The 144179-nt window shown below is 38.7% G+C and overlaps 1 protein-coding gene across 10 annotated transcripts; it reads right to left on the bottom strand.

Moving 5' to 3' along the window:
* Window positions 1-65040: 65040 nt before the first annotated feature.
* Window positions 65041-142473, bottom strand: CCSER2 (coiled-coil serine rich protein 2). 10 transcript variants are annotated; one of them, XM_072869851.1, is made up of 13 exons: window positions 141408-141548; window positions 140455-140638; window positions 125933-127406; window positions 124833-125035; window positions 104593-104683; window positions 101137-101299; window positions 100282-100477; window positions 90827-90910; window positions 88905-88991; window positions 87250-87348; window positions 78655-78739; window positions 74015-74054; window positions 70034-70234 (listed from the first exon to the last, which is right to left on the bottom strand). In XM_072869851.1, the coding sequence occupies exons 3-13, from the start codon at window positions 127365-127367 to the stop codon at window positions 70171-70173; spliced, it is 2547 nt and encodes an 848-aa protein (XP_072725952.1). In that variant the 5' UTR covers window positions 127368-127406; window positions 140455-140638; window positions 141408-141548; the 3' UTR covers window positions 70034-70170. The 10 variants fall into 10 exon arrangements, with proteins under 10 accessions (XP_072725948.1, XP_072725947.1, XP_072725951.1 ...); XM_072869855.1 differs by having other exon boundaries at window positions 124833-125032; XM_072869852.1 differs by lacking the exon at window positions 74015-74054 and having other exon boundaries at window positions 69999-70234.
* Between the last annotated feature and the right edge of the window lie 1706 nt (window positions 142474-144179).

The following is a 144179-nucleotide window of genomic DNA, read 5'->3' as shown; positions in this document are numbered from 1 at the left end:
GAGGAAAGAAAGAAGTTCTCTTGGAGGGTAGTTCAGAGCAGGACCTGTAACTAGGCCCTCAGAGTACCACTTCTGATAAAGCTCCCTCCACTGAGTAATCAGGGAAAGTAAAAAGGCTAACTTCTTCAATTATGTCCCTTAAATTAGGCAGTTTCAGTGTCTTCTTATGGCTGAAATAGAATATTTTGGTTTTTGAAGCTTTTCCTGATTTTTTATCCTTGAATTCAATCAAAACCAATCTATTTGCATAAAAAGCCCATTTGAAAACAACTAGCTAGAAGTGTCAAATTGTCAGCCCTGGAGGTGAAGCATTTTTTATGAGCAGTATGGAGTTCTCATGAGCAGAGGCAATGGAAAACTGTCAGCATAGTCACACTTCCAGCACACTTCATACATGCCTGGCATGTAAAGACCACCTCAAGAGATGGAGGGAAGGATTAATTTCAATACTCTTTGAAATTGTACCGTCTCTGCTAAAAATGGTAAGATAGGTGTAAATGTGTATCAGCATGGACTGTCCTTTATTAGGAACTAGAAAAAAAATATTTTGATTCAGTTCCCATAGAATTTTAACTGGTAATTAGCTTCACAGAGATCACAAGGTATGTAATGTAACTTCTGACTATTACCACCCTGAAATGTATCAGAAAAACAGGGAACTTAAGGTAGAAACTTTTTGTAACTCATGGTTGGTTTTTGGATTGTCAGAGTGAAGAATAAATGCAGTAACGTAATGGGAAAATATAACAGCCATTATGTACTTAACAATAGCTCATGTGCAGTTTCAGACTTGACAATATCCTCATCCAGCAAAGGTAATTAAATACATGCTTAACTTAAGTAATCCCACTGGAATCTACTACATCTAAAAAGTAAGCAGTAATCATGAAGAAAAATGTTACTCTTCATTCTGAAAGAATATTTCTATAAGTGAATGTCCTAAATGAGGCAAAGGAAGAATTTCATTGTGAATTTCTCACTGTTGAAATTATTTGCCTAATCTTTGAACTATTAGTTTAAGTGAAGTGTGTGTGTATGTATCTATGTGAAAGAGGACGAAAAATGCCTTGCTTTCATCTGGAACCCATTTGCTTACATGTTGAAACCCCCGAGTTTCTGGCAAGTGAAGCATGGATTACAAGAGACCTCTGAATGACAACAAAATTAGTGGTAAGGAAAGTATTTTGCAATTATCTTTCTCAAGTACATTCCTAATTCTGATTCTAGGTCATCTTAAAGTGCACCCACTGACACACTTGGCTTTTTCTCCTATATCAACTCTTCTGATAAACAGTTGTTTTGTTGCACATTATCCTGTTCAGCTGTGGCTTGGTACAACCATTGCCTTTTCTCATAGCACAGCCAAGATAAACACCAAGCATCTCTTTTGCTTTTCTGTGATAGAATTACTGGATGAAGAACTAAGGACACAGTGTGTGGACATCTTATTTAAATAATGGATGAGGGAAGATCCCCATGATGGATGAGGTGCTCAGTGGACTAGCTTCCCTAATAACTCACTAAACCCAAACAGCTCATGATTTTTTTCCTCACAGAGCTCAGAAAACCATGCATAATTCTGGCTTTCAGTTGCTTTGAGAATGAACCACTGGGGGGGTTGATAGAGGGTGGTAAATTGACATTTCTCTCACAGGAGTTTTCTGATAATAGCATATGTAGAGAATAACGGATTACAGAAAGGTTTCTAGTCTGGGTTATATGAGATGATTACAGTCAGCATTTTTTATGCACTGAACAGATCATTCACCCAGGCAGTAAGGTTTGGTGAGAACTGAGAGAATCAAAGATCATTCTTTTGGCTGCTGCTTGGACACAGCTGAGGTCGGGCCTATAGCACAACATCCACTTTGATGGCATAGTACTGTCTATGTCCTTGCAAAACACATACCTTCTGCTCTGCATCACAAGACTCCTCCCTGGTGCATCTGCGCAGCCAATGTTGCCGTCTGTAACCCAGTGACAGTAGTGAACAGGGTCAGCACCACCAGCAGCCTGAAACAAAAGACAACTTTTTCATTATTCAGAAATTATATTTATAATAGAAAACTGAAAATAGACTTGTGTAGATTCTAATGAGTCATAAATCAGGTGCAGAGTGTCACAGTCAGATGCTACCGTGGTGGCTCGATCTTGCAGGTGGGCATAGCAAGTTCATGACCCTTGCTGCCTTCCCTATCTCTCCAGGCAACTGAAAACTCCTCTTTGAAAGAAAAGTGACAACTGTCTGATAACTAGCTTAGGATTTTGAGTAACTAGGAATCACACATATTGCTAACAAAAAAGACACCTTAAAGGCAAGGGCGCTTAAGGTTAAAGCTCCTCACATGTGCCAGACCTGTTGTTCCACTCCTGCTACAGCAACACACGTCTTGGGGCTTTCCCCCCCTCCCCCTTTCATCATATTTTAAAAGATACTGAGTCTGTTAATTAGTGTCGAAGAAACCATGCAAACTAGCTGAAAGCAGCTTTTCTGCCACTGATCACTGACAAGCTATTAGTCCTGACATTTCCTTCAGCACAGTATTCCTTTGATTAATGCAGCTGCACAATTATTTTTTTCAAAATTTGTATAATACTCTCCCATGACAGGAATTGATTTATAAATATAAGACAAAGATTAAGAAGAGGTGGACTTTCAGTATGGGAAAAAAAGTATAATGAGGTTCACAGTCACAGTCAGGGAGGCTGTTATACTGGCTGTGAATCTTGGACAGTTTATTACTAACTAAGATAATAGCAAGGATCTCTTAAAAGACAGAGGGGGTCAGCAGCACTTTCCTGTGATGGGGGCCTGTTGTTAAAAATGCTCATAGGACTGGAGAAGCATTTCACTTGTGGCAGACCACATGCAGCAATTCTTCTTATCAACTGGACTATGAAAAAATGGTAACTGGTATGGCAGATCCCTTGTGCAAACTAAGACAGAGAGAAAGCAGCAGGCAGTGCTGCACAGAATGCCTCAGGCTCACAACCTGATATTCACCTAGTGCGTCCTTACTCCCTCTCCCCTCCTGCGTACTGCCATATTTCTTTTCTCCCATCTTTTTCTCTCCCACCCCTACCAAATGCTAGGGTTCTGTAAGAGCAGAGGTCCCTCTTTTTCTGATAGTTAAACCAGGTCTTCAAAAACAACCACAGCTCGCTCTAAACCAAACTTCATGTCAACCCTTAGGACACTGCCATAAAAACCATGTCTTTATGAGCCATATATTCACATCCCATTTTGTCCTACTGCTGCCCTTCCAACGGCAAAGTGGGAGGAAAACTGCCCTACCCACTGCAGTCATGCTACAGCTCATAACACAATCAGGATTCTGGCTCTTTTCCCTCCCTGCTGAAGTTCTTTTCTCTCTTTTTCTTTTGCCGATCTGACTTGGACTCAGCATAAAAAGGTGTACAAAGGCTGCCTCCTTGACTGATCCCTTGAACAATCTCCCAGCTCTCTCTCATGTGAGACTGCCAAAACTTCTTCAAAGGCCTTGTACAAAAATAAAGCCCTTCTTCAGAGTTTCAATCTGAATTATTGAAAATAAGTTGCTATTTTTTATTTATCTTGTTGTTCTCTGTTGAGTCAAGCTGCCTCCAGCTGTCTATCCCAAAGCCCAATGTATGCTCCAGCCTCCTTTGAACAAAACAGATTTTCTTGTCTTCATGCTTATATACATGAAATGTAACAGAAACTTCACCGTTATTCTGCACTTTGTATTTTCAAGTCTGAATGAATTTGCCATATGAAACACTCAACCAGATGGGTTTGGACTAGATTTTTATTTTCAGCTTTTCCTTGGCAAAAAGCTACCACCATGTCTCTATGTAAACATGATCCCTTGTCCAAAATCATCAACTGGAGATGCTGGACTGAAAAGTGGAACACTTGGTTGGTTGTGTTTCCAAAGTTTCCTATATGGGTCATGGTAAAACCAAAACCCTCTGATGACTCTGCCTGGGGCTCTTGAGGAAATATATCATACATGATCTTACAGTATGTTTGTGTCAATCTATCTTTCTGCTTTCATTCCTTCCTTTCCTCAAGGCGTATTTTTAATCCATCACCAACTCTGAAATATAAGCAGTTCCAAAAAGTTGTATGAAAAAGGCAGCCACATTGAAGAGAGTCTTCTTAGCTGTAAAATCTTACACCCCAATGAATTTTTTCCTTCCCTACATACTAAAGATATGCAAGCTATAAAATCAGCTCACTCCTTAACACACAGAAAATCCAATCCACACCAAGGATCGACCATGGGACCGAATTTTAGAAGACTAAAACACTTCACTAGACCCACTGTTCATTGAGCTATCTGTCCGAGAAAGGCCACACTGTGTCTGATAGGTGGGTATGTCTAGCAACATACTATGTCTACAGAGAAGGATATTCCCTTGAGAGAGACAGCTTCAAATTCCTTTTCACTTCAGTCCTAAAAGTAAAACCTAGGTCTTCCCTGTCCACACCGGGTACCCTTGCTACCAGGCCTCTAGCTACTCTTTTGCTACAGTATCTGTCATTTTCATTTGCTTCTGGATCTGCGTAATTTCCTGGACACTAATGAATTTACCCCATGCAACGCTACAGGCTTGGGGAAGAGTGGCTGGAAAGCTGCCCAGCAGAGAAGGACCTGGGAGTGTTGGTTGACAGCTGCCTGCATATGAGCCAGCAGTGTGCCCAGGTGGCCAAGAAAGCCAATGGCATCCTGGCTTGTATCAAAAATAGCGTGGCCAGCAGGAGTAGGGAAGTGATCGTGCCCCTGTACTCGGCACTAGTGAGGCCGCACCTCGAATACTGTGTTCAGTTTTGGGCCACTCACTACAAGAGAGACATTGAGGTGCTGGAGCATGTCCAGAGAAGGGCAATGAAGCTGGTGAAGGGTCTGGAGAACAAGTCTGATGAGGAGCAGCTGAGGGAACTGGGGTTGTTTAGCCTGGAGAAAAGGAGGCTGAGGGGAGACCTTATCGCTCTCTACAACTACCTAAAAGGAGGTTGTAGAGAGGTGGGGGTCGGCCTCTTCTCCCAAGTAACAAGTGATAGGACGAGAGGAAATGGCCTCAAGTTGTGCCAGGGGAGGTTTAGACTGGATATTAGGAAATTTTACTTCACTGAAAGGGTTATCAAGCATTGGAAGAGGCTGCCCAGGGAAGTGATTGAGTCGCCATCCCTGGAGGTATTTAAAAGACGTTTGGATGAGGTGCTTAGGGACATGGTGTAGTGGTGGTCTTGGTAGTGTTAGGTTTATGGTTGGACTTGATGATCTTAAAGGTCTTTTCCAACCTATACGATTCTGTGATTCTGTGAATTTCCATGAAAGGTTTCAGTTTCAGTGAATCAGCTTTTTCTAATGAAAAATGACACTGACAGAAATTTCTATGCCAGCTCCCACATTGGATAACCTTCAGCAACTCAGTTCATCTCTTTGTTTCTCCATCTTGAAACAGGGTAATAATACTGACCTCTTTCTTATAACCTTGTCGTGGTTTAGCCCCAGTCGGCAACCAAGCACCACACAGCCACTCGCTCACCCTCACCCCTGGTAAAGTAAAGTAAAAGTAAAAAAACTCGTGGGTTGAGATAAGAACAGTTTAATAATTGAAATAAAATCTAATAATAATAACAATCATCATAATAATAAATTGTAATGAAAAGGAAAACAACAAGGGAGAAAGAGAGGAACAAAACCGAAGAAAAAAAACAAGTGACAGAATCGCTCACCACCCACCGACTGATGCCCAGCCTGTCCCCAAGCAGAGATCGCTGCCCCCCTGGCCAACTCCCCCCAGTTTCTATACTAAGCATGACATCATATGGTATGGAATAGCCCTTTGGGCAATTTGGGTCAGCTGTCCTGGCTATGCTCCCTCCCAACTTCTTGTGCACCTCCTCACTGGCAGAGCATGGGAAGCTGAAAAGTTAGCCATCCCTCTAAACTATCTTTTGAGTTCATTTAGTCCATGACTTTGGGCTCCACCTGTTGTAACAGTCCTTCAGGGCAGGAGACATCGTGTGTGGTGTTGGATTGTTGCATGCTGAAGCCAGTTCTGGTTCCATCACCGCTGCACTTTGCTTGGTTTCATCAAAGTTCGTTCTTCATTAATCCAGGTGATTCTTACTGTGATATTGTTGATATGGCATATAGCAACTACAGAAGTGATGACATACAGTATTATATTGCAATTAACATCATACAGTTCAGTTCATTGGCTATTCTCACCCAAAATCTAATCCCCTTGAGGTACACATTGGACTTCCCCATCCTCCCGCATCACCCACCAAGTGCACCCAGGTCCTTGAACAAAAGCAATCCCACAAATGGGTTTACCTTTGTCCGAGGCAGGAGTAACCCAGACTGTCTTCCCCAGCATATTTTTTACGTGCACTCTTTCCACAGTACGTAAAAGTTTTGATTGGGCAGGGCCAGCCTGACTGGCAGATCCCCTAGAGTTGACTAACCAGGTGGCTCTCGCTATATGTGTATCCCAATGTTTGAATGTCCCAGTACCCATTGCTCTCAGTGTAGTCTTTAACAGTCCATTATATCGTTCAATTTTCCCGGTGCATGATAGGGGATGTGATATACCCACTCAATGCTGTGAGTGGCATGGGGCACGGGATATGTTTCCAGCCATCCGGTGGTTGCTTCCACCATGGTGAGCACATGGAGCTTGCCTTGGCAGGATTGTGGGAGTGCGATATAATCAATCTGCCAGGCCTCCCCATATTTACATTTCAGCCATCGTCCTCCATACCAAAGAGGCTTTAACCACTTGGCTTGCTTGATTGCAGCATGTCTTGCATTCACAGATAACCTGTGCAACAGTATCCATGGTCAAGTCCTTGATCATGAGCCCATCTAGATGTTGCATCTCTTCCTTGATGGCCTGATGTATCATGGGCCCACTGAGCTATAAATAGTTCACCCTTATGTTGCCAGTCCAGATACACCTGAGACACTTCAATCTTAGCAGCCTGATCCACCTGCTGGTTGTTTTGATGTTCTTCAGTGGCCCAACCCTTGGGTACATGAGCATCTACATGATGTACTTTTACAACCAGGTTCTCTACCTGGGCAGCAATACCTGCCCAGATGGGTTTATCTCTGCGCTGCCAGTTGCGCTGCTTCCATTGCTGCACCACCCCCACAGGACATTTGCCACTATCCATGAGTCAGAGATAAAGTACTGGCCACTTTTCTCAGTCAGCAATATCTAAAGCCAGCTGGATGGCTTTCACCTCTGCAAACTGACTTGATTCACTTTCTCCTTCAGCAGTTTCTGTGACTTGTTGTATAGGACTCCATACAGCAGCCTTCCACTTCCAATGCCTTCCTACAAGACCACAGAACCCATCAGTGAAGACGGCATATTGCTTCTCATTTTCTGTCAGTTTATTTTACAGTGGGGCCTCTTCAGCATGCGTCACCCGTCACCTCCTCCTCTGGTGATATTCCAAAATCTTTGCCTTCTGCCCAGTCCATGATCATTTCCAAGAATCCTGGGCAACTGGGGCTTCCTGTTCGAGCCCGTTGTGTGATCAGGGCAACCCCCTTACTCCACATAGCATCAGTTGTGTGATGTGTAGAGGGGACTCTTCCTTTGAACACCCAGCCCAGCACCAGCAGTCGGGGTGCCAGGAGGAGCTGTGCTTCAGCACCAACCGCTTCCGAAGCAGCTCAAACTCCTTCATATGCTGCCAATATCTCTTTCTCAGTTGGAGTATAGCGGGCCTCGGATCCCCTGTATCCCCAACTCCAAAACCCTAGGGGTTGACCTCGAGTCTCCCCTGGTGTTTTCTGCCAGAGGCTCCAGGTAGGGCCATTCTCCCCAGATGTGGTGTAGAGCACATTTTTTACATCTTGTCCTGCCTGGACTGGCCCAAGGGCTACTGCATGAACTATCTCCCCCATTTAATTTGTTCAAAGGCTTGTCATTGCTCAGGGCCCCATTTGAAATCAGTCTTCTTCCAGATCACTTGATAGAGAGGGCTTACAATCAGACTGTAATTTGGAATATGCATTCTCCAAAAACCCACAATGTCTAAGAAAACTTGTGTTTCCTTTTTTGCTAGTTGGTGGAGACATGGCTGTTATTTTTTTGATCACATCCATTGGGATCTGATGATGTCCATCTTGCCATTTTATTCCTAAAAACTGGATCTCCTGGGCAGGTCCCTTGACCTTACTTTGTTTTATGGCAAAACCAGCTTTCAGGAGGATTTAGAATATTTCCTTCCCTTTCTCAAAAACCTCTTCTGCTGTGTTGCCCCACACAATGATGTCATCAATGTATTGCAGGTGTTCTGGAGCCTCACCCTGTTCCAGTGCAGTCTGGATCAGTCCATGGCAAATGGTAGAGCTCTGTTCCACCCCTGGGACAGTCGGTTCCAGGTGTACTGGACGCCCCTCCAGGTGAAAGCAAACTGTGGCCTGCACTCTGCTGCCAAAGGGATTGAGAAAAACACATTAGCAATATCAATTGTGGCATACCACTTGGCTGCCTTTGGCTCTAATTCGTACTGAAGTTGTAGCATGTCCAGCACGACAGCACTCAGCAGTGGCGCAACTTCATTCAGGCCACCATAGTCTACTGTTAGTCTCCACTCTCCATTAGACTTTCGCACTGGCCATACGGGACTGTTAAAGGGTGAGCGAGTCTTGCTGATCACTCCTTGGCTCTCCAGTCGATGAATCAGCTTATGGATGGGAATCAGGGAGTCTCGGTTGGTCCGATATTGCTGCCAGTGCACCGTTGTGCTGGCAATCGGCACCTGTTGTTCTTCGACCCTCAGCAACCCCACAACAGAAGGGTCCTCTGAGAGACCGGGCAAGGTGGACAGCTGTTTAATTTCCTCCGTCTCCGAGGCAGCTATACCAAAAGCCCACCGGTACCCTTTTGGGTCCTTGAAATACCCTCTCCTGAGGCAGTCTATGCCAAGGATGCATGGAGCCTCTGGGCCAGTCACAATGGGGTGCTTTTGCCATTCATTCCCAGTTAGGCTCACTTCAGCCTCCAATACAGTTAGCTGCTGGGATCCCCCTGTCACTCCAGAAATACAGATAGGTTCTGCCCCTATATAGCTTGATGGCATTAAGGTACACTGTCCACTGGTGTCCACTAGAGTCTTATACTCCTGTGGGTCTGATGTGCCAGGCCATCGAATCCACACAGTCCAGTAAACCCGGTTGTCCCTTTCCTCCACCTGGCTGGAGGCAGGGCCCCTCTAGTCCTGGTCATAGTATTCATTACCCACTTCTTGTAAATATGAGTGAGGAGTTCTTTCATTAAAATCAGGAGTAAGATCAGCCCTTCTGCTCTGTCTGGGGAACTGCCCACTGGAAGCAGCCAGGTGACAATGTGCTCAGCTGGACGATGACTGAAATCTTTTCGCATATCTCGCAGCTCGCTCAGGGATAGGGATCAGGTGGTTACCACCTCATTTATGGGTTCTGCCTCTTCCTCCTCCTGGTCTTGTGATGGCCCTGTTTCACCTTTATCCCTTACTAAACAGGCTGATTTTCTTGTGTATTTCTTCTTCTGTACAGGAGCGACTGATACTGGCACGGGTTGGTTCTCTGGTTCAGCTGCCGTGCCTGTCACCGGGGTTGGAGTAGCTGCAGTGCTTGTCATTTTGTCGTCAGCTCCAGAGACCTTCTCTTCCCCTTGAGCATTCTGAATTGTGTTGAACAGGACCAGTAGGCATGGGCCAGTCCACAGCACATTGGAATTATTTGTGTCTCTCTGGAGTTGCCAGGATGACAACACACTTTTTCCAAATACTTTACTACTTTTTTAGGATTCTGCACTTGTTCAGGGGTGAAGTTCCAAAACACACGAGTTGCCCACCGTCCTAGGTATTTGCCCACACTATTCCACACACCCTGCTGCTTATGACTATCCAGCCTTGGGGCAGATCTCTAGATGTTATTCTTAAATTGCTTATTAACCTTGGACAAAATCAAAGCAATATTCCCGAGAAATACCAATAGAAGTATCTTAACTACCCGAGGACATTCAAGATACTGAAAAATTATTGTAATGAAGGAGGAAGCATCATAGAAGAAGGTACATCAACGGCGAAGGTGCCATTCTGTATTTCCTCCATAAAAAAACTCTCAGAGGAAGAGGTATAATTGCTAATTGTCTCCATGAGGTTGTATCCAAAGTAGAGTAATGGCTTCAGTACAAAACTAAAATACCAGATTAAGCTCAAGGACAGTGTTTTAATAACAAATCTCCCAGGCAAAACATCACTAATCAGTGCAGAGCACAGCAAACTGCAAAAACCAACACTGATCTTTAACATGTACAGAAAAAAAAAAGAGCATGGTGCAGATCAGATAAACTAATATGGAGAACAGATGAATCAATATTGTGACCGGCAACTGTTAACAGATATAAATTCCTTGATACGCTCTGGTTAATCTGTTATAATCTCAAACCCTTCGTGCCCCATGTTGGGTGCCAAAAAGGACTGTTGTCATTTAGCCCTAGTTGGCTACCAAGTACCACACAGCTGCTCGCTCACCCTCACCCCTGATGGAATGGGGGAGAGAATCTGAAGAGCAAAAGTAAGAAAACTCATGGGTTGAGATAAGAACAGTTTAATAATTGAAATAAAATATAATTATAATAATAATAATAATAATAAATTGTAATGAAAAGGAAAACAATAAGGGAGAGAGAGAGGAACAAAACCCAGGGAAAAAAACCCAAGTGATGCAACTGCTCACCACCTGCTGACCGATGCCCAGCCCATCCCCGAGCAGAGATCACTGCCCCCCCAGCCAACTCCCCCAGTTTCTATACTGAGCATGACATCATATGGTATGGAATAGCCCTTTGGGCAGTTTGGGTCAGCTGTCCTGGCTGTGCCCCTTCCCAGCTTCTTGTCCACCTCCTCGCTGGCAGAGCATGGGAAGCTGAAAAGTCCTTGACTAGTGTAAGCACTGCTTAGCAACAACTAAAACGTCAGTGTGTTATCAACATTATTCTCATCCTAAATCCAAAACACAGCACTATACCAGCTACTTGGAAGAAAATTAACTCTATCCCAGCCAAAACCAGGACAAACCCTCTCTGAGATCTATGGATAAAAGCATCATGTAAGAGCAAAGTATCATTATTATTTATTATTCTAAGCATCACAGAGATGACAAAGGAAAAGAAAAACACTAACTATGATATTCACCAGGGTAACAAAATGAAGTCATTCCTCTGGCAACACTTTTTAACTGTTATAGATGAGACTTTTTTTTTTTCCCCTTTAGGTAGATTTCTAAAGGGTTGGTATAATTCCCCCATATAAAATCTGAAGAAAATACTTCATCCCTTAAAGTAGGCAAAACAAAAAGAAAAAAAAAGTTATTTTGTAAGCCTAGAAACATCCATTGATACTTTTGTCTCACAGCAAGATATTTTTGTTTCCACCACTTTCTTGGGCACACAAAGAACCCGTCATGAAAAATATCACCATATTGCAAACATCATATCCAGAATTTTACACTTTAGCAGTAGAATTCTTTGGTATCTCAGAATAAAACTTAAATTTTAGTAACAAAGGCAAATTAAGCACTCGGTATCCTGCCACTCATATCATCAGCAAAAGATCCACATAGAACAATGTTTTATGGCATAAATTTCCATATCAATAAAGTATCTATGTATTTAAATATCATTCAGAAGAGATTACCACCCAAAGTTATTTCTCCCCACATTTCAGTAAGATTGTAAAATTTTACAAGGCACAGAAGTGTTCAAGACAAAAAAAAATTTCTGCTCCCTTCTTCAGATAGCTCTGGAGGTACAAAAATGCCACCTAGGCTAGTAGTGATGACACTTTCTAAACACCAGTCCCATCACGTTCAAGGGCCTGTACTCACAGAGAGATTGAGCGCTTCTCTGTAGCACCACTCTGTTAGAAAGGGTTAGATTTCTCCTTTACTTTAACTATTTTTCCAGTAATTGTTCATCTACTGTGTTAACTTCTCTGGAAGATGAGCTCTGGCAAATGTTGTTGCAGTGGTTTAAGCCAGTCCCTCTTCTCGCTAACTGTACCAGTCCTCACACCCTATGCTGGGATTGTAGCATGACCCTAGAGATGCTTCTGTGTGGGGAAACATCAGCACCAGCCCTGACTGCTCCACTTGAAGTCCAAACTGTCACCTGAAATCACCAAGAAGGGCAGCTTTCCATTCAATGCCCAGACTGAAGTGGACTGGAGAAGGTACAAGTGCAAGTCCCATCCTAGCCAACCTGGCTATAGGAACTGGGACCTCTGGAAGAAAGGCAGTAGGAAAGTCACAAGAGTGTGGTGACATCTGAAGCTCCCACTGTTTGGTGACATCAAGATAGATCAACTAGCTGAGATTGAGGCCGAGTGCCAACAAGCTCATTAGTTTGAGATACCAAAGAAAGCACACACCATCAAATAGAATCATAGAAACATAGAATAATTAAGGTTGGAAAAGACCTCTAGGATCATCTAGTCCAGCCGTCAACCCAACACCTCCATGCCTACTAAACCATGTCCTGAAGTGCCACATCTACACGTTTTTGAACTCCTCCAGGGATGGTGACTCCGCCACCTCTCTGGGCAGCCTGTTCCAATGCTTGACCACCCTTTTACTGAAGAAATTTTTTCTAATATCCAATCTAAACCTCTCTTGATGCAACTTGAGGCCATTTCCTCTCGTCCTATCACTTGTTACTTGGGAGAAGAGGCCGACCCCCACCCCTCTACAACCTCCTTTTAGGTAGTTGTAGAGAGCGATAAGGTCTCCCCTCAGCCTCCTTTTCTCCAGGCTAAACAACCCCAGTTCCCTCAGCTGCTCCTCATCAGACTTGTTCTCCAGACCCTTCACCAGCTTCATTGCCCTTCTCTGGACATGCTCCAGCACCTCAATGTCTCTCTTGTAGTGAGGGGCCCAAAACTGAACACAGTATTCGAGGTGCGGCCTCACTAGTGCCGAGTACAGGGGCACGATCACTTCCCTACTCCTGCTGGCCACGCTATTTTTGATACAAGCCAGGATGCCATTGGCTTTCTTGGCCACCTGGGCACACTGCTGGCTCATATGCAGGCAGCTGTCAACCAACACTCCCAGGTCCTTCTCTGCTGGGCAGCTTTCCAGCCACTCTTCCCCAAGCCTGTAGCCGTGCATGGGGCTGCTGTGGCCCAGGTTTAGGACCCAGCACTTGGCCTTGTTGAACCCCATACAATTGACCTCGGCCCATCGATCCACCCTGTCCAGATCCCTCTGCAAGAGCCTTCCTACCCTCAAGCAGATCAACGTTCCCGCCCAATTTGGTGTCATCTGCAAACTTACTGAGGGTGCACTCAATCCCTTCATCCAGATCATTGATAAAGATATTAAACAAGACTGGCCCCAATACTGAGCCAGGGGAACACCGCTTGTGACCGGCCACCAACTGGATTTAACTCCCTTCACCACAACTCTCTGGGCCCGGCCATCCAGACGGATTTTTACCCAGCAAAGAGTACACCTGTCCAAGCCATGAGCCGCCAGCTTCTCTAGGAGAATGCTGTGGGAGACAGTGTCAAAGGCTTTACTAAAGTCCAGGTAGATAACATCTACAGCCTTTCCCTCATCCACTAGGCAGGTCACCTGGTTGTAGAAGGAGATCAGGTTGGTCAGGCAGGACCTGCCTTTCATGAACCCCTGCTGGCTGGGCCTGATCCCCTGGCTGGCCTGCACGCGCCTGTTGAGCACACTCAAGATGAACCGCTCCATAATTTTCCCCGGTACCGAGGTCAGGCTCACAGGCCTGTAGTTCCCTGGATCCTCCTTCTGGCCTTTCTGTAGATGGGCCTCACATTGGGAAGCTTCCAGCCGTCTGGAAGCTACCAGGACTGCTGATAAATGTTGGAGAGTGGCTTGGCAAGCTCCTCTGCCAGCTCCCTCAGTACTCTCGGGTGGATCCCATCCGGCCCCATAGACTTGTGAGTGTCCAGGTGGCGTAGCAGGTCGTTAACTGCTTCCTCCTGGATTATGGGGGGTTTATTCTGCTCTCCGTCCCTGTCTTCCTGCTCAGGGGGCTGAATTCCCTGGGGATAACTGGTCTGACTATTAAAGACCAAGACAAAGAAGGCATTAAGTACCTGAGCTTTTTCCTCATCCTTGGTGGCAATGTTCCCCCCCCACATCCAATAAAGGAGAGAGATTCTCCTTGGCTCTCTTTTTGTTGTTAATGTATTTGTAAAAACATTTTTATTATCTCTTACAACAGTGGCCAGATTGAGTTCTAGCTGGGCTTTTACCTTTCTAATTTTCTTTCTTCTTGACTTGACAAGATCCCTGTACTCTTCTTGAGTTGCCTGCCCCTTCTTCCAAAAGTGGTAACCCCTCCTTGTTTTCCTGAGTTCCAGCAAAAGCTCTCTGTTCAGCCAGGCCGGTCACCTTCCCCATCAGTTCGTCTTACGGCACCTGGGGACAGTCTGCTCCTGTGCCTTTAAGACTTCCTTCTTGAAGAATGCCGAGCCTTCCTGGACCCTTTTGCCCTTCAGGACTGTCTCCCAAGGGACTCTCTCAACCGGTGTCCTGAACAGGCCAAAGTCTGCCCTCCGGAAGCCCATGGTAGTGGTTTTGCTCCTCCCTGCTCCTTACTTTGCCCCGAATCAAGAACTGTATCATATCATGGTCGCTAAGCCCAAGGTGGCCTCCAATCACCACATCTCCCACCAGTCCTTCTCTGTTTGCAGGTCAAGCGAGGCACCTTCCCTGGTAGGCTCACTCACCAGCTGTGTCAGGAAGTTATCTTCCACACACTCCAGGAACCTCCTAGACTGTTTCCTCTCTGCTGTGTTGTATTTCCAGCAGACGTCCGGTAAGTTGAAGTCCCCCATGAGAACAAGGGCTAGCGATTGTGAGACTCCTGCCAGCTGTTTATAGAATGCTTCATCTGCCTCTTCATCCTGGTTGGGTGGTCTATAACAGACACCCAGCAGGGTATCTATCTGCCTTGTTGGCTTTCCCCCTCATCCTTACCCATAGCCCCCAAGCCCCTGCAAAAAGAACAGGAAGCTACAGGTATCAAAATACATTTTGTAAGTACAAAGTTCCAGCTTGCATGTCAATATAAATATAGAAAGCAAGAACACCTAGCAAGTAAGGAAAGAGCAATACTATATTCACTGACATTCAGGCTGCTGCAGTAGGTTCTGTCCTGATCTTCCTCTTCCCCATAGTTCCACCGTTTTCAATTAGCCAAGTACCAAAGTATAAAAACCTTTCTAGAATCAAGGGAAATAGGACAAATAATTACGTCTCCTTTGCTACTTCTTCCATTTGCAGAGTCTTTTTCAATTAAGAGGCAATATAGCATGACCATAAAAATTATCACAGGCTCCTAAAAGATCCACTTGGCTTTGGAAAGAACCTTTAAAATGTTCAATAATTTCTGTCAGAGTGTTCAAAAGTCATTTAAAACTTTTGGAAAAGATTCAAACTCTGTGCCCGAGAGAAAGAATTATTTCTGTAATTGAAAGAACAACAGCAAAACACAAGTTCTGTAATAGCACATGGACTGTTGGGAGATTAAACAACCTGCTACCTTGTCAACTCAAAACATAAATTTGGGCTGCTTTTTTCTGCATTTGTTGGTTTCAAGGTGAAAACTTATTATTTAATAAAATACAATTAGAGCACTTTGCATAGGAAGTTTCAGATCCCTAAAAAACTGTGTGTAGAAGCTGGTGAATCTTCACACAGAATTAATTTACAGAGAGGGAAAATGAAAGTTAGCCTTCTTGCCAGCCCGTAAGTAGTTTCATGCTATCTACAAACTGAATGCATGTACTTGTGCTATGCTGTGAGTTACTTGCATACCTCAGGCACAGAGCAGTTCATTTAAAAACACTTATTTCTAGCTAGCTATCCTTTCTCCCTAAGGTGGTTAAATGGCTGCTTCATAGAGTAAAAAGCCAGGCGTAGAAAGAAAGGTATCTAAATGCAATGACCCTCCTAACAAAAGACGTCGATCACAGTAACAAAATAGGTCTCTGATGAGCAGCAGCATTAAGATGACATTATTGGGGCATCTATCTGGTCTTTCAATACCTTCAGATACTTTACTGAATTTCATTTGTCAGAAAAGCCCTTTGCTTTCCAGCTCTCAAACACAAGTACAACTATTTCCTTCTCTCAAGTGGGTTAGTCTGTTTCATCACTTCCATTCCATTCTGGGCAGACAGCTAAATAAATGATGAATGAGAAACTGAACTTCTGCAAAGTTCAGAAGTAATTCAGGGTCAATTTCTATCCATTGTAGGCATAGGGGAGGGAGGTTGTTTCCTTGTTTTGTTGGGGGGTTTTGTGTGGTGTTCGTTGTTGGGCTTTAGTTTGGGGGTTTTTTGTTGCTGTTGTTTTGTTTGGGTGGTTGTTGGGTTTTTTAATTTGTTTGTTTGTTTTAAAATCTTGTTGAAGTTGGTTTATCCAGGCCTAAACAGATCACAAAGTTTAGCCTGTCTTTTCTGGGTGTCTTTCTAGCGAATGTTCTCACTTTCCTTGGTAACTTACTGCAGCCTTCAGTCTCTAATTAGGCATGCAATCAGTTTTTTGCAAATATGAACAGTTCCCATTGACATTAACTGGAGCCATATTCGCAGAATCAAAGATGAAATGCAACCATTAGTGGCTTGTCTGTTTTTGCTGGTTACGCTCATTCACTGTTCATTGTCTGCAAGGCTGCTCTTGCATGGTAGTGCTGATTCAGGTGATCCAAACACTGCAATTTTTATTTTTTTTTTTTAATTCAAAGCTTGTCTAGCACTATTGCTTTATACAGCTTTTTATCCTGCAATATATCCCTGCAAGACAGAGACACAAATATTAGGAAGGTTTACAGGGCTGTATATGAATGTTCTTGTATAACCAAATTCATTGGGCTGTGAAGTTTGGTGCCTTTTCTTCATTAACCAGCAAAAATGGGGAGAGATTAGTCAGTACAAGGAGACAAGCACAGCAGAAGTAATTAAAACAAAGTGCCTCATGCTGAATCAAAGCTTATAGAAGGAAAGAGGGCAAAATTATAGCACAGTAAGGATAAACTACCACAAAGCTGTGAAAACCAGATACAGGGAAAAAAAATCCTGATCCAGAAGACTTGCTTCCACCACAGGGATATGTATTTGAGGTAGCTGCTTAAAAGAGTGCTGCTGTCAACTACAGAGACTGTGACTTGGCTACATATCTTTTATCATCACTTTTTGCATAGAGTTCTGATTTTTCCCTCTTTCAAACTGGCAAGAAAAACTATTCAAAGATAACCACTGTTTTTTTGGGGGGGTGGAGGGGAGTTCCTCCACGGTTATGCTTTTGACCATGTACAAATAGCATCTTCTCAACTGTTCCGAAGAGTGCAGTGACAGGGTATTCTCAGCCCTCATGTACCTCACTTTAAATCACAGTCAGAGAGTATTAAAAGGACTACTCCACAGTTACAATGTCACTAAAAATGCAACTGTATTTCTGTTATAACCATAAGGCCCTGAAAGTCGTTGTTTCTTCTGAACTCTGCACTAATTTGCTACCATTAAAGTTCAAACACAGGCAGTTTCAGATGTGTCATTTTTGTAGCCACCAAAGTACTCTCTGGCTGGTTTACTGTCCTCCCACAGGCTTCCCAACATAACTTCACTTGCATAAAAGCTCTGTATCATCAGTATCCACCATTGCTCTGCAACAGCAAGACCTAGCACCGCTCTTCATACTGTGGAAAAAAACTGTACTTGTCCGGCTACCTGGATAAATGGGTTTCATATACCCAAATGCCCTGCAGGGGGTAAAAGAAGACTCGCTCTACCTCCCTCCTCTCTCAAGTGCAAGAACAATGGACTTTGCTGACAAATGCAAAGCTGATTAATAAGAAGGAGAAATAAAAACATGCCAGTGGTATACAGTCTGGAAAAGCAATCACAGAGACAACTACAGATTTCAAACTACTACTTTTTTAACATTTCTGTAAGTCACCTAATTTTTCCAAATATCAGAAGACATTCCAGGAAAGATTTATAGACCCATTGCCAGACAGTCTTAAAATATATACATGTATACACACATATGTAGACAGATATATGTGCACATAACTTTCCCTACAAATTTGCCATCATTTTATCCTTTGCCCACCATAGGTACTTGTACAGAAAATATAATCTAAATTTGTTGTTCAGAGATTGCATAACATAAAAATAAGAAAAAAAGGCCAAACTGAAAAGCAACATCTACTCTCTATGCATGAAACACCATAGTCCCCAGGATACTTAGCATCTCTAATCCTTTGACAGTCTCACAAAACTTTAAGGACACTATGCAGTGTTGTAGGAGAATTTCAGAAAAGCTGAGAATCCCTGTCCTTAATCTACTTACAGAACTCAAGTAAAATACCATCACAAGGCCCAAAACCATATCTAAACACTATGTCACATACTCTAAACTCCTACTGAAATAACCAAACAACAGCCTTAGACACAGCTGACAATGTACACTACCACTCTGTCAATTTGGTTAATAAAGGACACTCTCTATGCTGCTTCTCCTTTATATCTTTAGATTATCAAGGCTACAACCACCATCAGCTAGATTCTTCAAAGCCTAATGACAGAGATTGTTCAGATTCTCACACTGGCAAGTGTCAGTCCCAGACAGAATGAATCGGTAGCTTAATCCTTTACCTTGTCCTAGGGCTTTACAACATATATGATCCACAACAAAGTGCTTGCAGAGCTGGTTCAGAATATTCAGATCTCATGAGCTTGTTTTAGTTATGTTACTGGTGTATGACAGTAATTCCTAGGATATTAACTTTTCTGGAAATGGCAATGTTCAGCTGCACTGTTACAGTTGTTTTTCTCCCATCTAACATTGATGGCCAGTAAGACCCAAACCTCTGAGAAGAGTTATGAGGAGGAAAAAAAAAAAGGGGGGGGGGGGGGGGGGTGGAAATAGCCACTACATTTACAAGTGCTGCTTAGAGTAGCCTTTTGCCTTTGAGAAGAGCAACCACACCTTTGAGAGCACTGGGTGAATAGTGCTGTATTTTGAGATGCTCCCTATTACATAGAATTGGTTTTAAGGCTGCTTTCAAAAGAAAGGAAGGGGTCTAAAGTGAAAAGGTAATATGAGAAGAGTAAAAGTCGTAACCAAGAAAAATAGAGAGAATCTAACAGGAGAACTAGAAATAGAAATTAGAAGATAAATTAGAAATCTAATAGCTAAACTAGAAAAGAATCTAAAGAGGAAGGAAAAGAGGAATATAGCAAAGGAAAGTAGACAAAGAGATGGGCAATTTAGGGTTAGTAAAATATTCAGAAAGGGTTCATTTTTATCATCAGTAAATTATGAGAAAATGCAAATGAGCCAAAATGTAGAAATGAAGGTAAATACATATGCAAAGTACTGACTGGCTGGTAAAACACATACTATGTTACATAGCAAAAGCTAAGAGTTTGCTTTTGCTTGCTCAAGCACATGAACTACCCTACCTGTATGGTACACCAATACATTATATTTTGATCTGCTGCACCCCAGGTAGAAACCTGCTACATACAAAGAAATGATCCTTTTTGAATATTTTATCAGTCAAATATGAGCCTTTGGGGGGGCTTTCCATAACATTCACATTCAAATCTTAATTTTAAATTTATTCTGGTTTTGATTCAAGTGCAGTGCCAGAGCACTTGCAAAATTAACACACATTAGCAACAACAAGGCTTCTGCCTACCTAAATCTCTGAGGGGGGAAGAATATTTATTTAAGGTAAAAAAACACAGCCTCCCCACAACCCTCTCTCGTACTTCCATTTTTATGTGCACATGAAAAAGGGTGAGGCAGAAGATTGTAAGGCCTGCTTTATCAGGAACATTTCTTCTGATCCCCTTTCTGGAAATTCTTATTGTAAAAAATAACCTCAGTGAGATCCTGTTTTGTTTTGTTTTTTTTTTTTTTTTTTTCTTATTTGCAGAGATATATGTGGTACACAGCTACAGGACCTGCACACGTACTTCAGCATTTCCCTGCTCTCTTTCTGTCTCCATGATGTATGTGTCTCCACTGCTGAGGACGCTGATGATGCCCACAGTGATTGCCAAGTACTAACCTCAACAGCAGGAACAGTTACAGTGATAAGCAGGACCTGGAGCTTCTTGAGCACTTTTCTCTTTTATATGGCTCTGGTCTTCATCTTTCCAGGCACAAACGGCCTGGCTCCATCTTCTTTATAGCCTGCCTTCAGGTATTTGCACACATTTATGAGATCCCCCGAGCCTTCCCTTCTCCAGGTTGAACAGTCCCAGCTCTTTCAGCCATTCCTCATAGGAGAGGTGCTCCAGTCCCTTCACCATCTTTGTTGCTCTTTGTTGGCACTCTCTCCAGTAGTTCCATGTCTCTCTTGCGCTGGAGAGCCCAGAACTGGACACAGTACTCCAGGTGTGGCCTCACCAGTGCTGAGCAGAGGGGAAGGATCACCTCCCTTCGCCTGCTGACAACACTCCTCCTAACACAGCCCAGGGTACCGTTAGCCGCCTTTGCCACGAGGGCACATTCCTGGTTCATGTCCAGCTTTGTCCACCAGGACCCCCAGGGCCTTTTCTGCCAAGCTGCTTTCCAGCTGCTCAGCCCCCCAGCGCATACTGAAACCGAAAGTAACACTTCTCCAGGATTTGCCTGGAGGTTATTATTACTGTTTAAAATTCAAGTCAGTTTTCAGAGTGCTGAGTATTAGATCTGACAGGAAAGGTTTAATATTTTCGAAGCTTTTCTGTGCAAACTGAATTTTCCACATAAAACCAAGACCTTTTGTAGAGTTTCATAACTAGAGAAGCATATGCACTCTAGAAGAGTCAATAAGAATAGGCAGTATTATTTAGGATCCAGGTTCAAGTCTCTCCAGTCCTTAGCACAAACTTTTGACCTTTTGGATTTCTTACTGTCCAGGTGAAAGCCTTGACCACAGGAGTCCTGATTGTTCTGCCTGACCTTCTCCCCTGACACAAGCACACACTTTCTCACAAATTACACCAAACACAAGGAATCCACTCTAAGGTCCCTAAAACCCAACGCATTCTTACGGAAGCTCTCCTAACCCACTCCAATCAGCATCATCTAAGATCCTGTCTGATAGATAATTAACATTTTATTATTTACCATAACTACACAGTATAAATGACCCAATGAAGGGAAATTAATCCCCAATTGCAAATTGCATTAAAACACAATAAAATCCCCTATCAAAGTAATTATCTGAACCACTGATGCAGTCAAGTGCAAGATGCATCGGATCCGTAAAAGGAATTTGTTTATCCAGCAGGATTTCAAGTCTTTAAGAAAACAGCATCAGCAGGAAGAGTCTCACAATTTAAATCCCAATGCAGGAAAAACTCAAATCCCAAGTAAACATTTTGCCAACAATTAGTTAAAGTTGAAGAGGCAGGAATACTTAATGCATAGAACTCTAACCATTTTTCTGTCTCTTAATAGCACAGAAGACTTTTCAAAGAGTTTTTTCATTGCACTAAATTCAATCAAGTAATTTAATAGTTTAATTTTGGCAGGCCCCATAAATGTAACCCTCGTGAATGTACAGTTTTACTTTGCCATTCAAAGCAACACCAGATTTCACTGGAGACCTTTATGAAGCACTGAGATGCACAGAGGAAAATATACTCAGCTTAAAAAGATAAATGCTTGTCAAAAGCAACTGCATTTCCTGTCCATTGTTTCCCCCTATTTATTAAGCCTATTGCTCTCATTTTATCAAAATAGAAATTCTGTCACTGCAAGCATAGTCCTAAAGTCTACAGTTGCCAGATGTGAAAATGTGTCTTGTCAACATATTAAATGTGTGTACACAACGCATTAAGAAACTTCAGCAAAGCCACCAGGCTTTATATTTCTTTAATCAGTCTTTCTCTGTAAAAAATTTGATCTAGAAAATTGAAGTGTAAATAGGGACGTGCAACTACCAACACCAGTAGTGATTTAGAATAAATAGCAAAAATGAGAGGTTCTCTCCACATTTGCAGCCAGCAGACTTAACCACATAAGAAGAAATCCATTGTGCTCCTAACAGATCAGGTGCAATCACAGGGAGGTCTGCCTACAGGTTCTTGCATCATAAAACGATTAAAAAAAAAACCCCAGAAAAGTACCTGGGTTTGGGAGTTTGATTAAAATGTAATAGAAAGCATCTTTTTAAAAATTTTTTATTTTTAAATTAGGATCCCATACTTCTGCACCAAAGATGGGTGACTTTTTCAGAAGTCTGTGTTGCCTTTCAGGTAATTGCTTATTTACCAGTACCAAAAGCAGATAAAATATTGCATACATCTCCATGATACCAATCACAGAAGTCTCTCCATTGACTTCAGTTAACTTGGGCTTAAACTTAAACAATGTTGGATGCAACTATGTGTAGAGCACAGGATTCTCCGCCTGTCTTGAAGGCCTGAAGATGAGCATTTCAGCATCAGTTTTGCATGCTTTCCAATTCAGGACTGCTGAAGCAAGCTAATACACTCACTTGGAAATTTTCAAAACCGTCTCCAGCTTCGGATTGAAATATCTTGGTCTCATTTTTTTCAGCTAAAAAATAATAATTGAGAGGTATTTGCACAAGTGGCTGCCTTTACTCAGGGGAACAGAAATGGGAAATTATCTGTGTGGAGAATTAAGAGGGGGCAATGTTAGCACAGTTATGTGGAGGCCTGTGATTTGGCCAGGTTTCAGGCAAGGCTGTAAGTCATGAAAATCTACACAGCACCTGCCCCTGATAACAGAGTTGTCTCCAGCGGCAGATGTGGTATCTCACTCTTCCAAGTTATAATTTCACTCACACATTTTTCAAAGTGAGTAAAACCAAGTATTTTATTGACGTAATACATGAGATAATGGTCCAAGAAATCCAATACGCTAGTGAAAGATGACTATTATTGAAAATCCCAGCAGTTCAGCTAGATGCTTTTCAGAAATGAATCTTGAAACTGCTCATCCCCTGCCCCTTTATTCTTTAAGTGCCCATTGATTGAGACTATGATGTGCATCCTCAAGCACAAGGGGTTAATTACTGTGTACCACTATTACTTAAAATAATTCCAGTAGAAAAGGCAGCTCTAATAGCCTATTGTGTACTTACTTTTAAGAAGTCTGAGCACATTTTCTTTAGAAAGCATAGTAATTTTAATGTTCCTGGCAAACAAAGAAATAATTACCCTTGCAGTCACTGGAATCAATGATGTGCACATGATGAAAAGAACAACTAGAAAGAAAAGTATCCATTTCAGCCTACTTAGACTGCAACAAATTCCACAAACTTAAGGTATAGTCAACTTTAGCAACAAAACTTGACAATCCTTTCTCTTGCTCCCTCTCTTTCTTTCATTTTATTCATTCTTTGGTAAAACATAGCTAAAATTTCTGCGAAAAAGCAAGGCCTTATAAGTACATAAAGGCATTTTAAAAGCTACCTCTCCATATATTCTATGAGTCAGAGACAGGTAAAGGAAAACACAAAAGGAAGCCAGGAAAAACAGAGAAAAGAGAGGAAAACTTAAAGAGTGAAATCTTCTGAAATAAGCCTCTCCACAGCACTTTCTATAAAACTGTTCATCGCTGCGTAGCTTGAAAAGCATTCCTGCTTGTTCACAGAAACAAGAAATCCCCTTAAACGTAGGATTAATTCTAAGGAAATTCACAAATCCCACTGAGCAGTTCATAGAAGACAGGGATAGGCTGTCCCTGTGGTAGGACAAATGTTTGCAAGGTCTGGAAAGCAATGGTAATCATAATAGTAATAAATAATAATCATTCCCAGGTTTTCTTGGTTTTATTCTCTTGCTCTGCAAACTTAGAAATGGTGGAGAAAACAAATGTTTAGCTCTTCATTAATTCATTCCTCCAGCCAAATCACAAAATATAAACTGAGGAGACAGAGAACATAGTTGCTCCCATAGAGCTGCCAACAGCACAGAGCTATGAGCTCAGCAGAGAGAACTTGATATGTACTACTGAAATTTAATGGAAAGCCAGGCTTCTCCTACCACTGCAAATCTTCTGTTCAGCCAATGCCTCTCTCTGATGAGTCCTTTCCCCAGTTTTACCTCAGATGACCTTCTTTGATGAAGATGAAGAGCAACCATTCTGCCATGTTAGCAAAAAGTGCCTTGCTTACTAATGATATGCAATAAGAAATTGCTCCTTGGTCCCAACAGGATCAGACGCCAGCAAGGATCAAATATGCTTTGCTCATATAAAAGGTCAATGGTCAAGCAGACTGTTACCTCTGAAGTCACTGGTAAGTTCAAATCCAACACATAGACAAGGCTTTTCATACAAAGGAGAAACGGGCTTGAAGAAGTGAACATCAGTAAGACTAGAAATAATTTCTTTTCTTGGGGGAAGCAATTGTGTGTAAATGATCTTCCTTGTACAATTAAACATTTTTTTTTTCTTAGCATGCTAATGTAAAAGGATGGACAACCAAACAAAATGGTTAGCAGAGGGAATGGGAAATAATACAGCTTACTGTATTTCAGATTAGCTATGCTTTCACACAAAGACTGCTCCAGCATGCTGAACAAAACACCATTCCCTTGTGGGTTAGACAGGAGAAATTACCTTTTCAGGTTTTAATTTTAAACTTAAATTTATGAGACACTAATCCATGCTCCATTAAAGATAGCATTTGCCAGTATAGTCAGCAAAGCAGGAATGCTTACGAGCTTTCAAAAGTGTATTTTTTAAAGGAGAAAAAAATCATTGGAGTCAGCTTTTTCCATTGTTCACATAGTTCTCCATTTGGCAACACTCCAAAAAGGAACTGGCATAAGAAACTGTACAATCTGTTCTCTTAAATCAGTCAGAGATTTTGTTTTTTTCTTATTCTTCAGTATGTAGGGACTTTTTGCAAGGGGAAGAGACAAAATGCAAGTCAGAGCTTCTTTTCCTTTTTTTTTTTTTTATATATACTTCCAGCTATAACCATAGATTAGATCAAAGACCTACCATGTCCAGTAGCGCCACCCAGCTTGTCTGATAGAGGAGTACATCACAGGAGAACAACTACATGGGAAAGACAAATGTAGTGTTATTTCCCCAAAATACCCTTTCAGTCTCCAGCAAATTGCAGTTCAGAGATTTCTGGAGCCAGAAGCATTGTCTTGATATTTACAAGTCATCAGTGGATTTGTCCCATTGCTTTTCTGAACTCATGTCAACTTTCAGCATTCAGAACATTCTGCATGTTGTGTGATCAACTATTGCTTTTTATCAGTGCTGAACTGACCACCCTCTGATTTCATTTGATATCCCTTAATTCTTGTATTGGAGGAGAAAAAAAGTGAACAAACTGTTCCCTGTTTCTGTCTCTCCATTATATCCTCTCTCAGCCACCTCTTTTCTAACTTGAAGAATCTTCCTCTGTATCATTGATTGTGCAGAAGTTTCAGGACCTCCTTACCACCCTCCTATGTATCTTTTCCAGTTATACCCAGAAGCCTATTTCAATGGTGAGGAGAGAAAACCAGGAATAGGCACAGTATTCTGAATGGTTTTGATTTGCTCTATTTCTTCCATAATGTACCTAGCATATTATCTGCTTTTTAGTGTAGCACTGAGAATGGAGCTAATATTTTCACCACACCATCCATCAGGATGCTAAAAATCTGATTCCTAATTGGAAACAGACAGCTCAGAAGCTATCATTTTATATGTACAGATAGGATTGTTTTTTCTCTTACGTGCATCGCTTTACATTTATCTACACAGAGTTTCATCTGCTATTTCTTTTACTCAATGACTTCAGCTCATAAGATCTTTACAATTCTTTGCCGTTGGGCTTTGTCATTAATATCTTGGCATTCTTAGGACTGTCAATAAACTGTCACCTGTCTATTCACTCCATTTTCAAGATTATTTTGACCATGATCATTTTCAAGATTATATGTTGGTCAGCACTAACTCAAATACAAACTTCTCTCTAATGACACCAATGCTTCTCCATTTTGAAAACTGATCATCCATTTCTATGTTCTTCCACTTTTTAACCAATTATTTATCCGTGCAAGGACAAGGATATGCAACTTATGGCAACTCAGTGGGCATCTTCATTCCTTGAAGCCCCTTTAGTAAAGGTTAACTGTCAAGCACCTTTTCAATATTAAAGTAACCTGCATCATTGGATTGCCCTTATCCACTTGCTTTTTGGCTACTCAGAAAAAAATTTGACAAATTTGTGAGGCATAATTTCCCTTCACAAAAATTATGCTAATTCGTCCTCCTTTTGAACCCCTTTCTGCACAGTGATCTCCTTTAGAGCCTTGTCAGTGCTCCTCCTGGTCACAGGGTCAATGGCTGATGTGCACTGATAATAGGCTCAGTTTGCTCATGAGACCCCAACTAAAGAGTCACAAAACTAGGAAAGAGAAAACACTGCAAGCACTTAAAGGGAAAAAAACAAACTGCAATAACAGAGTCTTCCAAATGAGATACAAGGAAGGAAAAAAAAAAAAGGGTAAATCAATAATGTTTTCTCTTTCTACCATAGCTTAAACCCAACTCCACTTTTGTGTACTACATTCATTAGTCCTGACAAGTCTTTGATCTTGACTAATAGACAAAGGCATAGAATAGCAGAGTATTGAAAGGATCCAGTTGGCTTCCCTGTAGTAGTGGTGATGACATTTATCCCTCTATTACCATAGAAACTGAGTCAACAATAATAATACTTGCAAATAATATCTCACCCAAATACATTGTATGCTATCAACAATCAATATTTGCAAAATATCTGACAATGACCATCATGCTGGACAATTTCAGAGGAACAAGAGGTTGGAGAAATCTACTCTTCCAAGATTAATACTTTAATGAGCACAGTCAAAATTACATATTTATCTGCAAATGCATGTTTCTCAAATATGTCTAGAAATTATCTCTGTATTTTTATGACGTGATTAAGTAGCCTCAGTTTGCTAGTACTTGCTCACAAGTCTTTGATGGACAGCTGTTCAAAGAATGTTTAGAGAGGTTATTCTTCTCTTAACTATTGTAGTAGCATGGAAGTGGAACTGCGTAAGTAGTTAATTTTATGTATTTTGCAATTAGTTTTAAATTATTTAACTGGTTAAGGATGACACACCTTATTATCTCCCCCAAGCAATACAACCCCAGTTAAAGATTACATAAAAGGGGAAGTATCTACTTCAAGATGCAACAGAGAATGCACAGAACAGATTGTGTCTCCATTTAATTACCGGTTAGATTTTTAACTCTATACATAACTCAAAATATTCATGCCTGCATGTCAAAATTAAGAGAATTAGAGAGTCCTAGACAAGATATATGGGTTTTGGTTTTTTTCTGGGGTACAATAGCAGCCAGATAAGGAACTCTGAAAAACTGATTGTTCTTCTTTCCCCCAAATACCAGACAGAACACCTGAAGTCCCAGTAAAGTTTTCCAATTTCCTTTAAATGTTGTGTCTCTGACTTTTTTTCTACTTCTGAATAATTACCTCAATGTTTAAAATGCTTCAGTCATCTTTTTAATAGCACCAACTGAAAGATTCATAATAAGTGTTGCAGAAGAGTCTTTGTAAAATAGATGATGGAGAGCAAGTGAGCCACTGATAATAGTCTTATCTTAACCGCTTGGAGTTTAGGCTGAGGTTTCAGCATACCTTACCAGATTAGTCAAATCCTTCCATCTTACAGTTTGGGCTGCTGGACTGATATAGCTGCAAGGCACTTATCTTTTCTGTACCAGGACAGCAATGGCAGCCTTTGGAAACAGCACAACACAAGCATTTGCTAAACAAACATATGTCTGAGCTACAGTCATTAGAGAAAGTATGTCTCTAGCTTAGCTTAACTGGCTTTGGAAGTGAATCGAGACAAACTGAATTAAATTTCAGTTAATTATGTGCAAGAACCTCCACAAAAGGATTAATGTGAAGTAACTATTCCACTTCAGAAGGTAATTCAGATTATTCCCTTTTGCTTGTGTCCTCCCCACATGAAGAAGCTGTTCATAAATCAATCACCCTATCTCCCACTCAGCTGGACTTTTAAGAATACGTGGTTTAGAAACACAAATAATTCCATTAACTCCAATAACCCCACCTATGTGCTTAAAAGTGTTCACCTCTAAATGAACTAAATTAGGCCTTATACTTATTTTGCATACCTTTCTCCTCCTCTTGGCAACAGGAACTTCTATATTAGTATTCAAAGAAACCAGAGCAAGGGAGCTGTGTATTGAAGTGGTCCACTCTAGGGAACACTATTCACATCTTGTATTATTACCAGCATACTCAAAAACCTGTCCTTTTAAGAGAAATGCTCTAGTCAAAACAGAAACTATGATTTCACGCAGAAATTACTAGGAGATATCCTTTGGTCCGTGTTGTGAGGCAGTCTGATCAGACCCTTGCAGCCTTCCCTTCCAGCCTCAAATCTCCAGGAAATCACTGGAAAGCAGTTATTGTTTTAATCACAAATTTCAATTTAAGTAACCAGCCAAACTTATGGCACCTGCTGTCCAGTAAGGATATAGCCTTCCTCAAACTCTTCAATTAATAAAATCTGTTAGAAACCATTTTGTGCAACATTAAATTAGAAGTACCAAAATGTCTTCAGCTCCTTTTGTTTTTGCTTTTGCAAAGCTGGAGAGCAAAGTTTGTCAAATATTCATACCTTTAAAATGCATCTACTCAATGAGGGGCATGAACCCAGAAAAATTCTAAATGCCAAATATCAGTTTTTTAATGAAAGAGAAATCAATCTGTCCAAACCCTACTGGAATGCACTATTTTTAACAGTCCTGTGGCACTTGGCAGTACTCTAATGGATCTTCCAGTTGCCCATGTGTCCAATCAGCCCGAATTCCTAAGCTTTTAATCATCAGTCCCTCTGGCTGGCTTGGTGCTCATCCTACATCGACAGCTCTTGGACTCCCCTGGAGCCTGAGTGTCTGAAGGTACAGGCTGAAGTTGCAGCTCTAACACTAGTATACTGCGGAACCATCTGTGCAGTCTCGCAGCAACTGTTCATCTAAATGTCTTCAAAATGCAACACTGATGAGTCTTTTCACTTCTGCTCAGTAGGTGATAAGAGAGCATTTTACCTCAAGCTGTGGTCCAGATGTATGGGACACTAAATGCATTACTTTTATTTTTATTTCATTTTAGAGTGAGAATTAATAAAAACTACCCTTTGCAATGGATCAGCTCACTCATCTGTTAGCTGCCATGATATTTGCTGTGTGGCTCCTTCTAGTCACTCCCTGACACTAAGCTACTACAGGGTCATCCATAAACCTCCAAGGTATCTTCAGGCCACAGGTCACTTTGCTTATTTTAAGAGTGAATTTTCTGTCTGCATTGGAAAATGCCTGTACTGTTCCCTGCCACTTCCTCTTCCCTCTTTCTCTCTGTCCCTCCCAGCTTCCAAAGCTGACCTTGTTAATGTGCTACCTGGAAAAAAAGAAAGCTTTCACAAGAAGCCACTGTTTTGCTAACCGACATCTCTGTTCTCTCCTGATATTGCCTGAACAATTTTATTCTCAGGTACATACTTACCTTCCTATTGCATGTAACTGTGTGTCTATCTAAGCGGTTAATGCAAGTGTAATGATGCCAATTTCCAGCCTGTCAAAGTGATACAGGTCAGTGCCTCTCCTATTCCTCCTCTTCACTGAGCTGATTGTTAGAAACTCACCCTAGAAACTGTTAAGCTGGAGAAGAGCAAAGGCAAACCAGGCAGCAACTAAACCAGACACTACGGAGAGCATAAAGAGCTGGGAAGGCTGGCAAAGCAGTTCACATCATTACAAGCAGGTGACTGGTTGCACAGTGAGACTCCATTTTATGAAATATTTTATTCATTCATTTTCACTCCACTTACTGTTCCTACTTACTCTAAACCTGAGTTTGCTCTGCATCTTTGGTTTTCCTTTTAATTGTGGAGTAGAAGGTGAGAAAGCAGTACAGTGTTTGTGCAACTAGAGCTAAATGAGTTATCTACCTGAACATGAGAAGTTTGCAGTTTAAGCACCAGCAAAAGGATGCTATGTCTAGTTGCAGACTTCCTTCTTTATCTAGACAGGCAGTAGAGGCTCCAGAGGAGTGTTTTGCAGGAGTTGGACAGTAAAACCAAGAAAATTGGGCTACAGGGGTGTGAGGAATAGCAACTTTGTAGAGTTCAGTGGCCTGTGGAAAACCTGCAGGGAGCATTTACCTCATTTACATGATGTTTACCAACATCTCATGGAGCTTAGAAACTGCCAGTGTCATGGCTCCAACAACAGAGGTAATTTTCAGTGCGGAGAGGAATGACCAGTGCACAGACTGAAAGGTAGATACATAAGGTAAGAGCTCAGACTGAGCACTGGCAGCCATGGAGAATTCCAGCTACTGCCTGGTACTCATCTGTCAACAGCTTAATGGCAACTACCTGTTCCAGGTAAGAACAACCCATCCAGCTAGCTGAAGAAACATCTCTTTTTGCAACCAACCTGTTTAGACAGGCCTTCCTGCACTCCCCTGCCAGAGGGGGATGAAGAGAGCTGAGGCAGAGTATTTGAACTTTTTTTTCTTGACCGTCTCAGGAGTCTTTCTTCCAAAGGATTCCAAGGAATTCCCTCTGTAGATGAAACCCCGTGCTTTCTGACAAAAATCAAGCAATTCCTTGACATGCACTGAAGATAGACACAGGGCTGTCCTGCACTCAAAAGCTCAACAAAGAGAAGAGGAGGTAAAATAGAACAGCATTACAAAAAGAAATTTGTAATTAAAATCTCCAAACACTAGTCTTAAACCTCTCTGCTCTCCTGTGGCTACAAGAAGTCACACCGTGAAGATAAATAAATAGCATTCTTCCTCAGCAAGGCAGTCCCAAACAGTTTCCCAGACGCTCACTATTCACGTTTCCATTTGGAGAGTAATAACCTCTAACAGTGAAAGGCTAAAAGTCCATGCATGGATCCATTTCTGGTAACCACATCATCAGAGTTGCAAAAGGAGCAGCAGAACTTACAGTATGCTCCACTGATCCTCACTTTCTATTCAGATGACCTATTTAAGTAATACTCAGATCTTGTTTCTTATCAGGTCTAAAGGTCCCAGCTAAAAGCAGAGCCTGTTTGTGCTCAATAACATGAAAATACCTAGAAAGATGAGCCAGTCAAGCATGATACCCCTCAGCAGGAATGGTTCACTTGATCAGAGAGGTTAAAGGATGCCAGCTACTTGAGCCAGGTGGTATGCAATGGAGCAAAGCGGCTGTCATTCATATCTGGTCACTTTTAACCGCTCAGGCCATATAGAATCATAGAATAGTTTGGGTTGGAAGGGACCTCTACAGGTCATCTAGTCCAACCCCCCTTGCAGTGAGCAGAGATATCTTCAACTAGATCAGGTTGCTCAGAGCCCCATCCAACCTGACCTTGAATGTTTCCAGGGATGAGGCATCTACCACCTCTCTGGGCAACCTGTGCCAGTGTTTCACCACCCTCGTCATAAAAAATGTCTTCCTTATATCTAGTCTAAATCTGCCCTCTTTTAGTTTAAAACCATTTCCCCTTGTCCTGTTGCAACAGGGCCTGCTAAAAAGTCTGTCCCCATCTTTCTTATAAGCCCCCTTTAAGTACTTAAAGGCTGCAGTATGGTCTCCCTTGGAGCCTTCTCTTCTCCAGGCTGAACAACCCCAACTCTTTCAGCCTTTCCTCATAGGAGAGGTGTTCCATCCCTCTGATCATTTTTGTGGCCCTCCTCTGGACCTGCTCCAACAGGTCCACATGTTTCCTGTGCTGAAGGCTCCAGAGCTGGACGCAGTACTCCAGGTGGGGTCTCACCAGAGCAGAGCAGAGGGGCAGAATCACTTCCCTCAATCTGCTGGCCACGCTTCTTTTGATGCAGCCCAGGATACGGTTGGCTTTCTGGGCTGTGAGTGCACATTGTCGCTCTATATAACTAGTAGTCATTCACAGGCATGAAGTTGCTTAATGTTGGGGCAGCTTACTCCAATGTTTCTTTCATGCTCCAAACCTTTTGATAAATTAAGTAGTCAAGACCAAAAAAAAAAAGGTATCCTCACTATAGCAATGAGGGCCAAAGTGATGTAATATATTGTCATCACATCACACAGAGTCCACCAGAGATGTGGAAACTGATTCCAGATTTCTGGGGGCCCCAATCCAGTGCCCCACAACAAGCTTTGGCCTGTGAATTACAGCAAGTTGCTGCAATTCCACACCAGGGGCAAAGTATGTGTAACTGATGTGTCAGGAAGAGTCGTTAGGTTTTTGGAAGTCACTTGGAACAGAACTCTATATAAACAATGCAGACTCAGATATTTTTCCCTTAATCTAATAAATCTTTTACACAAGAGAGAGCACAAATGTGTACAGTGATTCAGAATGTGCCAAGTAAATTGCATTTGCTTTCCTCAGACTAAGATAGCAGAGGAATATTTAGAGCTGATTGTAGACCCTGGGTTAATCCGATGCCTGGGTGCAGGCTTATTGGTCAAGCCACTTTGGTTCTCCTGGATACCAGAAGACCTTTGAGTCTACTCCCTTTTCAGTCAAGAATATCTAGAAAGGCATCATGATGTCACTTCACAGTTCATGGAAAGAAATGTATTTTCCTCCTCTTGTAATCTTGTAAGGTCCAAACAACCTATTATACCTGATGTCAGAATTTAACCACAGGTGCGACAAAACCAGCTAGTCTCAAAAGCAAGAACACCTTCAGATGACAATCTGTTTCCAATTCCTGTTCAGATTTAACACACATTTTTAATTTCCCCACGTGGAGTAAGATGCCACAGGAAAAAAAGTCTCTCTCACACCCTATTTGAATTTAGAAATTGGAAGCTTGCCACATTTTCATTTGCACTAAGAGAAGTAACAGCAAGATAAGGTCTAGCATGTTTGAGCAATTTTGGTAGATGCAGTAGGTAAGGAGATCTTTGGACTTTGGTCAAACATGAGACTCTGGAAGCATAAGCAATGATGATGTTTTTGAAGCTGAAGGTTTTGACTTTCATTCCCCACTGTTGGTAAGATACTGCTTTATGACAGACAATGTGTTAGAAAAGGCAACCCTTAGATACCTGTAAGGACTACAGGGACACGGTGACTCGCATAATCAGGTCAAGTGTGAGAAGTTCTCTCCCTTTCTAGAGTGACGAATGGGACTGCAGCCCTTGTTTTGGGATAGGCTCAAGGTTCTGAAGTCCGTGTCCCCAAAGTTAACACAATTCAGCCTGAGAAAAAGTTCAGAGATCACTCAGGTGCTCCTACCCTGGCCCAAAAGACAAAGACTACCAATGCAGTCCCTTTGTCTGCTGCTACCATTTCTAGCACTTTGCAAGAAAAGAACATGCCCCATCTGTGTTCACTTACAGAAACAACAGAAGTCACTACAGATGACAATGACAAGATGTCCCAAACTACCAAGGAACATAGATACATAGATAAGTAAAACCTAATGCCCTCTACCTAACACCCACATTTTGTCAAAACACACATTGCCATATTTTTTCTGAGCTTGCAGCCTCATCCAAGACACTGACTGGGAGAATACAGAAAAACACCTAAACTAATAGTTTCCTTCAAAAGCAAAAGTCTTATTAACACTCATGTAAAATGGCCAATAGACAACCAAAATCAGAGCACAGTAGCTATATCATGTGCTTTCTTGGATAAGCCTGTAAGAATGAGAGCAACATTACAGACAAGATCATTAAAAGCAGAGTGCTAGGTACTTTGGCCCCTGGCCAACAGCACAACTAAGTGATAGGGTATGGTCTACTGCGAAACAATTAGGTTAAGTTTTACGGAGGACTGCCCCAGAGCAAAGCCTTTTCCACCCCAAGAAGAGAGATGGAGAATATACAACGGCTACACTAACTCTGGGGAAAGTGACACTGTGCTAATGGGTTTTGCTGAATTCAAATGAAATAGCAGGATAAAACTGCAGAAAGAAAAAGTATTCTACTCTGCGCTGATAAGGGCTTACGATTTAAACACTCATCAAAAGAACAACCACCAAGGTCTTGAATTGCCTGTTTAGAAATAAGTTGAGTAAGCTGTGATCCCAGTAAGCAGAGATCCCAGAATTTGCCTGTTTGGGGTTTCTTTTTTGTTTTGGTGGTTTGCTATTTTGGGTTGGGGTTTTTTTGGGTTGGGGTTTGCTTTTTTTTGGCTGTTGGTTTTTTGTTTTGTTTTTTTTAAAGCTAGTAGGAATTTAGTTTTATTAGTTATGATAAAATAAAGTTTTGGGCTTTTTTTTAATCTGATACTATGTGAATGGGGTTTTTTGTCTGTTTATTTCTTTGATTCTGTTTATCTCTTGCCTCCAGAACAACAACAGCCGTACCTTATACTTTACACAGGCTTGTCTTGCAACCTAATATTTATAGCATTTATATTCTAACCTTTTATAACAGCAACTGTTGAGCTATCTCTCTACTCTTTACTTGCCTGTATTACATGCAGGGAGAACAGGGTGGATCCCAGAGGTATTATATGCTCAGTAAAAAAAATAAAAATTGCAGCCTTTTTATTTGTCATGGATCTCATTTCACATCTCATGTGACATGCAATGATTTGTTCATTTCTTATTTTTTGATTCAAAACTCCCTAAAGTCAATCCACTGATGTTTCTCCCCACCACCAGATAATCATAGTCTCATGGGTCTGATACACAGAGCATATCTGCTGAGCACATTGATGTTCTTCACAAGGATAAATGATTTCTATGAGGTTAAGTTTTCTGCCAGTTTAGCTCTTGGAACCAAGCACCACTGCACATGTAGGACAGGATATCACCTGGGGGAAGGAGGGAAGAAGCAGGTAGCTATTCATTAGACCAGGTGTCATCGATCTGCATCTCTCACAACACCTTTACTAGAGACACAAGGTTTCAGGAAGACTTCACTGCACCTCCTGAAGGGACCTGGTCACTGAAACTTTAGCTTTGCACTGTTGCGGGTCAGAACACCACCTTCCTTCTGTTTGATGTGTCGTACTCATCACATGGAAGGCAGTAAAGTGGCCAAAGAGATGCCCCGAAAAGTACGAGTACTTTGGTGGTATGACCTTGTTTATCAGTAGAACTTAATAGACAGACTGTAACTGCCTGATTCCAAATGCCACTTGTACTAGCAGGAATAGGAAATCAATGGGAACTAACAGTCTCATAAGATTACATTTGCACATAAGGCTTGGCATGAGAGAAAACTCTGAGGTTTTCTTTCTAGGCTACATATGAACTTTGATTAAGCAAATGACAATCTTAATTCTAAGCTTCTCTAAGAGAAAATAGGGAAATGGTTGACACAAGGAGCCACCAACAGAGTCACGGTTGCTAATGTATTAGCAGACAAAGCACCAGTGACTGAGGGTGTCATCATAAAACATTAAAGGCATTTGCACAATGAAAGCACTAGATAGTGTTTTATAGTTTGGTTTTCTCCCTGCTTTCATGAATCGCTGAATGGCTGCCACTTCAGGAAACTATTCCAAAATGGTTTACTCTTCCAAGTAAAGCCAGACTACCACCAAGACAATTTTCTTCCTTCTGTATTTTTCTTTTCTCCTCCTCTTCCTTCTCACTCATTGCTTTACTTCTTGTTATATGAAAACCACATTTGATGTTTTATTATTATAGACATTGCCTTGGAAGATTGCTAGATGGTGTTAGAATATATACATATGCAATACTATGCTAATACAGTGGTTTAGGTTACAGTCCTCGTCCCTAGATTTAGTCTTCTGATGCAATTGCCTTGTGATTGCTTGTGGTATGTAAGCCAGAAAGCTGTGTCCAGGATAGCAGAGTCTTATTTCCTCATACTCGAGGTGGAGGGGGGTGGAGTGCACACACAGACTCAGCTGTAATCACATCAGGGCCCAGGTCAAGGAGATGAACTGACCCATACGCTACTCAGTGAGAGCATGCAGGTCACAATTCTACACACTCCTAAAGCAAGCATGCAATGTACGAATTCTATATTCTCAAGTGAAAGCCATCCTGCATAAAAAGAGCATCTTCCAGATACTGTTGTGTTCTTTCTCAATGCAAATATTCTTGGAAGAAGAAAATAAGAGGAGGAAGCAGGAGAAGGGAAAAAACCCAAACAAACAACAAAACGAAACAGAAAAAAGTCTGCTCCAAAGCAGGTCTACAGCAAAAAAGAATTTTGTCAACAGATACTCAACTTGTCTGCAACTCATGTTACCACTCTGATATTAGTGACTTTGGAGTGGTTTGTGTGGGGAATTTTAAACACGATATATCATAAATATATGTGATTATAAATGAGAGATGCAGTTAAAAAGAAGTACCATAACACAGAGAGGAACATACAGAGTCACTCTGAAGCAATTGGGATTACACAGTACAGACTTTGTCTATAATCTACTAGAGCTTTTATATGAAAAAAAATAGACATTTAAAAATGGTATTAATAGACTTGATTCTTAATACTAATGGGTAAGCATGTGGACACAGAGGGAAAAGAAAGCCCCAAGCAGACTAAACCCAGCTTTAATTACTGTTCATCTGCAGAGACGTTCACATCAGAAATATCACCCTGGCATTTTCCTGTTTACCAGCTGCAGATCAAGCTCTGTAACATTTAATCTTTGTAAGTACTTGCCCTTTGAAAACCTTGCTTTCCCTCATCTTTCTCTCAACAAATCACCTCCTCTCCTCATACCGCACAGCAGTTTCTGCCAGCCTCTCCCTGACTAGTCCCCCACAAAGAGAGCTGGGCAGCTCTCCTTCCTAACCTCTCTCCCCACTTTGCAGTTTTTCCTTCCTGGGGTCCCACACCAGTGTTGAGGATATCAGCTTTATCTCAACAAACGAGAACCCTGGGAGGCCAGGGCAGTCATGGACACACTCCTAGTGGTGGGCACTGTGTCTGGAAGAACGATAATTTGCCCAGCAGAATTGGTATAACTGTCATTAAAGACAAAGTCAAGTCCCCAAAGAGCTGTTGAGATCAAAACAACATGTGGACCAGCCTAGAAGCACACAAGCCACTTCAGGAGATCTAGAGCTACTTTGTTCCCAGATAAAGGCAAAGTTAGCACCACCTCACTTTATTAAACCCACACTTAATGAGATGGCAGGCACCAATGACCACACTGGAACAATGTTTTAACCTTTAGGCTACAACATCTGAGAAGGCTAATACCTCTTCGCATTCAATTTTGCCAAGCTACTGTATCCGATAAGTTTTAGGATAAATTCATTTGTTTTCAGCTTCTTATGTATGGCAGAGACACACAAATATGAGAGCGCTGTTGAACAGAACATTTCAGAGCATCAGGTGCCCCTGAAATCTTTCAGAATAAAAAGATAAGAACAGAAATTATAAAGCTAATTCACTTCTCAGAAATAACAGTCTTGGTTAATTGTGCAAGATTAATCCTTTTTCTCCAGGAAAGTAAAGCTGTCATCACATACATCCTATCTCTTATGTTCTTTCAGACCCACAGGTAACTGGACCTACCTCCAGAAGAGTGCTAGAAGTTTCAGTTATGCTTCATCCTTTCCAAGACCAAAATTACACGGAACCATTTTCCCTTGATCTCCCCTCTTCCAATATGCTATTTCTACATTTTTGAAGAAACCATGTATAATAATGATAAAAACATCTATTAATACCTATTTCTATAGATATTTCAACTCGAGATTTTTAGTAAGGCTGTGTGACATTTCCAGGGAAGAAAATCACTGGCATTGGGTTTATCAACTTCTTTTTGTACTTTCAACATGAAGTATAAGAGAAGATTTTAATTTCCTGGGAAAAAAGAAATAAAAATCATTGTTGCCCTGTTGCTACTTAGACTGAGGTGAGCATTTGTTCTTAACACTAAACACAAAGAGACTGAATGGGGAGAAAAAGCCGGTAAGATTAGCACATTTTATCAAAAAATGCAATTGCTAACAGAACTTCTGATCAAAAAGCATCTCAGGAGTATAACACCCTTATTAGCTTTATTGACACTGTGACATTATTATCATCTGCAAAACACCAATTAAGAAAGGTTTTAATTCTTTTTCCTCTGTAAAAAAAAAAAAAATCCATTTGGTCAAACAAGTCAAATTGAGGATTCAGGTCTTTATTTAGCAAAGCATTCAAGCACATTTCCAGCTACTGCTCTTTACCTATAATTGTTTTTGCAGTAATGCTGTATCAGCCCATATCAGGCAATGTCCATTTCCCATAGCTACTTTTTAGATAAGTGGCTGTACGCTGAGAGAGAAGGTCCTTTTAAATACAGCAGAGAGCACTTAAGTACCAATAAAACATCCAAATTTGAAGAACTACAGCCTCTGGGTGGTCAACAGAGCTTTCCAGAGACTCTGAATCCCCAGGTCACACAGCTAATGAAATCAGCACTTCATTATCTGCTTTTCCAAATCAACAACCAAATCAGCAGAGGAAGTTCAGGTGGCAGCTAGTAGAAGAAAATCAGGCTCATCTGGCACTCATCAAATGAAGACTCCGTTATTCCCGAAACAGTCTTTACATAAGGTTAATTCAGCATTAATGTCAACACATTCATATTTCACTCATTTCGGTCAATTCTGCCTGATACATATCCTTACTTCAACATCAGCTAAGCACAACTTCTCTTGCTCCCACACATCTGCATGCCCTGCGGCTATGCTTTTTTCCAGGCGATTAAAAATAAAGTAAAAAATTCCTTTTGCCACAGCTGAGTCTCTCTGTCCAGCTCCAGTCTATTCCTCCTTGCAGTTTCTCTTAGTAAAAGTGTAACATGGATTAAACAGCAGTACTAGGCTGTAAACATTATGCTCTGCTAGGCCCTACCTTTACGCTCAGGCTCTGCTGCTTCAGAAGCCTACCGCCTTATAGAAGACAGAGTACTTGCTCCATTCCACAAAGCAGCTCTCTTGAACTCCATCGTGAGCTGGGAGATGCTGACTTGCAGGGAGCAGAGGACTGGATATATCATGTGGTACCTGGAATCGGTGCTGAAATGGAGCTGCCTTATCAAGAATCCTTCTCCCAGGAGCTCTGGAGTTGATCAGAGGCTGGCATGGCCCTGTGCAAAGCAGCAGTTTCCTTGTCTGAGCAAACACATCAGGAGTCCTGCTGAGTTTGGAACCCTCCTCTTCCCCATCCCATTTTTAACACCATCTTCCCACTTTCTTTTCCAGACAATGCAAAAAAACTTGTTTTCTCAGGTCACCACCCCCTAAATCCTACCTCTCCACCACCCCACCCCTGCAGCAGACCCACTGGTAAGAATTACTTGTCACTGGGCAATATGTAACCATGGGTCTTTCAAGTATCTGACAAAAGCTGAAATATCCAAACATGAAGTTTGGCGCTCTTTTGTTTTCCTGTGTGGAAACAGCATGCATTTTTCCCCACTGACAGTAGTAAAAAGGCTAGGCAAGAAAGAATGTCACATATTTTAACTCAAATTGTCTTACTCCAGTGCTCTAGCCACACATGTGCTTACTGCTTTACCACGAAACCTTATCTTGCTGACAAAAGTTTCCATAACAGCCATAGGATACGCAATGGGAAGTATACGGTCTGAATGGCAGCAGTTCCTAAAGGGTTACTGAAAGGCCAAATCATCTCCTTCAAGTACCGACTGGGAAATAAAAGCCTGAACTGCAGGAGGAATGCTGAAAAGGTGGAGGAGCTCTGGGAGGACGTGGCTGGGAGGAGATGCGGAGAGGTAACAGGGTTATAGATACAGAGAGGAAGGGAAGGCTGAAAGCCACTTACAGTGACAAGAAATAGTCTCCCTTGCACGGGAGAGAGATCCCACAGGGGCTGTGGGCTACCCCAAGAGAGCAGACCTGAATTACTCTGGCTCTCCTTACCCTCAAAAGGAGGCACACAGGCAGTAACCAGGATAGCTGCGGACTGGAGAGGGGCCCCAGTCCAGACATACGCAGTCCTCTGGGCCTGTGCAGCTTGAGCCCTTTCGTTCTCTGGCAGGGAGGTATCACACAGTACTGGCATTGGCTTAATTCAGGTGTGTCACATAAAGGTTACCAAAGAAAAGCACTAACTTACCGTAGCGACCCCCTGCCACACGCACACCTATTCCCTCTCACTTGGGAAAGGTAAGAGAACTCACCACTGCAGAAATTAATTTGACAGTAACCTTGAGAGAGTTAGGGAAATTCTTTTGCTTGCCTAATGACTACAGAGGGACTTTTTGCACTGGGATTTCACGTAATCTATCTGTTTGCTATTTAAACAAAAAATAATCTTATAGAGCCTGCAACTACCTCAGACTGAGTCCCCTTGCAATTACAAAAGTGATTGTGTTTGAATAGCTGGCTTTCTCCTTCACTGCTCTGCTTCTCTCCACTCTGGTGACTTCTACAGGGAAATCATCTTTTGGACATCACAGTTAGCTGCTCCAGGAGTTATTGGATTGTCAAAACCTCAGTATCTCTCAGCCTTACTGCTAGTACTAGTAAGGGCAGAAGACAAATGGACTGTTGCAAAGAAGGGCAGTTGTTTAGATACCTTTGAGAGCCCTTACGCGCACTGGAAAAGTCTTCTTCTATCAGCACTCGTGACTAGGAATCACTTAACCTTTGATTGTTTCACACAATCAAATTCTGTGATTTACTGGGTTGCCACTGTAGAAATAATTAAGGAAGACAGTGTAGGAAATAATAATTTACACTGGCATGTCTGCAATCCCAGGTTCTTAACGTGTTCTACAACTGTTAATGAAAAACTACGCACAAGACAATGGGTTATGTGTTTAAATATGATTAACGTTACAGTCCTTCCCAGTACAGAAATGTCATGGAGGGAGGATGATACCATCAAAACTGAACAGAGAAGGGAGAATGCCTGGGGCAGCAGAATGCACTTCTCTTGTTTTACAGATGTTACTTGCTTAGTTTCACTTTAAACAGGAGCAAAAGGTATGAGGCTGTTATAATTTCATGCAAGCTTGCAAAGTTGAGTGTCCTTATAAAAAGAGCAATTATACACACACTTTAAGCACGAAGCAGCACAATAATTAAATGAGTAATTACCTTCCCACTTTTAAGCTGTCATGCAATTAAACTTAATTAAACATTCTCTATACTTCACTAATCTTATACAAACAGAAGACGGTAAGAAGGGTGTGGTAAAGAAAGGGCATTTGGCAGAAGGTTGAGCCTATTATTCTGCATATAATAAAAAATAACACTACAGTCAGCACTAGATTCTCATGTAATTGCCTTGTTCCTAGTCAGAATATAACTTGGCCTGAGCCACAAGACAAACAATAGACTGAGACAATACAATACCATTTAATTTTATGTAGTATTCTTATACGTAACATTGCAAAATGCTCTTCTGAAGAGAAAATTTCAAGGAAAGGCATTTTAGAGCACAGGGAGTAAAGAAATCCATACAGAAAGGCCAGCGCAAATGTAGAACAAAACCTTTAATGTAAACACAAGTCCAAAGTTTCTCTTTTCCCCAGCAGAGGCACATTTGCAGAGATACAACAGAGGAAGGGCCAAAATAAGACGGAGTAATTTTGTTGACAGGGAGACAAGACAGCTACGGAGCAAGAACAATTGTGAACTTGCTCCTGTCCTCGTCTGAAATTCAAATGAGCTTTGTAAGCGCACAGCCCACATACTCCTGCTAATTATTTATTCATTCACAGATAGGCTGTATCACATATACTGTCTCTAGCTGCATGTTATTCTTATGTTAAGTGACAAAATTAAGACAAAAATAAATCCTCTCAAGTAACAAGAATTCTGTTTTCCATCATTCCCTGAGGCGAAGGCCAAAAAAGGTACCAAAATAGGTACATCTAGAAGCAAAGCCTGACCATACTTACTCTGCAAATATAATGTTTGTTAACTCCAGGTTTGTTAAACCTGTCCTCAGATTCTGGCCCACCCTCACACCTACATGTATGCGCATGCCTTTTTCCTTTTTTTCTCTTCTACTGAGTCCTGGTTCTGAGTGCTACAGAGCAATTAGAGCACAACTCAGCAAAACATAGCTGGGAACATAAATCTTGCCATTTTCCACCCTCATTTCTTCCAGCACCCAGTGCAGTTCCACAGAACTGAAACGTGTCGTTAATATTAGCAGAGGGGACTTAAACGTGAGTTGAGCCTATCAGCACAATGATGGGACAGAAGCAGGATGCTTGAAGATAAATGCTGTTGTCAAACAATGTTAGGTGTCACTATTAAAACGATGGGGGAAAGAAAAAAATAACAATACTGAGCAGCATTCCAAAACACTGAGTGTGACTGAGTGCTGAGAAGCCTGAAAAACAGATGAAAAATATTGCGCTACACACCCACCCCTGCTGCCCCATACAGAGGTAACTTTATTTATTTGCCATTGCCTGATGATAAACTGCAAGTGGAGTTAAAATGTATCAAGTAAAGTTTAAAATTATGTTTGGTTCTCATTCCACCTCCCACAGCAAATAAAAAATTACAGTTTGATAAAGTCTAAAATACAAATTGTCATCCACATATTTGGACAAGAAAAGCTTAGGGAGAACATGAAGCAAATGCTATTACAGTGTGTTCCCCCACCATGAAAATCTAAATAAATATGCAAAAGTGAAAGATTTTCATCTGTTCCTCTTAGTATCAACTTGAGTTCAAATCACAAGTAATGGTATTTTCAGGATATCTAAGAGCCAGAGTCTGTTCGCAGCATCCCAACACAACACCGACACACAATACCACTAGTATTGCCTCTGCGTTTCAAAGATGGGTCACGTGGAAAAAGAGCGCTACTAAACAAGGAAAGTTACATGAGAGCAGCAGAGCCTAGAAAGTCATTAAAACAACTCCTAACCACACAGGACTTCTCTCATTCCACTTTCAAAGCACCAATTATTTCCAAACAACACTTCCTAACACTGCCCGTAAAAAAATCACTAATTTAAAGTACCTGGTAGAGAAAGGTTTCTGATCTACCAACCAATAGAGCCTTCTGTGATGCATTTCCCTCTGGAAGGCAATACTGTTTCCTATGCACTGTAGGCCAAAATAGGTAAACAAACATCCTGAAAAACATTGGAGGGGCAGCATTTCGGAGACAACTGTTATGGCTAGTCTGTGTTTGCTTGCAAACAAGAATGACAGCCCAGGGAATGCTTTTGGCTGCTTTGACCCTGCTGTCAGTCCTCTGTGCAATCAGAGGTAGGCAATGCCATGCAGCCCCTGCCAGGCACACGGCTCACCGGGCCCTTCCACCAGCTCCCTTGCTGCACGGCTGATTTAGAAGCTGAGGACGCTGGGTCTAGTCCCAGCTGCTGCACAACTGCAGGGAGCCTTCAGGAGCCTCCAGCCTCAGCTGTTTAACCCAACCTGACAAGTTCCAAAGGATATTTTATTTCTGGTCTGGGACATTGTATCATTTTCTTGATGGACTAGAAGCCAACAGTCCTCTATAGCTGACAACGGTTAAGTGCTGTGTGATTTAAATTCAGAATCAGCAACATAGAAATGGTATTAAAGTTATGGTTGCTGCCTTACGATCCATTGCCCCACCCATACCAACATGTCCAAAAAGAAATCCCAGCAGACCAGAACTCGTCCACAACTAACATGCCCTTGGTTTTTTCTATGATTTAGACTGTTGTTTGGAATTACTGGTTTTCACGTTTTTCCCCCTGCTTCTTTTGTTTCCACATTTTTCTGTTAGATTTGGTAATATTACCTTAACGCCTCGGGCTGCTTTCTGACATAGATTCACAGCACAGCTCCTTCCAGCCCCATGAGCGTAATTATCATCTGCTACTGAGGAACTTTGTTCAGATGGACAGCTTCCATGTTACCTTACCTGCAGGAGCAAAGGAAATAGTCATCTGAAACTAACTTGCAAACAGGCACCCTCAAGGCCGTGCTATGGAAAAGCATGGTGAACTAACCCACGCCATTCTGCACTGCTTGTCATACCCAGCCCAACTCATTTAAAGTTAGTTTTAGCATACCCAGAAAGAATGTGAGAGAGATTGTCTCCACGCCACCGTTTCCTTTCTGCATGGTTTCCATGGTGGTCCCGACATCATTTACTGCGTATCTGCAAATATCAGAAAAGCCACCCTCCTTCTGGACTTACAGTGTGAAACAAGATTGAGGCACAGGCAGCACAGGCTTGTGTGTCCCCCCCCTTGTGTGGGGGATGCCACAGGGATGTGTTTAACCCCATTGGGGATGGTTGCCTCTTGCTGGGAGGGGCTAAGAGTATGGTGGGACTTGTCATTTGCTGGGTTTCAAAGGAGCGCTTTGATTTATACCAGCAAGCTTTGCACCACCGCTAAAATACTTACACAATGAACAGCTGGAGCATACTCACACTAGACTCGGCAGCATACCTCCCTCTCTGCCTTAGCTGTTTCCTCAGGATTGCTCAAAAGGCATAAAAAGGCTTCATTAAAGATATCAGTCTTTTTCATCAGCTGGACTTTTCCTACTGGTTCTCCAAAAGGCACAGGAACTATCAATGTACGGTTAGGCTGTATAGCACAATCATGGGAAAGCTAGAAGTAAAAAATAGAGAAAAAGTTAGTTTGGGAGGGATCTAGAGCTCCTCTAGTGCAACCTCCCACTCAATGCAAGGTCCTCTAAGGTCAGGTTAGTTAGCTGAGCTTGCTCTCAGGGTAACCTATTCCGATCTTTCGCCACTGTTAGGATCATTTTTTTCTTTCCTAATATCTAATGAGAATTTCCCTTGTTGCAATTTGTCTCTGATGCCTTTCCTCCTGTCATCAAACATGTCCAGGAAGACGATGGCTCTGTCCTTTGTACACTCTCCTTGACATTACATTGCAATACGATCTTCTCATAGCCTTCTCTTCTCCAGGCTGGAAAAACTCAGCCTCTCCTGCTCCAGCCACCAACCAACTTGATGGAAACTGTGGGCAGATGCTACAGTTTACCTCTGAGGAACACTGAATCCATGAACAGAGCATGATCTCTGTGAGGCTTTGCTCACTCTTTGTTGAGTATATCTCATAGCGTTGTCATCTGAAAACTTCTAAGACTCTCCAGCTTTCACATAACAGAGTCTTAGCTTCTTATGGAAACACGCTGTGCTTCTGGGTTGAGTTTATAGCAAGACAGACCGTAAGCGAAACAACCCACGTTGCCACTTCCATCTTTAGGGTGTAACTGCCATTCCACCACGGTCTTGCCTCTAATATGTCTCTTCTCCATTGAACATGTAGGCAAGCCCTGCGCTGTCCTTGTGACAGCTCAACAGACAACCTCGGCTCTAATCACTAGCTAAAGAGCTACAATAATACATTACTTACCTTACACTGGAAAACCATTGCGACTTCACAATAAATAACTGCACTAATCATTAAGTGAGAAAATACACAGACATGGATATGCTCTGCTTAAAACAGTCTCCCTGCACATTAACACATAGAAAAACAGAGTAATAAAGACCCCTTCTGGCTTCACTCTGATGGAGTGATGTGTATAAGCTATTCTCACAATCCTTGTTACTGCAATAATAAATACAAACCTGAAAATGAGAAGGCAAAAAAATCCACTCAGCTCAGAGACTACTTCTTGGCAATCAATACACTCTGAATGACCTACAAAACTGTGGTATATAAGAGGTAGTCAGTCAAGTCCCACTGTCCATCTTCCTTTAAACACTGATCTTCATAATGGCTCGTAATTTAGAAGTGTTCATTTCCATCATTGCTGCTGCTCAGCTCCATTCTCTTTCCCCAAAAGGGAAGGAAGAGTGAATAGCCTTTGACTAGATGCTTTCACTTACAAGGCAGTTCTTAACATTGCCTCTCTGAAGTCCCCTCTTAAGCTGATTTGAGAACATCCGGGGACACAGAAGATGAAGCAAAAACTGCAGAATTACTCAGATAATTGCTAATACAGCTCAGTAAGGAGAGCAAAAGCTTCACAGTTCTATTTTTTTAAAACCTGGTAAATTGGTCCAGGAAAGAGTTCTTTCTTTGTAAGTCAGTGGGACTAATCATGAACATTCATTCTTCAAGCCCAGCCCAGGATGTTACGACAGAAAAGCGCACAAACTGAAATCTCTCAAAATAAATCCCAGACAGATTTACCTTTTCTAAACAGGCATCCAGAACTCAGTATTGTTTAGCATTGTTGGAAAACGTTGTTTCTGTAGAGGGAAATGACCCCTTAACTCCAGGAAGTGTTCACTGCTAAAACAAGGAGAGGCAAGTGCTTAAAACACTGTTAGCACTATTAGTCCTAGCACCACAGACTAAGACATATGTGTACTAAACCTTCATGCAAAGCATGAGACAAGGATTGTGAATGATGTTTCATACTACCCAGAAATAGAGTGGTCTCTGTTTTTATATACTGTACTTTTAACTTCTCCAAAGTGCCTTCCTATATAACCTATTAGGCTGTAAAACGTTGTTTCAAACATGTTAAGGATCTCTCCCTGACACACTGTCTCATATTGCACCTAAACCTTCAGTCCCACAAGCCCACATCTTGCTGGGGCACTCCCTCCAATCCTTTAGACATAGCTCTAGGTGCAGATTTCTCATCTTTCTGGGCAGTATCTCCCACACAGTCCCATTTCCAAAGCTATGAAAGTAGCGTTAAGCTCTCACACGCACTCCAGCAGACCCAGAATTCCCTTGCAGAAGTTCCCCACCATGATCATCAGACTGCGGTAAGAGACAGAAAGCCAACTTCAGGCACAGAGCAGTTTCACAGCCTAAAGAAACTCACAAAGCAAACAGGGGCCGTTGCTGAACGCGTGTTAGATGCCCACCTGAGCTGAAAGCTGTTTCAAGAAAGACACAACAAAGAAATGCTGAAGAGTCAACTCAAGGCAAGGAAATAGAGTATTCTGGGAAGCTTCCAACAAAAAGCTGTAGACAAGCAAATCTCCCTTGTGCCTCCTGGGGCCACTGGGATGTTAAGTGACTGTTCTCTCCACCTGCCATAGGAGTGTGGGCATCTGTGGACAATGAGTACTCATTAACATCAACTCATTAACGTGGAATTAAGGACATTCTTCATCACAGCAGCATAAATGCTAAAGAGTGAGAGAAATCATGCATTAGGCAGCATTTGCACTCATCAGAAAGGCAGGTTTAAATTGCAAACAACTGTCCATGAAAGGATTGGCACAGGTCATAGGTCAAAGCAGCAGATGGACCCAGGTCTCATACAGCAAAGCAGATTCATTACTGACCCAGGCTCAGTTCTTAATCACTTAAGACAGTAATCTAAAGGTGGTAGGTTTGGTGTATCACAGTCCTAATCCTCTAAGGCAGCCACTCCCCAGTTAAGATTTAAATTCAAGGGAATGGTCCAAAATGCTGTTAAGGCTTTTATTCAGTTGGCAGCTTTTCACAATCTAAAAGTAATCAGCAAGCCTGGATCCCTGAGCATAATTTGGTCAGTTTAGTTTACAGAAACAAAACTTAGCGAAAACAGAGCACTGGTTGAGGACTAGTAAAATAACCTCTGGAAAAGGGAAAGTAGACCCCTGAATCTGAAGCCATTCCAGAGATGTGCCTGACAATGCCCACATGTGCTGTCAGCCCTGACACACGGTTCAGCCATGGCAATGGTGGCAGCAGCCAAAAGCACAGTAACGGGTACTTCCTGGACTGGAGAAGAGCCGATCTATGCCGTGGTCAGTACCTTGCACCACATCCAGGACTAAATAGCAGAGGCAAATGAGAAGCATATGTATGCAGCTCACACGGACAGTAAGTTATGCCTAGTTGTTCCACAGGGTGATGCAGTGATAATGGCCGAGTTGTAAAGCCCTGCCCTCTTGTTTGGTTGGATGCTCAGCTCTAAGTCCCTCAACTCCCTCCCATGGGAGGGAAATTGAATCCAAGAAATTGAATAACAATTTATTCTTGTGAATGGAAGAGTATATCATCAGTAGCTTGCTGTTAAGGGGTGATTAGTTGGATACTAAAAATGAACATTTCCTGTTTCGACACTTTAACCTTGTTCAGGCACATTACGTTGACATATTATTAAATCTCTATCTTGTTTGTACCCACAATCAAGCTATGTAAAACCTAAGAACATCAACGACACGTTTTTTCTTTTAAGAAATGTGCATGATTGATAGACTAAAAAAAGCTACTATCTCCTGTCTTATCATTCTTTATAAAAGTCCTCCTCATGATTTCAGAATGGCAACAAATATACAATGTACTCCACTGGTTATATATCTGAAAAGGTCTGAGTTGTGGTCCAGAAATACTGCTAACTTTCTATCTGGTAGTAACTAAAGTGCTTCAGCATCCTTCTCCTCTAATTGATCCCATCTTTGAGAGGATATAATGTCTTACTTCCATTAAGTTCTGTGAAGTCCATGAACAGAATGAACTGTATACACATAAGAATCGACCACCAAGTAAGATGGAACAAGCTTCTAGCACTTGTTTTCACTCCAGGACTGAGAACAATAATGAAATCAAACACAGACATCACTGGAAGTACCCAAGTGTTCAAAATCCAAAAGGAAATCAGTGAGTAGCTTTCGGAGATGAGCAGGTCATACAGTGTCAATTGCAAGATTTGAACTGTCAAAATGGAACTGACCACTGATGAACTACACATAAACATGAAAAGATTCATTATATCAAGCACAGCAAAAATCCTATAAATGTTTACTAGCACTTTGCAGACTGCTTGGATTACCTTGTGTTGTTAAGTACACCTCACACAGGTTTAACTTTGTTATACTGCAATTAAGATGTCGAAAGCAGCCTCTGAAATGGACATCTATTAACTCTTTCAATAGTCTAATTAGGATTGCAAAACAAGGCATACATCACAATGCAAATAAGTCTCAGTCAGCTAAAAGCAGTAGCTGGCTGAAACTGAGATGGCATTACTTTAGCAGCTTGGAGAGAAATCCCATAGGAAGCATTTCAACCTGGAATTTTAAGGTACTTCTTTTAAAAACACTTAGCAAATTAAAATATTTAGAGATACAAATTCTTCAGTGAAGTAATCTGTTTTACTTGACCCTTTCACATAAAATTCTAGTGGATCTATTCAAGTGCTGCTGCAAGCAAGTTACTCCATTCTAACAAGATACAGGTTTAGCCTGTAAACGTTCTTCCCCTAGAAAACTTCTCTTCCAGCTTATACCAAGAAACAGTCTCTCTGCCATTCCTCCAGTAGCTGAGGTCTCTCCAGTTCACTTCGTATTTGGCTAAGACACTTTTTAGTCAGAAAACCAAGCTGAAAGAAAATCCATATTCAGTTGTTTTCAAAAGTGGAGATGAAAGATTGCCCAACAAGTAGTTGCTAGGACTACATCTACCTGGATAAACTTGTCATGCAATCTCCTCCCACAGCGATTGCACCAATGCTGGCCCTGCAAATTTGCTATTTTCTGTGGCACAATGAATGATGGCCACGCTAATACATTAGTACCACAGAGGCGTTTAAGGAAAGGCTCAGTAGACAGGCAGTTTGTGTACTAAACACACTGACACAGTTGCTCCTACTGTGCACAGGGACAATCCTGGAACACCACATACCTGGAATTTAACTTCCCTTGACCTTTTCAGGTTTGAAGTTCAGGATTTAGCTGCTTGCCTCCTTTAGGAACAGCAGGAAGTGAGCAGTTAAAATCCCTACAAAGGCTTTGAAAGCTACTTTCAAAATGTTCCAGTGCCTCTCTGCAATTCAGCAACTGGCGGGAGGGAGGGGAGGCTGAGGAATGGGGGAGCAGTTAGAGCAGGAAAGGGGACAGAAGGAATACAAGAGCAAAGTTTGGCTGTTACAAAACCAGCAGCTCAAAAAAGACCTTGAGGAAGAGTCTGGCAGCTGCCCTTCATACTTCATTATACAGGGCCTTATTCTTCTGCTAAGCTTCCCAGATGTGGGAAAAGGTACTGAAACGTCCAAAGCAGCAGTTTATTCTGTTCTTCAAAGACAGACTGATTCGGAGTTTTTGCCAGCTTTTTGCCCACTGCATCATGCATTTTTACACTTGGCCTGTGAAACTGCCTAAGCAGCTGCCAAAGCAAGGTGGATCCTCCAAACATCTCTGGCAGGAAATCAGCTGCTGGAAGTCCTGTAACACGTGTCTTGGCTAAGACCATTCTGGGATATTGCTTCACAGGGTCAGTTAAGAGCAGGGATGAACATCTTCCAATACAACACTTTTTTAATCCCATTTTAACAAGGTCGTTATCGCAGATATAGACGTGTCTATACACTCCTGGGCAATGCCTACATTCTTCCTCTCACTGCCTTGGAGCCTCATCTGTCTCTGGTTGGTACAGCTCAATTATTTTCTTAACCTACTGGTAGATCAGTTCTCCTGACTGATGTAGACTTCTGGATGCTGGGAACAAACTTCAAAAATTTGCATTGAAGGATGAATTGAGGTTCATTGTTATAGAAGCAGGTTCCTGGAAAGATTGTAACAGACACCCCACCATGGCCACTCCTGCAAAGAAGGTCGGTTCTTCTCCAGTTATTCAAGGACCTGCTGAGAAGGCCAGTAGTGATTCCTAACAGCACAGTAGCAATTTGAACCAGCAAGCTACAGGTCGTACAGACATGGGGAATTTGTTTGCCTCTGTTGAAAGAAGGGAAGAAAACCACCGAAATATGCAAAATGAGACACAAGTTTCACGGTCATTTTATAGCAAAAAACTTCTTAGGGTATTTACAGTGATTTCTAAAGTCTAGTTCAACCATGAGTGGGAGGAGATGGACATCTCTTTGATGAAAGAGAAGTTCTGGGATAAGGACTCCTCACAGGTTTTCTGCAACCTTGTCAGCAGGATTGTAACAGGCGTTTGAAAGCAAATAATCGCTCTGAGGTATGACAGACACTATGGACCTGTAGAGGCAATTTAATCAGGGCAGCAACAGTTCAAAATACATCTGCATTTCTGAATCAAACGGTGAGTTTTCTGTCTAGATGAAAGTCAGTGGGACAGTAATCAACACAAATTGCTAATGGCAACAAGTCTGGCCTCCTCTGAAAAACTAGTTCAAACTACTCCCCTTTGGTTGAAGAGGACTGGCCAGGAAGACACTATCCAAACCACAAACAAAGAGAGGCCTGATGGAATACATTCTTCCAGCCATGCAACAGAGAATGCGTGTCTGTAAAAGACATACATAGATCATGATTAGTAACCTCAAAAAGCATTTTCATTTCAATGCTTTTATCACAAAAAAGAAAACATTTGTGTCCTTTATAAAAAGAAGGAGGATCTCTGGTTAATGCAATTACTGTCCCTGTGAACACACAGATTTACCTAAAGTACAGGAAACAATCTCACACCTGTTGACATAATGGCTATGCAAGCCAAAGGAAGTACAGTACTAGAGCTTTGCTTAGAGTACAGATAAAGGAAATCCAGTCAAAAAGGGGAGAATTCGAGATCTAAGACCTAAGCAGCATTGCCTCAATAAATATACAAAGCACTCATTTTGCCCTAATACCGCTGGTGCAGATGTCACTGATCAGAACCCATTTATCCATGTTTTTGTTAAACACAAACTGTGCAACTAAAAGCACACCCCTGTTTGAACCGTAATAAACAGAAATCACATCCCACTCCCACACAATTACCAGCCAGCACAATACACACAGTGACTAGACCAAACCAGTTTAGGAGGCAGTCTGAGGATTTGCTAATGTATCTCATTAAGTGAGCCCGGCTCAGCACAGGCTGACGGGCTGTAGGTAAGGGATTATTCCTCCCATCACTTCTCTAGGTATTAGACGACAGTAATTTTCCTTTGCGGTGCAATGGGCTACTCACAAAGAAATGGAATGTGTAGGGGACTTGTAAGCTACATTTGACCTCTCTCCAGATTTACTATTGCACAGCCTTTCCTGCAGAACTCAACAAGGAGCAGGATCTGGAATTTCTGTCCCTGATGATGACTAACCATGGTAGCTGCTCCTCCCAGTTCATAGCTTCTGCAGATACTGCAAGACAAGGGACAACACAATGTTCTGCACAATCTTCAGCTTTTGCCCAATGCACAGGTACCAGTGCTGACCAGGGGACTTGGCCAGGGGACTAAAAGACAGTAAGTGTATGTGCTTGTTAATCATATTATCAGTTTTCAGCCTAAATCTTCTAATGACAACTAGTAGAGGTCAACCAACAACTACCTGGTCGCCTGGCAGTTAAGCTGTTGCTGAAGATACAGATAGAAACAGGTATTCCTAAGAGAATTTCACTTTGTGTATTATTCCAATTCACAGTCAAATCAATATCTTGCTTGATGTTCCTGCTAGTTTTTCTTAATTTCAACATTCTCATGTCACTTCAAAAAGCCTTTTCTCTTTGTCTGATAACACCTTCCACATATTGGTACGAGTTTACCCTTGGCTCCTTTCAGCGTCACATAGGTATATATCCCACCCTTGGCTCCCTTCAGTGTCACATATGTATATATCCCTTTGAGAATGCGCATACGCATCCATTTGCACACACTTCAGACTCCTGTCCCCTTAAATCTATTTAATCTGTATGCTCTCACACAGATATGAAGTAGCTTCCCAGAAGTGCTTGCAGGATCCTGGTCCCCCGTCTCTGCTATGGCTCCGTCCTTCAAGGCCTGCTCGACATCTTTCCATTCTCTGAACTCCTTCCAATCCGCTCACTCGCTACAATCTAACAGTGAGAAAAGGGGACTTTGGCTCTGCTTCAGATGTAGTTCTCTCAGAGCAGGGACACTAACACAATTGGTAGAACAGGAAGGATAACATAATACCACTATTGGCATTGCCCAGACTGTACAGAAAAATAACTAGCACTGATTCTGCAACCCTCCTTATATTTGATTCTGAAGCTCTCCAAATATGTCCCAAGATGAGATCCTGGCAAAGAGCTCCATACAAAGCCCAGGAGGCAGCCAGTAATTTTGTATTCTGCACAGGGGTTGAAAAGTGTGAGGTAAGCGAAACCTGAACTCTCAGTATTGAAGAAGTGCTGAATTTTGTTCAGTGAGACTAGCCTTGCAGTACCTCCACAACAGAGAAAAAAATGTGTGTGATCACTTAACAGACTACACAGGCAACCAACTGCGGCAGCTTCCTAATCTGAGTGCTCTGCATTGCAGTCTTAACAATGAGGGGAGGAAATTACTGGGTTTATTTTAATTATTATTTTAGTAGGCTTTTCTCATTGCCAGGGAAATACATACATGTATTTAAATCAAGGATTCCCTCCCCTCCACAAACGCATAGGTTCTTATATCACTAGAGTGGCAATCTCAGACACTTAGAGGTAAAATGAAAGATCTAGGATTGTTCAACGTACTTAATGAGTTCGGGTTTTTTCTCCCTGGTTACACAGGGAGAGTATGTCTAACACAGCTGCAAAGCCTCACTGGCTATTCATAGGGTCATGTAAAGCTCTGACCTACGGAAGCTGTAAAAGGAAACTAGCTGCTTCGCTGTGTAAATCTTCACCATCAAAACAGAGCTCAAATTGACAGGTTCCAGTTGATTTCCCTCCCCACTCTCCATTAATTACAAGGTCTTTTAATTACTACATGCACACAAGAGGTGGAAACAACTTAGCTGCTCCTCCAAGATTTAATTACCAAGCTCACACCAACAGTGACCCAGCCTGGCCCAGTGCAGCAGGAGCTGCTCGCTCTCACAAAATTCTGTTCAGTAACACAGCATCTTCCTGCTACACTCCACCCAGGAAAACAATTACTGGTGGAAGTGGGGAGAAGATCTCCTATCTGTCCTTTCCTCTTCCCATTCAACAAGAGGTAGGCACAGCTGGTCACTCACACAACTAGAGCACTGTTGAACGCAAGGAAAATCTTTGCAACCTTCTGGATGGGCAGTGTCCATATTGATTTTCCCTCCACTTCTCAGATTCTCTCCTTACAACTCCCCCAAAAGCTAGGGCACGATGTTCAAAAGACTCTCAAATGACTCACGTACGAACCTGACTTCCAACAGCATGCTTTTTCCCTCCTGAAATACACCCATGGCTGGTGTCTAAAGTGGACTTGGGCAAGAACAGAGATACTGATGGCAGCTCAGCACCCTGAAACTGGTTATACTTGGGAGGGTAGCACACAGGAACCCATGCCATCTCCAGGCCACAGCCTTTTTGCTATAGATGATCAGGCCCAGAGCCCTGAGGTAGAATTAGTAGCCCTGGTGGGTCCAGCTGCCCTGACTCAACACACAGCCTATAAAACTGCTAAACAGTGGAGGAGGGGGACCAACTCAGTCCACAACAAACATAGCAATGCATCTGGAAACCAGAAACAATGCAAATAATTTCATTTTCATCTTTACAGCATGCTCTTGCACACCCTGCACTCTGCAAGACCAGCCAGCAATAACAACCCCCAAACAAAAGGCAGGGAATAGTATGGATTGAAAAAGCAAGCCAACACTGCTCAGCCCCTCTGAACAGTGCACCCAGTCCAGCTGCAGTTCTGTTGAGAAAATACTGCTCTGCAACCGTTCAAAATGAGCTGCAGGTAGCAGGTTTATGGGTCTCAAATTGCAACACGATGAACAGCATGTACAGAAGCCACTACAGTCTATCAGGAAGGATATTAAGACCTTCTGGTAGAGGAACTTCAACAAACGCTTAGTCAGCCTGAATTTACAATCTGATCCTTCAGGTCTCTGCTCCAGAAGTGACTAGCCCTTGACTTCTTCATACAAGCTGTGCTCATTCCTGAGTTACGGCTTTTGGAAAAGATGGAGGGGAACTCAGCTGAGCACTAGCTCAAAACTCTCGGTTGCTGTTTTACTTACTGTTTTCTATTAATTCTTTAAAAAAAAAAAAGTTAGCCTCCTGCATAAGAGAGAAGAACCAGCAATAAAAGCTGCTAAAAAAATAATTTGGAACTGTGAACAGAGATCAATAAATAAATTGGAGATCTGTGCAGTCACTACCTCCCAGAGCTGAGGAGAATTAAAAACCAATTAAAAACCATGCATCTGTCTCCCAATCATTCAAATGGGAAGTGAAGAACAATCATAGGGCAAAAGTTGTCAAGTGAAAGCAGATCTTCCTGTACCACCTTTTTATGGCTGATCATATAGCAATTAACTTACAAATAAAATAACCCAAAAGTCACTATATTATAAACCACTAGTTCTGGTTTTACAAAGCAACAGACCCCTCTCCTCATTGATCATCTCAGCACAGTTAGCATTTGATTCATGAAACTGTGCCTCAGGTTGCCAAGAACAGAGCTGCTTCTTAATTAATAATAATGAGCAGTAGCTCAGGAGCCTCACACTTAACAGACCCCAAAGGAGCACCAGCTGAAGCAGGAATCTCAGTGGGAACTTTTATTCAGCCAGAAGCAGAAGCACAAAGAGATTAGTAAGAGATAGTGTTTACAAAAGATGCATTAATCATCTTTGATGTGCATCCATAATATCACCAGCATTGTAAAAAATAACACCTTTTTGGACTTTAGCAAAGCATTTGGTACCACAGCCCATAAAACCACCCGAAAGTGATTGCATCCATAAGTTTAACGGCCACAACTTGGTAATAAGGTATCAGACAGTAGTGAGCAAGTTCACTGTAGCTGAGAAATAAAATGCATTTGTTTTTCTGTGGCACAACCTTGTGGAAAGGAGGAAAAAATGAGACCATCGCACGAGCAAATAACATGATGCAAAAACATTTACACACAAACACAGAGTGAAAGTCCATTGAATGCTTACATTAGGCAGGAATCATTTCGCCTTCTGGTTTAGGAGACCCAACATCAGCTATATTGCATACACCAGGTCACTTGTTTGCAGAATTAAATCCACTAAAGCACAGGTGGCTGATGCTGGGTCAGAATTTTGTCTCCAGCTCCTTCCCCGGAGATACACCAGCAAAAACTCAAAGTCTGCCACAGAGTCTGACATTCAGCAGTGTGCTTGGCTCAAACAAAGTGCTGGCACCCAAACAGGGAAAAGTAGCATCTTTTGATCAGGGCACTCATGTTGGTAAGCTCTTCAAGAGTCCATAAGGTCCTATTTAGCTGGTGGTGAAATAAATACAAATGTCACCTGAACAATCAATGCTGTTAAAAGGAAACTGAACTGGCTTCCATGGAGCATCTGAAGCACCAGGACAAGAAAATGAAAACCATTTTCTTTTTCAGAACTGAGCAACTTTTTTTTCATTCCCTTTATTTAGAGGGGGAAAGTAACAGCCATTTAAAAGTGCCAAGAAACCTTTTGTACCTTTCAAACCCCACATGAATCGCACCCATGTACAGTAACACACACTGCTAATCCTTTCCAAGAATCTGGTTGTCCTAGCCTGGTCCAACACCAGGTGCTTCAGCTGTACGTTTTAGCTTAAAAACCTCTGCACAAAGCACCGTGCACCTTGAGACACTGGGCCTGCAGCAGCTCTTCCAGGAACCCCCGGGACCACCAGCAGACATTTATTTACAGCCCTTTCCACAGAGCAGATGGGGTTTCCCCCCTCTTCTCTTGAGAGCCCCGAGGGTCCTGACTTCGGCCCTCAGAAGCGCCCCAGCACAGGGCCCAGCCATCCCCAAGAGAAGTCTCCAGAGATGTGGAAATTCGCACCAGCTTGGTGCTGCCTTGACCTCGCTCTGATGCGCGGTTCCCTCCTCGTCTAACAAGGCGTAACGTGCTCTTAGGGATCACAGAAGTCTCAGGATTGCCTTAGGCAAAGCCACAGCCTCAGCAAAGCATCAGCCCACAGGCCACCAAAAAATGCCATAGAAGCATAAAATTAAGAGAGACCTCTGGGCTGTGGGAGTGAGTTTCCTGTAATCCATGGCACTGGTACTGCTGGTCATGTTCAGCATCATGAGATTCACCAGGTCAATCATGACAGGTGGTCGTTGCAACCAACAGAAAGCCAAAGCACTAGCGTGCGTCCAGCCTAAACTTAACTGCTGAACAGGCAAATAAGAAAGTCTGCAGGACATTCAACACCTGGGCAAACAGCCAGAGATTTCCATGTACCTTCCATCATGGTAGGAAGGCACCTTAGCTTTGTGCAGGAAAAAAAAAAACAAAACAAAACAAAAGAACCTAAGGAACCCAACAAACCAATCAAACGAAACATGTCTAAATAAATGGTCCATTCTGGGAAATGGTCTGTTTGACCCATGGCCATTACCTTCCAAAAAAATAAAATAAAATAGAAAGGCACAGCTCTGCACATAGCTATCAGCAGCTGGGCCAGCTGCTGGATTCAGGGCTGTGCATTTCCAGCAGAGCTCACTCAGATTCCCCACCATGGCAGCAGGCTCAGCTGCAGCTAGTTAGAACACAGGCAAGTGCCAAAGGTGTGCTGAGAGATCATGCGTGTTTTAATGGCGCAAATTAAAAGAAGAAAACAGAGGCGGAATCCTTACCAAAGCTGCAGCTTTAAAGAGACTTATAAATAGCTGACTTAAAAATTAACTCAGTGTTTGTTTCATTTCCTCACAAAGCAACCCAAACCCCAAAGCTGAGGAGAATTAATTATTCCCATACCTTTGATGGCACAGAGACTGACAATATGGCTTTAGACAGCAAGGAAACATCTCTGAGGAGCAGACTCAGGACTGAAAAGTGATTTCCTTGGTTCCACTAGTAAGAGGTTAATTCATTGTCAGTCTGCACTCTGCTGTTGAAAGGTTTGTGTCCTCTGTAGTTATGTGATGAAAAGACAAACTCAGTAATGCCCATGGGTCACTATGGAAGAGAGGAACAAGGAAGTAGTTACCAATAATCAAATAAGTAAGTGCCAAGACCAAATGTAATCTAGGACTGACAGGAAAAGCAGGTAAAACGATGTGGAGATCAAAAGTTGGGCTAAGTAAATTGTCTGCAGATAGCTTTAAATAAGAAAGGAAGGGAAAAGATTCAGAATGCTTTAAGTTACTGGACTGATACACATATATAATTACAAATAAAAGGAATCCACATATGCAAACAGCTAGGGGGACTGTGGAGATGCATGGCAGGTGAAAGTCTGTGGACATGTACAAAAATATCATAGAGGAAAAAAAGACAAAGCATAAAACTGGTATGGTCATGTCTGCAGAGCTGCAGAATCCCAGCTGTTTCACTCCTCTATTCTCTCAACTTGGACAGGGCAGATCAGGTCTGTAGTGGAACTGGAGATGTCAAAGGAGAAGCAACAACCTTCTTGAAATGGGGTCAAAACGCTTCAGTAGATAGAACTGAATCTTTTCTTCCAGACCCTGCACCAGTATCACTTTGAGTATGATACAGCTGGCAAGACAGAAAATATTAAAATGAATCTTCCACTGCCCCATTTTCTTAGAAAATACATACACATACATACAGCGATGTTCCAGCTTGGCTAGGTGCAGTCTGCATCCGTGTGCTTCCTTTAGAAGTTCAGAAAGAATTGCTCTTGAGAGCTCTGCCCTGTTGTCTGTGATTTGTTTTGCAAGGCCAGAAAAGGGAAAGAGAGAGAAACGTTTATTTGCAAGAGGCACATATATGCCAGAACATGACGTGGTTAATAGGTGCCTAAGTTAGCACCAACCTGCGCTGATTTATTTTTTTAGCTACCATGCATTATCATTTAGATGGGACAGGCATAGTTACTAACATAGTTGTTCTGCTTCTGGTCTTGAAGTTACTGCAGTCTCAGGCAAGTCTGCCCTCTATTCTGCTGCACAGAAAACATGCTGATTGCATGGCCAGTCCTTCCTCCAAGAGATTTTACAAGATTCGATGTTACAGCTTGCTCATACAGGTTCAGTAATGCAGCTTCCTTCCGGCCTGCAACTACTACTTGCAAACCTTTTATCATGGCATAAGTCAGCACTACCTTCCTGTTCTTCATGCGTAAGTGGTACGTACCAACAATAATTCATATTATAGCATCCATGGAACACAGGAGAAAAAGCCTTCATTACTTTAAAAAAAAGACCAAAAAACTCCCTCTGCTGGATTCAGTCTGAAAAAATGAATTATTCTTCAGTAATGGTGCAAAGCACTACTATCCTGAGAAGATATCACAGATCTAGCAATAGAAACCATGTTTGCCGAGTACCATGTTGTATTTCTACAGAGCTTACACCCAAGGCATAAAGCATACTGTTAAAATTAACATACGTTTTCATTTAAGAGTGATTTGTTTGCTCTTGGGCAAAATACGAATACCAGTTTTTCAGGGAAGAGAGGCCAGGAAAAAGTTTCTGAATAAGCACTAAAAAGCAAAAGTTGTATGAGAGTGTGGTGACAGGCTAACATGAACTCAATTTACTTCAGGGTTCAAAGGGAAATTTTCAAACAGGTTGCATTTTAGGAGTCATTAAGAATCTTTGCCTTGTATACTGGAACAGAACTGCTAGAAAAAAAAATAAAAATGGTTGAGTGCAAGGTTTCCCTGAGCTACAAATCAAACAAACAAGCGAGTCACAATGTAAAGCCCCAGGTCTAATACATCACTAATTTAATTCCCTCAAAAATTGCTTGCTTGTATCAATCCTAATTCAGGGCAGTAACATGTAATTCATAAATTCTTCTAACCTTAATTCATACTCGCACGACTTGTAGAAATGTTATCTTTAAATTAATATGATCACAACGGGCCTCATGTTTCATAAAAATAAAATCCACATAATTAAGTTTTGTCTGCAAGTTTGTTCCACATTAAATGTCCTCACAGGATTTCAGTGCATTCTCAGTGGTAAGCAAATTAAACCAAGTTCTCAAACATGTTTGTATGTAAAAAACGCCTCCTCTGCAGCATGGCAGGCTTACTGCAGCGGGGCTGCTCACCGCTATAACCTCCGCATATCAAAGTGCAAATCCTAACAAATCAACAGACAACTGAGACTGCTGGGAAATGAAATATGGTAGTATAAGCATGTAAAACAAGTGATAGCTTCCATTGCCGAAGATCTGATGAGGAAGCATTACCTGTTGGATACTAAATTCAAGGAACATTAGGAGTGAGTAATTTTATTTTATTTTATTTTATTTTTAAGATGTAACAAAAGTATGCTCAGGAAATCAGGGTCATTTAAAGAGCACTGCAAACTGAGGACCCAATAGCAACAGTGATTTCTGATTATTTAATGTACACTATATACACTAAAGTTCACGCACAATTAGGGAAGAAAACACATATATGTTCTCCATGAGTAATGTTCCAAAAGTGACGACCAGCACAGCAAATTGAAGAGAACACCTCTTCCCAGACAGGAAGGTTTTTCTCTGCAGGCTATGTTTGTACACCTAAAGAGCAGCTAAGGATTTCTACAAGGGCTTGGAGTTGCAAACACATTTGCACGTTTAGTCTTTATCTCCCATATCCCTTGTGGATTTCCAGCCTGAGCAGTCAGTGAGCTGAACAATAAATACAGCTGGCTGAAACAAGACAAGCCTGTCACAGAGACCGAGCAGGGAAAACAACTAAATTATTCCAGTTCAAGTTATGCAGATGCTTCCGTTGAGGTTATCAATGTCTGTTGTACTTCCTCCACCTCCAAATAGATAATTGCTTCTTTCAACTGAGCAATGTTGCTCCTGCTCACTGAAAATAATAAATCAGTATTGCTTAGTTTGGGGCTGGCCCACCAAAGCAAACAGGACAGGGTGAGGAGACGAATGGTCTGTATGCTGGTCAAAAAGAAATAGCCCCACCTATGCCCAGGAAGGTGTTTTGACATATAGAGAAATTACATATACAGAAATTACATGGTTAGACACTTGCAGTCTTTCGGCTGCTTGCATTGCACTGCCCTCTGCTGCTTACAGGAGCAAAAGTCCAGCCTTCTATCTGCAATAAAATGGGGTGGAGGAAGGGCAAGAACAGAAGTTTTCGCTATCTGAACAGATGAACGTATGAGTTCTCTTTTAAGTTGATCTGAAGAGGGAAGGGGGGTAGATGGAAGTATTTTTCCATGGGATTTTTTCCCAGACAAAGCGTGTCATCTTGCTTGCTCTTATCCACCTGTTTTCTATGCATTTACAATTAAAATAATAACACTTAATTCTTGTCCTTTTCTGTCAGTAGAGCTCCAATTGCTTTACCAAGAAAGTGCATACTATTAGACCTTGTTATTTACCCTGCAGACACTGACTAAAACACATTTGCTAAGGCCTGTGCGACTGGTACTCAGTTTAGAGCAGTTAGCACAATGTAGAGACCCATGCTCTTACTTACAATAACAGCTGAAAAGCCGTTCTGTAACATTTACCCTGTGACCATCAGTATATTTCTAACGCCCCTCCTCAAATTGCTTAGTTTGTACCTGCACTAGTCACATTCCAGGATAAGACTCTAGAAAACATACAAAACACAGGCGATGCAGTGTTCTGTGTCAGCAGCGTAAGAGATGTAATACCAGTGTGAAAATAACCTCCCAGACCCTTTTTCTCCTTTACAAGAAATACATTTGTATGAAATCAGACATTACATAACAGAATAACTGTCAACAATAATCCCTCGAGAAAATTAACATCCTCCAAGCAGCTCAAAAATGTGTCATTAGAAGCATATTTTAAAGGAAATACATGTTTTGCATGTATGACTACAAAGTATTTTTTCAGTACCCTGCATGTCCCAAAAATGCCACACAGAGCTTTCAACAGCCGTTAATGTAATTGCACACACCTAGACCTTAACTAGCTCTTTTGAAGAAAATGAATGCCAGCGTAAGATTTACAGGAGTATTATTAGCAGAGAGCTCGCGTGTCATTAAGCTTCCCTGCATGGTAATACCAAATCTGCAACAGCTTATAAGCATATGGTTTGAACATCATAGACTTTCTAGAAACATAAGTTCAGATCCTGGCAGTATCAACTCAGCTTGACAACCTTCTGCTGCGTATCTCGCAGCAATAACCGCTTCGCTACTACTGTTTGATACGACATCTCACACAAAGGGCTCTCACCTGTGACTGGGGGCTTCTAGGTTGCTACCGGAGTACAAAAAAAAAATACACAGCAACAACCTACGAAAATTACAGAGCAGAACTGGAGAGGGTTTATAAACCAGGACTGAACTCAGAGGTGCCTGTAGTATGAATAGCCTAGAAGCTGGTTGCTCAAATTACTTTGCCAAAGGTAAGTGAAATTAAAAAAAAAAAAGTATTCCACAAACTCACAACTTCTTGTATAAACATAATGTACACCTTTGGGATCCTCCAGGAAGATGGGGACACAGATTCCTACTACCCCATGATACTGTCAGTGTACTGTTTGGGATACGTATTCCCATGAGAAGTTTCTTAGGGCTTCAGAGAACTTGTCCACTATGCTGCATGTAACTCACAAACTATTCCCTCTCATTTACGCTTAAGAAATTCCTGCAAATAACTGCTGAGAAAACCTAATAAAATGGAAATTCGCTGGATCTGGTAGTGAAAAAATAGTTCCAATAAGGTCTACAAAACTTGCCTTGCAAGCATTACAAGCCTTGCATGCAAACACTACTTTAAGAATTTTCTTTAATTTTATTTTAAAACTGAGGTTTGTATATAGCTTGGGCTTCTGAAGACTTCTAACCAAGCAAATGCAGGGAGATTAATATAATGTTCAAGAAAATAAGGAAGGATTCATTTCCTCAGAGAATTTTTATCATGCTATCAGCATAGAATCTTGCAAGTCTTGACTTTGCCAACACTGGTATTATTCTAATTTGATATATGAGGAAACTAAGGCACAGAGATTAAAGGTAGCATGGAATAATTAGTACGGTTTGTCAAACAGAGTAGCAATTAAAATGGAGTAAAGAATTGTAGGAATCACTGGACTTTTATATTACTAAGCACTGAAATTATCAGACTAAGTGATACAAGTCTTTAAATGCTCATAGGTTTTATATGCATACACTTCTGATACAGCTAAATTAGTAGTATTGACCATCGCTAGGCTTACTACTGTTTGTGCACAAAAGCTATTATTCTATACTGATGATCATAAGGAAATTAGGGAAATTTGCTGATTTTCAAGGGTGCCTCTCTAACTGTAGCACCCAAAATAATGACGTATCAGGTCTCTTCAGAATAAAAATCTAAAAAATAGTTTTGATTGAAGAGGTATTAAGAGAACTCCATTCTGTCAGAATGTGAAGCTCCATTGAAATCTAAATGTTTCTCCCAAACTGCTGCATTTCTATGTTTTTTTTCTGAAAAAAGGAAAAAGCAAGTAAAAGTAACTGTTGGAGTGTCCCATCTCCACAACAGTTTTTAAATGCCTGCCTGTTTGGGGTATTTCAGAGGCTTGCATTGTAATAGGCTTTAAAAGCCAACCTCTGTCATGAAATGCTTTCAACAATTGAAGTGATTTTCAGAGGCTGTCATGGAGGGAAGCATTTTATTTAAACAGCTTTGAAGTTTTCAGATTTTGCTCTGCTTTGGAATAACCAAATTCAAAATCATTCTTAAAACAGAGTTTCTGGTCTCTTATGTAAGGCAATTACTTCTGCCTTTAGCTTCATACTAAGACTCCCACTATATTCAGTGAGGACTTAGAGCAAGCATGCAGAACTACCCCATGTATTGTACTAGACCTGAGGACCCTTACTGCCTGTGGTTTCACAGAAAACAACTAGAACTCCTAACAGAAAATCCCCCTTACCTTTCAGACTGACTGATTAGCATTAAATACTCGAATAACTAATTTTTAGAGCTGTGGCATTTATGTTCAAGGTCCTCTGCTAAAAGCCAATTCTCCTTTGAAACAGCAGCTAATATTCATAACCTAGGGAAAGCAGCAGCCACTTGAATTTGGTTGATATTATGCATGCTTCAGTATTAACTGGTCTAACTAGTTCGGCTGCATCCAGTGGTGCTCACAAAAAACCCCATTCCTGTATAAGGAAAGGTGCTAAGGGTGTTGATTCTGGGTTACAAAGAAGGGAAATGTCAGAAATTTCTCATCATCTAACACTTTCTCCTCACATGTGATATTCTGCCCAATGACAGTAAAGCAGATCTCTTCCAGTGTCAGGAGACCATTGCTGTCAGTCCAGTCAGCAGAACATTGCTCATCACTGCCACAAGGGCTTTGCCTCTGGGTGGGAGATGGCAGAGAAGACAGGGAAGCTGTAAATTACAGCTTTTAGGAACACTATTTACATAGTCATTACACCAGCTGTTTAACATCCGATGATCACACCAACAGGATTAGACATGACTAACACAGTCTTGTCCATCAAGTAATGAAGAGCGCACCTATCCAGCAGAACTATGAGGCAGGAGGACCCACAATGTATAATTAAGTACCTTTTTGGGCCTCAGTTGAGGAAGGTACCTAACACCTGTGTTTGCACTTCGAAACCCTACGCAGGAGTTCCCCCCACCCCCAAAACCTGTGAAAGTCTTCAAAGATCAAAATAAAGCCTTAGGTTAAGGATTACAAGTGTCTGTCTGCAGCATTTTTTAAGTGTTCTTACTTCAAACCACAGGGTTCTCCCTTTACTAATCCCCAAATTTTGATGGAAAATTTCAAACTTGAACTTCCATCTACTGAAACAGGTCAGATGAAATTAGTGGAGCAGATTTCCTTTTCTCTCAAGAATAATAAACCATTTAAACCATGGGCAGAATAGTGATATACAATTAGAAGCTTTTTATGAATGTTTACATGTATGCATACATTGTTTTGATTTGGACTCCTGTGGAGAAATAACTTCCTCAGAGTAATCTCTTATGATAATAATTTTAACTAGTTAATTACATAAGAAAACTATGAAATACTCTTCTCTCCTCAACTATGCATTAGAGGTCAAATAACATACCTTTAAAAACTAGCCACATCAGTCCTTGTTCATCTGGAAACAATACATTAAAATGTTTAGCTTTTCTATGTGTCTTTTTTTTTCCTCCTTCTCTTTTTTCTTTAATAAAAAAACATCTCATGCTAAACCCTTGCAAGCCTGTTGGAGAAAGACAATTCCATGAGAAAACACCATAAGCATAATCTCCCCCTTCCCCAAAATTTCCTGTCTACAGTACTGTAATTCTGCAGAGTCAATGACAACGAAGGGAACAGTCAGGAGAAAGAGATACTTATTAGAATTATGACTTTTATTTTTATTCACTAGAGCAACATTGAGGAAAGAATTTTTACATACAGGTTTTTAAATCAACTTTACAAGCAAATTCCAATATACAGTATTTACTCTGGCCTGGGTTAAAAAATAAAAACAAAGCAGATAGTAAGGGTACCTCTTGTTTTAGCTAGTATTGAATTTAAGATTTCACTGACACTGGAATTATATCATTTTTATTGTGGTGCTTTTACAATTAAGTAGGCAGTGAGCAGCTTTACCACAACAGTGACTGGATTTCTTTGATAGCACAGTTGTAAGCTAACTATACTGAGACCTACCACCAGGATCATGTATTAAATCCACTCTGCTCAGAAAAAGCCACTATGACGAGATAAGGAATAGCTATGGAAGCCCAATTCAAGAATGGACTTCCATTTGTATGGCAAGAAAAATGTCCATATTAAGAGGATTATGTGCTGTGCAAAAACAGAAATACTTTCCCCCCAACATGCAACCTATCCGAGTATGACACTTTAGAATGTGCATATGGTTGTGACATGCAAACAAAGTAAATCACGCAAATGGTGTTCAGTTTTCTAGCATCATTACAACAAATCAGCATTTAGATCAAGGATGAAATTAATTTTACTGACCTATGATGCAGTCTAGTTGCTATGTCTAGCCTCACTGCTATGAGATTTAAGTTGAGGAACCCACTTTTTTTTGGAACTATATGAAAAATTCAGGGCCATTTTGGATTTTCAGGGCCTTTGTGATTATTTCAAGAAAGTCTAAGAGATAATATTGCACTTTTCTCAAACAAAAACATAAGCTGGGAACATTATTCTTTAAGGGCTATGCTAGTCCTAGGGAAGTTTTGCCATTGGCCTTGACTGGCAGTAGGAAGTGCTAGCTTCGGGGAAGGGGAAGGTAATCTGGTTGCATCATCAGTGTTAAAATTCCACAGTTAAATTAAAGACATTGCACAACAAAAACTCAGTACACTATATGAATATTTTTAAACATGCTAGAGTGCGTATCGATTCTGTGAAAGTGATGTGAAGATACCTTGGAAACAGCAACACTAGCAGGGAAATTAGTTTCAAACAAAAGCCACACACAGCAGGAGGCATCTAGATTATTTTAGGCACAACTCCAAGCAATAAAGCTCATTTAAAGTGCAATTCTGTTTTTTTCTTTTGTGTTTATTCACTTGTTAAAATGCGTAATTGCCTCTGTACACAAATACTGAACAGTAGTTTAATACTTTTGTGAATATTGCACAAAAGAATGAGAAATCAAAAACAAAAAAATGGCAATAAACCAGTTTTAGAAACCTAAAAAAACCCTGAAGATATCAAATCCTTTAATTTACATATTTAGGATAATCTGCACCAGTACTGATGATATAACTGCACCTTCTCTAAGGTAGATACATTACCTGAAAATACTTAATCCCATTTGACAAGCTCTACACAGCGCCCTCTTATCCATCTCCCCCCAACCCCTGTCCTTCACCGAAGTGAAGCTTCAAACTTCACTTCACTACTTCTCTTCCAGTTGCCCATCTACTGACAGGCTTTGCTCGTACTCTGGACTTACTACACATGCAACAGAGCCTTCCCTGGCAAAGTCTGAAGAGCCAAAATATGTAGTTGTCTTTAGAGGGATGCGAGGTTAGCAGCTGAATACAAATACAATTCAGGCTAGCATCTGTCTCATCCGTGATCAAATCCTGCTGTCTCCAGCTCAATGTCTCACTAATCTGTCAGAACAAAATGGGGAAACGCTATAACAAAGAATATAATCTACTTATGCTCCTTCAACACAGAAAAAAACCCCCACAGAATAAATACATTTTTGTTCTTCTGGGGAAAAAAAAAGTTAATAACTAGCTTCTTTTTTTATTAAAACCCTGATCATCTCTTTGCTTCCTTCCTTAATTTTCAGTAAAGGTGCAGACAGATAGATATCTATACTTTGAAATGTAAACATAAAAAATTTAACATCACTAAATCAGGCTGGTGATACCTCCAGAATAAGTAGCAAAAGAACTCATGGTGAAATATCTATGTCAATAGCATTAAGTGAAAAACCATCTTTTTACACAAAATCATATACAACTAAAACCAAAATCAGCTTCTCTTCAAGGAAAGTAAACTTAAAAAACCCACCTTCCATAGAAATCTATATGGACCAGAAAACGAACCAGAAATCTGATCATTCCCTCAGCAGTTTTTAAACTCCTGAGAAACACAGTTAGCTGCCCGGAGCTAGTTTTGGGGAATATAAAAAGTCAGTTTTCTTTTCTTATCAAAAGTAAATGCTTACACTGATGGCCATCTAATTCAATGCTTTTCAAGGAAAGAAAGAATTCTTCCTGGAGAATAATTGTTACAGCAATCTCAAATTGTAGTTATTTTGATCCTATATCAACTGTAACAATTAATGTTACCCTTGTTACTTCTTGCTTACATTGTCTTTGCCCCAGTTAACAGGAAGTCCTGCAGGTCTCTTATTTCAAATTGATATAAGCAGTTCTGAAATAGAACCTCCTCTCTACCCATTTTCCCCCCAAGCTTTTCATTTGTCCACTTCATTGTCACTTAAAAGAATTTACAGGGTGACAAATCCAAAAACTTTATTGGATATTAATTATGTACTGAGAAATTCAGGTGAGATGATTATATTTTTTCTTCTCCCATCCAACTAAGGTATCCATCAGGATACCCCTAGTTACATGGTTTATATTACAGAAGTTGATTATTGAACTTATTTATGAAATGTCTACACCTATTCACTTTCATTCCCTCAAAGAAAATACTGTAAGATGTCAATGTCCTACAGCCAAAGCCTAGAACAAACTATTACTATGTTTCATTTTACTGACATTATATGCTGTTCAGGAACAGATTTTGAATGAATTTATTGTAACAGCCTTCTGCTGCTGATTTTAAAACCAATTCAAGAACAGGAAAAAAAAGTTGGTAACATCCAAGAGAGACTGATGGCAAAGAAGGGAAGAATTGGAGATGGAACATAACATTAAGCTTCTGGAAAGCTTCACTGAATATGCATATATTTAACTCACAGCACATGTGTCATGGTCCCATAGTTGCACCATGATGGGCATACATTTCCAGACCAATTTCAGAAAAAGTACTTCTCCTAGAGAGCAGAAAAATGTTTTTTTCTTTATTTCCCCAAAAAGCTCCTTCCCAGTTATGCACTTTAGAAGTTACAAAAGAAAATTTACAAAAAACCCAAAACCAAAATACACATCTCTGAAAAACTCTTAAGAGTACCAGCTCTAGATTAGGACATAATAGGATTGCTCAAAGCAAATAAGTGGGGTTATTTTTTTTTAAATAGTTGGTTTTTAATACAAGTTTTATTCTGTAAAATAGTTTCAAATCCTTACATATATGGCAGAGTTTGTGCAAAATTTCAAGTCAGGTACTTTAGAGTCTTTCGATATAAACAGAAATCAATAAATACAAGTAGTACAATAAAAGTTTAAAAATATTAATTAAAATGCATGTTGTGCAACCTCAACGTAGGTGTTATGGACTCCTTATTCCCAGAGGCTCCCTACTTACCAATTCATAAGAGCCTGTATTGGAAGGTTTTGCACAAGTATCCTTAGCACTGCGTTTCAAGAATCTACCCAGTAATGTGTCTATTCAACACAATAAAAACATACCACAATCTTTTAACAAATGATGACGTTTAAGAGAGAAGATTCATTTCACCCTGTGAAATCTGCTTATTGTCTGTGAACAGTGAGAATGGGATAAATAAAGAACAGATCAACTTCAGATTACAGCAAAACAAAACAACACAACCCACCCAACGCATCAGATTAAATAACATTAAATATGTCAGTCTTGAGATAAATACAAGGATTTTTGCATAGGCCTCTGGAATACAGAGTCAGAATTATGGCCAATAAAATATCTGCTAGTAAGTCTAATTTTCCACCACTCTAACCTAATGAGTACTCAGAACCAAGAAGTTAAACTGAATAGTAATTTAATTGTCTAATAACTCAAATCAACAGAGGTAAGAAATTATTTCTGCCATCCTGAAATACATAGTGCAGCATTCTGGTATTCATGGTCACCACAGACTTCAGTATTTGCTTAATTACTAAGATCACTGGGCAATACAATCTTCAGTACAGACCTACGATATAATAAAACACTCTCAAGAGAAGCTGCACAGCTCATAACCTGAGCCTCAGAACATAACAGGATGGAGTATGCAAACACTAAAGAAAGATGCTATTTTTAATATTCACTCAGGATTTGCAGGCTGTAGATAAAGCAGCCTCAAAGGCAGTCAATACATAGGAAGTATTTTAACATATGGCATCATTCAATGAGATGCAGGTATGTTCTCAATGTGTCTTTGGTTTAGGGAGGCGGGAATGCCGAATAGAGGACAGACTATCCCCGGCATGCAAACCGGTATTCTGTGTTTGCACATTTTCTTTTCTCTGTACCGGTGGCTTTGGGATGTTAGTCTTCAAACAGGTCTTTTGAGGCTCTGCAGATACTGGTGTGGATTTCTGACTGCTCATTTGCTTAGATTTAACAAAGGACATGGTTGGTGGGCGAAGTTTAGACACTTTCTGACTCTGTTTACCCTTTAGGTTATCCTGACCAGATGTTGGCTGTAGCCGAGTCAAAGTACTTGATGGTAGAAGCTCAGGTTCCTTGGAAGCAGCGGAATGATTTGCAGATCCTGCAAGAACGGCCATTGTAGGAGGCACTAAAGCATTTGGGGGCTTTGCAATTCTTAAAGTCTTTGGCCGAGAAGCCTGGTTTGTGAATGAGGGTTGACCTTTCACAGCTAATTCAGTCTGCATCTCTCTAGCATCAGCTCGTGTAGAGGTCTGAAAACAGGAACGAGATGGTAATGTACCTTCTTTATTACTAGCCACCTCTCCAGGGTCTTCAGTATTTTTATTTTTCAAATTTTCCAAATATGATTCATTCTCATCTCTTATGTTTAACTGTATGCTCATTAAAGTGTTTACATCATTCAGGCTATTTGTAAGAGAGACATTTGCAGCATTTTGATTCTGATGATTGCTATTTTCATGCAGACCATGTTTAGCATATTCACTGTGGGCCTCGATATGTGGCATTTTTATTAGTTTTCCCTGGGCGAGGTCTGTGGAACTGGGAAGGCTGCTGGAAGGCTGTAGTACTTGAGGCTGTTAAAGAGAAAAGAATACAATAATATATTAGGCAAAGAAAACACCAGATAACATTCCAAATCCAACGTGCGCTGACCGGATGCTTGATAAGGGCTGTACATCTGGTTTTCTTAAATCAAAACTTTGACTTTGGCAAAACAGGATGGTTCATGGGATGTGTACGAATGACTTGTAACTTAAATGGAAAAAATTATACTAGCACTGAAATACACAACAACATAAAGACAAAAAGGAAACTGATTAGCTTAAAAAAGAAACATAAAAAAGGCATGGTTGATGGTTTCACCTAAATCTGCAGGACAGCGTAAGCATGGCACACGAGTACTGATCAATTCTGATTCAAGTGCTTAATAAACAAATGCAACAGCTATCAGACTGTATCCATCTTTTAATTTCTATTCACTGCATACTCGTTAACTATCCCAAACCTTTTATCAATGTTCTATACTGTACAGGCAGGAAAGGAGTTTAATGGACCACATGAATTTACAGTGCATTTCCCTTGCATCACTGAGGTCAGAAAATTTGATACAGGTATGTTGTAATTAGGCTACTGACTAGACTTAGGTAACGGTTTTATCTTGAATGGATTTCAAATGGGCTGATAAAGAAACCATCTGCAACAAAGCAGTACAACAGAGTACATGTGAAGCTAGGGATCATATACTACTACATCGATAACCGAGATTTTACATTTTATCAGAAGATACATGTCTGATCAGATTGTATCACACAAGAGAATTGCCGGTACCTCTTCTGGGTCATTTCTATTTTCTCTTTGCTCTTCCCTGTAAAAAGACTTTAAAGATTAATGTGTGCACTAGCTTCACAAACACATCCCAGACCTGCAACTTGTATACAGATCTTGGAAGAATTATTAAAAATTCTGCAATTCATGGCAAAACCCAAAACCTATTAAACTTAAACTACAGTTTTAGCAAGTTTCAAGTTTGGATGATTTTCTCATTTTCTTTATAAAGGAGGGGAACTGAACTACTACAAGCTAGTCTTAACCCTAAACCAATTGAATTCTTACCAATTGATAGATTGAATGTATATAGTAAACAGGCTTATAGTATTTGTTTACTAGTGAAATATAGTCATTAAAGACAAACATTACTTCTTTCTTAAGAGATCTGACTAAAAATGTCACTTCAGTCACTCTCAAATTATTCACAAATTCTAAATGAAAAAGCCAATTATTTTCTGGCCTTTTTAGCTCTTCTTAGAATCAGCAGGAAGAATGTAATGATAGTTGTGCATGCCAAAGTCCTGTTACATTTCTAGGACAACAGCACGTCTCGCGATTCTTTAAGCTTTTCCCTGACAGGATTACTACTGAAAACTGAATCCTCAAAATTCCTCATCAAGAAAAAAATGGTAATGAGAGAAATATCAAGGTTTCTCAACCTAATTTTGATTTACTAGCAGTTTTTCCCTTTAGAATATACTGGTTCTACCTATAAGCAAAGGCAACATCTAAGCTGGACCAGTGATAGACAGGTAAGTGCAAATATGTTGAGCAGCCTAAATACAATTGTTTTGGAAAGAGGGAGGAGGAGAATAAAAAAAAAAGCCTTTGAAATGGTGTCAAATGAGTATCAAAACATTATTCCTTACGTGACCAAAACTAGCTTAACTTTGTGAATCCTTCTTAATCAAGCAATCCTACAGGAAGGAAGTACTAAACACAATTAACAATTCAATACATTAAGAGAATTACAGCTAAAAAAAAAATGAATCCTCCAGACACTTTTGTCATTTTTCAGTGTTTATGTAATGGGTTACAGAAGTCATTAGCCTTCCAGCTTAGGAGCTGACAGACAGATGTTAGCCAAAATGATTTATTGATTTGAGACCTCACCTGCAAAAACAAAACTGCTAAAAATAAGTGCAGAAACCAAAGCACTATATACTTGATTCCCATACAAATACTTCAACAAATAATTCAAATTTTCTAATCCTACTTGAAGTCAAAAATTAGTACGTTTATAGCAAACAGTATTGTGTCACATCCTAATATGTAAAAATAATTGTCAGAAAGCTTTTTCCCCTCACCTAGAAAGGGTTTCTAAATGCCAGTCTAAATGCAGATAAATATCTAATCTGGGCATTACAAATCCTAACTTTATGTCAAATAATCCTAGTTATACTAAATCAGCAAAACGAAAAATTTTTAAGTTACAGAAGAAACTAAATTTGTATGGAAAGTTGAGTTAAACACAAAACCATTTGAAATACAGCAAAGAATCAAACTTTCAATAATGCTATTTCGAGTTCTTTTGACAAAAACTAGGTATTATTTGAGCTTTTCCATTTAGACAATTTTGCATTTTTAAATATAAAAATAACCAAATACATATTTTCCTCACTATCCTTCATAACCTGAAACAGTCTAAGCAGCTTAATATCCAGAAAGTTAGCAATTCAAAGGTAGAAAACAACAACATGCTCAGAATTATGAGGACGCTAAAGCTATCGTATCATCTTTGCTGAGTTGTTTTAAATACTGTACTGTTTTCTAATTTTGTATTTCTACTTAGTCAAAGTCTCTCCAATTATCATGATTACAGATTTTAGTCTCTTCAAATTGCTACATGCATTAACATTCAAGATGACACTGAAAGCAGAAAAACACCACTTCCAAAATATGCAAGTAACAGTTCACAAGGTATCTAACACTGAAAACTGCATTATTTTCATCTACAGCTTACATCTTTGCTTTATACACAAGTTTTCCTTTTATTAGGGAAGTCTTAACCAATTATGACCATGTTATTGTTCAAAAACCCAGCCAGCAGAAGGGCTAGTACTTGGTGAATTCCATCACAAGAAGGAGAGGGAATAGAAAGATGAAGAAGCATTCCACTTCCTAGGCATAGTATTTTATGTCATGGAAGTCTTAAAAAAAATAAAGTTTGTCATCTGCATTGCTTTGAGTGCACTTTTGGTAATATTTCAGGGTGGGACAGATCATGACTTGGTGTAGACTGTCATGCTAACCAGACTTCTATTTTTGTCCCATAAAGAAAATATTCAGGTGGACAAACACCTGCCTTCCTTTGGGATGTTCCTAAAATGTAAAGTTGGACTCTAAAACATTTCAAGTACAATGTAACTGAAGAAAATTAGTTCTCCCCAAATTGAAAGTACATTAGACAAAACGCTTTGTGCACATGCTCCTTTTTGCACAACAAAGAAACAAGCCTTTTCTGTACCAGCAAGAGCTTCAAAGACTTGCATGTATTGATGCACCAATCAAAATCACTAAATTACAGTCTCTACCACATTAACTTAAAGAGATTTTTCTCTTATTTCTCTCAAGTAAAACTGGCTGTTAGATCATCCAGAGAAAAATGACAACATACCCACAAAGAGGATTACCATTACTACACAGTTACTGAACCACTGAGGTTGTATTAGCTTTGTGTGGAAAACTGAGACAAGTATGTTATACTGATAAAGAAGTTAAATCAATGTGGTCATGACACTAATATTTATTGCAATATCACTATTTTAAAATTCTCTTCAGTTTTGTTTTGGTTATTCTGTATTTCTAACCTCAATTCCCATCTTGATTCCCTATATAATACCTCTGTAGAATGAAATAAAGGCATTTTCTCCCTGCAGTATTTTGAGGAACGAGGGAAGTGAAGCAATGAGAAATCTGAGAACTGCATGCACATCTCCGATAGACATGCATCATGCATAAGGCAAAAAAGCAACAGTGAAAATGCGTGAGGAGGAGATGGGAAGAAATCTGAAGTTGTACTGTACCACGCTTTATCACAGAAGTAATGGACTAACTTCTCAACTCCTTGCCAATGGCATAATGGGAAAGCAGAGACAAGAAAAAGACAAGGACAATGATGTCAGAGGACCAAGACAAAACAATGAGCAATTGCCATGACAGAAGTGCATCTTTTCACCATTTAAATTGCAATTACCATGTCCCCCATTGGTTTTTAATCCAACTTCCAGAAACAAAGTTAGCAATAGTGTTTAAGTAATGCAGTGCAAATAATATTTATAGCAAGACCTGCACAGAATACCTTTGCTCTTATAACTTGAAATCTTTTAACACAGTTAATCTCTTAACTTTAAATACTGTTTAGAGCTATAACTAGAATTTGTGTGTAGGATTACAACTGTATATAGGATTACAACTGTATACATCAAAAATATTTGCATCCATGCACATATTTGTTAGATATCTAACAATGAACAACAATGTCAGTAGATACACTGTATTACATATTTTGACCACGTTGCCCATACTGTTTAATAGCCCATCTTCCTACCAACTCGCTCACAAGCATGAAGAGACTCTAAACTACTATGGTTTCTTTTTTTTCTTTTTTTTTTTTTTTGGGGGGGGACGGGGGACAGGACACAAACCCTGCTACATAATTTTCTGATCAGTTCTGACACCCCTTATCTCACTGCCTTGGCACACGATAAGCTGTCATTTCCCAGGCCATCATTTGAAGACACAGCCTCACTGAAAGGCTACGATTTCACACCTTAAATCCGTAGCGTTTGCCAATACCTTCATTTTAGATTTTTTTTTTCCTCCCTTTTTGCTAGCTATACCCATATTTCAACATTGTATAATAGGATTCCACAGTACTGAGTATGGCTTCAAACAATTATACAAAATCACTAATTTTTTTTTTTTAAACCACCATTCACTACAGCATGGGGGTAGTAAAATAATTGGTAATATGGCATAGGATTTTTTTTTTCTGTATAAACCCCCCAACTTAAAGAAAAATACTGTCTTTCTCAAAGAAAAACTACTGAAAGCAATATATAACTACATCAAGGCAGGCACTTCATCCATAAATACAGATATATGTGCAAACAGACAAATATGACCATATGTAAACTTAAGTTTTGTTTGCAAATATATACTTAGTTAGGTACAAGAGACATTTATCTTGTAGCCCAATCTGCAACTACCCAACTTGGGAGAATGGAGTTTCTTAAAAGACATTTCTTCATATAGCTGAACACTCATCTCTCAGAGCAAAAATACATACATATAAAGACCGTAATGTAATGATTCCAGGACATTTTTAATAATTTGTCACTCTCTTAACATGAGTCATAGAACTTCCAAGATAATATTCTGAAACAACTTTGTTCTGCTAACAGCAACACTTTGTACAACCTACAAGGAACCTGAATCAGTCAATAAAGGTTTGGAAACATTTCAGAATGTTAAGCAATGCACCCTTATTTAAAAAAAAAAAAAAAAAGCATGAAAAAGCAAAGCCTGGACCTGATTTACAGTCAATGTGCATACAGCAGCTTTATTGCTGGTGATAAAAAACTATGTCACCTGCTAGAATTGCCTATATTACCTTTATGTGTAATGCTTACATACAAAAAGTCTGAATACATTTTCTACAAAGTGCACAGTAAGCAGAGATGTGAACAACTGCAATGCTTGAGTAACAAAACAGTTTTCACCTGCTTTTCTGTGTGGAGAAGCACTCGGGGCCACAGGCATAAAGAAAGTGGTATAATATGCTGCATTACAACAAGAGTTCATAACTGGTTCATTGACAATGTGTATTCTAAATACTGTGTTTCTAGAGCTGCATTGTTAAAGCTCCAAAATATAAATACAAAAGTTTTAAATTGTATTGAAGAAAGTTTGCTATGTCATCAAATTATATCCTATAACCAAGACAAAAATAAAGGACCATTACGTAAGAGTTGAGTTCAAGACACATATGGGAGTTATAGGAGTAAAACATACAATTTCATAAAATGACAAAAATCAATGTACTATTATGAAAATGTTTATGAAATAAAAAATGCTGAATTGTTTCCAAGGCTGTTGAAACAACATGAAGTTAATAAATGTTAAAGTATTAAATAGTAATTCTCATTAAAAGTGCAAAACATACATCCAATTCTAAAGCATGTTAACAAAGCACAGTGATATGGTAAGTTCATGGGGCAAGTTAAGCAGTAGGTATGCCAACATTGTAACGGGTGCTGGTGCCAACCAACTGGTGCCAACATTGTAACTGGTGCAGAAGAACTGTAAGCGTATGATAGTATTGTAATATTATGTAGCAGGGATATATTACCTGTCCTGTACAGCAGCAGTAAAATGACATTACAGTACATAAACAACTAAATATGAACAGTTTACAGATTTATACTCTCATAATCCACAGTGCTTGTAAGTGATCTATGTATCCATCAGCTATCAACAACACAGTGAAGAAACCTACAGTATTCACAGGCACAGGTGATTTTAGGTTCGGGATCCAGAAGTTAGAGAAGAAATGCTTGAATTCCAAGATCTCCAGACAGAAAACACAGCCAAACAAAAACTGAGACTACTTCATCTTCCCATCACCTTCTCTATATTATTGCAAAAGAATACTGACTTTCAGGCTGTTTTCCTACTCTTTGTGGTGATACCCAGCTCACCGCTTTCCTCGAAAGCCCACATTTGGGATTCCGTACTAGCTCAAAACCCAGCAGACCTAAAACCACTGAACCAAGGGAAGAGGTAATGTGGGGAAAGAAGGATGCTAGTGATAATTCCAGTAATGTTCTACTTTATGGGACTCTTCACACAGTGATAAATCATTGATTCTGCAAGAGTGTCAGTAAAAACGTCCAAGAAACCTCTTAATTTATACTGGTTTTTTATTCTCAGTATTTATCTTTTGATCAAACCTAAGGCTTAAAGAAAAAGACTAGGAACACTCAGTTATAGGAAACATTTATTTTCCTAAGCAATAGGTTAATTATAGTTTAGGTTAATTAGTCAATGGCCAGTTTTCACCTAATTTATTTCCTTTACTAGTAATTAATAGAATTTAATGTATAAGAGGTACATTAAAAAATCCAACCTGCTTTAGTAACAGAAGTTCGCTATGGGATCCCCCAATGAGAAGCTGCTGCCATTAGTGGAGGAATGAGGTGGGGGGTCAGACAACCAGTAAGAGATTAGCAAAGTTTTCTTCTTCAGTTAAGCAGTCAATGGGAATGATGTGACACCAGAGGCACACATCTGCCAGCGCAGACACCATCCTCCCATTCTGACTCTCCGATCAGTAAGCCCCAAAAACATGACATTTATATGCTCCTCAGGTCTAAAACTCATCTTTTTAAACTCAGACTCTCTGCTGACAGGACACCAAAACAGCCAGGCTGTGGTACTGCTGGCCCTCTACCCAGAAACAGAAGACGTGATGATCAGCTTTAGGGGTTCTACGTTCGTTACACAGACACAGATCAAACACCACAGGAAAATGAAGCACATCCCTCCACTGCATAGAGAAAAGCCTATGAAACAGGCTGTGCATTACTGATGAGTTGTTTAAATGAACATTGTCACAGAAACATCAAGAGAGTATTTGAAACACAATTTACAAAATACTTTACAAGATTTTTTTTTCTTGTAATTGAAATAAATTAGGATTATTGCAATCTGAAATATATGCAAGCTTAGTTTTCCAAGGTGCAGCTTACGTTTCAGATCTCCATTGGCCCTGGAAATCTTATATTTCCATAATTTTACTGTCCTTTATTTCTTGTCCAAATACACTCTTGGGCTTTGCTAGGCAGTCAAACACACTGTAATTCTCAAATTACAGTACATTTTAAAAAATATAACTTCAGCTTTAAGAACTAGTTATATTTCTTTGAACAATTATGTTTACAATGCAATACCAAAGCACAAAATAAGACTTACCATTTCTCTATGTCTACGTAAGCATACAGTTTTAAAATCAGCAATTGTCTTTTGTTTTGCAGATCCAAGCCAAGAGAACAAATGCATCTTATATCAGCCCACAATGTAGCTAACACATAAGGAATGTTAATAAATCATGCAAGTTTTGCAACAGCCACTTCAATGTATTAGAAGCCTCTTTACAACAAATACCGAGAGGGAAAAAAAAAAAATTAGTTTCAGGGAAGCCATTCTGAAAAGTTAAGAAAACTTCTCGTGAGAGGCAATGAAAACAACCAATGTTCTTATGTACATCCACAACATATTTATGTAAATACATCCACATATGCATGCATGCAGACTTATGAGCAAACAGAACACATACACAAACAGGATAGTATATTACAGCCATGAAAAAGAAAGGGAAAATGCAGCAAGTAAGATTTATGTTAAGACAAGACTGGAAACAAGGGCCTACTCAGGTTTGCCTGAATAACTGCTGAAGTAAATCAGCGTTTAATAACTGTTACAAAGCTGTAAGTTGTAGCTGCTCATACACTGGCTGAAGGAAGCATTTTGGTTAGCCACAGACTACTGTGTATGCCTGTAAATCTGCCTGAGAAAGGAGGATACTATGAGATGAACAGTGCGTGCAAAGGGGAAGCTTCTACTGGAACACGGTGAGGGAGATGAGTGAGAGGTACAGACTCACTCTGTCTGCGGTGCGGTGGAACAGTCCGAGGGATGCCCTGGAATGAGCCCTGCCAGGGAGAGAAGGAGGGAGCAGAATACCCACCCTGTGCAGAAAGAGAGAGGGGGAGAAGTATAATAAAAAAGAGAACAGGGAAAAACAAGACACCAAAAAGCCACACCATTCTTTTTCCCCCAGAAAGGTATCATTATATTTCCCATTTGTTCTACTTTATAAAAGCAAACACTACATGCTACTAAAGCCCAGAGGAAAAACAACATCATGATGCCGTAAACTGGTCAGAAATCTTACAAAATACCTCCATTTTTATTCAATATGTATGCACACATTTCTGTTAAAGATGTTTTTTAAGGGAAAAGTATAAGAGCTGTGGTTTTCATGTTAAAAATACATGCTAAAAATTGTGGGGTTTACAGCTTTCAAAAGTGTTTTTAAAATCCCTCACCAAGCAGTAAGTTGCTTAATACTAATCTACTGGAAAACCAGTCAGCTTTAGTTTACAACAAAAAATTTCTAATGCATAGAAACAGATTTTCTAGCAAATCCTGGTGCTTTAGAGTCTACTTCACTCATATTTTGATAGTATTATTAAATGTGAAAGAGGAGAGGTGACATACAACTGTTTTCCTTGCTCTTCGCTCTTGGAGCCTGAGCCTTCCATTACAGGATTAGAGAACTGTGCATGTCAATGCCATGCAGGGTTTGCCTGTCAGATGTTTCAGATCACCAAAGAAGTGACACATTGTGGTTGCTGCATTCTCAAAACAAGAAAGTAATTTTATGCAGTCTATCATTTTCTCCACACCCATATCTTTCCAAGAAATCTATCCGAGCTAGAACTGTCCTCTTAAATCACATAATCTTGGTTTCCTATTTCAGCAAGACAGGCTTAAGTCTTTACAACCCCTTCACCATTTAGCAGCTGAAAACTTCTGCTTTTACAAGTTCTGGAATATTAGTGCTAACAGTAATGACTGCTATTGCCTCCTGGCTACCAGTAACCAGCAGATATCAACAGCAACCAGTTGTAGCTACTCCTTCAAACAGCAGGCATAAGGTATCTGAACGAAAATCTGTATTAAAGAAAACGGGAACACAGTTTGCCCCTCCTCTCTAGTTTCTCTGCTGGCATATCTGCTGCAGATCATACTGCCAGGGCTGGACAAACAGTAAAGTATTATTTTATTTCCATGCTTCTTTTAAAAGCATTTCTTTTAAAAGAATGTTAAGCATCACATTATTTCTATAATTATTTCTATAAAGAAATATTCTGTTTTATTTATCCTAGCAGAATTTTAAACCCCTCCCCGACCTTTCAGCTATCCTAATCTAGTTAGATTTTATCCACCACTATTCCAAGTTTCAGTACTGCTGAGATGTAACTTAACACCACATGCATTTAGTCAAGTCTTAGAATTTGCTAGCCAGAACATTTTTAAACTGGAACAGGAAATAAAGAAAAAAATCTGACAAGACTTCTTTATTCTTCTTCAGAAGCAGAGATAAAACAATTATTGCAGCAAAATCCAAGGAAAAAAATGAAAGAAGTTCTTTAATCTGATTATCGCTAGATGAAGATATTGATTACCTAACACGTTCTTACAGTCCTCCATCAGTAGCCATTAACATCAACACAATTTGTACACTGCTGCATGAAACAACAGTACTAGCTTCAGTCAAGCAATATGACAATATAATATGTTGCATCAGCTGAGTAGATATTAAATACAGAAATATTCCTGGGAACAAGATTAATCAATCAGTGATTGATAAGACATTAACAAAAGCTTTGGATTTTCACAGTGCTGCACAAAAGAACACTTCATTTTTCAGGCTTGTTCACATTTCATCCTAAATTGTGTCAGGGTGGTAGAACAACAATAACAAAAAATTATTTCCATTTCCTAAATGTAACAATCTCCAGATAGTAAAAAGCACAGTATCATCAGGCATAACATCATCTTGTTAGAGACTTGAGTTGGCAATGGGCTTCTTCCAGACTTTGAAATTTTTAACGCATTAAGAAGGGAGGTGAAAATTTTATATCCTCTCCCTTCCTCTCTCTAAAAAGAGAGATGAAATACAAGCAAGCTGAGCTACATAACTGTTATGATACTATTGTAAAAGCAAATAAATATTTAGATGTCTTGATACATTCCAGTAATTTTTTTCCAGTAATTTTTAAGCATCCATATTAGCACTTCAAAGCACAGCACTGAGTACAGTCTTCTCAATAATTCTTCATGGGATTTAATCATTACTCTGACTGGGGGAGTAAATGAAGAAAGTGCAAGTAACTTCCTTCAGTGTTTTGCCTGCCAAACTGAACTGCTCTCCAGGCATGGGTCAGCCCCCTTCTCCCAAATGCTGGAGAACATTCTATAACCTGAGAAGCAGAAGAACTAGCTCTTCCTCTGGCAGCAGTCTTGAAAGTTTACAATGCTCCACACAGGCAAATGTCAAATAAGTGTCTGATTTCTTATATATAAAATATCATAACAAGCATTGTTTAATTGTACATCAAATAAGTAATTAAAATTAACATCAGTTGAACCAAGTAAGGACCAGGAAATACAGCCTTGAGAATTTATTGAGATGGGTTACTATGAATTACACTGATTTTACAAATTATAAAGGTTGTACCAATCCCATAGATATAGTACATGAAGAGATAAGTATCTGCAAATAGGCCTGGCTTATGAAAAGATGACTTTTCTTTTAATAGGATTTTACAAAACTCCAGCAAATTTACAAAGCTTTCTCCTTTAAACAACAACTCACATCCATCCCCTTCTATTAGTCAAACATGCACTGAGGTTACTGAAAAAGCCAAAGAACAGGAAAAAAAGAAACACACACTAATAAGCACATCTCCTCAGATTATGGTACATATTCAAAATCCACAGAAAATGTGGCCGTTTCCCACTAAATATAGGGAAGAAGCAAAACTTGAATCACAATTTATTTTATGCTTGATTATTAAAGAGTCTATAAAACTCATAAGCAAACAATGCTAGAAATTAAAGATGAGAACATGACTTACCTCAGCTTCTATTAAAAAAAAAGTGATGGGATTCTTCTGGGTTCTGAAGCCTAGTCTGATGCAAGTCTCTCCACTTGCACTTTAATGTTAGACAATAATCAGAACAGTTCCTCCCCTGAGCCGTTATGTGCATCCAGCCACTAAACTTAAATCCCATTCCTCTAATTTCCCAGATACTGGAATTGTGAAATAGCAAAAGCATCCCGAAAGAGAAGTGATTCAGAATTTTAAACACCAGGCAAAACAGGAGACTCGGGAGTGGAAAAATAAGAGCAGCTGAAATAAAGCAGCCTACAAACCAGAACAAAATGATGAATGTTCTTCAGAGATCCTGATGAATTGTACAATTGCTGCTAAACGCTTTATGAAGTTCTGACCCTAACTGCCCTGGAAAACCTTTTTGGGTTTTTTTTGTTTGTTTGTTTTAAAAAAGGCTACTATGAGGCTATTACAGCCAGAGTTTTCCATTGCTATGGAGAGACCTCAACCTTAGAATAAGCAATCACATGAACAAAAGCAATTGCTTCTGCCAGAAAAGGACAAGAGAAATATTCCTAAGCTATTTCTACAAAGTAATTTTAGGCCAACAGCAAAATATTCCATCTCTTTTCCCAAGGATACACCAATATCCAAAACTGCCATAAAAAGTCTTTTCTGCTGCAGAAACACAAATACAGGAAAGATCAATTTTTATCCATGAAGCTGAAGCCTTTGAGCACTTACAAGAAAGGATGATTTTTGCTGCGTCTCACCTAGCATTTCCAGTTCTCTCATACAAACTCAGAGCTCCACATCATGAACAAACTTAGAATGACACACTTCAAGTATCAATGCAAACAAGATGTTTTTGCAGCAGTCTCCTCTCGCTAGCCTAGCACCCAGAAAGAGATTATGAATGAGCAGTTCTGACATGCAATAGTCTTTTTGAAAGTATTCAGGTCAAAAACAAAACAAAAAACAAAACAGTGTTACATGCTGGTTTACACTAAACCAACAAGAGTTTCCTGTGAAAGGTTTATAGGACCTCTCTTCTGTGCATGCGCCTGCATGTTATGCACTGTTACTGTAACAGAGCAAGAAACATGCACACCACCACTATCTAGTCCAGCCATGGTACTTCTCACCAAGAATGTACTTTATAACGGATCAGCAAGTGAACAGCAGAGTACTGGACAACAAGAGAAACCTGGGCTGAATGTGAAGATAAACACTAATATAATCACTAGGTTTCAAAATCTGGAAGTTTAAATTCATAGTTGCAGAGTCAAAGCATATAGAAACTTTATGGCTAAGGTAGAAGGAGATACTCAAAGACAACACTACACGAAGACAGCCAAAGTGTTATGAAGATTCATCAAAAGAACTGACATGAAAGGCTTTGGAATGACAAACTGGAACAATACTCAAATGGAAGGCAAAGAATATATCTCAGTGCAGAAGCAGAGAAGAGATGTCGCAAAGACCAAGAATATGCATGCTCCCAGGCAAACTGAATTTTTTGTTGTCATTTTACCAGAGACAAGAATGAATCTGTACACACGTTTAGGAAGCAAAACTTATTCTCATCACTGTGTACTATTCCAAGACCAAGGAGAAAAATCAGCTTTTACTGTACACTGCCTGCTGTTGCAGGGCATGGAAGAGCACCCATGAACTAGGAGGAGTTGTGTTATGCTAAGGAACTGGACCTCAGGGGCCAGAATCCTTTACAGATATCTTCATCCATACTCAGGCTTTGTAGTTTGCTTGCTTGTCTTTTACTTCTCAGCATCTGCAAGCAATGTTTCTAGTTCGAGAAGCCAAATAATTTGTCAACATAAACTTGACATACAACCCCTTTACCCTCAAAATCTTAAAAAAAAAGTCAGTATTTAGTATTACAGAAGCAATGCTGCAAAGCCTGCGAGACAATTGTGGCAATGGATGATCGCATTTTTCTCCTCTGCAAGCTTTGTCCATCAACATTAATTTCTTCAGGTAATTTTATGTCCAATGCCTTCTTCCTGGTTTTGTTTTGTTTTCCATGATAGATAAGTGATAGGCATAAATTAATTGGAAGTGAATTCAGTGTAAGAGATCTATGAGAAATTCTTCTAGAAATGTCACGGTCTAGCCTGTCACTGAATACTTGTACAAGCCTTTATCCTGAGGATGGGTAACCAAAAATAATGTTTCCTTCTAAGTTATCACTGCCTATAAAAACAGTCAGAAATTACATAAGGTATTTTTGAGCATACTGTCAGGACACTGTGTACAAGAAACACCATGTAGCAGACAGTGGCTAGGCAATAAGTTAATTCTTAATATGCCAAATTTTCAAAACATTTATTTTCAGCCACTAGGTTTTAATACATGGAGTACTAAGTTCCAAGGATTAACCTAAATGGAACCTATGTAACTTTATGTACATATTTACCTTAAATAGGAAAAAAACCCAAAAGTACTTTTAAAAACTATGAGGTCCCTAAAGAGAATAACCCCACACAAGTTTATAATCACATGAGGATGGGCCATTTTCTAGAAATATCTGGTAATAAAGAAAGAACAGATAAGAACATGACTTTCTAAAAAGAATATGTTTAATGATGTTCACTTGCCAATTTACTTGTAGAACGACGAAGTGATCAGAAATACTAGCTATTTCAAAGGGACAGTAGAACTGCAATAAATCACTGCAATTCATATGGTCTTAAATTCCTAACTGAAATCTTTTAATAGTCGATTTCCACTATTTCCTTGTTTATTCTAGCATCTATTCCTTATGAAACACTACATTAACTATGTTTGTTAAGCACATTTCTGGAAGCATTTAAAGTATTTCTTGAAACAGTACATTACTGTGTGTTCCCTAGACTGTTATTTATGCCTCAGGAATCAACACCTAGTATCAGTTCTGCTAGAATTTGTAAACTGTCAGAATAATCTTTAAAGTTATGATAATCTAACTAAAGTAACTTCCTGATATTCACCACCATTTAAAGTGACTGACAGGTCAACACTTAGAGGAAAAAATGAAATAGTTAAATATTCATCAGCTTTGATAACTATTAACAAGCTTAAAAAAGCAAAAAATTTATATGCCTCAAAGGAGTTGTACTCATTGCCAAGATTTCAATTATAATTTGGTTTTTAAAAAATGTAGTCTATATAAAAACTTCATAATTTCATAAACATTAACTACATTTCATGATTCATACCATGTTTAGGACCAATAAATCTGATTTCTCCCAGCCTGCATTCTCAGTTCAAGACCATTATATTAAACTGAACAGGAATGTTAATAAAGCAAAACAATTATTTTCTTTAAGACTTTTTTTTAGTAAGAATACATTTTATTTGTGTGTCTCCTGCTATTTCCATTTATCCTACTCCTGCCTCAAGAAAAGAGAGCCAATTGTCTCCTCTTTCTATTGCAAGTGACATTTTACGTCATTGGGTTCCAGATCAACAAAGATTTCATGCCAAGGCTTTTTCTACATTTATACTTCTATTAAGCCATGCAAGGAAGCATACAAATGCATGTTATCAGAGGAACTATTAAACCATAAAGTTGAGGTCTGATCATTAGAACCAGAACTCGGCTACAACAGCAAGACTACCGTCCCCCTTTAAGAAATCCCACATTAAGGAGCTCATATCAATTTCTGTTTGCTTAAAGAAAGCCTCCATATAACTTACAAATATGCAAAGGAGAAGACATTCAAAAAACCATTCTGCACAAAACTTTTCAGCTATCATTTACAAATAAAAGTTCCTGAGAAGCAGCATATTTTGAAAATTTGTGATTGTGAAAATTTGTAAATTTGTGAAAATTACTTCATTAATTTTCCTAATTCCTTTATCAATTTTCATGAAAAATTTTACATGTAAGGATAAAAATACTGAGCTGTTCATAATGCGCATCTAATGAGCATATGCCTACACACATATGTGTATCATATGCATATATATATACATATATCCACACACATACACACACCCAACCATGAATGCAGAAGAGATCCTTTTTCTTTTTTTTTTAATTATATTCTCCCTTAACTTGGATTTCCTCATGACAAAAAAAAAGTGTCTTTTTGAAGAAAAGTACTGAATAACTTAGAAGAAATATACTTCAACCTGACTGAAACAGATAGTTGGGCTAAATGACTACTTTCACCTGAGATGACAACTTACATTCCCCATCTTCTCCAATATCTTTGTCTTATCAATTAATACCACAGGTTGCTCAAACTAAAGCTTCTGTAGTTAGCAACTACCTTTCAATAGTTACTAATCTGTTTCTGAATTTATGTGGAAAATGATAGAAAAAGGAACATGGAAACAACAATAGCCACTAACCTAGTAATAATATGAACGCAGAAAAACATCAAATGAACATCACACATAGGAAATTAAAACTGGGGAAACAGAAACAATACAAGAGCTCAAAAGCTACAAAGTGGCAGGAAAATAGAAACAAATGGGATAAACATCAAAGCCATTACACACACCTTCTGGAACAGAAGTGTTGGAGCAAACTAAAAGCTACTTGAGGTTATGATCTCTTTACATGGGGTTCTCAACAGACAGGAAACGGTTAGAAAGCATGGTCTCAACAGGATAAAGCTGTTTGCTAGCAACTGGTGAACATACAGTATGGTGGTATTTCTATCCTAGCACTACATATTTGAAAGAGTAATTTTAGAAGGATAGGAGGGGTGATTTATCTTTACTACAATCTTACATCAAGCAACTCAAGGCAGGGTAAAAACAAAGAAACAAAAAATCTAACCCATTTTTATTCTTTGAAAGAAATCTCTTAGGATTCTCTAGCTAGAACAGTAGCTTCAAGATCCAGAGACTATTTGCTGATGACTGACAAAAGCCTTGTTCATCATTCAAAGATAATTCCTTATTATATAATACCAAATGTGTTGTCCCTCCCCCACCTTAAGTACTCTATTAGTGTTCCATGAAGAATGTAAGTTTTGTATAATGGAAGCAAATGTGATCCATGCAACAACATATGGGAATGAGTATGTCCTTTGTCAAAGTGATTTTCACCAATAATTTTTTGAATGAATCAAGTTACTCAAATAAATTATTAATAATAAAAAATAAAATATTAACTTTCGTTTTTACACTTATGGACTGAAACTTAGAATACACTGTTGCTTTTCCCCAACAAATGTGAGCACAGCAACAATGAAACTTTAACCAGGAAAAACACAAATACAGATACCTATGACTTTAAAGTCCAGATATAGGAAAATATCTTACATATGATTAGATATGCAGCTTGAGCTGACTGTAACTTAAATAGTGCAGAAGGTGATTATTTTAAGAAGATAATTCTAAGTTTAATTACTTATTTTAAAAGAAGTGTTTGTAATAAAAGTTTAAATAAGAGGGTTGCAAAAGAACACAAGGGATGCACAGCAGGAAGGATACCACTCTCACATTCAGCACATAATCTCTTAAACAATGCTAACTTGTATGAAAGCAAGTGTCATAGAATTGGGGAATGAAAAGCAGAAAGTCATACCCAAGAAGGAATGGCACGTTTTACTCACAGAACTCCTCCTCCAGGAGGTTTGCGTAAATTTATCAGCATACACGCACGTTGCCCCTGTAGGTTTTTGACTGTCTTTCTGGCAGTTACATCTAGTGGCCTTAATCACCCCCAAAAAAAGAGAAAGGAGAATTTGTTAGAAAATAACTAAGACACTTGAAAAGCACAGCCAAGGCGCAGCGTTCAAACATCATGCATTACTTGGCAGTATAGCACAATATGATTAAGCTGTAGAAACTAGCATTTACAGTGCTGCACAACTGCTTCTCTTCCCAAAGCATATTTAGAAATAATTTAGAGTAAATGTTGATTTTTGAAAAGGGTTTTTGATTTACTTAAATTTCTGAAGCACCACATTTTTTAAGTCACCTTTTAATAACTATGAATAAAAGTTTTACCTATCTTTACAGCAGAGTTCCTTAGCTGCAACAAAGTTTTCAGTTACTACAGTAATTAGGTATATGGCCTACCAGGAAGGAGAGATTTCCTTGAAGAAATCTTTGAAGGCTGATGGTAAGAGTAAGAGTAAGTGTACTGAAAAAAACAACACTTAATGCAAAATACTAATAGACAAGACAATTTGTTTTGGTATCCTGTGATCTGGAATGTTGTTTAAGCAGAGCAGAAAGCAAAATCTTAACCTTTCATTTTTGTTTTAGAGGGAATAATCACATGCTAGACAGGGAGAGGATGAAGACCACAGGTCAGTTTCAGTGCATATATGCATAAAAGCACACGCTAAACATTTCATTAGAGATTATAGTGACACAAGACTGTCTCCAGCCATGATAAATAAATATGGTGTGCACCTCCTGACACCTCATCTACTCTACTTAGAAGATCTTGCTGTGGCTTGAAAATGTGGGGCTATTTTACAAGAATTGTCACAGCAGGTGAGTTTACCAGAACCAAATACAGAGATACACATGGCAAAATCCAAAGTTAACTCAGAACAAGAGCAAAAAGCAAAAAGGCATATGTTACTTTTGCTTGAGAAGTTACGTGTCCACCTGAACCTAATTTATGGTAAAAGTGCCTCCATAACTTTTATTTATTTGGCCAATTTAATCTTACTATTCAACATAGTTTGTTTTAAAAAAGAATGAGCTCTGAATACTACCTTGCTCGGCCTTAAATTCTATGGTGGAATTCTTTATTAAACTAATGTCCAGTAGGGGAAAGGAGAGGGAGAAAATAGCAAAAAAACTTCAAGCAGAATGATAGGCCTGACACTTGTTTAAGCATAAAAATATTTTTAAAATTAAGTACCTTATATTTGCTCATTGTTATTTCTGAACAGCTTCTAGAATTTTATGTTCAAAGTGGTTTTTTGGAAATGAAATATATTTAACAATCATATAAACATCCTTGCTTAGTGCCACACATACAAATCATGACTTGCCTACAGAATTAAAGATCCCAGGTGTACAGTGGCAAACGCACTAGAACATGTAGAATCAGTCTGCTAACTGAACAGTTACAGACCCATGAGTCACGTGGGTCTAAACAGAACCCAAATCTATCTTTGTTATAATGAAAGTGTAGGCAAAAAATTAGACACCTAGCCCTCTTAAAGCCTTCGTAAGAATTCCCTATTGAAGTTACACTCTGCAGCGCATACTTCAGATATTGTTAAACATTTAGCATTATACTTACAAGTTGATGCTCTAATTGGTTGATTGTTTCATCCTTTTTCTTCAGTTCATCTTTAAGCTGCCTGATCTCATTCAGCAGATCGTCCATCTGCAATAGAACAGCGGGCAATATGAGGTTTTCTATAAGGGCTACACAATCTAAAACAACACTTCTACAGGATATATTATATCAGATGTTCACAGAAGACTGGCAGTAACATTAGCACATGCTTTCCTTCTCTTATTCACATGGTGAGATGGGCTGTAGGCATACAACCTAAAGAGTGAAGAAACTTGACTAGAAGTCTCTTTAAAAGACAGAGTTGAGCCGACCCACTAAATTTTCAGGCTATATAAGTAAGTCAGCTGCATTTTTGATGCAGTAATTCATGTCTTGTACAAGTAACTGGCATCATAGAGATGAACATCCCTAGCCATCAAATACTAGCTATACTCCTCTTTATACAACAAAAAATACTGAAGCTTAAAGGTTAAGTGAACTTATGATTAACATAAAATGATAGAAACAAGAAAAAAAATCATTTAGAAACATAAGTATAACTACGTTTACTGAATGCAAACAGCACAACTGATTTGAATACATCCTACTAAAAACTGAAGACTTATAATTATGCAAAGTTCAGACACTAAAAAAATTGTTAAATATGCAAGAATTTTTTTTTTAAAGAATTTTTCATCACAAGGTAATTTTAATGTATTTTATAACTGTGCCATTATAGCTACTCCATAAATTAAGAGGCATACTTCCATTTAGTAGCATACATCTACTATTTCAGTTTCACTGAAGATGCTATTAGTTACTGCTTTAGGACAACACCCAGACTGATTTGTCATGCAATTTTTCAAACCACATGACAGTATCAGGTAAAGTGACAATTCAAAATGTCAGTTAAACCTATAATTTTTTTGTTATGAAGTTAAAAAGCAATACTTTTTCCTCTAGGAATTAAGACTAATGTTTTGAGGGAGGTGATTGTAGAAGGACAAGCACAACAAATACATCAGACAGGATTAAAGAAAAAAGAAGGTGTAAATGTTAACAATGTAGAAGCCAGAGTTGCTAAAGAATTATGCATATGGATCTACAGCTTTGGCAAACCTCTTAAACCCTGAAACCAGAATTTGGACAGATGACCTTCAAACAGGAATAAGACTGAAATTGTTCTTCCCTTTCAAGAAGTATTTCTAATTTCATTGTATCTTCAACAAGTATTGTTCCCCTACTCTAAGTGCAGGATTAGTGATTTTTCTGTATTGATTTTACAATAAGAGCCTCAAGCAATGCTATAAAACCTTAGCACTGTAGAAAGCACAACATTACAAGTCTGTGACCATAAAAGATGATCCTTTTTGGAATATCCATTGTGATTGCTTCTTCCTTTAATACCCATTCCAAAACAATAAACACATCTTTGACTTTGTGGGGTTCACATTGTTTTTAAGTTACGTCTGCAATACCCGCATTATCTCAGGGAAAACTTACTTTAGATGAAAGAATTTTAAACTGAAGTCAACAATAAATGTAATGAAAGAGCAAGTAACTGTAGAAGTATGGTATGATTACACTTCAAAGCAAAGATTGTCTTTACAAATTCTAATACTTATCAAGCAGGCAGCAAATTTTTGAAAGAAGTTACTTTACAGCTGTTAATTCCCACAACTGCTACAAATACCAAATGGAAAAGTTATTTTAATCATTTAAACTGTGCTAGCATTTGTAAGTATGTATATTAAGAGATCAAATAAACCCTTCCATTTTAACAAAACTGAAAAGATGAAGTATATAAACATTTGCTAGGTTTGCATTTAAATGGATGAAAGAAGCAAGCAGCACTACTTCACAGTGACACAGAAGTCTTTGTGTTTTTTAAACACAAACAGGCTTGTATCTCTCACTCTACAGAGTAAATCAGCGTCATTTACCTTAAAAGTTGACTCAGGTTCTTGTGGTTCTGGACTTGATGGAACTGAGAGTGGGATGTCCTGGGGCGACACATTTTCATCATTCTATCAGAGAACAAAAACAAGAACAAAAGCTCAAACTAATTGCTGAAACAACTCCCTTGCAAACTTGCTTTTAAGAATGGAGAAGCATCACCTCTCTGCAGAACCTGTTACAACGTCTGACCTCTCTCACTGTGAATTTTCCTTTTTTTCTCTGATATGAATGCCTCCCTTGCTGCAGCATGTGCACAGTGCCCAAACAGGGCCCATGAACAGCCTCCCTCTCCTCACAAAGCTGAAGGAACAGCAGCAGCTATGTCAAAGTGTGTTGATTTTGCAGAAAAATCTGGTAAAAACTGGCCATCGTGTTCAAATGTGTTATATCAGGAAGGAACGGTGATGCTATGCCATTTTAAAAGCTTCATTTCCTCCAGTATCCATTCAAATAATATGTCTGAGCAATATCAATATATACAGCCAAAATATTTCAGCTAGGAATTCTTAACTAAAAAAAGCAACATTTGCTACTGGGCACACTAATACAAAATTAATTCACAGCCATCAGAACTAAATATCAGTTATAAAAACGGGAATCACATCGAAGTATTCTTTCCCTCACCATGACAGCCATGAATTCCGAAGTTAAGAACAGCAAGTAGAAACAGAAATAACCAAAGATGCCAGAAGATGATTGCCTGGATATGTCCTGAAGCACTTAAACTCTCGTGACAAAAACACTCAGCCATTACATGCAGTACTCACAGTACTCTAAACCTGTGGTGCTCAACCCTGAAGAGGTTCAGTTAAGTTACAGAGTCAAGTCACAGACTGAACAACTAACAGTGTATTGTCGTGATACGTCCTCAGGTTTGTACTGTGATGTTGTGTCCAATCTTAGTGTGACACAAAACTACAGTACAATTACAGTATAGTTATTTTATGGTAATGGAAGATCATAACCACCATTTCCTTGGTGTAAAAAGATTTATTCATCCCCCCCTTTCTGTTAATCTCCTCCCCTCTGCTACCTTCTTAAAGAAAAAATAATCTTCTACTTTACAGTATCTTGTCCTTTATTTTTTAGGGTTCTTAGAGCAGAGTTTCTTTACGAAATGACCTCACTGCCTAAGATTGCATTTGTAGAATCTAAGAGCAGCATGTCTCAAAACCTGTCTAAAACCACTCTGAGGCTGAGCCAGCAACTCCCCAAAACCACAAGAGTAAAACTGCAGCTCAAATGCTAAAGATCAATTAAGGGAAAAACCCACAATAGATCTATTTATGTTCTTTATGTCCGCGAGGTATCTTTTTTGCTTTTAATCCATAAGAAATATTTCTTATACATTTTTAACTAAACTGCAGAGAAACATCAACAAGATTATCCAGATGCAAAAAAGCAAAAAAATAAAACTGATGAACTCTTAACAATTAAATTTTTATTTTTTCCTATAGTCAGTGATTACTTGCAGTCAAAATATGCACAACCATCACCAGACTTAAAAATACTAAGAACTATCATACAATTCCAAATTGCTTTTACCATACTACTAACAATTAAATTTAATTTCCATCACTTAGGTGTAATTTTATATCTTGAAGTTTTTTGGTATTGTTTTGTTGGTTTGTTTGGGTTTGGTTGGATTTTTTGTTTGGTTGGGTTTTTTTTTTAAACTTCCTGGCCTTTATTTTTTTTCTAAAGAAAAAAATTTAAAAAAATAATTTGACTGTGAGACCAGTCAAGTTTCAAGGCTTCTGACTCCTTGACATAGCAAATATTTCAGCTTACACTGTCCAACACAGCTGTATTCAATTCACAAGTAGCTTCAATTCACAAGTCCCTTCTGGGCAGATCACCAGCAAGTGACAGGCTGATGAAGCAGCAGTTTACAGTCTATGTTATGAACAAGTTCTAATAGTGTGTTTTGAAGTAATTTGCACAATACTATCATAAAGAAACAGACATTATTTAATCCAAAACATTTCTAAAATGCTAGAGGAAATGAGCAATTAGAATAATAGAATCATTTACAGATTAACAGATTTTATATATTATATTATTTTGTATTTATCTTATATTCTAGAATTAACAGATTTCATCAACATTTGTTGTTTTAAACAGCTATTCAAACAAATATACACACTTAGAAGAAAAGCTACATCAGACAGTCACAGTTATAATTGTGAAGGAGTAATCATGAGAATGGAAAAAACAAGACAAGACAAACTATTCCAAGCAAATGTATCTTGCATGGCTTTTAAAAGCTCTATTGCTGATACCTCTGGTATACCTTTTATTCCCATTAAAACGCATACAAGTGGAGCAATAAAACATTCCACAACAGCAGATTAAGACCTAATTGCAAAGAAAGTTAGTATGTCACATATTCTCTGGTGATTTAAATCAAGTACTTCAGCCCTATGCTATACCTGGCTAATATTCACTAGCAAAGCAAGAACTAAGTTCATTAGCATCAATTCCCTTACCACTGTCTTAATTATCTTAATACATATAATGAACACAGAGCAACTGAAAAAAAAATTCAGTTCTAACACTATAAGCGGGAACTTAAGCATCCCATTGTGAACAGATGCTAGGATTAATCTATGAAACTTCTTGTTTTTCTTTTTCTTTCTTGCTCATCGTATTGCTAAAATGAGATTGGGGAAGGGGAAATTGGCAGAATAAGGCTATCCACATACAAAAAAGATTAGAATTAGCAAAGAGACAATAGAATTAGCAAAACAAATGCAACTGGTTATATGCACATGCTATTTTTGGTAGCCTAGAAATTATATGCTAAGATATCATCAAATGTTGGAAACTTGGAAAGAACATATACTTTTAATGTTTAGGTAAAATTGTAATAAACTTTATAAAGGTATCATCATATTGTAATGGGCAATATAAAAAGCTGCTACCTCTTGGTTTTTACCTAGCATTCTTACAGTAGTAGAATACAGTATTTGTTATGGTATAATCACATCTTCGGAGCAGTTGCACTAGCCTCATTTATACCAAATGTAAAAGATGCTTGCAAAAACAACAACTCAGGATAGTTTGTTAGCCATACCAAAAACAAATGCTTATCAAATGCATTGAAAAATAAGTTCTACTTATAAACATAAGCAGCAACAAAACATTTTAATCTAATTTCGTTAGCAGAAGATCGCTTTTGAAAAACAGCAGCATTAGAAGGAAAAAAAAAAAAGTTTTTCGTATTTGTAACTATTTCCTAAATTTAAAACATCACAACAAACTACTCAAAACTCATACATTCTGGCAATCCTGGCACAGCTATTTTTAAACATTACTGGCAGTTTAGGCATGAAGCAACCCACAGTATGTAAACTGACAGAGGACTAATGTTGCAGACATTCACATTTAATTAGTTATGTAGGGATAGGCTTTAGTTATAGATTGATTATTTTAACCTAATATAAATTCATATATATATATATTCGCATGCAACATTTAATCAAGAACATGTTTATTTAAGAAACAGTCAACTAATACAGTAGTGACTGATTATTTCACATTCTTCTTCTTGTTGCTATGAGTATCAGCAACCCATTTGAATCGCCACCTGTCTACAGTGATTTTCAACTCAATTGCATTTACTGGAAAGTTTTTTCTGGACTTAAATCAACAGCATACACTCCAGCTTTTGGCCAGTTTTGGGTGGTCCCTATGTAATAAACTGAGGTAATCACATGCCTCAAGATAGATTTTAAAGTGGCTTATAAAATTACAGCAAACCTGGAGTCAGAAACCATTATGAAATACGCCAGCAAGACTTAGAAATTCATCCTAAATTTACTAATAGCTACATAAATGGAACAGCTGGTTGTGGTGGAAAAAATCCACACACAAATTCCCTTCAAACACTTTTAGAACACTCAAAGACTAAAAGGTTGCTCTGAAAAAAAAACTTTACACTAACTTTTTGAAGAAGAGATATAATTCACCACCTGTCTAACAACATTTTAGTATTTATCAGCATAGTGCCTATACAACAAATCCAGAGGAATGTCTAAAGCTTTACAACCATGACTATCAAAGTAGCCCGATTTCATGCTGAATATTATTTCAGCTTCATATTCCTTTGCAAAGGGTATCTGCCGAGAAGATTGATACCATCTTAGTTTTCTACAAACCAGTTGCTTTTATTGTTTTAGGACAAACTCAGTAAGAGCTACAGATACAATTTTTAAGTGTACATGTAGGTAAAATATGTAACAATCCTTTCTTCCCCGAGTGTTAACTCTGTCATGAACCTGATTTCTCTGGACAATTAATTTTCTACATGCCAAATATTTTTATATACCCACTTCCAAATGTTACAGTCTAACTGAAGCACTTGATTATATTCTCAAGTCTGCATCTGTCATTTTTAATCCATCTCAAGAACATAAGCTAAAGGTTATGGGAATAACCCTCCATCATGGCTGTCACAGGTACACCACAACTCACCCAAAGACAAAGAGCCACAAATTGAAACCTATGTTTTTGAGTGGCTGTACTTAACATGCTCTGATGCCAATATTTTACAAGTGTGAAATCTTTAGTACGAATGACATACAAATCCCTGTGCTTGCTTCACCTTACAAATTCCCAAAGAACTGACTTATTGCTTTTGGTAAACAGAATACTAAACATTAATTTTTATTTAGTGACAGATTATTATTTACAAAGAAGTGTATCAGATACAAGTATTTAGTCAAGAACGGCCTAATAAAAAACCTCACTACCTTTCTAATCTACTGTGCTGATTATACACAGCAGCAGTTTACCTACTATAGATTGTTGGGCTTTGAGCACTGCTGTATTTCTACTGATAAACAGTTCAGAAGCTAAAAAATGCCACATTTGCTTGTATTTTCTCTTATCGTCTCAGCAGCTACATGTTCTCATTTTATGTGCCTCTATTTTAAAAAGAAAAAAATACAACCAAAAGAAAAGTCAAGCTCCATGACTAAATACACCATAATAGTCCTGGGAACATATTTCAACATTAAAAACATGCACCTTCTATACAGCATACAGACGGTGCAGCTGTTCTCACTGCCTATCCTTTCCATATTCCTTTTTCCCCTTGCTTTCTTTGGGTGATATTACTTGCAGGCTTTAGTTAAAGGCACATGTAAAATAAAGAAGAATTGTAGAACTTCCAGAAGAATAGGAGACTAAATAGAGGGTATTCTCTCAGAAGAAAATATCCCATATTGTCTCAGAGGAAGATACAAAGCTCAAAGCTTAAAGACAATAGATGTTTTCATTATACTAATGTATTTTAAATTCTTGTGTTACAAAAATCAACACATTAGAAGCAAAACCATTTTCAGCAATTATCTTGTGGTTCCCTAACAGCATAAGTTGCCTTTTAACATGCAGGATTTTAAAATAATATACTACTACAAGTATACCAATAATTTCATCTTGGTAATTCTTTCAACATTCCAGCATCTACAGTTCATGAAGTTGAAAAATGCTAAACAAACATTTCTAAAGTTTATCAAGGTTTATTAAAGTTTTATCAAGGTCTAGTCTTTGATTCCCAATTCAACATCTTCTCCGGTACAAATTACTCATTTGAATAGTCTCCTTTGCTAACAGCATTCTTATAAAGATGCAAACAGAAAATTCATTAAGTGTCCATCAAGTAGAGGGTGCTATTCACCTGCTGACTACTTGGCATTTTGAGTGTAGTTTCATTCAAATATCACTACAAACGAGTGTCATACAGTTTCCATTGCTCAGTCAAATGCTGTTATAATGATAGTCCAACAGCTAACCAACTGTTTAAACTTAAAATTTGTCAATTTTATTTGCTATTGTTTGTTGATTTCTTTTGTTCTGTTTCTTTCAAGCACAGTTAAGCCAGAGGTGAACTATTGTGTGGCTAAAAAAAAAAAGTAACAATCGTAGGTGCAATTTATACAGCTTAATACATGACACAGAAACCTTTGTATTTCATTAATTAAATCTGTTTGTTCTTTATCTTCAGGCTTCTTATAACAAAGATAAATATCTGACAGATCTCACTAGATGCAAAAAGAAAATAACACAATGAATATGTATTCCAAAGGGACTCAAGTGACTTACTAATCTAAAGCCTCAGCAAAAATATATCGGCGCATTTAACAATTTTGCACTACAGACTTTGTTTTTTTCCTTCATACCTCTTTATACAAATAGGCTAGCCATATCTGATAAGTTACAATGAAGATTTGTCTTTGAAAAATAAATTTCTTTTCTATTCATGAAAGGTAAGTTGAAAAGAAATGGTTTTTATAAGAAGTGCCTCCCCCAGAAAACAGGGCTTCACAGATCTCAGTTCTGTGAATTGCTTCATGTTTCAGTCCTCCTCAAAATATCAGTAAGTGCTTATATGAGATAAGACAAGGTAGTTGCAAATCATTGCTGCCAGTCTTGAGAGGAAGTTACTACAGAGGATGGTCACTCCTTGCCTAGATCAAAGGCTCCAGGGCATCAGAAGCAGTATAATTCTTATTTAAATAAGGATGTTCTAACACATTAGCTCTGTAGCCTCAACCTACAGCAGCAAGTTTAAGAAGGAAGACATTTTTAAGGTCAGAAGAAAACTTATTTACTGTTAAGTATGCAAATGAAGTACCTTAGTCAATGTTTAAGAGGCATTAACATTTAGGTGTCAATTATTATTAGTTAGACTTCCAAAGCATTTTCTTCTTACAATACAAAGTTAGTGCTCCAGTTAAGCATTAAGTGAGAATATTCACCAGTAGTTCAACATCTCCCTGTAAATAATTACAACTGCATTTAGTGAAAGAAGAACGTACATTTTTCACTCCATATAAGCTAGTATAACATTACTGCAAAATCAGAGAAGGTTATACTTGTTACAGTGAAAATTAAAAAAAAACAACCAACCAACAACCTCCACATGAGATAAGATTCCTATTCCTGATTTCACTGTTTGAAGACAGAGAAAGATGGCAGTATGTGAGGAGTAAGCAGACTCATGTGTACTGCTGGCATTGTTATCCTGGTCACACAGAGTTCAGGAAAGGCTAGACTACTCAAATAACTACTTATTTTTCCCAGCAGAACTGGGAACACAAGACCAAACCCATGCTGTTGCAGCTATGTTCCTAGTAATATTCAAGATAATTTATATACAGTTATGTGAGCTACAGTCACAGCAATGAATCCAGTATAGCACATTAAGTTTCCCTAGGAATCTGCTAGTTATACTGTAGAGCATAGCACATAATGAATCTAAGTCACACTACAGTTGATTAGATAATTGTATAAAATTGAGTTTAATTACTGTATCTTACTATCTTACTACAACTGTTCCTACGAGACCTCATGCCTAAGACCTGACTACAGCTCTATTTCTACCTATCCAAATTAAATTATATTGCTAAAAGTCATAACTGGAAAAAGGTAACACATACATTTAAATGTATAATATAGGTGAAGCAAAGATAAGAAGTTCTGCTTCCTTTACCAAAGCTATTGTTTGGAAGGAACTGACTTTGTATCTTGCTTTTTTACATTTTGTAAAAAGAAGCCTGTCATATGACCTGGACTGAGATCAAGTCCTAGTTCAGTGTTCAGACCGCTAAAGTTCATGTAATTGTTTTCAAAACTATATTTCTGTTCTTTACCATAAGAAAAAAATAATTGCAATATTTTTACTCATTTCTGTTAGTATAAAGCTCAATATTTTCAGGAAAGGTTTAACACTTAAAAATAATGACAAAATATTTCATACAAGTTTTACTCTGTTTAGTAAATAAAGGTATTAAAGGTCTAAAGTTTTCCCTTCTGTAGCAGGTTAATTTACTTTACATTACTATTCACATTGTTTGATTAAAAGGCTAAATAATACACAGAGAGCAGAATAAACATTCAGAAGTCCAGTGATGAGTTTTGTTCAGAAGCAGCAAGTTAAAACAGGGGGCAGTTAGGTCAGGAAAACACAGAGAAGTAGGCTTGACAAAGTTTGAAGGGAAGAATAATACTTGTTACTACAAAACTCGCTATTACAGGGAGGAAAGGGGAGATGATCAAGTTTTTCGCAAGAGAAGCAGCAAATTTTGAAGAACGTACATATTAGGACTAAGTGTTTCTTCTGTGAGTTTAAGTTTTTTAAAAATCTTACTCTGAGCTACTTGAGGCAAGGTTTGTGTTCTGTAACCTTTTAGAAAGGTCTGGCTATTATAAACTAGATCAGGATTTCAAATACAATATTCTGCAGGGCCACACACTATTTGGCTATAACACGCACGCCTTTACACAATGAACTACACATACACGGATCATCTGTCTAGTTGTTTAATTGTCCTTGTGTTAAAGGCATTAAAAGCTCTGGATAAAAATTTCCCTGCTATCTCATGTGCTAATTGCATGCTTGAGGCTGTTGGAGGCACAGTTTATGCAGTCCACTACTCAGACATTAGGCTCTAAGAACACATCTTCCCTCTCTGACACTACATTATTTTTGTTACAATTGTCTTTCTGATTTTGTCAGTGGAAAAACATCTCTAGTATTCTTCGTTACCATCAGAAGCAAATGGTCACATTTCTAAAAGGCACAGTCATACCCTTGAATTAGCCTCAAGGTTGATTTACTTTTTGTTTTGCTGTGTTTTGTTTTAGTGTCTTACTTATAGGGCACAAACTTATTTCCATTACATTATCCTGTTAGAAAAGAACAGCAGTAAATCTAGTATTAAAGCAGACATCATACAGATACTTTTCAATGCTAATCTGCATATGCCTCCAAAGAAAGTCTCATGGACTTTTTTTTAAAGGAAGCAAAGGAATATTTGTAGCTGAAATGCCGTACTTCTGAGTCATCCAGCAGTTTACCAGCTCTCACAATTTGCCAAGTTTTGAGGTGAAATTAAAAAGCTCCTTAAAAGTTTATGACAATTCAGTGATTTCATACACTAAAAAGGTTAAAGTTGAGCACTTACAATAGAGATGACCCAGTAGGATTTGCTAAGCTTCTTGTCAAAACCACAGAAAAGAATGAGGAAAACAAAGCCTTAAGAAAAAGCTATTACCATTGACTTGCTAATGCAAGTTTGATCAATGGGATTGATTTTCATATTTTTTAAATTTTTTTTTTTTTACTCCCAGCTTTTTAGGATCTTATTAAATAAAAGCTTGTCTTCACATCCACTGATTTTTTTTTTTAATTTAGCATTATTTCCTCAGAGAAGCAGAATACCAATATTTAATATTTTTCACAGTCAGTAAAGTGATGAACAAGCAGAAGTAGTACTATTTTAAATAGCAATAAAAGTGCACACTTTTTGAACACTGTAATTCAATGCATAAAGGAAATGACAATAGCCTAATAAAGCCAAACAGAACATTAGCCCATCTAGGCTCACTCTCCAATACACTTTACTGCTTTTGTTCCATTTAAACAGCTCACCTGGTGCAGTAATCTCTTCAGTTTCAATAACTGAGTTTTTACAGCTGTGCAGTCTTGGACCATGTGCCGAAGTGTCATTTCATCAAGCATCACAGTATTCTCCGGTAAACCCACCAGCTGTCTAGGAGCCTGGTAAAAATTTGGTGCTCCATAGCTTTCAAAGTGACCAATAGGAGATTCTAGGTAGTTTGATCCCCTAAAAAAATAAACAAACAAAAACAAACAAAAAAACCCCACAGTGATGACAAACTAAAGCTAGAGAGCATTTAGTAAAAAATAAAGTGTTATGTAACATGGGCTATATTCACATACTGTGGCATACAGCAGAAAATAAATAAATCAGAAAACGTCAATCCTATTTCACTTAAATACTGGGCTCTCCTTCCCACTTCCATAAATCTCTCGCAGACTAACAACTACAGTACCCTAAAACCAGTTTGCTCATCAGGATTTCTATGAACTCTGTCATTCAAACTAAACTGTAAGAACTATATGATTACAATTAATTTGTTTTTTTAAATTAAAAATTAAAAAGCTGTCCAAGCTTACAAAATGCAAGTAATAGGACAGTGTAATTTTTTCCACAGAACACATACAGTAATTTAATCAAGCATTTATAATATCATATAAACCCAAGTAACAAATTTTTGGATTAAAAACCATGACACAAACAAAAGTTTTGAAAAGAAATCATTATAAACCTCAGTGATGCTCCCACTCAGACATGCTATTTATAGACACACAACTATCCTGAAAATGTCTTGTACTCAGTATCACTTGAGACCCTTTAGTGCCAAAAGAGATTTCTCATCACAGTATTTTAATTGTTTGGGAGAAAACAGACAAGTCCTTTACCTGTTCAAATCATTTTTACCATGGATATAGTGATCAGTATGGCCAAGATGATAGTGATCTTGTGTATTCCATCGCTGTTGTGGTGCTCTTTTCCAGAATCCTTCCTGATGTTGCCTAGCATTTCTGTCTTGTCTATCATAACGGCTCATATTTTCACATTCCTCTACAGAGAGCATAAAGTAAAAAAAAAAAAATTTATAAAATTTGTTCCTAAGACCTTGTAAATAAAATATTTAATATGTGCTGGTAACAGATGCAGTGTAAAATCTGTGGGGTTTTATTTTTTTAAACTAATCCAAAAAAAGTATGCATTTTAGGACTGTCAAGCAGACTTCTGTAATGACATCACATTTTTACTAGCACATAAAACTTGTTACAAGAATAAGAGTAATCTGCATCAGAATCAACAGAATTCAGTCTTAACAGTATTTCAGGTTTAAGTAGAAAATCATTTGGAGGAGGTAGGGCTATGGGTAAGAAAAAAAAAATCCAAAAGTAACATTTTCCTGTGTGTCTTACTGACAGGACCTCCAGGCCTTTAAAAAGTTCAGACAACACACAAACACGGAAAGATAACATTTTAGAAAAATGCCGGTACTTCATTCCAAAAGAGAACAGTTTAATTACTTAAAATACATATACTTCTCATCCTATTCATCTTGTTTGTTTTTCAACTTGAGACACATTTAATCTTCTTTTACCTGGACAACAGGCATGACTTAAAACAAACAAAATAATCGCTTTAAAACACTAACTTATGCAAAGCAAAGCAGATTCCACAAACTTCTTAAGGGAACAAAAGCTATATTTGGCAACAGCTTGTAAACCACTAGAAACAAAGCCAAAACAACTGCTATCCATGCAGTCAGACACAGCAAAAAAAGTCATAAACTGCTATTCTGCCATAGCACTTCCTCCTTCACTTACCCAAGGAGTTTTTCCTCACATTGTCAGTCCTTTGCTAGGAGAATAACGCTACACAAGAGAACATTGTTTTATTCAGCTGCCTACTCAGACATAGTTGCGCATAAGACGCTCATAAACAGGCCTTCCTTCCTGCTTAGTTCCCAGCCTGCGTGTTGTTGGGAAGTGAGCCCAGTTTTACCCTGTGATTTAAAACTGCCATCCTCACTTACTGCATACTTGTTGAGCTAGAACTGTTTCTATAAATAGTGTCCAAGCGGCATCCCAGACTCCAAAGTGAAACAAGGAGAGTTTCTGTAGACCTGGAAAGTCTTAAGAGGCTGACGTCAGTGAAGTCACACAATTACAAAAAAAGCGTTGGCAAAAAGCGTTGTTAAATATTATTATAGCAAATACTTGTATCTAGAATTCAGTTTTTAATCACCTAGTTCAATAAACAAAAAATTAGGTAAGAAAGTAAACTTGGTCACCTAAAGTAACAGAAGATTTATTTTCCTTTAGAAGCTTCCTTCTCCAGCTCATAACACACGAAAATTCAAGTGGGTCTATTCAAAATAAGCCCTCAATAAGTTTATAAGTAATTTTATTATGATTTTCAGCTTTGGAAAATGAAATTGAGACTCTGAGTAAAGACACATAGATATTAACAAAGAACAAATTTTGCTTTTTCAGGTGGTCATGTTTACTTAAGGGAAGGCCTGAAGGTGGCTTTTGAATTCTTTTCAGATCCTCTTTGCTAAAAATTCAGTGATAATTCTTTGATAAAAATTCAGTGATTTCAAGATAAGTAGGGATTATAGCAGAGATACCCAGTTTATGCCACATTATTTTTATATGGAAATCCAACTTTTAAAATAATGCCAAAAATAATAGTAATTAGCGAATATTGATCTCAAACAGTAATTTTCTCCTCCTGAATCAGCAGCTTACACAGCAGAATGCCGTGGTCACAAAACATATTCCAGCCTCACAAACATTGATACTTAGCTGTAGAAGTGGGAGTAGATTTAAGTGTATTATATTGATGCAATTAAGAAAGCAGTGAATTAAAAATCGTATTACATTTGTATCTAGATAAATGGCAAACATTAACTTTTCATGTTTTTGTGGCAAACATTCACCTTTAAAATGCATGTATTTTTAACAGTTTTTAAATTAAACTTTTGAAATTGAATTACTGATGCAGATGAAGTGCGTGTTTTATAATCAAGGAAACTTATGAGAAATTGATCTACCCTTTAAAATTGTTTCTTAGTTTTTCCCAACAGAATTAGAATTACCTTTATTGAAAGAATAACCCCTAGGCTTGGATTGTTATCCATTCTGGAAAATTAAAAAAGTAAAAAATAAAAATTGTACACCTATCTGGGCTGAAAAGTTAAATACTAGCACTATTGTCAATAAGCACCTTTCACACAAGTACTGTGGAAAACTTATTCTGAAATTTAAAAGATTAAGTACTGCACTTCATATGTGCACACTGTTAAAACATGGTGTGCCACCACTGTGGTAGATGGAAGACTATGTATTTATTTACTGTTAATTTGGCTTCACATCTAACGTACACGCAGGAGTCTTCACCCAAAGAACTCAAAGGTACTCTCAAAAAAACCCCTGAATTTCCCCAAACATCAGCAGGCAGCTGAACAGTACACAACATAAGGAATCCAGGCCTTTTTCTTTCAGTGCCTGTTTGTACAGGGTAGGGCATTACAGTGGTCCACATCCAAGGTTTCTGTTCATTTGAAGATATATTAGCCTCCACTGAACTTGGAGGTAAAGCTAATACTCATATTCACATGACAGTGACATGTAGGTCAGGAATGACCTACCTTACAAGTAGGTCAGGAATGACCAAAAGCAAATGCCTCAAACTTTTCCAGGCCAGGACTTGAGAAAGTGTGGCAATAATTTGTCTTACCTAATTCATTCAAGTCTGGATTTGTATTATTTTAGTGGCACCTAGGTACCACTATCCTCCCTGTGAAAGGTTTGCCAGCATCCTCACTGACAACAAGAGTGCATAAAAGACATCTTGAAAAAACACATCTTAAATCTTAAGGTGTCTGTTACCCTGAATTTTATAAAACATATTAGGAGATATGGTCATTTTGTAGAAGAAAACAAGTAATTGCCTCAAAAAGAACTAGATTGTCATTCACCAAAGCTGAGAAAATGTTGTTCCAACATATTCAAATATAGCTGAAGCATGAGACTGAAGGACTAACTTAAAAGTTAGAAATTTATTCTACTAAAATAATTTAAAGAAACAAAGAGTGCACAACAAGGTTGCATTTTTATAAAAGGCAGTAAATTTCTAACTTTAGACTTCTTCAAATGCAAGAGTTGTATTTGGAGGAACAGAAATATCACACTTCCTACATTTCAGAAAAGAAAGAGTTGTTACTTAAGGAAAAAACAATTTGAAAAGTGCATTGGCTTATTAAAGCATAAGTCAGAGCAATGCAACTCAAAAATCTCTTAAGCCCATAATGCAGTTTCACAGTAAGACTGCTTGGCTAATTTACTAACCTTTGTCATGAGGTGGGTCCTCAGGCAGGTCCACATCAAGCATGAGATCATCATCTTCAAGATCACATGAATCAAGATTATTCAAGATATCCTGCAAGAAAGAAAATGTGAGATACAGTTGTTTTCATGATATTTTATTTGCCCTATTGTCATCAAAAGTTTATTTCAAAGCTTTGTTACATTTGTATTGTACACATATCCAATGTTAGCAGCAGCCTCCTCTCTTTAGAGGCCAAGATCAACCTTACTTGAGATCATCTATACAAACAATAATCATAACACCTCTAGTAATATGATACAATAACAGTGCTAGATGAAACAAAGAGACATTAAAACATTTTTCTGCCTGATGTCTATGGAATACTCCAAAGATTTTTCTATTCATTAATAGCCTGCCTTCTCCCCAGTTGGAAGCATTTTAAAACTAAATTACTTTGCTCACTTAGAATTCAAAAACAGCTTTCTGAAGAGAAGATGTTAAATCACCTTATTTTAGCTCTCATATCATACTATCATAATATCATTGAAAGGAAGAGGAGGGAACCTACGTTATCTTGACTTTTTGGGCCAACAAAACTTAAAATAGGCTATTATCAGCACTAAGCTCTGCTGCCTTTTGTCTTTAAGATTCTGGTTCATATAAAGCTATTTCTAAAGGGCCTAACAAACTGTCATGTTGCATGGGTGTGCTAATAGTACAAGAAAAATGCAATGAAGTGTTAGTACTAAATGGAATTATACATATTATATATAGTCAGTCAGGTATATTAAGAAAAAGAACTGTAGTGCGGGCAAGTCAAGTCAGTGTTAAAAAAACAGAAACACCCCTCTTCCTTTAAGAATACCAACAGTATGAAAAACTCAAGAGGTCAAGGTTGTAGAACATGCAGCTTATTGAGCAGTCAGATGCTGCTAGCACCATGCTCCTGAAAAGCCACATCAGGCAACAAAGTGCAGTACTTGATCAGAGAACCCAGACTCTATTTTACTTCATTATTCAAAGAAAGCTAAAACTTATTAATACCAAGTGATTATAACACAAAGAAGGTCTAAGGAAACTGTTAATGGTTATACAGCTCTAACTCTTGAGCTCTATTTTCCCATATCCCACAAATAAAAGCTATAGCTTTAAGGCCCAAGACCAGACTCAGGCACTTCACATCTGCCTCTTTTCCAAGAGCAGGAATGCAGATTTTTCTTAGGTTTAACAGCTATACCTAAAGATGATTCATGGGACCAATATTGAAAAATTTACCAAATATTAAGTAAAATAAGTGTTTTACTAATTAATTCTGACTGGATAATAAAGTGATCATTAAATACTTAACTGAATACTTGCATACAGACTATCAATACACTGCAAAACAATATTCACTTGGAAAGCTATCCCTTTGCTGGCTACCATTTACTAGATTTGCTTTGTCAGACATGTATAGGTGAAAAGGAAAAACATTAATAGGCATTTGTCCAAACTGTTGCGCCAACTGTTCTTCAGCAGTCTTCCTACAGTGTTCACAAAGGACTACTGGATTTTATTACAAATTGTGGAAAGAGCTAAGATTTGTGTGTGTGTGTGTGTGTGTGACAGAATATTAAACATTCTACATTTCTGCAGGTGAAGTTATTTATTGAGTTAGGAAGGAGAGTATGAGGTGAAAATAGTTAATACGCACTTCATAAAACATGAGCAATATAAAGGAAAGATGGAATGCTTGAGACAGAACCACCTTTTTTTGTTAAATTTCAAAGTCCTACCTGAATTATTTTGTTTACATACAGTATTCTAAGTATTTACAGGGGAAAAAAAAATAGAAAAACCTATGTATCAGGGCATTGTGAATAATAATAAAAACAACTGTGGAAAAGCTTCACAGAGAAATGGAAGCCATTTAAAGGAAATGTGGATTTAACATTTGGGAGAACAAGCTGCCTGTATATTTACTTCATTTTGTTTCCATTAATTTACATTTTTCCAGGAACTAGAAGATTTTTAACAAACATGTATTTTTTAAACAATTCTGCAAAACATAGGTGTGTTTGAGAAGCAGCTTTGGTTTGTTAGTTGATAAATCGTTTCTATGCCATGCTTTGATCTTCCAAATTAGTATGAACAAGCATTATTTTCTTCTATTGCAGGAACCTTAATAAGCATGACAAATAAATTACGAACAGTGGCCACAAACATGTAAGAAAGTTGAAAACGTTTGCCATTACTGTGCAAAAGCACTAAAAAAAAGCTCAGTATAAAACTGTAGTATGTCAGAGTGTTAACTAATAGACCTAGATAAGCCACTTTACTATTTTTGTATCAGAACTTCAGAAGTCTAATGATGTCAGAGGTCAGCATTTGAGATGCCAAACATACTTTTCTGTCAACAGCACATTTCATTATGCTTCCCTAATTATACATTCCTGCACCACACTGAGGCAACTCCATGCTAGAAAAAACAATTGTAAATATGATGTCCTTGTAACAGCTGGGCCATATATGAATTCATTTTGAGTATTTCCCAATAATATCTACTTGGGAAACATAATATAAAAGTAGATGTCAGCAACGTCATCTTGAAATAGCTATAAGATAAAGTGCAGGTTTCATCAACATATTAGTACATATAAAAGCTATGTTTACGGACTTCCGTTGTTATTCTTACTACTTTATAATGAACTGAAGTTAACTACATGGCAGTAACATAGTTAATAATGTGTGCTTAACAGTGATTATCTTCATGAAGTGATTCTGGGCAACGAGCTCAAACAGAACAGGAAATAAAAAATTCTTCAAAAGTGCATCAGCTCCAACCCTACAGAATATTACATGTTTAAGCAATTATTAAAAGTTACAGTAAGAGAAAAATCCTATTTTATTTGTATAGTTGAAAAGAACAATGCATATTAAAAGGGGCATGTAACTTCACAAGGCAGATTTAGCACTAGATTTTCTAGATGGTACAACCTAGAAAGACATTAAGTTTGGGACTGCGAAATCCAACTCAAACTACAGTGCTGTCCCCAAGCTCTCCCTCCAGAAAGGTTTTCAACTGAACACAGGCAGCAGTGCTTTGTTCTCTTACTGCAATAGAATAGGAAAAGCTTTAAGGTGAGAAACAGATGATCTATAACTGCTGGTATAAGAACTGAGTAAGCTGAGAATCCCAACAGCAGGGAACACTCATATTGCATAAGGAGATGGGAAAAGACTAAATAAAGAACCAAGGGTAAGGCTGGCAAATAATTACACCACATTTAGCAAGTTTACTGCAATGTTCTGCAAATTCTTTCTGTAGTGACTGCCCTCAGGTGCTATGTCTTACCAAAGGTTAATCAAGCACACACCAACAGCTCATCTAGAACAGCTTGGGTTTTTTGCCTAATTTGTTGGATGCATAGAGTTCAGAACCTCTTTCTCAAGAGACATAACAATATTAAGTTCTTAAAACCAATGCTTTGAAGATTGGGGTACTGTAGAGCAGCTACTTTTGCTGAAGCTGAACAGACTTATAGTTTAATATAAATTCATATCCATCATAATGAAATAGAGTAGCAAAATATTTGTTTTGAAACTTCAGCTTCTAAAAATTCCTCATGCTACATACATCATAAGCTCTCTCTCCCACTGAAGAGCAGTATTTTTCAGTCCAACAACTTAAGTTCAAGTTAGCTTAAGTTAGACCTAGGCAAGAGGCCTGATTCTCAGCTTTCCCAGATCTTGAGCTAAGAATATAATGCAACTACAAATAAATTACAGTGTGTCCAAATTAAGGGAAGGATAGAGGTCTACATTTCCTCCCCGTTAAACATAAAAGATGTGGACCAGTGAAAGCTTATGACACAATGTATATTACACTGGAATTTAAAAAAAAAAAAAAAGGAAGAAGTCAGGCATTGGGGTTAGTGCAGAAATACAAAGCCATTCCAGATAAGCAACCCTCAAACAAATTATTTTGGAGAGTGTTCACAGAATTGAGAAAAGAACTGAGCTCAAAATACCAGTTCAGTACCCTTCTTTTCATGACAAGGTATACTATCCTGCTTGAAAAGCAATTGCATTGAGGTAGTCATGAACTGTTGGTAAATATTAGGAGCAATGTTTTACCTGTTTCCACAATTCAAGATCTCAGACCTCATTCATTTGTTCTACCTTTAGAAAGTAGGCTGTTAAAGGAAAATAACTCACTAAATCAGTAACAAAAATAATTAGGTCTTGCTTCCAATAATAAACATGCACTTCTGAAGTCAGTGGAAAATGGAAGTAAAAGGTCACATGCAATTTAAGTATTCCATAGTGATTACTTAAATTGAATACACATACAAATTTCTTCAGTTTGATTTGCTCTACATCTGGATTTTTTTAAGCCTATACGCACAATTTCTTTGATCTTTTTTACTTTCTTGCTCAAAAAAGACCATACGAGCAATGCACATAGATCATTTAATACAAAAGATCACAACTCCTTAAAAACTTAAAACAACAAAAATATCAAAGGATAGATATCACCACTTTGGGAAGAAAAATGCAACTATAGAAAGCACGTCTACAAGCCCAAAATTTGGCAGCAAAAGATCATGTGTCATCTACAGTATCAGTATATAAGTACCTTTCTGGCATGCCTAGTTCTAATGTTACTATTCACATAATACTTTCCCAGGTTACTGACCATGCATTTATAGAAGCTTTATCTGACATTAAGGTAATCTAATTTAGTAAAAACTTCACTGTTAAATCTGGTTGGATATTATGAAAGGTAAACATGCTAGGCTATTTCCAGTACATATTTTCAAAGTTGTTTACTTAAAGAACACAGCAGTAATTACAGGTCACTGTTGAATGACAGTGCATTATAGCACATTCCATTTATTTAGTTACACTTTAATCTCTTTGTACAAACAAATCATCAGTAGGTTAGAATAAGACTTCAGACGTGTAGTTAGTTAATTCTTACAGTACCATGCTGTATTCCTTTTGATGAAAATATATTATAGCAAGTATCAGTAACGACGACTATGAAATCAAGGTTATTTTATGACTTCCATTAGTTAAAGGTGCTTTGCTTTACTTTGAAAGTTGTTAGTCTTTATGGCCAAATTTTAGGCTCAATTTTTCTATGTCTACCTCATGCTGATTTCCAGTTTTCAGCAAGAGCGTAAACAGTTTCTCAGAAACTGTTGAAAGATGAAGCAAAGTCATTTGTCCATGTAAAATTTTTTCTTCAGTTTTTACGTTAAAAAGATCTCATGGACACATACTGGAAGAAAGCTTGACTTTTAAATTTCTCTGACAGTTCTCTGAAATTCAGATCTCAGTTTGGGCCAAATTTGAGCATAGATAACAAACTTAGAAGCTACTGAAAAACTAATTAACGTATCAGAGCAATTTCAGCAATGGCTTAAAGAATAACATTTAAATAATCCTAAAAATATAATTTTAAAAAATGCATAAATAAAAAGCCCTCTAAACAGAATTCTATCAAACTCCAAAATACCAGAATTACTTTTATAGGTCTTCTGGATAATTACTACGAGAAAAACATTTTAAAAATACAATTTTACATGCAAAAAACACAAGTCTTAGAAGAACTAGCATCTCTGTATTACAACATACTTCTCTGTAAACTTAGAAAAGCAGTTGTCAAAGTCACTAAATCATTTAAAGCAGACATGTCCTTGTGACATTCCATTAAAAAAAAGAAAAAAGTCAAACATATTGGTCAGATGTCACCTTCATTATTCTTCTACACTACTGAAGAGACCCTATTTAAATAAAAGATTTGGTGTCTATGTTAGCATGACAATGAAGCCATAATACTGTGTTTAACATGAATCTGATGCTATGGCAATGAATATATTACTACAAATTTAGCAATATTGATTTTGCCTAATATCACACAGGAGAAAAGAGTAATCATAAAGTAAGTCCAAAAAAAAAAAAAGCCTCTTGAAACAACAGAAGATGCAGGACTTGACCCTGAGATAGAAAGCTCAATCTCTAGTCCAATGGCTAAGGCTCTAAGTACCACCTGATAGTTTCAAGCCAGTTATTCAGTTGATTCACCCAGCAGTGGGAGTCTTCACGCTTGCAGCATCAAAAGGACAGAACAATCCCTGTACGGAGGGACAATTCAACACAACCTTCTAATGCACAAGAGTACCCTTTAGAACAGGATTATGGTAGTGCCTTGTACCACTAGTTGTACTTTTTATTGCAACAAACTCAGTTTCAGAAATTCCCCATCCTATCCCTTAGCAACAAAAAGGCAAAGCTCCTTTTGAGATCATGTTATTCACAAAAACGTTGACAAGATAGCTGAACAGACGTTATACCTTTTGCCAAAAATTTCTTCAAGTCCAACTGTCTTAAAAATTACAGAGTAAGCAAAGCTTCTTCTACTTTATTATTTCTGAAGTTAAGAAAAACATCACAATACAGCCTTGATGCACATCTCGGCAGCCCAACTGCATAGTAAAGTCCTACTGCTACATGAAGCAACAAAGATGGAGCTGAATAGGAGGCCAGCTACAAGATACCTAGCTTCCATGATTTACTGGGAAAAAGTATTAAAAGAGCATGAAGATTATAAAAACATCAAATAGAAATTGATTCTTAGGACATTAGTTCTGGACAACAGAAGAACACCACAAAATAAGAGACAGCTTTCAAACTGGTTTTGTGAAGAGAAACCTGGGTATGTCTCCTTAGAACATCAAAAAAATACCTACTCTCAAACTGAACCTGCCTTATATGTTTTTGTTTTGTCTAAACTGGAGCATTTAGCTGCGATGCATCAGAAGAGCAAGTACTCCAAAAATCTAACTGAGGACAACTAAAGCCTTTGCAATCATTCCTCCACAATTTGAATTCTTGTTGACAAAAATCATCACTAGAAAATATGAGAAGTTCTCTTTTCCTCATACATAAAAATACATACTACACTTCTTTTAGTTATAATACAACAGCTGTTCTTAGATTACATTTTCATTACATACAACAGTGCATCTAAATATTTTTCTTTTTAAAAAATCCATTAATAATCCTGCCAGTATGGCAGAAATACCCACAAAGAAATCTTACATTAACTTAAAGAACATGATTTTAAACCTTTATATTAGTTATTCATATTGATTCTCTTTGATACGATCTGCAGCTAACATGAAAAAAGTATTAAGGCATCAGAATATGCCAGATGAAACGTACTACTACTCTTTCACTAGTAGTCATGTCTCTGCAGTTGTTAAGATCTCCCAGCTGGATGTTTCTGGTGTGACACTTGAATGCTACAACCAACATGTGGTTGTACTTTCAAAACAGAATGCCTTTTACCGTCTACAAGAGTTCATTCACCTGACTGAAAGCAGGGATCATTGCAGTGATTTGGCATAGTTTTCAAAGAACAAAAATATACTGTGTTTATACGATTCTCTGTACTTTAATATTTGAAATGGGAAGAAATTGTATTATTTGGTATCTGAAAGTGATTCATGTCTCTACAGTGTCAGAGTGTATTACAAGTCTTACACTATACTAAAAGAAGGGTACAGTTTCTTATTTCAAACATTCTTTCGCAAATAAAACCTAGATGTGCTTTATGCTCAGAAAAACTAGCAGCTTTAGATGCTTGAAATTCCACAGACGTTTTCACGCTCGTTTTCTACGCAGTTGCATATGCTGCATCTCTTCTGGAGAGATGCTAAAAATTAAAGATTTTGGATTTTCCGTTAAAATAAGATATTGAGGAGGAAGAAAAAGGATGAAAAAAGACCACAGAAAAAAGTTCAACAAGCAGAAGATAAGCATGAGTAAAGGGAGAGAACTACGGAAGAATCTGTCCAAAAAACTCAAGGGAAGCTAAGAGCTTGAGAGTAGTACAAAAACTAACAAAGTATCATTCCAGGTACCTGAAGAATGAAAAACGAAGTAGCTTTTAAAAAACACACACTAAACAGACTGGGTAAATCAGTCATCTGGAGGGCAGCTAAAGGATAACTGCAAAAGCCATATACGATTCAAGGCTGACAGTAGAGAAGAGGGAGACTTCCAGGGTCTTTTTCAGTGCTATTTTCAGCATTTGACAACACCCCAGACACAGACAAAGAAAAAAATAGGAATTCAATACAAGTCTCCAAAAAGGCAGTGTTAAATAAGAACTGAACAGAACTGAAGCGAAGGCAGAAAACAGGGACAGAAGATAAAGACACAAGAAGGCACATACCATACTATAGGGCTGAAGAGAAAAACCCACTGTAAACAAAGTCATAAGAACACAGGAAACCACACAGGGAAGAGAAAGGATGGAACTCTGCAGGATACCAAAAATAGGATAGGAAGGGAGTTATTTTAAATGCTGTACATTGCAAGTCACATTAAAGGTAATTAAGCCCAACATCCAAACAAGTATTTCACCATTTCATTCATGCTCTGTAATGGTAGGTTGCCGCGACAACAAATGCAAGAACAACTTTGTTCTGAAAATCCAAGACATTTTATGTTTAACTATTAGATATAACAGTCTTAAATAAAGATGTACTATTCTTGAAAACATTTTTATAGAGGCATTGCATGTTCTACCTAGGTTTACTGAAAGTAGATACGTAATAATTATTAGGTTATTACCCACTATATCTCAAGCAGCAGCTATGCTTGCTGCTTCACGTTAGGGGTTTTTTTTATTATAAAAACAGATGTCAGACTGTAAGAAATCTTGAATTCAATAGCATGATGAAGGGAGAGAAAGAAGAAAACCAGAAATATTAACCATTCTGTTGAGACTTCACCAATTCATAAGCAACAGCACTTTCCAAACAGGCAGCGCAAGCTAAATCCCACAGCCACAAAAATAATTCCTTGACTGCCATCTAGCCTCCGGTAATGGACCCACAAAAAAGAAACTGAACAGGGGGTGGGGGGGAGCATTTTTACCATCTTTCTGCAGAATTCCAGAAAAGTTTAGGAATGTTTTCCAATTTATTTTTTTTTAAATAGGCAGATGCTTTTAAGTAGAAAGATTCCATTTTACTATTGACCACAATAATAGAAAGCCATCAGCAGTAAGCATCAATAGGAACATGGAAGTAGCAGAGGCTGAGGAAAAGCAGTCCTTTCTACTCATTGCTTCCAGTCTGTTTTCAGAAAAAGTCTACCAATATCAGAAGTTCAGCATTGCTTTTACAGTTTACCTACAAATAATGGAGCATTTTACACTATAAAGCAATACGTAATTGCTACAGATACTCTTAACTGGCAAAAATAATTGTGAATGATTCTCACTCCACTGGCTTGCACCTGTATTAATAGTGTGAGGTTCAGCTTAAAGGAAAATAGGGAGGCTTCAAATAACTGCCAGTTGAGAAAGGAACCAAATCATAACCTCAAAATTCAGAGGAACACCATGGGCAGGGCTGCTACTAGAAGCCCAATTACGTTTCCTCTGTGTAGTAAGTTTTAATTATACCCTAGCTAGATTTTGGGGGTAATCTGAATACGACTTGTTTCGCAGCATTAATGTGTTCTATTCTTATGCAGTCAGCTTAATATACGTGTTTCTAATTAAAAACAAAACAATCCTCAAATACCTCCAAACTATTTTTGAGTAATTCTATTTTGAACAATCTCTAAATGAACTGCTAACAACACAGGAAGCATCCCTGTCACTTACTTGCACTATTGCAAAAGTATATTCTCACTATGTTATCCTGATACATTTCAACAGTGTGAACCAAGAACACAGAAACACTGAAATGCTGTTTACTCAGAGCCACCTCATATGTGGGAAAATGCCGCTTTGTTAAATTTCCAGTCTCAAGGAGGATGACAATTAGAGTTATAAGGTGATATCAGATTGCAGTTGGTATCAATATGGCCTGAATGCAATGTTAAGTGTTCTTGAAAAGAAGTTAAAGTGCATCCCATATTTACAACTGTGGGGACAGTAAGACTGAAATTGGGTGTAGAGATTCATCCAGAGGGACCAAAGCTCTGTGTACTACAAAAACAATTGACCCCAACACGTATAAGACACTGCCCCTCCCCTAAACTTCTGATGCTTCGCAACAGAAAATAATTCGGAAAAAGATTCAACACCAATGTTCCTATAACTTATTAGGACACAATTTTAGGTAAAAAGGAAAAGTAAAAGGAAACTGTGTGCCAATCTAGGCAGTTTTAATCAAGTTATCTGTAAAATATTCAGAAACCCAGTTAGATGGGTTAGATGTATGTCTCAATTTGTCTTACGTATTTTTTTTAAAGTGTTTTTTTTGTTTATACTAATAACTTTGAAAAATACTCCCAACTTTAAGACTACTGTTCTCTTTGGGCACATGTTCACCTGCTCACTACGGTTTGAAGATTTCCTGGGAGTACCAAAAACAATGCGTGAGACTTAAAAATTCAGCAATACACTTAGATGAAGTACACTAGAGTAATTCTGAAGTCCTTCTGTTATTGAAAAATTATGCTACTTGGTAGAATAAAGAAAAAAATTGAAAAGGAATAGCTATAAACTCACATTAAAATGTAACACTGGATATGCAGTTACCAACATACAGGAAACGTCACTTACAAGCTTATGACATAAAAGAAGTGCTAATTTCTACCAGTATTTATTCTCATATTTCACACAGCAACACATCAGCTGCTGCTCTCTCTCTGCCTCTCCACCATACAAATTCAAAGCTGTCACTAACAGCTACCACAAATGAAACACAGGAGTACAAGTGAAGTTGCCTTACTTGATTTTGCCAGCCAAAAGAGCATGAGAAGATTTACTGTGTCAGTTCTGAATCAAGCAGCTCTTAAAGGCATATATGCTTTCCCATCCCAAAGGAAAAAGGTAATTTGCCATAAAAGCTTGTTCACAAAATGTCATGCCTCTCAAACCAATATCACAAGAGGTTTGTGCACAGTAAAATAGTCATATAACCTCTTAATAATATTTGACAGCAGGGACATGTACATCATACAAGACATAGACAGAAACTCCATCTCATTAAGTAATTCCGTTTCTCACTACCTCCCATTACTGTAATAATTAAGCTCTGAAGTTGAAGACTAGAGCAGTGGTGGGAGGGTAAAGCAGTGGCTATTTTCACTCTGAAGGCAGCAGCTCTGAAATCAGTCTCTACTTTCATGATATTTTCTTTCTCTGCCACGAGCAGAAAACCGTCTGCCAGCAAACTCTGCCGAAAGAATGGCTGAGGAACCCTGCTAACAGAACATACTGAAACAAGTTTGTACTCTTAGTTCTGTATTAAGACAAGTAATAATACAGACTGAGTTTTACATAGCAGTTGCACAGTTTTCTACTAAAAGCTTAACTGTGGACATATTAATCAAGGACACTAACCCATTAATTTAGTATGTCCACAAATATTATCTGTTCATAATGGAGACTAAATGCAAAAAGGTGACAGTGACTTTTGAGGCTTTGAAACTAGAAACAAGCAGTCTAATGGTTTTCCAAATATAAATTTTTAGGCATAACAAAGTTTTTTAGAAACTGAAGATATGAAAAACAAATGCTAGAGGTTTTTATACTTGTAATATTGGAAAAATGAAAGCAATTATATCGACCTAATGAAAACTATGAAGTTAGAACAGTACAATTCAAGTGAGTCAGCGTAATTTTGGCCAGATTCTGGAACATGGCATGAAGATGTCGTGACAAAAGAGTGTAGAACTTGGACATGACCTTATGAACTTAAACAGAGGTTACTAGCAACACCAGCTTCAGGTAAGTGGCACACAGATGCATGCCAATTAAAAACACCTTTCAAGGCCGACATCTGTATTAGATTCCAATCCCAGAATCACTCTATTTCTGAGCAGGAAGTTTAAACTACTTTATAAATCTTAGAAAACAGAGTAAGACAAAGCTCTTTCACACAGACAACCTAAGCAGAAATGGCAGCTTACCAAGACAATGTATTTCCAAGAAATCCTTTTATATCCCAAGTAAAATTTAGACATGGTGTTTGTCATTTTCTAGAACGCATCAGTAAAAGCTAAAGTCTCACAGAAGGCTTCCTGGGCTACTCTGATGTCTCTTGCCAAGAAAAATATTAGTCTACAAACGCAAAAGTCAGGTTTTCAGGAAAAGGAGTGTGAAGGACCAATGAATTATTCAATCTGTCCTGCAGAACAGGATTTCTTTGGTGATGAATGCAACAAATGGAAATTCTCTGAGCAGAAGCAGAAAATGTAGAACTCCATGCTGCCATTCCACATTAGTGATGCTATACGCTATACAGCTCTGTCCATAAAAATGGTCTCCAGTATGCTGGGCACAGAGGGAAATGGAGAAGGAGGTACAATACAAATTGCAAAGTATCTGACACCCTCTGGCTTTGCTCTTAGTCACTTCCCAGGAGGTTCACAGATATTTTTTTTTGTTTTCTACAGGGTGTCCACACCTGATTAGACAGATATGCCACTGAGAATTTCAATTATTGCCCATACAGATCTACACGTCTGCATCAGATTATTTCTGAAGTGCCTTTATAATTGGTTTGTTTGAATACTTTCTAGGTAATAGGTAGATGAAATTACCTCCCCCTACACTGGTACTACATTCTCACAGACAGTCTCACTACTCTGACATACTAATGAATTCTAATATCAATTCACATACCTACAGGGAGAGGTTGCCCAATTTTCTCCTCTGTGATCCAGTTATGTCACAACACTGGCCAGATAAACTTGGCAGCAGCAAAAAAGACTAAGATGTCTGGGGTCTCACAGGCTTGTTAGGCAGTATCTTCAAGTGCCAAAAAAGGACTAGCTAGTTCAAAATTCAAATTACTCTAATATACATATGACAAGATTCCCTAGACTAGAGCCATTATACCTAATTAAATATTGTTATACTACAAGAATAAAGCCTTCTCCTTCCTTTCAACCTCACTCCCTCACTAAAGTACTAGGCATCTAGTCATGTAATTAATTGTCACTGTATCGAATTCCCTAGCAAAGAAATATTTTTTTTTTTAAAATACCTAACCACAAACAAAACTAGAGATGTGTATTTATTAACATGATAATGAATTCAAGTCAGAATGGCACTGACTGAGGTGCAACCATCCTTTGGTTTTAGGCACAGAACAAATTCAGACCCTTCTTAAGGAAGTGCCCAGTTGAAGTACACAAACTACTTTAAGGAAGCATCATAGGAGCAACACCATGCAGTTAATTCTCTGTATTAGCTTAACCTTTTGTCAGCCAAAAGACATGTATTTTAACAAAGGAGGAAATGCAATTAGTCAACACTGTTCATCTGAGTACAGACTGTCAAAAAAATACAAGTGTCTTTTTTTAATGCTGTCCTCTGCTTTGAGAAAGAACTTTATTGATACATTTGTGGTTCAGCAAAGAATAACAACGTAATACATACTGATGATAACGCCAAGTATTACTATTCATTTTTAATTAATCCATCATTCTAAAAATAGACAAATACGACTTCATAAGACTCACTCAAGGTCACAAAGTGTGATAGATGAGTAGTTGGGATATCTTTACTCATAGATCATTGAACTATTTTCTATACTAATAGCAAGTACATTCAATCTATTGGGGAACAAAAATATTCGGTTGATTCTGTCTTTCATTGGGAAAAAAAGAAAGAGCTGAATGGAGTGCAAGTCTTTCCTGACTGGAACATCTTTGCTAATGGAGAATTTTAATATCAACTTGCAGACAGAAAACCAAATACAAGAATGGGGAGAAAAAAGCCCAAGATGTTAGAAATCTAGGGGTTTCAGTAATGGATTACGTAAAGATACCACGAAAATCTAAATAAATGTAAGAGTCTTTGTTTCGATAAAAAAATTATATATATATATGCTTCCATATGAAAATGCAGATTTTACATCAAAGCAGTTTAACTTTTACATTTACTTTCAGCGTCTTAAAATCTTAAGACACTTGCAGCATGAAAAGCAGAAAAAAAAGAATCAAATTTCAACTAGCTCATTAGATGGAAACTGCTTTTTATGTGTGCTTCTTGTAATTATCTTGCACCTGAAGGGCTCATTTCAAGGCTGCTCTTTTTAGAAAGTTATAGCAAAGAAGAAATTTCTGTGTCAAGAAAAGATACATACTTAGTTTCACTACACCCTGTTAAATGGATGAAAGTGAAGCGCAAGACCTTGTGAATACTCTGTACTGAATGCCTCAATAAATCAACCACTGCTTATTATAAAAAACTTCATAAGAATGCAACTCATTTTCAGTATAATACTTAAATTGCGTCCAAGTCTGTAAACATTGCTTTTAATTCAGAAAGGTTTTGTGGTGAAAATGCTTCCAATGGCTGTTATATAGTGCTGCTAGCACAGTATGAAGACTCAATATTTACTTGTTTGGAATTAGCATTGTACTGTTTCCAAAATAATTTCAGCACTTCTATCATAGTATTACATAGTTCCATCAAAAAAACCACACTGGGCAAGAGATATCTTATCTCAAATGGTAACCTCTAAGGGATTCACACTTCATAAAACTCTCCCAAATACTACTTTTAAAACAATCCTTATATATCTGAATAGCTGTTTTATTCCATACTTTTACACTATCTTAAGCTTACCTGCACTTGTATTTTTAGTACAGCTGTAACAAAACAGTCCAAAAATTTAAAAAGCCCAGCTTCTCATAGAACAAGAACTATGGCTTTGGCATTAACGTCCTGAATAGAATGTACAACTAAAGAAAGGAAGATGGGTAGAAGACAATACCTAGAACACTTCACTCTACAGAAGTAAGCGTACTAGAAACACACACATCACAAGTCTGAATTCACATATTACTCATCTGAGAAATCAAACTGGTAATTTAAATCTTACTATAAAGTCATTCTGAGAAGTGAATTATTAAAAAAGTTAAGGTAATTAACACTAAATTACTTGTACATAACTAAATCACTGCAAGAAATTAGTGATTGAACTAAACAATGCTATTTTAGCAAGATTATTTTCTCTTTCTAAGAAATAGAGCATATTTCAGCGTATTTCACTGTGAATACCTACGCCTCTCGAACCAGAAAGCACTCTGCCCAGTCTCAAAAACTAATTCAGAATTGCCCTTTCCCAAGTTTCAAACACAAAGGGAAGAAAAATAAAAATATAACGACAAAAAAAAAAGTCTTACAAGATTTCAAAAATTACCTAGGAAGAAGAGAAAAATGTAACTACTTCACACTCTGGCTAAAATTCTGGCCACATGTCAATACATGACAAAATAGATTCATTCCAATGAGATTCAGATTTCATCCCAAGAGCAATTAAATTCTCAGGAAAGCAGCTAAAACCCATCTGTCTCTTCAAGCAAGACTTCAATTATTATTCCATAATCCTATATCTTTATAATTACATTGATGCTCACTCTGTATATACCCAAAATACTGGCTTTATTTCTTTCAGTAAAAATTAACATAGCACAAACATTCATATTCTTACTAGGGCCTACAGTATAAAGGAGTCAGAGGACTCAATCTTTTTTGTTTTTCTAAGATAGGGTCTTGATATGACCTGATAATAGAGAACACTCATAAAAGTTTCCTGTCTAAACCTATTTGCCCAAATGAAATTCCTTTAAAAGAAAAAAAAAACCACAAGAACACAAAAACACACCCACACCACAACAATGTGTTCTCTAGAGTCTTAAAGAAAGAAAGAAAGAAGCCAAAGCTAGTGGAGTATTTTCAGTTTGAATTTTTACTTCTTGCAGACTATTATGCACTAAAATATCATAGTATCTTTAAAAAAGCACATACCTCAGAACAATACACACAATAACAACTGTATTATCTATCTTATTCTTAATGTAAATAAGAACTTTGACTTTCCAAAAATATTCAAAGCTTCACGCTGAACAAACACATATTAAAGCTTACATTTCTCATGCGTCTACTTAATACAATGGACAGGAGAAAATAAAACAGCTCAAACCTTGCTACAGCAAGAGTGCTTCACCATCGGTTAAGCAAAGGTGATGAGACTCCAGTTAGGATGCATGTTTTAGGCTACATTGCTTATATGTACGTTGAACAGTATTTCCAGACAAAAACTAATGAAAGCAAAAGTGTAGCAAGGTTGATATACTAGACTACAGTCCAAGTTCTCATTCCAAGAAATAGGAAAAAGAAAACCATTTGTTTCCTGCACTCTGAAGTAAAATTACTTCAATCCTAAGCAGCTATTTCAAAGATCATTGTAGAAATCAGACATTCAGTCCTTCACATGTGTAACAACCAGACTTCTACTGAGCGAATGCTAACCCTCTCAGCTGCTAACTGAATAGACACAAGCAAGGAAAATACTAACACCATCTCCCCCTCCAATAAAACAGAATTCATCTATAGGAACTAAGAACTCTTAAAAAAAAATCTTGGTTTCAGCTTAGCTCTGTAAATTGTAAAGTTTTTTTGTTTAATGAAGACAGTTACATTACAATCATGAGCACCATTCAAATCTAGAGACACAGGAAATGTGTAGATCCACATTAAGGTTTGTTGTTTGGTTTTCTGGTGGGTTTTTTTCTCCCCTTTTTGTAATCTGACTCTTAATTTTATTTGCAAAGCTTTTTTGTTTTTACATAATTGTGATCCAAGATTAATTTATAAATACTCACTCAGCAGCAGTGAAATGAAGACATTTTAATTATAACCCTTAACTTGGTCCCTGACCTAAAGCTAGCTAGCAACAGAACTGATGAAAGCCTGTATTAAACCAAAACCAACAAAAAAAATCAAAATAAAAACCAAAACAAACAAAAAAACACAAATAAAACAGCACAAGTTGTACCTCACAGCTTTCTGCCATGAAACAGTAAAGCAGCTAGGTGTTAAAGTAGGTAGCTGAAACACACAACATGAGCAAACAGTACAGCTGAACATTAAATGAGAATATATAGAGACAAATATTGTCTATGTTGCTAATTTACAGAGCCATCACAACTGCTCTAAGCATCAGTCTACTCACACAGAATTGAGCAGAAATAGCACCAGGTTTGTTGCTTAGCAGCAAAGACCAATTGTTGAAAGGAGTATAAGGAATACCAATGAAATGAATGCTTAAAAACTCTAAGGGAGTTCAATTCTTAGAATGTTAACCAATTGATTTGTTGCCTTCAAAACTGGAAATGAAACAAAAGTAGAGATAGTGAAATAAATTATTTTCTATTACACAATTAAAGAATAAAAACATTTTCATCCTGACAAGGTCTCAAAAAAAATGCACGTCCTACTTAGCTGTAAGTCCCCATGGCATCATCTTATGAGAGAATATTTAGATTTGTGTAACTTTCAAACCTCCAACACTGGATTGCACCTTTTTTCCATAGCTGTTGGCTCAGTTAGTGAAGAACAGAAGGCTTGTCCTAAAAGACATCAAGTTTATTTTATTTTTTTTTCCCCTATGTCCTTAAAACCAAGCTCTACTGAGACTAGCACAGATAACTGCTTTTCTTCTCCCAAAAACGGAACAAAAAGATTGAGTAGCCAGCAAGTTCCTTCCATTGTCTTCCTATTCTGGTTTCCATTCCAGAAGCCTAGTTAAAATTCCCTCTGCAAAAGTTGCCTTTTCAAAGATGGTCAAAACACTTCTAATCTAAGATTACCCAATTAGAGCTGTACTGTCATCTATAGAAAAAGTTTAGGAATTTAATATTTGTTGATACTAAGGATGATACAGCTTAAAAGACTAACAATACAACAGCAGGATGGAAATAAAAAAAAAGGTGAATTTTGCACTAAACACTACCAATTACTCACCATCTAATTACCTGAATTGTTATTCAGCTACGTTGCTTCTATTCACCCCAGCACCAACTATCTGCTTTAGAGATCTCCCTGGAAATATTAATTCCAAGGGGCAGTCAGGCTGGCATTAGCTCAAGCACTCAAAATTCTTAAATCTGACTCTTATCAATTCAACTTTGACACACAAATATTAACTGCTTTTACCCTCACCACACTAGAGGACAGAAACCGCATAATTTGATCACATACCTCCCAGCAATCAAAACATCTGATGTGCTGACTAATCACAATAATTATTCTCAACGCCTTCAGTTCTATTTTTTTAACCTGTCTTTATACTCATCGCCTGCAGAGAAAAGGAAAAACATGGAACAAAAGCTTACATTAACCTACCCAAGAACATAATTCTTCAGAAATCATGAAAAACTGTATCAGAAATTCTTCTGCATCTTCAGATTAAAAACAATCAGTGTTTAATCTTTAGGCTAAAGAAATAAAATATATCATGCTTTCTACCAAAAACAAGCACAGGGAAAAAACACAAACAAAATAACACCACTAAAAGGCAATTCAACAAACATTTCAGAGCTACAATTTCCCCTCAAAAACCAAGCTGACTGAAAATACATTTCTGCTTTGTAAAAATAAAAGATGTATTACTGATGTTGCTCTCATTTAAGATAAAAATTCACAGTACAGTAAGCACTGTAATTCTGGAACAGCACTAACATGATAAAAATCAAAATGGGTAGAACACACACACCTTCCTGGATTCAAAAGTAAGTCTTACTTATAACCTCCTCCTTTCTCCACTTCCTCAAAACCTAGGAATTTCATTCTCCTATTTTGAAGTCCTCTCTAAAAGCTATTTACTTTCAATAAAGGAAGAAATAAACCAAAGTAGTGAACAAAGATATCGAAAGCTTCTAATGTACCTCTGCTCCACAAGGCTTACAACAGCTTCTGTCAATCAAACATTGATTGACGATCAATTCATACAGATGCACAAATTAATGCATAGAGGTCACGTGTATCAAAAACCTAGACAGATAGTCCAAAAGCATGGGAAAGTAGTGTCTTTTGTTTGTTCGATAAATTACACTGTATGTATCAAAAATGTCTATACTTAAAATTTATGAAGGACAAAGTTCAAAAACTTCCTTTTTTTCTTGGCATGTGCATGCATGTGTCTAGGGAAAAGAGTGTTTTTGCAGTGGCCTACATTAAACTTTTTTGTCCCCTATAAACATCAATAAAGCTACAAAGCTTATACTGGAAAAGTCTCAAACCGCTTTTCCAAGCTGGCCACAATGACCACGAAAAGCTAATAACCATTTGTAAACACTTTTAAGCACTACATCCCAACATCATAATTTAAGACAAAGAGCAAACATTACCACAAGCAGCTGAAAATACATCAGGAATTCATATGTAGTTACACATAAAAATATAATTACATAGCTATGCCAAATTTTCAGGAGAAACCTCTGCTGTTCTGCTCTCGGGCTAGAGCAGACAACCCTAATAAAATTACAAATCAAAGTCTGAGTAGGTGCCACAAACCCTATCAAAGTCCAAAACTGGTATCTACATTACTAAATTGGCAGTGGTGACACAGTATCTAACATGCCTGAAACACACGAAGCATGACACATTGATTATACCAAATTCTTTGTTAGAAGTTCTGATTGTCAGTATCATGTTAATAAAATCTGAGTTGCTTAATTCAAAAGACTGTTCAGATAAATGAATATGAACACTGAAAAGGGATGAAGGACAGACAACATTTTCCTCAAGCCCACAGAAATCCCAATGTTGGCTCCCTGACCTCAGCTGGAGGCTCACAGCACTGCAACAACTCTCCACCCATTCTTTAGATTGAATGATGTTTCTTGCACATCAGTTTTACATTTAGCAACAAGAAAAAGGTTGTTATGTACCTTGTGTATCGCATGTGAGACATACAAAGAATCCTGCTACAGTGAGCTACAGTCAGGCATCTACCTTAAAGATTCTGTGCTTGAACAAACTGAGAAATCAAAATAAACTTCAGTTCAAAAGGGTACTATAGGTATACAGTATAGAAACAAGACAATGGAAGAAGTCAGATAGGTGATAGCTATTTTCTTGCTTTTTCACTCCTAGGTTTAGAGATTGGTATGAGATACTTAACCTATCATTTGCAGAAATTAATTACTTTATTCTTTGTGAGCACTACCATGAGATTGCCTAAGGAAGGATCTGTTCTGTCCTAACTTGAGAAGGAGAAAAAAAAAAAGAGGTGTGCGTAAACAGCCTAATCAAGGTCACCTGTCCAGAAACAGGAGTTCCTAATTCCTAAACAAGAAGTTTCAAAAAGCTATCAATCAACTACAGAGGAAAGAGGAAACAATTATCAAGGAAAAAATAAATTAATTCTGTTTTTAAAATATACTTAATAAGCAATAAACTCAAAACACTATAATTATGCAACTTATGTATACAAATACATACTATGCTGTTCATTTCTGAAGATTCGTAACTTCCACACGGATGAACACTTCCAATAGGTTCCAACCCTTCTTCATCCCACATATATGTGCCATCAGAGCTGTCAGATGGAGAGAGCTCAAAAGAGGACCCAGCTCTGTAATTCATCTCTGGAGAAATCACATTCTCAGCAGTATGCTTTGTGCTTTCACTGTTGTCATCCACTGCTTAAAGAAAACAGGAATAGTCAAGATTCCAAAAACAATCCAATATGCCAAAAATAAAAATTAAGATGTGTATTACTGGTGCATTAACTTTTCTGAAACTGTACTGTAACAGAAATATCTGAAAGCATTCTACAGTATTGTTCACTCATCCTAGAGGGGAAAAAAGCTGAAGCTGGTTTGGCAGCTACAACTAAGTGTCCTTACAACCTACATCTTTGCTAGCCTTTTACATTGCACTAATTCACTCATCGTGAAAGCTACTTTCTAGAATTCTGTATCTTTTTAACGTATTAGAAGGCGGGTCCAAAATTAGATTCTTTGTATCCCATCTTTCAACTGTAACTTCTCTCAAAACAAGCGTGTACTATGAGAAGCCCATCAGAGACTTGAAAACATGGCTTTTAAAAACATCTTCTGTCTCTTCCACTAATTTTTAAAGAATTAATATAGCATGCCTGTGGAAAAAACAAGAAAACAGTGACATTCATATTTATAATTTAACTAATTAGACACCCTACACTTATTCCCTATACTTAACAGTGGTTACAGCTGTCCTCTGCCTACTGAGGGCGGGGGGGAGGCAAGGGGAAAGATCACCAGTCCAGAGAAATGAATGGCAAAGCAAGGATATTAGGAATCCCCCAACCCTACCACAAGCATGGTTAAAGGAGGTATCCTGCATTCTTATCCCAAAGAGAGTTGTTCAAAGTCATGCCTGGGAAAGATAACTATCATGCAGAAAAAGCACTGTAAGAAAATAAGTGGGCTAGCATAGAGCCAAGCTCTATTCTGAAACAATTCACAAGCAATGGGCAATTATATAAAATGACTTAATTACAGTTACAGAATCTTGATTTAGTACCTAAAATTTCAAACAGAACATAACAAAGCATTTACCAGACATGTTTATATCAAGCCAGTCATCAGCATTACAGCGAGATCCTCCACTTTCCTTGAGAGAAGTGAACGGCTCGATGGACGTTATGCTCCTGTGCTCTAACTCTTGAAGGCAGCTCTCCTTTTGCTGTATTTGTATAGTTCTGTTTGGGTCTTCTATATCTATGAAATCATCACTGAAGTCTTCACTCAAATCATTTTTTTCAGAAGATGACAAAGAAGATATAGATATTTCATCTCCATCATCACTCATACACATTACTTTTGACCCATGTTTTCCCATACTCTCATGCAGGCCCTCATCAGATTCTGTTCTTTGAGCATTGCTCTCTATAATACTGTTTTTCTCAATTGCTCGATTAATATTTGTTGAAATTTCAGAGTTCTCCATGATGCACGTGTCAGGAGTTGTACTTTTGCTGCCATCCACAACGATACTTCCAGCAAATCGCTGCCTGGTAGGTTTCAGCAGAGAAGGCCGACTTAATCTGTATCCAAAAGAAGGTGCTGACCCAGATCCATTTGACAGAGGGGGCTTCTTTGAACAAGGAGCTGACATACCAGAGTAGGGTCTGGTAAATCCATACTTCACAGCTTCATTTCCATTGGGTACATCCAACTGACGCGCATTTCTTGACAACAAAGTTGACCTCTGAGATGTCCTGGCAGCTAGATTTTGACTATAAGGCCTTGTAAGATCCACAGCTTTATTAAAGGAATGTGACCTGGTTAAAGATGCAGTGGGAAGGAAAGAATTCTGAATGGAATGTGAAAAACTTTGTGATCTTACCATTTTTTCACAGGAAAAAGCCTTGCTACTATCTGTAGATTGTGCCAGGCTTTCTCCTGAACTTGTCGTTGTGGCACTGGAATTAGCTCTAGGTCTCTGCAAACCTACCACCGGCCTACTTCCATAAAATCCATTTAAATGTGATTTTGGAGCACTGAGTCCAGAATATGAGGTCCTTCCTGACAGGGTACCTTTGGCGAATTTTGCTGAACTAGAGAGTCCAGGCAAAGACTTTGGGTTTAATTCCTCAGTAGAAGACACAAACATATTGGTTTGCTTTGCTGCTTTTGATGCAACCGAAGCAGTACTGTTCAAACCCACCCTGAGCACATCATTACTCAATGCTCCTTGAGATTGAGAATACTTCTCAGAATCGATTAATTTTTCGTTACAGTTATGTTTAGAGTTGGTCTCTCTCCCATTTTGATCGTGAAGTTGGTATTTATTTGATTTTTTCCAGTTGAAAGAAAAGGAAGACATGCGAACAGTGCCATTGTGCTTGCCAAAATTTTTGCCACCATTATTCCCTGCTAAACTAACAGCCGTCCCATTTGGCATAGGTTGCAAGACACTTCCTAAAGTTTTTGTTCCATATTTTGGTAGCCTGGAAACCAAGGATGTCCTGATTTGATTTTTTTCTTCCATGAGCTATTGGGTACATTGGTCCTTACAGGGTGCTTGAATCTAAGGAAAAGAAAGAATATATTAGATTTGAATCAACCACATGTTAATTAACAATTTAATATACATTTGCATCTATGTTTACTACATTCCTGTGCCTAACTATACCATGATGGTACCAAGTAACTCACACAAATTTTGTGAACTCCAGAGAAATACCTGTCACCAGCAGTTATTTGGCAGTAATGTTATTCACACCTCCCTACCCAACTTAAGTTCTCTAGATAAACTGCCTTTTTTATTTTTCTTCCTTTTGAAATCTATAAAATAAGCTGAAAAAAGGGTTGGGTTTTTTTTTCCATTTACCTATTTTGAGCAGCAAACTGAATTTTTCAACTGTATTGCAATTAATAATTACATACTGAAGACTTAATATTTAAAAAATTCCCACAAATTGAACACAGCACAAACCTGTAGTCAGCAATGTAAAACTGCAAAAACTATAATATTAAATCTGACTAAAAGCTAATTTTTTGAATTTTTTTTTCCAGTTTCCCCAATGTCTATGTTATGAGATACAAAATAATCACTCTTCACCACAGCATTTTTTTCCCAGATCTTATTGATATCCCTAATTCAAGATGAAAATTCCTAGTCATTTCCCCCCCCCCCCCCTCTTTGTATGGAAACTGTAGTCTATTTTGGTCATCATCTTATTCATGTACAAGACTTGAGGTACAGGGCAACAGTTGCCTAAGGTCAGTGTTAGTAAGTGAATTCAAAAGTTTTACTTCTGTGCAGTGATACATGAACACATAACCCTAGCTATAAAAGTATGAGATAAAAAGATAATTATAGCATTCATGCATTCCCTTGTATCTTGAATTGCAGTCCCATCCACCTGATTTGCAATACAGGGGACTCCACTACAGTCTTTAATAAAGATCTGTTGGATCTCAACTTATAGTCACGTCATTTTGGTCTATTTTATATCACACTTATTTTATAAAGCCATATCTGCTTTACAGACATATCTTTGCCCCAAAAATTTTTGCCTTGACAGGTCCGATCTCCTTGCTTTGATATACTGCTTTTTGTTTCTTCCACACTCATCCACATATCCATCCTACTATTTGGACAACTAACTATGTCTGTATCACCCTTTTGTACAGCATTTAGTCTGTTGTTTTTCCTGGCTATACAATATGAATGGCTTGTCTAAATGCTATTATTAAAGACTTGCAGTTCAGACAATAAGGCCTTGAGAAGCCTCCAAGCTTCAATGCTGCATCTTAAGACAAGGTTTACTCTAGTGTTGAATTCTGTATTCGCAAGACTAGGTTTCTGTTTTTTCAAGACAGTTGTAACAGGATATCTTGCTTTTGCTAGCCTGGATTATATGTTTTCATCAGTTCCACCTGCTGGTCTTACAATGGTGTCAAGACACAGAATTTCAGTCATTCATATGTTATTCCCTGAAACTATTATCCGTGTTTCTCTTTTCACAGACCTACACACAGCTAGCAGGACTGAAAAAATCCATGAAAATTTTAAAACCATGGCAATCATGATGAGAATCAACACATAGCAAGTAACATTATACTCATTCAAGGTACAGGAAATAACTTGTGTAACCACAGCAAGCATTACCTTAAAGTGACTCACTCCCCAAGCTGCAAGAGCTCACTAAGAAACACTTAAGATAAAATCAAAGTGGCATTAAATTAATGCAAACTGAAGTACCCTTAGGATTTTGTAAATCAATAGAATGCCCCAGAGCTGTACTACTGGAAGCAGATCTACATTAAAAAGATACAAAGAGAAACACTCAGAGAGATGGCTTTTTAGGGGTTCCTAACCTAGTGAAAATATCAGAATCCACATCCTACAACTGGTAGAGCGCATGTCTATTTAGAAACACACAAATCCAGAGTTTTCAAATACTACATGAATTCTTGCACACTGGAGACATAACCCTCACCTAGGCATACAAAGAAGCACACAACTATTTCCCCCCAGCAACAGCAAAACATTTAACTCATTATGCATAATACATGCCTGTACATGGATTTAGGTGTCTAATGTTAGACTTATCTCAAAAACACTATGACCAATATCACCTCCTAAGAAAAACATTCACAGCATCTCATGTATCTATACCCATAAAAAAGAAACTTGCCTACAGTGTACCTGTATACTTTGAAATGAAAATATCATTATGCTTTAATATCAATTGCAAACCTTGAAGATACTTAATGTCAAATATATACAATAAAGGCAATAAAGTATACCTTTTTTTAAAAAAAAAATAACTCCTTGCATAAAAAATAGCCTTTAACATCATGATGCATTCATTGACCACAAGCATCATACTGCAGATCCATCAAAAGATATCCCAACTCTAACAAAAAGGCTCAAGTCTCGTAAAGAAATCTTCCAAATTAAAAAACTTAAATTAGAAAGCTGCTAATTTAACTTCATGCTTTATGGATAATTCCCTTTTCACATCTGTCTACCATCTCTTAGGTGACTGCAAAATTTAAATGAGGCCATTTAATGAGATTACTTTAATCCTCCATCAAGTGCTGCAAATTAAACTTGAAAAGACGACCTTTCAGTTCTCTAGGAAGGGTGCCTGCTCATTTATCCTTAATTAGGGAAAGACAAAATATTATCTTTAAGAAAACTGTACTGATTGCTTAAAATACTTCAGATAATTAAATTAAAAGACTGCCTACAAGCAATACCTGCCTGTGTTTTGTTAGCTACATAACTAACTACTGTGTTACCTTTTCAATTTTGGTTGCATTTGTTTGGTTGAAATACAATGCCATTAAAAAAAAACCAACCACCCACTGAAACAAAACTTAACAGTATCATGTTTGGCAGATGTTACTTTTCCCAGAAAATGGAAAATTTTCTCATGAAGTTCTCTTACACTTCCTCAGTCTTAACATGTATTTACTACTAGAAATTACATTATCCTAAAAATGAAATTCCCTTATCAAGCAGCATAGTACCTGCAAGTTATAGTATGATTTCTGCATCCCAAGAAACTCAGATTCAATACGATTTAGGTCGTATTCTGCGGTGTTATAAAGAAATCCAAAGTATTTTTAGACTTCTCCAATTTATGGATTTTTTTTAAAGCAGACATTTGGGCAAACTAGCCTTATGTGCTTTGCCTTGGGAAATACATTATCTAGAGCACACAAGCCTAATCGGGAATTAAACTAATTACAAAGACCCTAGTCTTACATAATGATCCAGGGAAAAAGAATTAAAACTTACAAACCCTCTCTGAAGTATAATCTGAATTAACTGAAAAGCTGCTACATCCTTACCTTCAAGGATATTCAAGATCCTGGTGATAAGCAAAAGGATATTCATTCTCACTCTCCTTTGTGCTTTCTGTATAGGATTATTTACACCTCAAGATCCTCTGATGTTACTTTTGACTAGCAAACACAACATTCACTTTTACTTCATTCACAGTCTGTTTCAACAACACCAGGAAGACAGTTGCCTATATATTAGCTTCTCAGCAAAGTTTGGTTTTGCATCTGAGACTCTGTCCTGCATGCTGTGGAATGATTATTACAGCAGAAGACAGCTTAAGGTTCATACATTTCAATGTTTGGGCACCTTTAAAGTATTGCGATCCCTATGACCCATGCCATCAGAGCGCTACTAGCATTTTCAAGTTCCAAACAGATTACTGAGTGGGACCAAATTCTCCTCCTATTGTCATAGCAGTGTGGAATAAACGTCTGCCAGATGAAACACATCTGACAGACTGGTGACAGACAAGAGCAATTCTGCAGAACTATTGGTATGCCAACAGTTTCAGATGTATGTTTCATTCTTCTTCTCAATTTTAAGACCAACTAAATAAGAAATAGAAATACTGAGTAGCTAACTTAAGATGCTTTTCTTAGAGCAACTTCCTTCCCAGTGTGAAGAATTTTTTTCTTGAGGCAGAAATAAACGTAAATGTGTGTAACAGGATTGTGCTGGAAAACCAAGATAGTCAACACCTCCTCGCTGCTTCTGGATAACAAAAATGGTACTTTCCTGCAGGTCTGTAAGAAGCTGGCAGCTACAGTGGTACACAAGCTTCTTACCTACCCAGAAACATTATCTCCATTGGTGTTTGTATATCAGCAAACACCAATTATTAATCAGTCTATCTTTTTGGTATTTGGTGTGGGCAGACTGGCAGAACAACTGCTATGAAACCCTGTGAATAAATGACTTATTCATATTTCTGCCATCATGTGCTGGATGTTACTGAAACCAATGAAGTTTAATGACCACGTTTGCCAAGCCAGACCTTATACTCCTATTATTCGCCTTCCACAGAAGGCCTAAGAATTAAGACATTATCTAATTCTACTTGTTCAGCTCAGTGACAGGTGATCTGAAGCAGCAGTTTACCAATATCCATGCATATTTATCTTGCCAACTCTACAGTGCTAAAATTTCCAGGGACCTTCATTCTTTCTCCTAGAAAACAAAAGCATGTTTCTAGTATACAAACAGCATGGACAGGAAGGTGAGAACATTCCTCCTATGGTAACCTAAATTACCTCCTCTAGTGAAAAGCTTCCTTGGCCACAGCATTACGTTAGCACACAGAAAAGAACTGTTAACTACTGCCCAAGCAGTGGAGAAAATGAGTGAAGCATACCCTCGGGAACTGAAGAGCAAATGGCAGGCAATGAACAGATGGCTTGAGGCAGTCACAATCTACCACCTTAAGTAACAATTATATCCTGTTTCCTGCACCACACTTCTAACAGGAGAGCCCTGCTGAAATCCAAGACACAAGACCAGCTCTTCTACGGACATACTTTCAGACAGCGGCTCCTAACTTCCCACTGATTTTCACTATAACTAAGATACTCTCCACACAGACAAAAAAAAAACCAGATATAAACTTCCCAATTTGAAAGATTGTAGTCTACTTCTAATTATCTTCTGGTGAATCTAGATATACCGCATGGCCTTTGTGAATTTAAGTGCACATCTATTTCGACTCTGTCCACTGTGCGTGGCTTATAAAAACAACCTCTGTACACCTCTGGGTTTTAACACCACAGCTTCTATTTATTTATTTATTTTTCTATTCAGGACACACAGAATGCAGATCTTTTCACCACTGATACGTGGTGAAACTTAAGCATAACTTAAGAACTATTTTTCTTTAAAATGTAATTAAAAATGCATTAGGGCAGTTACGTGAAAATATCTTATTTCCACCAGTGTAAGGAGGTACAGAATGACATAAGCGAAAAGTCACGGAGGCCCCTGCAACAGAAGCAAAAGGCTTCTTTAGCAAGTATTTAGGAACACTGCAGGATGGGTAGCACAGTTGCAAGTCACTTTTCAGCTTTAAGAGGACCATGGGAGCTTAACAGAATGAAAGAAATCGGCAGGAGATCTAGCTAGCAAACACCTGCTCTGAGCAGGACAAGCCCTGAGGAATTAAAGACGATGAATGCTAAGGAAATTATGCATGTTGTATGAATTAAATTGAATCAGAATACAACTAGAAATTCTGATGACTCCGAGACCAAACTTCTGAGTATTTACAACTGTCCTGTATTCTTTTGTGTTATTTACAGACTGGTTCCAGCTCAATCAAAAAAGCTTTCTTCTCTCAACTCCAAGATCCAATAAGATTTATCAGCTCTGCAGTAAAATCCTCCAAGACTTCCTTCCTTCTCCTGCCTTCAGTGTCTCTGAAACACCACTGTTCTTGAATCAATTCTCAATGTCTCATGAAGGCATCCATGAATTTTAGTGTCTCTCCCTTTACTATGTCCAAACTGCACTGATTAATAGAAGCAACCCTGACAGTCTGCCTTTTGAAGGTACCATAGCCATGAAGTATGGTAAGAAATTCCAAGACACTTAATGCTTATTGTTCTGTTTCTCTGAAATAATTTTGTTATTCTGTGTTCGAAGTTGTGAGATTCTTTTGTGTTCTTTCTTCCTCCCTCACACTTAGGTATGCTGATGTTCTATCCACTTGTAAAGTTTGATCTATCAAACACCAAGAAAACCAGTTATCCAAGCCGCTGTTGTGCTGGATTTTATTTACTGTCCATCAGAATGCACTAGGTCAAGGAATATAAGCAGAGCGTGATATATGAACAGAGATAGTGAATAGAGATAAAGGAAGGAGAGAACAAGAAAGACATCCTGAAGAGATTGGGGCTTCTGTATTTCTAACACTGAACAGTATCTTTAGTCAATGCAGCAAAAAGATATAACATTCCTTGCAATCTTTAAAAGCATTGTACTTATTCATCAGAATACAGTTTCTTAATGCTTTGTAAGGCTAGAGGACACAAGCACTTACTGCAGAGAAAGAAATAGGGAAACGCAGCTCTATTTTGTAGAAGAAAGCTACCAGAATACTTTCAGAACCAAAAACTCCATTCACATCCCTTAGGGCCACACTCTCAATTCACTCTGCCATTAATGCTATTTACATTAACCATCAGGCACCTCAAGGAAGAAGAAAAGGGCTAAGTGCTACCTGCCCAGAAATGTATGCTTTCTAGTAGTTGCCCGCTTGTGCTTTGCATATTAGTAAAATAGAGACTATACATTTCAAATGCCCAATTTTTACATCAGACCTTACCAAAAGGTCGAAACAACACAGGATTTGAGTTGTCATAAAACCCTTAAGATTTTATCAAAAAAATGGCAAGCAAATTTTAACTAAAAGTAAGACCTTTGCTAAGGTTTCTCTAATAAGTAAATTTGCCCCGATTTTTGGCATTCTTACAACATGACTAAGGCAGAGGGCAGTCAAAGTCCAGATGCTTAGCCAGCTGCAGCAAGGGAGGAGCTTCAGGACAAAGAAAAGAAGATGGAAGAAGATACTTGGGGGTAGAGGTAAATTACTCCCAATACAAGAGAATATCAGGGCTTGCAAAAAAGAAGAAATAAACTTGAAATAGTGCACTTCCACATTCCTCTTAAATGTTAATACAGGTTATCATAGTTCATTCAAAAATGAGACGTGAAATGCAATTATACTTACTCTTTTCTGCATTAGTGCTGACAGCCTAACTGTTCTCAGGGACAGAGGTCAGCTAGCAAGTAGAATAAAGCATTGCAGAGGCACAACTCCTCTCTGAAGCTGCCAATCATGTGATGCATCCTCTTGGAGGAAGTCATCAATTCCCTTCTTCAAAAGATCTACTCTTCTTGCCACAGTAGAGGTAAAACATAGGTCTATTCTGACTTTGTCAAAAGTCCAGAAAATGCCTTTAGTAAGAATTAAAGGTGGCTCAAACACGTATGGACATTGAGTTTTCCTCAGGTTTGCTTTTGTGCACTCTTCCAGTCACTCATCCAAATGTAGCAGTCGTACCTTGTCAAACCTGAACTAGCGATGTCAACTCTGTACCTGCAGATAATAAACACCATGCACTTCCTGCATAACCAACTCTCCAAAACACAAGATACAGAACATAGTAAGGCTTTCACTGGAAATCCAGAGAACACAAGGCACAGCTGATAAAAACACTACATTAAGTGTGCTAACCCCAAGAAGAGCCTTCAAGGCATTGTAAGAGGTGGATGGGATACATCGTGATAAATCAGAAGCAGAAACAATTGACATAATGATGAGCGGTATACCTAGCTCCAATGCAGAAACACTCCTGCTAGAAAGAATTAAATTATGTGGATTACTTCATTTGTTATGTTACAGAAGGAACGGTCTTCTGTCCTGTGAACAGAACAAATTCAACAGATTCAACCTTAGTGAGCGAGTCATGTAGACCAAGCTTATTCAGCAGGGTAGCTTAACAGCTCTTAAACTGCAAAAGATGTATTGTTCTCAAAATCTTTGTTGGTGAAGAGATACAGAGAGTCTTTATTTGCTTCAATTCTTTGATGGCATTATTCAGTTTAAATTGTTACCAAATTTCCAAAGATAATAAACAGAAAGGGGAAAACCAAACTAGGAAGACACACACACTATCTATCTGCCTTACAGATCTAATGCTCTGCCACCTAAAGACAAAGTTGTATGGCTACAAAGAAGAAAAGAGCTAAACTATCATATTATTCAAGCATTATTTCCCACACACACAGAAGTACTGAGACTATACAGCACATTTATATCTAGGTTACTCTCTTGTGCTGTCTTAACACTTGCTTGTATTTGGCAAGATTTCTATCCTGGAAGATAATCCATAATTTTGTATATGTACGTGTACATACATATTCAAAAAACTCTGATCTTTACCATTTGATGTAGATAGCTGCCTTTCAGAAAAGTTTTAAAGCTGAAATCACTGTTTATATCATAAAGGCAAATTAAATTTTATGCTGTAGTTAAGATTGACTGAATAATCCAAAACAATCGCAGTCTAGAATCCAAGCTTTCTAGAAGTTAAATGGTGGATCTCAATCTCTCCTTTCAAAAATTTTGTGATGATGTCAGTATCAAAGCAACTGACACCAGAAACAGGCCACTGCTTTTGCTGATGGTATTATTCTCTCAGCAACAGCATTTCATGTTGATGATTTCAATTTTTCTGAATTTATTCTTACAAAACACATGAATCTGAGTTCAGACATAAAAGCAATGTCATTCTGCAAACAAGCAGGAATTACCTGCTATTTTCTGGCAAATATTTCACTTAAAAATAGAGGAGCCTCCCTTTTCCCTCAGAACTATCCACTGTCACCAAATGATTCACACACACCACTCCTGTCTCTAACTCTACTAGGAGATACTTCACCATTGCTTCAGTAACAAACTAAAGAGTCAGCTTCCAGTTACTGTTTTCTGCTACTTTGGTAATGCATGCTACCTGGAGCAGGATTTTCTTGCTGATAAGAACAGGCAGGCTGGAAGCCAAGTGAAACTTTGAATACAACTGATTATAAATGGAAATATCCCTTTCTAGACTACCACCTTGTCCATCCTACTCCTCTAGTTTGTTTATTCATCTGACACATCTTCTCCATATAAGAACACTGAGCTGTCTTGAGCTAAAACCCTCTTATGGTGGTACAAACAGATATTATTCAATATATTTTTATATTGATTATATAATGACTAACGACAGAAACAATACTACCCACCTGAACCACTGCTGAACAGTTTATCTATGTAGGTATCTTAAGATTAACAATTCCCATTAGTTTAAATCTGCAACAAGGCTGTGCTTACCACCAATAGAGGTAAGCCAATACATAAGATTTTTTTTTTCCCCCCTCCAGTCACACATGCTCATTCTTTCTACTGCTGCCTGAATAAGAATTCTAGTTATAGGTTAAGCTGAATGACAAGCAGAGATAATTGAGGGAAACTACATGAAAGAGAGCAAGTGAACCCTGGATAAGCTTGAAATACGCTATAAAACATAATATTTCCCTGGGTTTGGATCATGGCGATTCAACTGTCCAGATTCAATTCTCCAGCTCAGCCATACAGTTGAGCAGTCAATCTTATTTTAAAGGCGATGAATAAAAAGTCACATTGTCTCCTGTGGTAGCCTTAAAAAAAACGCAGTGGGAAGAGGATGAACAGGGCAAGCATAGAATGTGACTTGCGCCACCTTCAACTCCTTTCAATTCATAGGATTTCTTGAATTCGATGTAGTTTGTTTAGGAACCCTCCACAGATCTCTCCTCCACTATCTTGTCCAACCTGTCCTTGAGCCCTCCAACTTTTTCCATCCACGACTGTCTTAAGCAAGGAGTTCCAGAGCTCTCCTAATAATTCTTTTAAAGATTATTTCGTTGCCTTGTACAGATTCCTGAGGAAAACTACTTGTAAACTCCCTACACTGCAAGAACTGGCCACCGATTTCTGCTCTCCTTGCTAGCAAACATACCAGTTACATCGATCAGTTTGTTTCATATCTATGTGCTTTCAAGAAGATGGTAGATTACTTGTATTCTTTGAAGTGAAGTTTGACTTCTCTTCAACATCCACTCTTAACCAAAAATACTGCAGCCATATACTGGCCTATTATAGCTTTCTGTTGAAACTTGCTTATTTTTGAACCACATCTTCAAAGTGCCACTTTCTTGCTACTGAATTTAATTTCACTAGTGCTGGACACTTACAGCTTCTGTCTATGATTTGATGGCTATAAATCAGTTCCCAATCACAAAACCAAACTCTCTAAAAATATTCCAGTATCAAACAACTTTGCAAGTTTGCCACAGCATAACAAATATCCATATGTTTTTAACCACAGACTGGGAGCCTTCTCTAAGTATTTTAAAGTGTGTTTTATATTTTCTTACTGATTTTCCGATACATTAACACAAACAGCTATATCTGAATGTATCTATCAAGGTCAGTTTTCTACAATGTAGAAGACACAGACAGTTGTTATATCCTCACACATTTGCAATTAAAAAACCCAAAAGGATTCTCAAAGAAACTGACACATGTAACTTCAGTTACCAGTAACAGTTTGTCCACAGGATCAGTTTCTCCCACATTAGCTTACAGAATTACACAGAGACACTCATCTATGCTTACATTTTACTTGAATTTAAAGGAAGCTGATACATATCATTTGTTTTGTTTAATCAAGATCTCAAATTTATTCATGGTAAAGTGTCATTTTTATAAACTACCATTTCAGAGAGCTTTCACGACTGAAAGACTTACGCAAAGAGGGGTTAGGATTTTTCTTTTTTTTTTTTAACTCTGTTTACTGATGGACAAGGCTATGCAGGATGAAAGATTCTGCTCCTTTCCTCAAGCCTCCTGCTACTAACAGCCATAGCTTTGGCTTTGCCAAGCTTCCACCTATGCAAGTTTGCCTTACTGAGATAAAGGTTAGCTTCCCCCAAATGATCAAAAATACTGATCAATGAGTCTAAGTAATAATTTCATTGTGTAAGACCAGAAAAAATGCATTTACATAAAACTTATCTTTAATAGGATTCACAAAAAAGCCATGAGTTGAAGTATCATACAAATTCATATTGTAGTGAGAATCTCAGTATGTATCTAGAAGAGACTCTTGAATCTCCATCTCAAAGTACACATGATACTATTGAGACAAGAGAACCCAGGATATTCAGTTCTCCCATGACACGCTGCTTAACTTCTGCTGTGTCACAAGCAATCTGGGCTAATTAGGCTAAAAGCATAGGAGTTCTTTTGCTTGAGGGAATAAATTCAGAAATTGTTTGCAATTTAAGGGTTATTCCAGATCTATAACTTGTTCAACCACCACATAAAAGTAAAACCTTATCAGCTATTTTCCTCTGGCTAAGGAGCCAAGACTCCTTGCAGTGAGAACCTTGCCAACATTAACCATACTTCTGCTTCAATCAAAGCCATTAAAATGCACTCTGCAGAAGACTACCTCAACTCATCACAGATTAAGTGCTCATGAAAATCCCAACGATCTGTAGCGAAAAAGGCATTTTACTGAGAACTTGTGACACCAGTTCCCCATGTGACCAGGGATAAGCATCCCCCACCCTGAGAAGACTTTCTTGCTTCACTTACTGCAGGATGCTATCAGCAGAACTGCTCCAGCTGAACCCTCCCTTTAGCATAGATAGAGAATAGCTAGCGAGCAAAGTACAGATCTCTGAAAATCAAGCTACTTTTGATGAAGGAGGAAACAATATTCTCAGAATGTCTTCCAAAATGCACCTGTTTGATAGAAGTTTAAGAGTGAGCTGGAATATACGACCCAGAGGTACGAAGAAATGCAAAGACCTACACTGGCTAGCTAAACATCATCTTTGGAATAATTATTTTAATGCTGTTGGGATTTTGTTGTAACATCCATGTGTTCAGGTATCCAGAGATTTACATAAGATTTTTTTATTGCTCCAACTGAAACACAATACACGATTTTAAACCTAATTATCAAAAGCACCATTAGTATTTTGTTCTTCCTGATATCCTTGTTGGCAAGGAATTTAACCCTGCCTGAAAGCTTCTAATTAAGAAGATGATGCTGCTGTTTACACTTCCAAATAGTGGCTAAAAAAGAACACCACTACCACTGCTGCAACTGGCTACCTTTTATTCCTTCATCTCTCTTCCATTTTCAGAGACTTGCACTTTCTAACAATTTTAGGCAAGCAATGTTCATCTGAAGACTGATGGCATCACGGCTTTATATCTAGAGAGCCGGTGCCAACACTTCTTTGTAACTGATTTATTCCAAATAACCAATCCCTCTGAAAGGATGATCAGGTCCAAAAGTAATAGGTTTTACTCCAGCGAGCTTTTACATGAACAGTTCCATTAAACAGGATTACTCATTAGTATAACAATACATTAAATGAGATAATTATGTTAATTGAGATGATTAGTATTCATTTTTTTCTACATTCATATATATTATTACTTCAGTTCAAAAACACAAGGTGTTATAGTGGTCAAAAATATCAAATATAGAAATCTTCTAAGCCTGAAACATTTCTACTGTTTAAATAGCTTTACAACTAGAAGACAATACTCAGCAGTTTTTGGAGCCCAAACGTTGAGATTTCTACAATGAAAAGTACCAACTGTGAGCAAAGATTAAACTTCGACTTTAAAAACATTTTTTTCTACTGCAAGTTGTATATTCATGTAGATCCTTGGTCAACATCTAGGTAGCTGGTTATTACTAATGTTCCATTTGTTAGGCATTCACCTCTTCAGCTTGGAAGCATTAAGTTTGAAATGGGCCCACAGAATTTAGAGTTATGTGATCATCACAGACATGGGAAAATATCTGCCAAATTTCACTCAGTATCACCAAAAACCATAAATATTTACTGCCTCATACTAACATGATGAAGAGTTTTGTATTTTCAACTACTCCAGAAGAGATATTTTTAAAGTTTCAGAGAACACTTAAAGTGGTTCTCAGTTATAAGAACATAACAAAACAAACCCCTAGATCCAGCTTCATTTTGTTTTAGTACCTTCGTAACGAAAAATTCTGTTCTGCATCAAATCAAGGCTCAAAGCCCACAAACACCAGAACAAACCTGCTATGAATATGAAGCACCAATCCTACGAGTTGAACCAACTCCCCTGAAAACTGGTAAGCATCTTTATGTGATGTACCAGAGGGAGTACCAGATCTACAATCCTTACCTTAAATTGTTGTCTGGCCTGGACACTAATGCTCTGCTACAGCATACATTTCCCGTTCACTTTTGCTTTCTTTAACTGAAGAAAAACAGCTTGACTTCCTTCAACTCAAAGTTAAAGGCTGAAGTTGCCTACATTTCATTGCGTGTCAAAGTACATTTGACAGAACACGATGTTACAGCAGGCTCTGGATGATGAAAGCAAAGTCTTGGTATCATTAAAGCAAAATCATCATAATGTACATAACATTCCCTTGTTGTTATAAGCAAAATCTGAACAGATTATAACTAAAGTAGATATTCCACCATTTTTTTTTTTAAACTGTTGTCTTCGAACAACCACATACTGGATGCTTTTGCTTCTTCCCCTCTTCGGAGCTAGAAAGAGATCTTTGCAACCAGCGCCTTCAGCAGCTGTTTCCTAATATACCTGCAGGTACGTCCCAACAAACAGAGAATTAAAAGACGCATAAACCACTGCAAAGCAGGAACCGACGGAGGAACACAGCGACGGGCCTGCCATGCCAGATTGCCTTCAACCTCCCGGAGCAGCGCAGCTGCCTATGCCGAGCGCAAGCCCCGGACACCGCCAGCCAAGCTGGCACCGCTGCAAGCACCCTGCCAGCTGGGGGAGGCCACACCTGTGGCACGGCTCGCAGCCAGCGGCACTGCGGGTGCCTCAGCTGACATTCAGGCCGCCCCAAAGGTGAAGGCTGCCCCACCCGCCCCGCCCTCCCCCAGCCTCCCGCGGCCTGCGTGGCCGGTGATGCCGCAGCATCCCCTGGCCGAGGCGACGACCCCAGCCGAGGCGGGAGGGCGGCTGCGGCGCGGGGAGCGGGCGACGGCCACTCCCCCCTCGCCGCCGGCAAGGGGACCCCCAGGAGCGCGGCCCACCGCGAGGGGAAGGGGGGAGAGCGAGGGGCTGGCGGCGCGCCCCCCCGCCGCCGCCGCACTCACCGCCGGGCCGGGCACAGGCCGGCGCCGTCCCCTCCTCGGGCAGGGCCGCGGCGCTCTGCGCCCTCAGGTACCGGCCGCCAGCCGACCCGCCCCTCCGCTGCTCGCCCCGCCCCGCCCCGCCCGGCCCGCGGTGGGAGGGCCGGCGCGCGCGGCCCCGCTGCGCATGCCCCGGGAACGGCGCCGGGAACGGCGCGGGCCGCCTGCCCACGCCCCTCCGCGCCCCTCGGCTCACCCTGACGTCAGCGCGGCCGCCGCGCGCCTGACCGTTGGGCTCCGCCCCACCCGTCGCCCGTTAGGCGCCGCGCGCGCGCATTCTCTTTCCAACGGCTCTTCTCGCGCGGAGGCGGGGGGCGGATGGGAGCGCGGGCGCTCATGGCGGCTGCCCGGGCAATTTAGCCTTTAGCATTGGCAATTTAGCAAGCACGCAGTGTCCCGCTGCCCGCGCCCTGGGCTGCCCGCGCCCTGGGCTGCCCGCGCCCTGGGCTGCCCGCGCCCTGGGCTGCCCGCGCCCTGGGCTGCCCGCGCCCTGGGCTGCCCGCGCCCTGGGCTGCCCGCGCCCTGGGCTGCCCGCGCCCTGGGCTGCCCGCGGGAACCGCCACAGCCCCCGCCTCCCCTTCGCCCGCTCCTCGGCGTGACGCGGCAGAGGCCGGCACCCCGCTCCGCTAACGACGTGGCGCCTCACCCGTGCCCGCCGGCCTGGCTGGCTCCAGGGCGGCCTTGGCACTGTCATGCCAGGCTGTCATGAGGCCTGCAGGCCCGCTGGCCACGTCTTCCAGTCTGTCCTAACAACTAGTGAGACCGTTGACCGATGCAAATAAAAATTGAGTTGTTACAACTGTTAGGGAAATAGGCCTGCAAGTGTCCTGGCTCAGGGACGTAGAGAGTACTCACAGGGGAAGGAGGCCTCACAGATGTCCCAGCTATGTGAAAAGCCTGGAAGGACTCTTGCAGCCAACAGCAAGATGCAAATCCACAGGAGACCAGGCTTTCTCCATGCTGGTGCTCATGGAAGGACTTGCGAGTTTCCTTGAATTTCCTGCCTGTGCCAGGAATCAGAAGGCACTGACAGAATACCAAAACCTTCTGCAAGCTGCAGGAAGTTATTTGCCTGTGGTTACGTGAGATGGTTCAGGGTCATTTCACTGACTCAGTATTTATACACCAATGCTTTTCCTAGCCGCCTGCACGCTTGTGTGGGGCCTGTGTTTCTGCATCTCCCATGGTTTGGGATCTTCATGTATGTGTTAGTCTTATATTTCAGCATCTGTATTGCTGTGCTTCAACTTCAGATTTTCAAAGTTTAATTTTTCTCAAAAGTTTTGACCCCCAATATTTCTAAATTTCTGCCTGCCTGCTTCACCAGGCCTCCCAGAGGACAAAAGCCGTGCAGTAGCTTCAAGCTATGTTCATGTAGAAAAAAACCTGCCCTGTAATTGATAAGCACCATTTGCTGCAGCCTCTTGACTAGGAGTTGGGCATGCTGCCAGGGTCTAAGACCTGCTTACAGATGTCAGCCCAGGCACTGCAAGTGCCTCCTCACCCTTCTAGACATAGGGCGTGAAGACTCCAGTACATTTGCCCCACAGATAGCAGAAAGGCCTTTTTTTAAAAAAATAAGGAACAACAACTGAAGCTTTTGTATGTCTTTTTGCCTGAACTTAAATGTACCGGCTACATTAATGCATTTATTCTTAGAACAATCTGAAGCATAATTACTCCCCTGTGGTACAGGAAGCGAAAAAAAAAGCAAGCAGAGAGAGATTAAATCGCTTGCGCAAAGCTAAAGAGATAGGAAAACCAGGAAATGAACTCAGATTTCCTGAGTCAGGCGTCATTGCTTTAACCACACAGTCATCCTTTCTTTCAGTCATTCTCAGCTTCTGAGCATTAGTGTAAACATCAACTGCATTAGCATAGATTTGATTTTTCCCTACTTTGTTCATCAGAACGACTTCACTGTTCCCACTGAAATTTCTTCCAACTAACTTTCTTCTCCTTTTCCTTCACAAAAGTAAAAGAAATTATATTACAGACTCCCTGGGAGGGTGAAACGATATTACAGACTCACTGGGAGAGTCTTAAATTTCCCACTGCCTTTCTGCAGGCACTGGCAGGTATTTCTTCAACCCCAACACAAAGCAACTGTGGAGCTTCCATGATGGATCTCTTGGGCACAGTACCCAAATGCACAGTGAACAAGATCAAGGAACAAATGGTTCCCTGTCATTACACTTTTCAGCTAGATCAGAGGACTAGGAACGCTTCTACCCAACAGAAAGGAGGCACATAAGCTATGTGTACGGGCCTGGAAGTGGTGGTTTAACCACCTTTTTTAACTGCAGCTCATACTTCTGTTATCTGAAATTATTATGAAACAAAGCTCTAAAAGAAAACTACATATATAAAAGAAGAAAACAACCTAGAGATATTTTAGGACAGATTTGAGAGCCTCCACTATCTGTTTAGACATTTAACAGATTTCCACAATGCTTATATAGCCTCAAGATTAAGATCCAGTCTTTAAGCAGAATTCATGGGTTTTGAAAAATAACTTCAAAAAAGGGAAGCAATACATACACGACTCTAGCTTCTGACTACTTTACTCAAAAGATAGTCTTAACAATCCTACTGACGGACTACAGACTAAGATCTAGTTATGATCAAGTGCAGTATCTTTTCTTATCCGTTTAGTATTTTATATGTCTTTGGCTTGAGGACTTTACATTCCATTGATTTGATACTAAACTGATTTAAATGGACTTTATATTACAG

This window comes from Ciconia boyciana, chromosome 8 (assembly GCF_034638445.1).
Source record: "Ciconia boyciana chromosome 8, ASM3463844v1, whole genome shotgun sequence".
NCBI classification, from domain to species: Eukaryota; Metazoa; Chordata; class Aves; order Ciconiiformes; family Ciconiidae; genus Ciconia; species Ciconia boyciana.
The sequence above is the reverse complement of the archived record's forward strand: the minus strand, read 5'-3'. Positions and strand labels throughout refer to the sequence as shown.

Excerpts from the sequence above, each read along its gene's own strand:
- CCSER2 (XM_072869849.1), bottom strand. The coding sequence starts at position 127,367 with ATGGAAGAAAAAAATCAAATCAGGACATCCTTGGTTTCCAGGCTACCA. Across the intron at positions 90,911-100,281 it reads TGAAGAGATTACTGCACCAG|AATGATGAAAATGTGTCGCC; the intron begins GTGAGCTGTTTA and ends GTTCTCTGATAG. Across the intron at positions 87,349-88,904 it reads ACCAATTAGAGCATCAACTT|GCCACTAGATGTAACTGCCA; the intron begins GTAAGTATAATG and ends GGGGTGATTAAG.